The 143,848-nt window shown below is 48.7% G+C and overlaps 2 protein-coding genes across 6 annotated transcripts in view; both read right to left on the reverse strand.

Moving 5' to 3' along the window:
- Positions 1 to 316: 316 nt before the first annotated feature.
- LMX1B (LIM homeobox transcription factor 1 beta) lies at positions 317 to 82,350 on the reverse strand. 2 transcript variants are annotated; one of them, XM_014880013.2, is made up of 8 exons: positions 82,212 to 82,350; positions 81,727 to 81,913; positions 8,130 to 8,362; positions 5,016 to 5,194; positions 4,561 to 4,638; positions 4,132 to 4,198; positions 3,211 to 3,351; positions 317 to 1,607 (listed from the first exon to the last, which is right to left on the reverse strand). In XM_014880013.2, exons 1-8 carry the CDS (start codon positions 82,348 to 82,350, stop codon positions 1,450 to 1,452), a joined length of 1,182 nt encoding a protein of 393 aa, XP_014735499.1. In that variant the 3' UTR covers positions 317 to 1,449. The 2 variants fall into 2 exon arrangements, with proteins under 2 accessions (XP_014735499.1, XP_014735498.1); XM_014880012.2 differs by having other exon boundaries at positions 3,190 to 3,351.
- A 40,985-nt stretch (positions 82,351 to 123,335) lies between these two features.
- MVB12B (multivesicular body subunit 12B) overlaps positions 123,336 to 143,848 on the reverse strand; it is a 54,380-nt gene continuing 33,867 nt past the window's right edge. For all 4 annotated transcript variants that reach the window (XM_088177673.1, XM_014880061.2, XM_088177672.1 and 1 more), the window contains 3 exons: positions 132,872 to 132,927; positions 131,556 to 131,615; positions 123,336 to 128,037 (listed from right to left, as the gene is read on the reverse strand). In XM_088177673.1, the coding sequence (XP_088033799.1) occupies positions 127,945 to 128,037; positions 131,556 to 131,615; positions 132,872 to 132,927 (209 nt within the window). In that variant the 3' untranslated portion in view covers positions 123,336 to 127,944. The remainder of the gene's footprint in view (positions 128,038 to 131,555; positions 131,616 to 132,871; positions 132,928 to 143,848) is intronic.

The raw sequence follows: 143,848 nt of genomic DNA on the forward strand, positions 1-143,848 counted from the left end.
GCAATATTTATAGCTATACTAATATTATTTATGATACTCTATGCCCTACAAAAATCTGTATGACATATGCTCCAGCTTCAGCATGGAGTTCAGCTGGGCCATCCCTGCTGTTGGTGTACCTGTTCTTGCAGCACTTCACTGATCCCTCAGCTGGCAGGGCTGGCACAGAGCCACCAGAGCCAGCAGGGCTGGTACCAAAGCCACCAGAGCCAGCAGGGCTGGCACCAGAGCCACCAGAACCAGCAGGGCTGGTACCAAATTCAGCAGGGCTGGCACCACATTCAGCAGGGCTGGCACTGGGGGATTTGCAGGCCGTGGTAACATTTCAGCTCAACATACCTGAACTTCCCATCATAATTTCTTTCATAGTCTCCTGCTCCTGGCTGGTGCACATTTCAGGACTTCTGGTGTTTCAGGCTAGAACTGTGTATCCTTGATTCTTGCTGAGGCAAGGTAACTAAAGGAGTGCTTAATTATTCCAGATGGACAATAGAGAACAGCACATTTATGCCTCATGCAAAACAAATAAACAGAACAGAATGAAAAACACTTGTTTGCCAATCATGGTCTAGACTTGAAATTTGGCACTGCAATACTTACAAACAAATGTAAATGTTTTAATCTCACACTTCAGAAAAAAATTAAATAAACCTGTCTTGTAAGCACCTTTAGTTTTAATTATTTAAGATCAATACTAACCTAAATGCCTCTGCCCCTAACATGCATCTCCTCTCCGGGGTCATAGACCTTTCTTACTCTGAAATCACTGGCTTTCTCCACAAATACTGTTAACCAGTTTCCTCAGTATTATATGCATAAGGGCTATAAACTAATGAGCAGATCTAGGTTATGTAGAAAAAGTGTAGAAAGGAAACAAATGTTGAACGTCACATTTACATTAACTTCTCACAGTTCAAATGGCAATTTATCCACAACATAGTATGAATCATGCAGTAAGAAAAGGAGGAATCTCCAGTTTCTTTGATTTATTTGTCATATGGTTGACTGATGTCAATATCAGTGGCTAAAAAAAAAAGTTTAGACATCCAAAAGAAAGGAGGAGAGAGAGGAGGAAAAGGTCTAGCTTTCCACAAAATCCATTTCCTTTAAGATGATGAACTCAAACCAAACCAGATCAAAGGCTGAGGATGAGCAGGTTCTTCTGTTCCTTCCGTGCTTGTCTCGTGGTCTGGCGCCAGCTGGGAATCAAGGGTATGGGACGGGTGGATGTGTTTTGTCTCTCTATATATGTATGTATGTAGGTATTAAAATGTGTACACATACATACACATATATGCAAACAGAGACAGTCTTCCTAAAAAAAACGCTCTTTGCAGTCCAGAGGCAGCAGAGTCACTGTGAAGGAAGAGCTGGGCAACATATGGCTGTAGAGTCTGCACTGGAAAAGTCACTGGCTACACACACGCCGGCTGTTATTTTCCTTTATTTTCATGAGGCGAAATAGGAGCTCTGCATAGAGTACAGCCTGTCAATGGGATTTCCTACTCTAGCCTGCATGGAGTTAACTTCGGAAGAGGCAAGAAAACAGTCGCTCAAGCTAGTTAAAGAGGTATCACTGTCGATATCATGAAAAATGGAGTCGTTTCCTGCAAATGAAACGCACACGTTAGGCTGGGTGCTGGCAGCCAGGGGAGGACAGCACACACCACACTGCTGCTCCTGTGCTCACAGCTCATGGACTGCGGCTCTCGGGGTCTCACCTACAGGGACGAGAGCTTGAAACCAACCCGCAGGGGTCAGCAGGCAGCACTGCACCCAAACCTGCCAGGATTTCCTTTCCATTTCAGTCACAGCTGCTCCACGGGCTCTGGCACTCCTGGGAGCACCGGGACTGCCAGGCAGGGTGGGACCAGACATCGAGTGCCCAGGACAGGGAAGCATGGTCTAAGAGACAGCATCACACGGGTCTTCATATGCACACAAGGTCAGAGTTCTACCAGTGTGACAGGACCCAGGAAGAGACCCAGCCTCCCTGGCTTCAACTGAGCTACAGTTGTAAACATGCTCTCCTTTCAGAAAATTCCACTCTTTTAGGGCTGGTTTGGAACAGCACCTTTTATTTCCCTTAGTAACTAGGATTTCGGCTTACTTCAACACTGGTTGGTACCAGAGAAAGCTCTAGCTCACGTCCTGGGGGCTCTGTGAAAGTGTTAGTCTGGTTCTCTTTCCTCACACACTCATCCAGAAGGGCTTTGTGCCATCCCCTGCACCCTTTTGGAGCCCAGAACCTGCTTCCCAAGGAGTTTTACTCAGAAAGCCAAGCCAACCAACAAAATCACAAGCCACCTAATGGCACTTCATATGTCCTCAGCTCCTTACAGGACTCCCAAACTTCCTGGTGTGCACCAAGGACTTGTCCCAGTGGCAAAAGCAATGACACAGACCCAAAGCAATTTCCCGTTGGCCTGTGCACGCTGTGCTCAGGACAGTGATGAGCATTGAGCCTCTACAGTGAAGTGCTCCTGGTCAGCAGAAAGGAGTCTGAAACAGGCCAGAGAATCACAGTCTGAAAAATCCTCTGACATTCTTTTTAAATGCCACACTGCAATTGTCCAGAATCAATAACTGAGCATTTAGTGCTTGTAATGCATTTGATGTGTGGTCAAGCAATGGTGAAAGCAAACCGTCATCTTGATTTGGGACAGAGAATAAAACTATGCAGGTGAAATGTCCTGTGGTAACCCATCTCTTAGTAGCTCAAGAACTGTTCTTTAACAAATCCATGCATCCAATCTGAGTGGTCTTACAGGGCTGCTTATTCATTTTGTAATGAATAGATTACTTCTCTTTATTGAAGGCACTTTTTCCTCAAAGCTTCTAAGAAAAAAGGAAAAATTTGTGAGGGAGCTAGAATTTGGTACTGTTTATTTTTCAGTGTCTTGGACAGTGTTTAAAAAGTGGAGCTTGGAGAGGTGATGTTGCTTGCTTATCATTTATCAGAATTATACTGTGAAATAGTTTTGAAATGTGTCCAGAGCTTGAGACGAGCTCTGTTCTACCCCCTTGTGTGTACAAGAAACTACACACATAAAACTGACTGGTACAAATTCCCTGGTACAAATCCCAGAAAAAATATTCTAAAAGCCAGTAAAGCTGCTGCCCCTGTGGTGTGTGATCCAGCACACGGACCCAGCTACTTGGGATGGGGCAGAATGAGGCATGCCTTACCATAGGGGTTCATGTGGTCGCCTGGCATTTGTGGAGGTGTAAGACCCTGCTGAAATGGGTCTGTGCCATAACTGCTCTGCTCCATTGCTACAATCTGCTGCTGTGGTGGTGCAAGTGGTGTGTAAGATGTCATCATCCCTTCCATTCTGTTGGACATTACTTCTGCAAAGCAAAGAGGAGGCACAGTCACTGCTGGGGAGCAGGGCAGAACCAGTGGCAACAATGAGCCCTAGCAAACGGTCAGGGCTATCCTGTCAGTCAAACTTCCCTCATTTTGTCCAAGCGTAGAACCTCGAGCAATAAGCTGAAAGACTTGTAATTTCTGACTACATAATTGCTGGAGCTTCTAGGTCCTGGATCCTATCCTCCCAAAGTCTGTGCACTCTGTGTGACAGCCCAGTTATTCTCTAACTTCTTCTGGTCCCAACTTTTTTGCTCTGGGTAAAGTGGAGGATTTGAGGCTGCAAGGTCTTGGGAGCTGGAGTACCCAGAGAGCAGCAGAGCAGTCCCAGTGCCTGTGTGCAGTGCCTGCCCCAGGTCCAGACACTTGTGGGGCACAGGAGGGGCTCTCCGTGCCTTGGCTGGGGCAGTAATGCTGCTGGTGCCTGTGCAGATTCCCAGCTGGGCACCGAGCCCCTCACTGCAGAAGAAAACAAACTGGAGGATCTGTCTGGAGCAAGCCCCCGGGAGATTTCCTCCAGCGCAAACACCTCCATGTGGCACATTTCCACCAGAAACGAGGTGACAGCTTCTGTGTGAGCACCCCCGGGGTCTGATCCCAGCAGGAGGACTTGGGGTAACCTGCACTCAGGCACACCTTTGTGATGGCACAGCACAGGTCACCACAGACCTGCCTGCGCCCTGGGTCTCTGTCCTAAAGCATCAATGGCACTTCCAGACACATTCCTTCCCTCTCACTCGGCTTTTTCACAAATGCCCTACCTTGTCCTAGTCGCTGCGAGTTCTGCTGCTCCTGCTGCTGTTGGTGCCTTCGTGCTAGCTTTTTCATCTGAAAAAAGCAGAACAGAACAATCTCATAGCTCCAAATGCAACAATTTTGTTTCCTTACAGAACTCTCTGCAAACATCAGTTAGCACAGACCGTTTATATTTATGCACACACTGTTGTGGGTTCAGTTTCAATTCTAAGCTTAAACATTTCACTTTCCAGTTCAGATTTGCATGCAAAATTTTCTCCCAACCCTGAGCTGCTTTGAGCATATGAATTTAATGTCTGTGTTTGGGAGTTGCCTTTCTGGTGTGGATGCAGAGCTCAGCCATGGGACTGCTGCAGTGAGAGCTGCACCCAGGGCAAGAGCCCGTGCTGAGGCACAGCCTGCATTGCACTTTGAGAGTGTGACAAACAGCCTACCTTTGCTCTTTGGTTTTGAAACCAGACCTGGACGACTCGCACGCTGAGCCCTGTTTCAGCTGCCAATGTTTCTCTGACCTGCAGGAGGAAATGCTTAATGATGTAATTTTTCATAAGTTAAAAAAAAAACCCAAAAAACACGAATCAGTTTTGTTAGGAGGAACATTTGTACTTAGAATAAAAATTGCATGTATGTAATTACTTCTAGAAAGTAATCATATTTCTGTATGGCGTTATCAAGCTCTGCCTCTGATGATGCTACCAGTTCTGAAACTACTGAACAAAGAGTCTGAGCTGGGGAAAATGACACTAAATTTTACCCATAAAAGACTTCTGTGCAAAAAGAGTGCTCTGCTCTCACCCCAGGAGAACTGGTGTTGCCCCAGGAAGGGGCAGGGCTGTCTGGGGCTGTGGCCTGGTGTCAGGGCTGGCTCGGTCCCTGCTGAAGCACCCACCTTTCTGCAGGGCTTGGAAGAGACTTCAAAGGACGCTTTGAACGCTCGTCTCTGCTGTGTGGTCAGAATTGTCCTCGGTCGTTTAGGTCTCCTCGGGTCCTTCCCATCATCGCTTCCTTTTCCTTGGGTTACTTGGCCTTTGGTGGGCTTGACATCTCCATCTTCATCATCACTTTTGACTGGTGAAAAAAGGAGATATAATTGCACTTATTCCAGCAAGAAAACAGGATGTTTGAGAACTGCTCTTCAGTCAAAAGGTTCAGCTATTGTCTCATGGTTATTTGAATAGCTTAAGCATCTCTGGGCAGGAAGAGATGTCTTAGATCTGTGTGCTCTGCCTGAATCAAATGCCTCAAAAGCATAAAAATGTTTTCAATTTTTAATTGAGAGCACGGGATGGAAACTCAGAATAGGCTTCAGTATTTCCAGGAATCAGGCACAGAGAGACTTTGTGCCCTTCCAGCACCTCTTGGTCCCTGCTCACCTGTGCTCACCTGTGCTCACCTGTGCTCACCTGTGCTCACCTGTGCTCAGCTGCTCCAATCTCACCACCAGATAAACACCTTTACCTTCACAGCTGAACTCCAGCTTCTCCTGAAGCATTATCTGCAGACAGGTACTACTGCCTGCACTGCTACAGCAGCAAAACAGCATCCAGCAAGTATCACACAATATCTCAAAGCCCATCTAACCAAATACAGTGCAGATTCTAGTTATTGAATACTGTTTTGAATATTTTGAAGCTCCAGAAATAATATTAAATATGATCTTTGCCATCTCATTTCCACTTCCCACAGAAAATATTAGTAATCTCCTTCTGTGCATTAAAATGTGTCTGTATGTACAAGCACAAACTTCTCTTTCTCAGTAAATACATACAAGTTTCTATGTGCTTGTGTAGACCAAAGAGATTCTTTGTATTTTCTATAATTAAATTCTGAATACTCATACAATCTGGTGATATTACATGTGTTAGTATATTGTCCTGGGAAATCTCAGGCACAGTGGCAAAGGTTGAGGGATAAATACACATTTTATTGAGAAAATCAGCTTTCCAACTCAGCATATTTTATTTGACCAGACTACTGATTTTTCTTCCAGAAGACACTATCACATTATTATAGGGACTTCAACACGAAGAAACACACTGAAATTTTTTATATACTGAAAGACTACATTTGGGGAATCAACAAATTAGACTTTAATTCGTTTTAGGGTCTGATTATTATGCACCTAGCAGTCTAATCACCTTTTACTTTAATAAGCATCTTTGGCCTAATGATTAAAGAGAAGTTCAGTCATTTTAATAACCATGACATTATTAACTTTCCAGCATGCCATTTCTAAGGAAAGGTTTGTGAGGATTAATACTGCTCATTGGAGAGTTACTTTTGTGTCCAGTGGATAAATATTTGATTGAAGCAGCACACATTCTCAGCCAGGGCTTTGCAGATCGTGTGCTCTCACACAGACCCCTGGGAGATCAGTGTTTTCACTGTGTTAGACAATGGGAGACAAAGAACTTGTTTAATTTGTCAGCTTGTTTTTCAGGTTTGGGTTTGACTAGCAGACAATAATGAGGGGGAAAAAGCATCTCCAGGAGTAAGAAACTCCCCTTTGTGCCAAAGGGAAATGAAATTGAAACCAAGATTGGTTTGTGCTACCGTGGTAGCTGCTCAGTGCAGATCACAAGGCAGATGTGGTGCGAGGAGGAGCCCAACCCTGATCTGGGCTGGTGCCAAAGGCAGCTCCTCACTGAGTGAGGACACGGGGAGCAGTGAGTGAGCAGTGAGTGAGCAGTGAGTGAGCAGTGTGTGAGCAGTGAATGAGCAATGTGTGAGCAGTGAGTGAGCAGTGAATGAGCAGTGAGTGAGCAGTGAGTGAGCAGTGAATGAGCAGTGAGTGAGCAGTGTGTGAGCAGTGAATGAGCAGTGAGTGAGCAGTGTGTGAGCAGTGAGTGAGCAGTGAGTGAGCAGTGAGTGAGCAGTGTGTGAGCAGTGTGTGAGCAGTGAGCAGTGTGTGAGCAGTGAGTGAGCAATGAGTGAGCAGTGAGTGAGCAGTGAGCAGTGAGTGAGCAGTGTGTGAGCAGTGAGTGAGCAGTGTGTGAGCAGTGTGTGAGCAGTGTGTGAGCAGTGTGTGAGCAGTGTGTGAACAGTGAGCAGTGTGTGAGCAGTGTGTGAGCAGTGAGCAGTGAGTGAGCAGTGTGTGAGCAGTGAGCAGTGTGTGAGCAGTGTGTGAGCAGTGTGTGAGCAGTGAGCAGTGTGTGAGCAGTGAGCAGTGTGTGAGCAGTGTGTGAGCAGTGTGTGAGCAGTGTGTGAGCAGTGAGCAGTGTGTGAGCAGTGTGTGAGCAGTGTGTGAGCAGTGTGTGAGCAGTGAGCAGTGTGTGAGCAGTGTGTGAGCAGTGTGTGAGCAGTGAGCAGTGTGTGAGCAGTGTGTGAGCAGTGTGTGAGCAGTGAGCAGTGTGTGAGCAGTGTGTGAGCAGTGTGTGAGCAGTGAGCAGTGTGTGAACAGTGAGCAGTGTGTGAGCAGTGAGCAGTGAGTGAGCAGTTGATTTTCTTACATATTTTCTTGGGAAACAAGTGTGAGATTATGGTGGCACTAACCCACATCTCAGTTACTTTCAGGTTCCCTTCAGTACTTCTGAGTTGCACTTGCAATCCTTCTTAAAGGTACTATTTGTAATTGGCAGAGAGATTTCTCTCAAAAATCATATTACTGCTGTGCCCGTTTTCCTAGCTTAGTGCTGAAATTGTATGTGGAGAAGATCCCCTGAAAAATATGTTAAGTGGATGGAAGAATGCCTATGGAGAACAGCACACTGAGTGAGAACTTGGGTAGCTAAAGTCAGTCTGATTCATGCTTTATGATCTTACAGAAAAACACTTCGAGGAAAGAAAAAAGATTTAGTCTTTTACTAAGCAGGAAGTTAAGGAAGGGAGTCAGGTTAGGGAAAGCAGACTGCCAGTAGGAATATTTTCAGCTGTGCCTGCACATTTGCATAGGTGGCACATGCATATAGATGACGTGGATGTGAACATGGGTGCACTTTTCTATAGGAAAGCTCTACAGACTTATGCAGCCTTTCCAGTCAGAGCAGGTGTGGGAAAAGCTCACCTGAGTCTGAGTCGTCTGGGCTGACCGAGCTCAACAAGTCTTTCTCTTTCTCATAGTCACTTTTGCAGAGCAGCTGCCCTTCCTTGAGGACAAACTCGTCGCCTTTCCTGAGCTGGCGCTCGCACACGCAGCAGCAGAAGCAGCTCAGGTGGTACACGCACTCCAGGGCGCGCATCACGAACTCCGTCGGGGCGATCTTCTCCATGCAGCCGCTGCACTTGGCAGCGAAGAGCCTGCAAGGAAGAGGCAGCACAGTCAGGGCAGCCCCATCGTCCCTGCCCGGCCCTGCTCGCAGCAGTGTCCGCGCTCATCAGCCCGGCCCGAGCCTCGCCGCGACAGCATCGGCGTGAGATCTGCTCAGTCCCTTTGGTCTTGAGATTCCCTAAATCACCCTTCCTGGACAAGGGCTCCGATCTGGCCTTATTTCTGTAGTTTTTTTCCTTTTCAAAATGAGAAACAAAAGGGAGCTCCCAAAGTTGTTAATTGCTTAAGCCCAAATGTATTTTCATTCACCTTTTAGAGGAAGGACCAGCTTTGTTTTATACAGGGTCTCTGGTTTCAGCACTTGAGCCCTATTCTGAACAGATTTCATGACTTTCCATTTTTGGTATTGTCTGTCTCTGAGGAGGCTGATAAACACAGAAATGACCAGGAAAACTTTGTGCTTTTGCTGAGGCAGAGTCAGCACGTGCACATACACACATGATTGTACACATGCAATCAATAAAGGGAGGAGTGAAATAACACAGCTTTTCTTTGGATGTTGAGTTATTCCAGAACAACCTGTCTCTGAAGGAAGTACTGTGCATTTTAAATGGTGTGAAACATCCTTTGGCAGAGATAGGCAGTGATACAATCTGTCAAATTACCAGTATAATCACAGACCCTAGAACACACACTGTATCCAGACTAGTTCTTATTAATGCTCTATAAAGCCTGTCTTTCATCCATCATTAATTTTCTAGGCTTAAGTTAGAATTATTTAGATTAATTTTATTTTGCTTTTCTAATGGCAACTGGGAATCTCCCTAAGTGAGATTTCAGAAAAGGGCTGCCTCAAATAAAGACAAATTGCTGTTACATCCCTGTGTCACATGGTGTGCTGGTGATTTGAAATTCACTGTCTTTTATGGCAATACATCATAGAGCAAGGTGCATGAACATTTACATTTCAGCAAGGAAATGAACACCACTGCACCAGTGTGCTCACAGAAAATAAAATTAGATTCTGCCTTTTAGCATGGGGTACGCTGACTTTTTTCTATCATCAAAAATATAATTTTTCACAAAAAGGCAATTCTCTGTGATTTTAGAAGGCTAAGGCCGTGGTAGTTATTCATTCCTCCAGAGCCTCCATTTTGTCTGAGCTGAGAAGTGCAGGAAAATGGCAGCACGAGCCCTGGGAAAGGGCTGGAGTCAGAGTGGGCAGGAGGGAAAAGCAAATGTCAATACGGATGCACACGGCACCCAGAGAATGACAGAGGGACGGGAACGGGGCTGCTCCAGCTGTGCCTGGGGGTGGCCGCACCTGGCTCAGTGCACACCTTGGCACGGCCACAACCTCAGGGTAACAGCGCTGCAAGGTGGGCTGAGTGGCTCCTTTTCAGGTATGTAAGGAATTAAATCTATCAAAAGAAAACTGATGCCACCCGGGAGCCCGGGCACTGCCATGAACAGGACGGTTTATTCCATGCACTCCGTTTGCTTTGTCTGCAAGGTTTTCCCTTACAATGCTTTAGCCAGCAAATTCCTAAACAGAAAATATTTTTATCTCTAAACGATTTTATATCCGAAAGGATTAACACACAATGAGGATTGGAAAAAAAAAAAATGCACAGAAATAGTTATTTCTGTTTAACTGCTTAAACTTATTTGAGTCATTTACCCAAGCCTGGCCTGTCTGTTCGAGGGATGCCCTCAGGACAGGGCACACCTGGAGAGCTCAGGAGTGGCAGAGCCGGTGTGAAGGCTCTGTGCCCCATTATTCCCCTCTCTGTGCCCCATTATTCCCTCTCTGTGCCCCATTTCCCCTCTCTGTGCCCCATTATTCCCTCTCTGTGCCCCATTTCCCCTCTCTGTGCCCCATTTCCCCTCTCTGTGCCCCATTATTCCCTCTCTGTGCCCCATTTCCCCTCTCTGTGCCCCATTTCCCCTCTCTGTGCCCCATTATTCCCCTCTCTGTGCCCCATTATTCCCTCTCTGTGCCCCATTTCTCCTCTCTGTGCCCCATTATTCCCCTCTCTGTGCCCCATTTCCCCTCTCTGTGCCCCATTTCCCCGCTCTGTGTCGGTGCCCGGGGCCGCACCGGGAGCGGGCAGGAGCGCGGGGCTCCGGTTCCCCCGGGCTCAGCGATCCGGGCCGGTTCCGGTGGGTGCCAGGGACCCCCCTGGCGTGCCCAGGTTCCGGTGGGTGCCAGGGACCCCCCCGGCGTGCCCAGGTTCCGGTGGGTGTCAGGGACCCCCTGGCTGTCCCGGCTCCCCAGGACGGGGGCTCTCCCCTGGCTGCTCGGCCCGAGCCGCGGGCGCTGCGGGGCCGCTCCAGGATGGGCTGCGGCTCCCTCCGGCCTCTCGCAGGCAAAGCGCACACACGTCCCGCGCCACCAGTGAAAACACAAACCCAACTCCGCTTACGGACAATTTCAAGAAGAAAAGCCCAGGAAAGCATAAACCCGCTGCACCTTCCCTCAAACAGGGACGCGAAGATAACACATCCTTGTCCTGTGGAGCATGTTGTTTCCCTGACCTGCACCTTTGCTGTCCTACTGCCTTAGTGACTGCTTGGATTATATCTTTTTCTTCAAAATAAATATATCTCACGTGAACAGAAAATACTTTGTGTTATTTACTGGCAACCGACTATTCCTGTAAAGATGGTGCTTTTGCAACAGCGCTTCCCAAGGCAGCCTTTTAGCTATAACGAATTACACTGTCATCAGTGTACATTAACTCATTCAAATGAACATTAAATTGCCCTGACAATACTGCACGGACTTCATATCCTGAATTTAACTCTTGTCAAGAAAATTCCCTCCCCTGTACACAGGTACTCGGTATTATAACACACATTCACACAAACACACACACACAGAGCAGCGTGTTGGGTTGAATTCTGAGATTATAAAATTTTCATTAAACCTATCTTATAGGGTGTTTATAGGTATTTTTTCAGCTTCCCAAGAGGAACACAAGGTTATGCACTCTTTTTGCACAAGGCAATCTCACAACAGGAAACTAATCTTGACAAATGACCAGACTTTGATAGCTGTGATCTAAACCACTGCTCGTTAGACTGTTCATTTTATAAACGAATGGTAATAAACCTGTTGGGAAGTGTAGGATAGCAGGAATACTTTACAGATCACCCCTGTACAGGTTTCAATCAAAGCCATAAATTTGAAGGGGAGCATACAGATATTCTGTGCTGAGACAAAGACTCTGTCCCACACCAACCACATGTAAAGGATTTTTTTCTTTTTTTTTTTTTTTCTTTCTATACATTTTGCAAATAATTTGCATAACTCTGGCATTTTACTTCCTTGGCTGATTATCTCCAGCTCTCTTAAGCTAATGTCAAACCTCAAAATCCTTGGATGTGTTAAAGTGTGTGGAGAGTGGAAATCAAATGCCTTTATTAGAAGCCGCAGGAAATCTCCGACTCCTAAGCACAACGAAAACATTCCAGAGAAAACTGTTCAAAGAGGACAAAGAAGAAAAGCAGAACAAGAAAACCTTGTTTTGAATCAATGATTGTGGAGTTTTATAAATAAATTCTGTTGCCTGGACAATTTTGAAAGACAACTCAATAGGTTTAGGAGTTTTTAAGTGTGTTTGCCTCTATGCCTGGAACACTTGGGGGACTCAGCCAAGCTAAAGCTCAGAACAATGGCCTGTCTGTCCATCAGAGTATTTACAATAAGTGCTGTGGAGGAACTTTACAGTACTAGATAATCAAAAAGTCTTTACCAGCGAAAACTGTGTGAACCTAAATTAATTTTGCATATGTATCAGGGGCAATGCAAATGCTAAGACGTCCTGACTTTAACCAGTAGAAGAAAATGTTCACCAGCGGAAGAGGCCATAAAGATTTTATTTGTTAGGATATCCCTGTGAAGGCAGGCTGGATCAGTAATCCTTAGAAAGAACCAGAGTTCCATGATCCACTGTGCCTTCCTGCATGGCACAGCCATCTGGAGTGCAACGTGCAGCCCTGATTTACGATATCCCGAGCAGTTATCTCGCAGTAAGTTTGACCCTGCTCTGCTCCTGAGAATCACAGCTCTGCTGTTTACTCTCCTGGTGCCCTGACAACCCACCCTTTACCTTTCTAGGGCTCAGCCAGGTCCTTAATTTCCTCCTCTCTGTGGGCAAATAGATTTTAATTGTTTTATTATAACTAATTTAATCTGTGCTGAGAGATGTCCATGTGCAGTGTGAAATTTGCCATTCACATTAAGCGTGGTTCAAGAGGTTTGTGAGAGGACAAAGGTAGAAAAACAGACTAATTCAGTCAGGTTGTTTATTTACTGGGCCTCTGCCATGAAGCAGTAAATAGGAAGTTATTAAGCTGTGTTTGATGTATGCAAGAGGACAGATGCTGCTTCCTACCTATCAGAGACCTTCAGTCATTTCCCTTTCTGTGTTACTCTGACATGATGTGCTGCAGCAAGCACAGCAGATACCTGGCTTTTCTTTGTTTAACGAGTACCCAAAGGCAGTGGCCACAGTCTTTGTGAGCACTCTTGGTGCAGTCTCTGTGTGTGATGTGTCCCCTCTGCCCACAGCTGGGACATCCCTGCTGGCCTGCTCTGGTGCTGGGAGTTTGCTCCACTCTCCTGTGCTGTCAAACAGGGAACAGCTAGAGCAAAATGCAGCAGGTTTTTCACACAACTGAGTCTTATTAAGAGAAGAAATTAAATTACTAATGAAAGATATCTGTTCCTTGTTCTTTGGGATAAATTTTGATATTTCTTTCTTTAGATGACATAGGATTGGAAAAACAGTATTCGTGGGGTTTTTCCACCACAGGACTTGAATATTTTTTGTAGCGTCTTACAGTTCATGGGTGCTTATAAAGTGGAAAAACTATTGCTTGGTTGCACTCAATTCAGAATATACAAAACGTCCTGAATGCAGTAAAGCAGAACAGGAGTATTATAAATTTATGATTTGAAATCCCCCACCTCCTTTAAAAAGAAATAATCAATTTAAAATATTTTCCCTGCAGAAGAAATAATTACATAGTTTATTAAACCAAATTTCATAACTGAAACTTCAGTATAAGAAAGATAATTCCCTTTCATCAAGTAGTAATATAATGTGCAAAATTTAAAAGTTTCTAGAAAAAAAAACCCTGCAATATTTAGAGAGAAACTAAAACAAAGAAACCTTTTTCTTCTTCAGGAGAACTGAGGAAAATATTTATTAACCCTCTATCCACAGGTGCAGTAGTATGGACATCAGCTACTGGTGAAAGCTTGTGTTAAATCTGTGCTTCACAACGTGCATTTAGGCTCACAAATCACATATTGCCTATCTGGAAATGAGTGACTTTTTCTTCATGGAAATATTTCACCAGTGTTTCCGTGAGGAGTGCTCTACTGCCCTGCCAAGACAAGCTGATGGCTAAAATAGCCACAGGGAGCACATTTTATCCTGTGCCAAATCTTCTGTGGGGCTGGAGGGACTCTGGCCCTGGGCACTGTCAGAGCCACCAGCACCCACTGTCCCTGTGTGCCCCAACATTGTCACTGTGCCACTGCCACCTCAATCCCCTGGGCACTGGCAGCTCGGGTACAACTGGCATGCTCAGACAAAAGCACAAAGACACACGGAATTGAAAGCTTACAGCCTAATGCAACTTGCTCAAGTGGGACCAGAATGACCTAAATAGTTACATCTCCCTTAACTATAAAGTACAACATAAAATGCAAAGTGCAGAGCAGTTTCTCGCTTTGAGCAGAATGTGACAGAATGAATTCTTCTCTTTGCTTAATTTTCATCCCCTAATTGACCACTTTGTTCAACTGTCTTCCATCACTGCCATGCTGTTCTATTTTATAGCATTTTTCCATACAACACTTTGATGGAAAAATTTATGAAGAATAGAATTATTGCTGTTAGAAGGGAATTAAAACAATTTTTCATTTACAAAGTCACTGATATTGCTGTACTGTGCTCCACCTTTGGGAATCCAATTGCTCTTCTCAGCTACTCCCATTCCTCTTTATAGCACAGCAATTCCACTGTACAGATTATGGCTGCAATTTTCTCCTAATCTTTTCTGTAGAACAGAAACTGTTATAAAAGTTAAGGGCACCAATTTAATTGATAAAGCTGGGGCTGCAATTAAGAAGACTTAATGAATTAACAAAATACGATGATTTTGTTAGAATTATATTTCTAGGCAGTACAAACATTTATGAAATAATGTTATTTTTGTCCATGAGTTTCAAAGAGGCTAAAGGGGCTTCTGCTGCTGTGTTTTTGCATTCTCCAAATCACACCAATGGGATATAAAAGCATTGTATTTGTTGGGGCACCTGTGCTTCTGCCACAGCTCTGCCTAACTGGGGGGACAGTGGTCACCAAAACAAACTGGGCACTCCTTTTTTTTTCCCCCCTTTGGATTTTTATTGAGTTATTTACACAAATTAAATTAAATCCACCTTCATGTTCTCCCTTTGTGCCCTCGCCAGTATCCAGTGGATGAAGTGGAACAGCTCCAGTCTCTGCTCTGACAGACATCTTATCCTTCATGTTCACTCAATGGCACACTGAATTTACATCACCAACAACACAGGGAAAGTCTTCTAATGCAATTTTTATATGAGATTTCACCCTAAAGGCCCCATAAGCAGGGAAATTGTACTGTTGTGATTCACTGGCCCAGTCTTCACTTTTACAGAAAAAAATAATCGTGTCAAAGCAATTCAAATGTAATTTCTAAGTTATTTCTTGACTGGCAAGAATGACTTAGGGAAAAAATTTACACAAGGCTTTCCTCGCACTCAGAACGTCAAGAGGAAGAAACGTTATTTGCCAGTATAAAACAAAATCACTTCCTGTGCCTGCTGCAGTGATGCTGGTGGAGAGCTTGTGCCCAAACTCATCAGCACAGCCAATTTAGCAACTGATTTGCAAGGGAAAGATACCTTAGTCCTGTGGTGTTAATGTCTTTGCAGTGGGGGGTCTATTGCCAGCTTCTCCAAACTCATCAACACAATCTATTATTAATACCCAGAAAGGCTTTATAGTATCTTTATAGCACAAGGCAATGAAAGCTCTGTGGTGTAATCTGTTATCTATATTGCAAAAACATGTGAAATAAAACAAAACATAGACACTTCATAAACAAAATGTTTCATCTATTATATCTCTCTGCCTCCCCTGTATATAAAGCAGTGGGGTGCAGGAAAGGCATTCAGAGAGATTTGCTGTTAGATGTGGCACTGGCTCCTTTTTAAACTCTATTTGTATTGTGACAAATTTTACACTGAACGAAAATTTCTGCTTCTTTCACTGAGATGGAAATATTCGAATATTTGCAAAATTAGGCTGTGTTTTGTCAGTAGAGCAAAGGGGATTAGGAGCAAAATACAGCGTCTGACCTCGTACAGGAAAAGCCTTGCAGGCAGGGACGAGCTGGCTGAGCCAGGCGAGGAGTCAGTGCAGCAGGGCCAGGAGGGGGCACAGCCTGGGGCAGGGCCAGGTAGAGGTGGCAGGGCATTGCCATGGCACGAGCTAAAGAATTTGTCCCCAGAAAGCAGCAGCAAAACCAAGTGCCCACTGGAGGCAGTTATTTCTCTGGAAAGCGTTCAAGAGCAGAATTTGAGCACTTGGATCTTTTCTGCTATTGATATGCATAACAACATGTGATGTGAAAAGCCCAGAACTACCCTACCTTTAGTCCTTGGGAACAGACACAGCTAGAGACATGATTTAACGGCAAATAAATAAACACACAGCTTAAAACCCAAGAAGGTTTTGTTTCAAATAACCAGACTGGGGCAAAGGTGGAACTGAGAGGGAAGCATGAAACAGTTTTGTGTACTTGGTGCATGTGTGGTTGCAATACAGTAAGAACCAGAAAAAGTCCTCAACACAGGGCTGTGTCTTATTTCCCAGATGCCTTTTTATGTTCTTTGCCTGTTGAAAATAAATTGTTCTTTTGTAGTGTTTGTCTTTTCAGTCCAACTGTCAGCTATTATTTTTCTATTTCCTCTTTTTGTCACTTTGCATTATTTTTGGTGCTGTAATTCCCATTTGTTCCCACTCCTATCTTCCTGTCTCCCATTGTTCCATTTTTTAATCCCCAGTTTTACTCTTCTTTGGCTCTTTTTTGGCCCATTCTCAGTAGGGTTTGAGAGAATACCCAGGCGTGACTCCCTGCTATAGCAACCACACCTCCCCAGGAAAGCCACAACAATCTCTTCGGGAGGAGGAAAGTCTTTCACAAGCTGGCAGCAAAAGTAAATCCTTCTTCAAGGAACAAGAAGGATTAGCAGGGAGCAGTGGGCTGCAGACTTAACCCTACCCTTCATTTCTTTAAAGCACCAGTCACTCAGAACCCTGCTGTGATGTACAATTAAACAGAACCCAAAAAAATCCTGAATGACACAAGAGCGGGATTGTGTAAAGGTTTAATTCCACTTTAATACCTTTCCAAGTTCAGAACTCAAAGATAGCAATTTAACCCAAGAATCCCCATCTGAGCATGAAAAGTTGCTCCTTGTCTTACAAAAGTTCCAGCTATATTCTGCTCTAAATCGTGCTCTTTTAGGCTGACCCTTAATGGATGAAATTTTTCTCCCCCAATCATCTCACATGGTTTCTCTTTATAGTCCTTCATTCACAAACTTTGTTCTTCTGATAAAAACAGGAGACTCTTACCAGAGGCATGGAGCTTTGTAAAAAGGACCACTAAAAAAAGGAAAAGGAACACTAAAACGCTCAAGACTCAGGTAACTAGAGGTGTCTGCTGCAATGCCCAAGAATGGTAATTTATTCTTGTAATGTGGAGTGACTCTTACTAAGCTTATGTCAATTACTTACTATTAATATTAGGATGGAAAATAAATACTCCTTTTAATACAGTGTTTTTTAAGACTTGAAACATCTGATTCATCTTTTTTAAATTAAAGAACAGACGAGCCTGGTTGTTCTAGTATGGATGACTACTAAAGTTGCTCTATAAACTGAATTTTTAAGATTCGACACAGAACTATGAAAACCTCCTGGCTTCTGTAAGGCCAAATATGGTTGACAGAGTCCTAAGACTCAGCTATCAGCATCTGTGTTTGTGTTTGGGCTTTAGTAAACTAGATGCTCTAAAGCCATACAAAGAGATTTATCAGTGAGCAGGGCCCTACAGCACGCCCAGACCCTCCTCCTGCCTCGAACGTCTGCACAGGTTTTAAGTTATTCCAGCAGTCAAACATTTATAACGCAGGACACTTCCACATGTGTGAAAATGAAATCCCATTAGACACCAACAACATTATTAGGCATGCAAAGAGGATTATTCCTTTAAGCTCACAAGCCTGAAAGGTTTGTCTAAACATTTTATTAACTTTTTCAGATTTTTTTTTTAATTAAATGAAAAGTTGTAAGTAGGTCAAAGCTGAAATACTTAAATTAAATACTACTTAACTTTTGGTTAAGTGTATGTATATATACTATACACACAGAGAGAGAAAAAATAGAGATGACAGTTGGAGAAAAAGTGTACAAAATCCCCTCCTATCTTATCAGCACATTCCTTTCTCTCATCAAGAAAATTTGTATGGCTTGGACTTGTTCTATAAAAGCACCAAAATGTTACATGGCATTACAGGGTTCCATATGTGTTTCCAAAACTGAGATGCTTTGTCGAATATCTGGTTGAAAAGAAATCCTGCTCTGATTGCACTGTCCTTTTCACAGAGTTGACAAAGCCCTTTTCTCCAAAGCACAATATTTGCCGAAATGCATCAAAGTTTGCTCACCAAGAGCTCTGATGTTCTTAAGATCATCTGTTAAAGCAAAACAAGGGAGGAGAAGCTGTGTCAGCTTTTGCCTCAAGTAAGTGAGATGAAAACTCCTTAGGGAGCAGCAGGAGCAGGGCTGGGTCCTCACCCACAGGGAAGGCGACTTCAGAAACCACCAGCCCCAGCTGGGTCCTACATTTTGGCATTTCAGGGTTGTTCACGGCATCTCCATTTGTTATGGGAAGGAAAACAATTCTCTTTTAGGATGTCCCAGGGGACAGAGCAGCCTGTCCTGGAAGGGAGGTGCAGCACTCACCTGTCCGTGCTGCTCACAGTGCTCAGGGCTGACCCGCACGCTGCTCCTGGCACTGCACCACCACAGGCGCTAAAATATTTCACATTTGCTTCTAGACTGCATGGAACAGGCAGGAAATGTAGAAGCTTGGGTGTACAAGTTAATGAAATATGGTTGGGTGAACATAAGCTCTTAATTTAGACAATAACAGTTACTGCCACCGTGTCTTTGTGTCCGCTTTATGAAAGTCATAAACTCTCCAAAGAAAAGCAGAAGCTATTTCACCCTGATGGTCTTTGACTCCCTCTCACTACCTGCTGGCACAGTTAGAAAGTATCAACTGCCTTTGAACAGATTAGGACCAAGTTAAAGTGTGACAACATCTTAAGCTTTCTCCACATGTTGCCAATGATTTCCAACTAAAGATGTTACCCTCATCACTTCTGCCACAATGATAAGAATCTATAGCCGGCTCACTTGAGGAGATAAAGGCAGTTTAGCAGGAAGTATAAAGTACTCCAACTTGCTAAGCTAAGTGGCTGGCTGTCCCAAACTAGCTGAATTTTTTCCTCTACAAAGCACAAAATCCTTATCATTAGGGACTTAAGCTGCTTTTTATTTTGAGACAAAAAGAATACTGTTTATTGGCATCCAACTCAAACCAGCTGTAAACAGTGGCTTTGATGAAGAAGCAGCTACAACTTCAGTGTGCCCGAAGGCACAAACCCACCGAATGCCAATCATTAAAGGAAGAATGTAAGGTGTATATAGGGTCAAAAGAAGGCCAAGGGACATTTGCAACCTCGGGGATCTTGGATAGCTCACTTTGCCTTTAGAACCAGAAGAGGAATTGAAGCTGTTCTGCTGTATGACCTCTATCTCCTCTGTCTGGGCTCAGCTCAGTTTCCCCACGGGAGAAGCAGACCTGCAGTGTGAGGCTGTTCCCCCAGCACGGCTGTGGGAGCCACATGGTGAACTTTGATTTGACAGAGCCTGAGTGGCTGCAGGATGCTGGAGCTCACGGCACGCACGCAGGAGTCCCGCTAGTGTCCACAGACATTTGGATCACTGATGTGCAGGTCATTTTGATTATTCTTGTAATTTACTTCTTCCATCTAGAAACACTTTACTGGTTGCAACAACTATTTAAATTAAGATGCCCCACCAATAATTTTGGTGTCACAGCCAGACTGATGTGAACCCTCACAAAGATAAATGCCAGCTGCTCTGGGCAGCCCAGGAGGGTGGGCTGGCATCCACTGCTGGCTCTCCTGCTACCCTTCTTCCTCCTCCTCACCCCTCTGCCTAGTAGATACTGATGTCTCTCGGTTGTTCCAGGCTTCCTCCCACTCCCCATCCGTGGCACAGGATCGAAGCTTTCCCAGAACGAGCGGCAGCCCGAAGGGTTTCAGCACAGAGCAGCAGGGCTGGGGCACGGGGTTCGCGCTCCTTTATACGATCAGAGTGGCTTTTCAGGGGGAATTCAAGTGCTGAGTGAACTCGGCTGCCAGGCTGCAGAGCGGCTCTCAGCCGTGCCACACGAGCTGGAATGTTTTACAGGAGCAAATCATTTCTGGAGAAGGCTCTGGTGCCACCAGAGATGTGGCTCCTCCAGGTACAGGCTGAGCAGCTCCTCCTCCTCCCAGTGCTGAGGAGATGCACACCAGCATTACCAGTTCCTCTGGCAGGAACAGGCTGCGTGTCCCTGCCCGATCCTCACACACCACAGCCAGACACCTCGGTTTGGGGGATTCAGCCCAACGGCGCTGCCCGGCTTTGGAGCCCTCGGTCCGTGCCAAGCTGGCCCCTCTCCCCGGCCACGTCTGTGCCCTGCCCTCCTGCAGAGCCACCCTGCGAGCCAGCCCGTCCTGTTCTTCCCCCAGCCCATCCTGGGGAACATCTCTGCTGCTCCCTGCCTGCCTCCAGCTCCCGACACCCGTGCAGTGCAGAGGCTCCTCCCAGGTACTCCCACAGAACTGGAATTGTAGGTATTATTCTGGGCTCACATGACAGGAAAAAGGCAGTAGAAGGTTTGTAGTGCTGTTAGATTGTACAACGTTACATACATAATACAAAAAAGAGTAAGTCTTCATAATTTATTCTCTTAAGAAATTTTCCTATATAAAACCCCAGATTTTTTTTTTTTTGAGACAGTGGTTCATCTTTATTGTCACATTGATATCTTTATAAACTTAGTCTAGTGATCTACAGGAAAAGCAAACCAGACAGCTCTGTATTTATGGGCATATTTTAAAAGCCTCTTATATTTAACAACTGCATTTAGCTGTGTTAACTGTGAGTTGCAGTAATAAAGGCTCTGCACACTTCGATGCTAAATTAAAAAAAGTTCTGCTGTTCAATAATACATAGATGCTGTTTTTTTCATTACTCTTTAATATCATTTCCATTTAGTTTATAAATAATTGTAGCTAGCTAATGAAACGAAATAAAACCTGCCTCCAACCCATTCCCTAGAGCAAACTAAACTCCTCTTTTTAAAGCTTCTTAATCACCGCCCAGTTCTTACAAAATTAGCATAGTAATGGGCTTTAAATTGAGCCTCTTTGTTTTTTAATTAAGCTCCCAGCAGGTAAAAATAAAACAGATTATTGAAGAATATGCCAACCCTAATAGCCTGCAACTCTTTTGACAATTAAAAAGATCCCATGTTAACCCTTTTGAGGAACCCTGCATACTAATTAGTCACTCTGAGGCCCAAATCCATCAATATTCCATGCAGACACCTTGTGAAGTTGACATGGCTGGTCTGTGTCCGTACCTGCCCCGCTCTCCACAGAGGCTGAGCAGCAAACCCTGGCTGCTGGCCAGGTTGGTCCCGGAGCCCGGGCAGGGCTGCAGCCCCCCGGCCACTGAGCCCTCCTGCCCCCCGGCCGTGTCCCCCGGGAGCCTCTGCCCGACAAAGGCAGGGGAGGCAGCAGAGCAGCCCCGGGGCTGCCCCGGGCTGTGCCAGCAGCACCAGCGCCCCAAACAGCCACACACTCAATGACCCGTCCTTAGCAACGCCCAGCTGCCTCAAAGGTACATCCCGGGCAGGACAAGGGGGTTAAGGAACTGCAATGTGGGAGCTGTGCGTGGACAGCAGCGATTCTCTGGGAAAATTTACTGGACACTGCTGGCAGCCTGGAAATAGGAATAGCACTGCACTTCCCTGGCAGTTCTCTGTCAAATATTTGGAAAGCTCTGTCCAAGTCCCACGCTTTATCTTCAGTGTCTGCTCTGAGCATCAGTGCAAAGTGCTGGCTGCCCTCCACTTGCATCCAGCCAGGATGATGAATCGCCACGGCTGGAAGTGCTGTGTCCATCCAGAAATGAAATCATCGGCATGAAAAGCCCATTCATTCCCACAGTCACTGATCACTCTGCATCCTTCAGAGACTCCCAGCAAACGGGGCTGGATGCCCTCGTGTACCCAGCAAGGCCCTGCCACGTCCCTGTGAGCCCCTGTCACTGTATGACACCTCACAGAGCACGGGGCACACGGTGGAGTCAGGGGCCCACAGAGAATGGGACCAGATTCGAGGGCAGACTCCAGCCACGGATATATGCTGCCTTCCTTCACTGAAGCATTTGGGAGCCTCTACATGTACTAACATTGCATTTTCAAAGATAAAGGACATTTCTTGCGTCTCTCAACTGCTATCAGAAAATTTGGATGAAGAACGATGCACCTTGCTTACAATGAATAGAAATTCATTAGGCAAAGACCTTCATTTACCCTCTGGCCAGGGACAGGCCTTACTTAATTTACAGGGCACCTCTGGGCCATGCCTTGTTTCAAATAAAAATTGCCAGCAGAATCATCCAACACAAAGTAGATCCATCACAAAAGAATTCTCTTTCCCTGAGCTGTGCTGGGGATCACAGACAATGTTCATCACCACTGCAGGGGCTGGGCTGTGGGATGGTGGTGATGACTTGGAGTTTCTCAGGTGGGATCCTCAGTCCCACAGCCCCCACTGGGCCTGATGGATGGACAGACAGCTGAAATGTTCAAAGATGCTCAATCCTCCTGGGACATTTCCATTACAGAAACCTCTCCAGGAATACATGGAGTTTAAAGCAAAAAGCTACAATGTTCAGAATAAGCTTGCAATATTCCCATCACAACTTGTTGAGAGCAGCTGGAGAGGCAATACTGGGCACAAATTTCCCCATGCCTGGCTTGAGGTTTGTCAGCTGCTGGTGGAGCTGCAAAGTGGCTGCAGAAGAGCAGCAACTTGTAAGGGATGTGTTTCCCAAATTCCCAAGAGCCGACTTTAGAGAATGCAGTATCCCCTGCACCACCCCACTGCACTCCCACCATTTCACACTGAAAGCTTCCCAGCAAAGTGAGGACAGAAATTCCCTATGCACACAAGAGTCACATGGCAGATTTCAAGCTGAAAAGAAGGCTTTTACACTGTGCACCACGTACCTCATGCTGTGTCACATGAAACAATATTCTATGAAACTCTGCTGCCAAAATCACTTTGGAAACATGCATTCACCCCAATGCATCTTAAGAATACAGAATGGTGCATTTAAAAATGCTACTGCCTTTTTTTAGGATTTTTACCAAGCCCAAAGGCATTCCTTACTACACAAGGAACTCCTTTTCCTCAACAGCATCAATCAAAATGGAAGAAACTTTCTTGCATGTCTGATCCTGACTGGTTTTCAGCTGTGACTGTAGATGGAGCTAAAACGAGCCCACCACCTCCTGCTCTGTGTGCACAGGCTGTTATCTCCACCAGCTCTGACCTTTTGCAAATGTGATCCAAAGTGACCTTTTATATTATTGCAGCACTGAATGCAGTTTTTCAAGTAATCCTCACTGGAGCATGTTCTACATCACTAGTTGGTATGCATTGGAAAATCCAACCTTTCTGCTGTGTTGGGTTTATTATCATGGCCATGTCTATGGAGCTGTACAATTTTACATGAACCTTGCATGAACCTGGCATTCATGCTGCCAAGCCATTGGCAAGCAACACCTTTGAATGGGCAGTGCAGCTGTCCAAACAGTGCCTGCTGTACCTGGACAGCACTTGTTTACTCTCTTCCAGAATACACAGAGGTAATTCTTCTGGATTTCATCACTGTCCATTGTTTTATGCTTTATATTCAACCTCTAAGGAAATCAGAGAAAGATATTATTTCCTAACAAAAATATCTGTCATCTGATTGCAGCTGGCAGCCTCAGCCTCCCTCTGCACCCCAAATGTGGGCTTTGGTTTAATGTCTCCTTGTCAGGAGTGTGTTTTATACTGGCACCATGTGATATGATTTCCTTTGCATAAAGGAAGAACCAGAGACAAAACTGCTTTCACCCACCCTTGTGGGTGAGGACAATCACACATCCAGGGGCCTGGGGGATTTGAGAAGCAGCTCCCAGATATGTCCCTGCTGCAGCCATTGGTACCATTCACACAGCTAAGCAGACGAGAGCAATCCTGCACCATTAGCAGCTCCACTTCATGTTTTCCAACCAAAAAATAAATGTAACTTGACAGCAGCAAGGAAAGGGACAGGTGAGGTGTCCATTCTTTTGGTCAGGAAGGCACCATCTCACAGCCATATGCTATGAAAACCTGTGTTTGCTAATGCTAATGTGATTAAATTTTACCATTGACTAAATTTATAAACTTAACTGAAATCTGATGTTTTCACATAAGTAAATCAATACAAACAAAATCATTTGGCACAAAAATGCTAAGAACAAACACAGTCAGCTCCCTTCCACACTCTTTAAGGCACACATCTGAGTGAGCTGACCAGTGAGTTGAACCACTGGAGTTGCAATCTCATTTGGAAAATACGCACTAAGTTTTATTTCCAAATCCTATCAGAACCGGGAGAAAGACTGTGCAGGTTCGGTAGTGAATAGGGATGCAGAAATCAGCATTTTCCAAACACAAGACTCTAGACAGATGTTGAAATATCAAGACTGTGTGCAATAGCCACCAGTAAGAAGCTTCCAGACTGGTCAGGAGAAGTTCCCGTGTGTGAGTCAGCCCAGGAGGAGCCGCCCAGGGTGCTCAGAGGCACCTGCAGCCCCTGGCTTCGCCTCTCTGCTCTGAGCTGCTTTGACCATGGGCTGCCAAGGGGCAGGAGCAGCCAGGGCTGAGCCCAGAGCTGTCACTCACTCCTGCTTGGCTCTCTGGTTTCTCCTGCTCTCCACACGCTGCACCTCTGCCAGCTCAGGCTGCACTGGCCGCAGCTATCACAGAATTCCAGTAACGATCCCTGCCATAAGGGCGAGCTCTGGCTCTGGGCGGTTCACCTGGATCCAGCTCTGAGGACGCCAACCCCCTCTCATTTCTCGTAGTGTGACCACTCCTGCCAGCACATCAAGCACACACGCTGCCTCCTCCATCCTCCACCTGACCCACATCTTGGAATTCCAGCAGTTTTTGTGATTCCCTTTAAAAAGGTCAAACTCTGCACAGTTTTGTGCATAAGGCAGACTTCTATTTGGCAGTAACTCTGCAAACAATTCTGTCACTCTGAAAAACATCTTTAAATTAAAAGCAGGAAAATATTTGAAGATATTGTCTTCAAATTTTTTCTCTTTATTTTTAAGCAGTATTTTCCAATTTAATTTTTGTCTATCTTAAATTGTCTGAATATTGTCATGAATATTTTATTAGGCTTGGTATTATGCAAATTAGAGAAGTTTTAACTTAACTGTAAATTACTTCTCAGCCCCCAGAGGACAGTTTCCATGATTTCCCACCTATTAAACACTGACCCTCAGCATTCTTCTGCTCTGAAGAAGCTCTGCAATTCCTGATTTGACCCTGGATGGATCGAGTGAGGCAGACTGGGATGTCAGGAGCCAGCCTGGAGAGCAGAGCCCCTGTGGCTGCTAACAGAAGTGCAATTGTTTTTAAAACCCTTCCAATGTAAGTGACAAACAGCAAAGAGGCAGAAACACTCTTTGCACAAATCCCACACTCTGAAGCAGTGATTTAATTGGGCTCATAGCACTGTAGTGGTTACTTCAGCAATTCTCACCACTCTCTCACAAACAGTAGGGAAATCCATAATTAATGCCTATTGAAATGCTGAACTCCCAATCTTCTGACTCCCCTGCCATGCAGGAACAGGAATTAGAGCAGCACCTATGTGCAGGCACAGCCCTGCAGTAACCATCAGCCTCCTGACCCAAAAAGGGGAAGGAAACAGAGAGGTTTTCTTAGGGAAATGATCATTACATACAATGCAGTTTATTTGCAACTACCAAACACTCCAGGCTGGAGGAATCTCCAAGCTCTTCTTTTTGTAACCCCCCAGAATTAGAAGTATGATATGCTTAATTTAAACCATATTTCTCCAAACTCTAAGGGCTTTAACACAGCTGAAAAGTTCATCTTCCTGTAGAAAACTATTTTATGTCATTCTTTAATCAAAAATTCACAAGCACTAATAAGCAAACTGAAAAACTAGGTTATGAATGCATTTGCACCAATGCATATATTCTTCCTATCACCCACATTTTCCTGAGCTCAGAGCAGACTTTCTAACAGTACACTGCAGCACAGCAAGATGCATTTGCTACAGGTATGTAACTTAAAACTGTTTGTAAGAAACATCCTAAACATGTCCCTTGCTGTAAATGTGACATCTTTACAGCACATGCTTAGTAAATGAAAGCCCTGGGAAAAGGAGGAAAGTCAGGATACCTCCCATATAACTGATTGTAAATTCTTGGGCACCAGGTTTATATTCTTAATAACCTACTAGTTAGACTTAGTGTGTCTGTTCCATCTAAGTCAATTTAAATGAGGTGTACCAGATACAGTACATAAAGTGTTTCATACTTGTGGAGATATGTTTAAGTATTGTTTCTTTAGGAAAATCTAATAGCTAGCTCTAGTTAATCACTGTCAGATGTTCTACATGCTGCAAGTGGTAACTTCCTTGACACAAACTGCTTTTAATCAGGAATCTCCAGCATATCTTGCACACATCTCAGACTGACTTTTGTGATACATTAAAAAGTCTTTATAGCATTTAGTTTTTGTTCATGTTACCCTGGTCTTTGCTTTACTGTGTAGGAAAACCCCTACAAGACAACTTCTTCTTTCCCTGGAAAAGGAGGTGAATTCCACAGGGCTTCATAAAAATTAAAGCACAAACGCAGCCCCCCTGGCTCCCCCTCGCCGTGGGGCTCCCCACACGTCGTTGGAGTCAGGGTTCTAGAGGCAGCCTGAGAGCAGTGCCCAGCCCAGCCAGGCCCCGGGCAGCATTCCTGCTCCCCAGCCCCTGCCTTGTTTGTAAACAGCTCTGGGCTGAGAGCACGAGGATGGAAAGAGCCTTCAAAGTGTGTTCTTTAACTTCCCTGACTCTCAAAAGGCAATCAAAGCCACCCCATAATGTGTGATTAAATATACGCAGGGGATAATCTCTCCTTCGAAAAGCTGGAGAAAAGGTGGTGTTGAGACTGGTTTGAAGTGGTCTCCTTAATAGAAAAGGACGGTCCCTTTCTGTGTACATCGTGATTTGCTTTGGGATTTCTGTTGTGCCCCGTAAGCCTACAGGATATTACAGCAGCTTTTGTGTCGCTGGTGACCCAGCTGTTCATTATTGAAAAATTCCACTGCTTGATGCTAAGGGCAGGAAGGCTGACCCCTCATCTTATGGACGTTACTATCTTTCAAAAGATACAGGATTAAAGGGCCGAGCAAAATCTGGAGGAAAGCTATGTCTGGTTTTCTGTGTTTTCATTGTCTTTTGCTATATTGGCCCGGAGAGGGATGTTTGTACAGGATTTAATTAGTTGGAATCAGGCTGAGATTATTGTTGAGACTATTTACTCAGCAAATCTCCAGTCTGAGCTGGAGCTTGAAATGAGTCTGAATAAGAAAATCGAGGAGTGCTCAGCCTTACTGCTCATATTCTGTAAGGAGCAGCAAGACAGACATGAAGGGTCTGCTTATGTGAGGTGCTGAATGCCCTTCATTCCCACTGGGATCAATAAACTGTGGAGGGAACTATCATTATATCACATGATTGAGCCCTAATCGCCTATACATAGCAAGTGAGAAGATCACAGAGGCCACTAAGGTTTAAGAACTTTTCCTACATTCTCCTGAGGAGCTACAGCACCAGGAAGCAAAAACAGGCAGGTTGCTATCACTACTGCAGTTGTGGGGTTCCATAATTTCTTACATATCAACTTTTGTAATAAAAAGGTTAGAAATAGAATTGTTTTACATACTTATTTTTTAAAATAAAGCATCAAGATTTGGACATAAGACTTGACCCATCAGCTTCAATGGAAAAGAAGACATCACATTTGATAGATACAAGTAGGGTAGCTAGAAGAGCCATCCATAAGGGAGAAGGCAAGAAATACTGTTGTGTGGCAGGATGTAATATCCCAGGGAACACAACACATTCACTGCCTCCCCTACTTCAGGGGGAAAAAAATCTGGCAGGAGATAACCCCGGGATTTATATCCTAAACTCCTCAGTAATTCCAGCCCTTTGCTCTCTGCATTTCAAGGGACAGGTAGTAATTCCTGGAGATCTGTACAGGTCAATAAGCTGCTGTTTGTACTTTGTGCAATTAACACTGGTGCTTCAGGCCTGTGTGCAAACACAGCAGCACTGCCCAGGGTACTTCTGGAGCTCCAGAGGGGGCACGAGGGCTCCTCCATCTCCTCTTCCAGCAGTGCTCAGGTGGGAGCCATGGTGATACAAAGTCCCTTGTCTCCATTGCCAAGGAGGGCCTCCACCAAAATCACAAATGGCTGCTTGCAGACACAAGAGGAGGCATTAAGATCGCTGAGAGAAGAAAAATGTGTGGGGTCAGCTCCCCTGAGACGGGCACAATACTCATAAAAAAATTGCCCTCTGTGATTTATTACGCTTGAAAACTTCATGATGACCCAGAGCTAGTCACCAGCACCTCACCCTGAACACTGAGCCAGCCCAGCAGAATTCCTGCAGCAGCATCCCAAGGCTGGCTGAGGTTCCAGGCTGAGGATGTCCCAGGTGCTGCTCGGGGTGCACAGTCACTGTGGCACAGAGCAGGGCCCAGGGGCTCTGGGGGCTGTAGATGTTCCCATTCCCAGAGCTGGCCTCTGCAGAGGGGAGAAGCCCTTCCTGCAGGCTGGAGGCCCCTTGTTGCCTGGCTGCGCTATTCCAGTCCAAATAATATTGTTTTAAACTTTCTAAATTGAAGAATAAGTGATACAGAGAGAGCAAACATAGAACCACAGTGAATTCTCACCACATCAGACACCAGTGACCGCTGCTCCAAAGGACAAAAGCAGGTTCTTACCCAGCCTCAGAGCAGGAGGCACGAGGCATACTGAACATCTCCTCAGCCCCAGAAAATTAAGATCAAGCAAGGAAGGAGAATTCAATGCTGCTCTTAGGTCCCAGCTGTGACTTTTTACCAGGTTTGAGCAAATTCTTGGCACTGGCTCAAAAGGCTTTTTGTGAGCAAGCATGTTGTCAGCATTTTTCCTTTAAAGACATATAACCTAAGGTAAAAGAATAAAGCTAGACTGAGATTTATGCTGCAGCTTTCCTCCCCCTTGCCTCCCACTTTGGTAAATTACTGATGTTGCTGCATCAGTCAGCTCTGCAAGCTGTGGGCACGTGACTTCAAAGGCAGAGGTTTTCCCTTCCAGGAAAGAGGATGGGATGAACCTTTCCAGCGCCAGGGTGTGGATCCTGCAGCTGACCAAGGCAGAAAAGCATCTTATCTGTGGCTGCTGTGCAGCAGTGGAACTTCCCAGACCCTTGCCAACTGCTCTCAACATGCCTGACGGATCACAGGGCCTAAGGAAGTCATTGCCATGTTTATATTACATGGTTATATTATCTGCTTGCAGAAACCACAGCCCCTTTGTGCACTCAGACTCTCGCCTCTAAAGAAAGGAAGAAAATTTGAATAGAATAGACTGTGAATAGCAGGGAGATGCAGCAGACAATGAACACAAAACCCTCTTTCAAATATTTTGCTGGTGTTTTTGTATGAAACAGCAAGTCTGCATACCTCCCTGAAATGCACTCTGAGCTTTCATAAGCAAGGATTTTTCCAAAAGTTCAGATTTTATAAAATTCAGAGTAGGCAGGAGGAGCTGCCCAGCTCAGCTCCCAGTCAGTGCTTGGGGAAACTGATCCAGCTCTGCAGACAGGGGATCAGGCTGCAGGAAAGAGATGGCAGAGCTGAGCTTTGCAAGCGTTAAACAGGGATCCCATCTTGTAAAAGTGGGAAAATGTTCATCTCCTCCCAGAGGAAAGTCACATCTACTCACAGAATTATTGAGAAATGAACCAGGAAGGTCTCTTTGTTTTTTTAAGTAGCGGAAAAAAAGATCAATTTAAACAAGCAAAGGCCCTGCAAGGATGGATTCATTTAAAGCAGCCATGCCCCAAAGGCTTGCCTAGGTGTGAGCTGCACTGAAACTCAAACCCTTTTGTTTTAAACCCCCGAAGCACAGAGTAGGGCAGGAGCTGCATGGGCTGTGAGCATGTCTGCCATCAGCACTGGCTGGACACAGCAGCACTGGAGAATGACCTGAGAGAAGGTTTAGGGATGGAATACCTGGGGCACCTGGGAGTTTAATGTGTTTTGCAAGGCACAGGTAGATTATGGACTCGCAGCAAGGGCAAACCATTTGAATCCTTTACTGGTGATAAACACTGAGATACCCACTAAGCATCCTTGGAGCACCACAGCTCCGTGTCCAGCCACAGCCTAAGGGGCATCAGACCTCCACAGTCCCTTGAACAGTGAAACCACAGCACCAGCAGCATGGGGATACCTGGGACCCCCTTCCCTGGGCAGCCAGGCTCTTTGAGCACAGGCCAGGGCTGTGTGGCACGGAGGAAGGACAGTGGGGGCAGCTGAGGGACGAGGGGTCCCAGCACGGCACCAACGCCTGGTGCAGCAGAGCACCCACAGCACTGCAGCAGTGAGGATGCAGCAGCTCTGCTGCACAGGGAATCCCAGGCTGCGGATTCAGCATCGTGGGTCTGTCCCTCAGATGACGAGAAAAGCACTGCAGCCAACGTTGGTGTGCTGGGCTCTGCAGCCACACTCCTCTACTGAGTGACAGGGACAGCCCAGTGCCAGCCACAGGGACAGGGACAGCCCAGTGCCAGCCACAGGGACAGGGACAGCCCAGTGCCAGCCCAGTGCCAGCCACAGGGACAGGGACAGCCCAGTGCCAGCCACAGGGATAGGTACAGCCCAGTGCCAGCCACAGGGACAGGAACAGCCCAGTTCCAGTGCCAGCCACAGGCACAGTCCAGTTCCAGTGCCAGCCCAGTGCCAGTGCCCCTCTCTGTCCATCGCAGCCTGGGTGCCCAGCACAGGCAGGCAGATACACACAGAGCACCGTGAAGCAGGTCTGGGAAAGCCCTTCCCCCTCTGCCCCTCGCCCCCTTCTCCTCACAAAGGGTGGTGGATGGTGAACAAGCCGTGATCTGATAGCTCTGTCCTGAGAGAATGGACATCCAGGCTGCTGACAGCCCCATGGACTCGTCCTCCCATGGACAGCAATCAGGGCCAACACGTTTGGTGATTTATAAAGAAAACTGTTTTCACAGACACAACGTGAAAGACACAAACTCTAGATTACCACCAAGATTAGCATGCAAAAATGTATTTGAATTTCTGATCAGCAGGAGGCTTCAAAGGGCCCAGGCTCAGATTAGCAGGTGTTACGTGAAAAAGGAGAGAGAGCTTTTGTGCTACAAAGTTGCGCCAGCAAAACAAATATGTCTTTCACTTTGAAGAGCTGGGGAGGAATTTGTGGCCATTGCCATGGAAACTCAACAGGCCTTACACTGCAAAGCCAGATTTTGGAGACAGAACTGCTCTTATGTCTGTATGCTGCCGAATACAACATGTCTTTATCAGACGGCTGCTGAGGAAAATGAAATGACAATGTGACACCATTATAACACCTTTGTTTGGTTCAGATGAATTTCCATTATTTGGAAAAGGAAAGAGCACAGCAGGCACTTGCTTTCAACAGTGGATCCCTTGAAATGACATTATTTAGAGAAAAAAATACATATAATTCAGAGGACTTTGATTGTTACTAACATCTAACTAAATTTTCTGGGCCAGTATAGTCCCACCTGAAACCAGTGCAGGGTCAGCCTTTGGCTGTAGCTTTAACATTATTTTTCCACTTCTTTTTTCATTCATCCTGTCTCTGCATCATAACTGAGTGGCCTTCACGTGAAGCACAAGACCCTGACCGGATACCAGTGACCTTGAACCAAACCAAAGCAGGCTGGAGGGGAGGCTGCTGCTGTCCTCAGGCCCCACTCGGGCTCTGACAAGCCCTCCAAATGGTGCTGTGCTCCACAGCTGGCCACGGGGGCAAGCGACTCCACAGGGCTGTCCTCATCCACCCTCATGGGGGCCATGAGCAGCTGAAATGTCCCCAAGAGGACATCTGGGGACACAGGTCCTGCTCAGGGTAGCAGGGAACAGGAGCAAAGGGCAGCTCAGCCAAGGCAGGAGGCAGTGGGAGAGCCCTGTCCAGGAGCTGCTCCTGCCCAGGTGTGCCTGCTTTGGCTGCCCAGTGTACCTGGCCCTGGCTACAGGTGTTGTTTGATAAACAGAACACATCCACAATTACCAGTTAGTCTGCACTCACTCATCACCAGCAGCACGGTTAGAGCACACAGGTAAATACCTGGTGCCCAGGTGTTACACTGAAAGGTCACAGAGTCCCTCTCCAGCACAGCCCTGGCTCACCTGGCAGCGTGGGGGGGACAAAGGCGGGGTCCCTGCCCTCAAACCCCGGCTGTGGGGCACAGACCCACCCTGCCACACCCTGAGCTGTGCCTGGAACACTGATCTGTGCCCAGAGCCCTGAGCTGTGCCCAGAGCCCTGAGCTGTGCCCAGAGCCCTGAGCTGGGGACCCAGGGCTCCCATCCCCGCAGGCTCCCAGCTGATTTCCTGCAGCCCCAGCAGGATTGCAGGACAAGGAGGCACTGAAGGCTGAGGTTTCCTCCAGGGAAAGGCACGGCTGCTGGCACTGCCACCTGAGAGTGCCCCGGGGCTGAGGAATCCCTGCCTGGAGCAGCTCGCACGGGCTGCAGTGCACGAAGGCACAGAGAGCTGGGGGGGTCAGAGCCAGCCCCAGGGCAGGGGGTTCTGTTCGGTCTGCAGGCACCTCTGGGGGTGTTCAGGGTGCTGTGCAGCCCTCCCAGAGGACACGTTCCCCAGGGAATTCCCAGCTTTAGGGGGCTGAAGGGCAGGCACAGGGCAATAATAATCCTTAGCTTCACTCCACTTGTACCTGGCTGCCCCAGCACACCTCAGGCAAAGGATCCTGGCACCACGTCAGGCACGGAGCCGTCTCCAAAAGCCTGCTCACACCCTGGGCACTGCTGCTTGCTTTGCTCTCACACAGGACTGTCAGAAGATACTTCTTGGATGCACCAGGTTTTGGTTAGTCCCTTCTGTTGAAAATGAGAATTGTTATTTTATAATAATAATCCACTGATGTCTAAGTGAGCCTCATACAAACCCTAAAAGGCCCTGCTGCATTAAATAAGAGCACATCCTGTGAGAGGCAAAGCAGCAGCATTGTCCAGACATTAAGATATTGACTACCTGTGAAAAGGAATGAGTGTAACAATAGTGTAATGAGTGTAACAAAGAAACTGGGAGCACTTGAAACTCAGTATACTTGCTAGAACATGTATTCACTGTCTTAGATCTCATTTTTAGCTTCCACAACTCCTTGCATAAGAATACCAACTTCCTCTCCAGCCTGCCCCACCTTTGTGGGCTTCATTCACATTTGCAAGAATGCATTTTGCCCCGAGAAATCTGGCAGAAAATGGAACTCCTGTCCTTCTCTCCTTGCTGGCTACTTATGAAAAGAGTTACAGTATTAAAAGCTAAAGAACTGGTTCCACAGAATTCCACAGAGATAAACACGCAGCTTGGTGCAGATACTGCCTGAATTTCAGTGCCATTTGCATTCAGCTAAGAGGGAGAAACACTTCTGCTTCTCATCACTAACGAGTCACATCCCTGGATACGAAAAGTAAAAGGCAAATAACACTCGCATGTGAAAGAAGAAGCATACTTTAAAATTTCATCCTTGAAGCACACTTCTTATGGACCAAGCACTTCCTAACTAATTGGATGCATGCAGGTATCTTTTCTAAGGCAATATTTAGATCTTCGTCCACATCATATCATTTTTAGGAAAAATATTCCTTTAAGTGTAAGCATACAAGAAATATGCAAACACATATTTTATCTAAATGAAATTTTAAAATGCAGCCCTTACATGTATAGCCTGTTTACATTTCTAGTTAAAAATATTTAAATTCATATTTAAGTTGAAGTTGTATATATGACACAATAAATATAATCAAACCAAACCAAATTAAAATAAATTCAATATACGAGTTGGAAATGCTCAAAGATTATTCTGAATGAAGGAAGAAAGAAATTCTATGATAGAGATCTAGAAGTTGAGGGAATAACTTACAGTCAAACGCCAAGGTTTTACACTGTCAGTTATGTAAAACAGCATAAGACAAGGCAGCTGAATTTGTAACTCACAAAACCCTGACAAGTGTGGTCAACCTCCTGAAAGCAGTAATTTATTATCAGAAATGTCACGCCTACACAATAGCCTTATTGTTGATTCATTAGGTAATTTCCCTTGAAGACCAGCTGTTTCTAGTGTGGTGGGATGAATAATGAGAAAGATATTTAATGTTCAGGGTACAAATGACAGACATAAGGAGGTTCTAACACCACCAGCGTCCCACTGCCTAGGGCAGCAGCTCTGTTCCAGGGGGTAAAGGTCCTACACCTCCCACTTGCACAGAAAACCTCCCAGGTGTCAGATCTGCTCAGAGGGCAGGTTGCTGTGCAGCACCTTCAATAGAATCAGGAGACCCATGTGATATGGCCAAGCAGGCCCCGGGCTCATTGTCACCTTCTATTTCCATTGACATGCCCCAGGGGTAGATGCTTTCCCCTCCCAGCAGACTCAATTTATTCCCAGGTGCTTCTCTGAATGTCTGCCACCAGTGCAGCTTGCAAAAGACAGTCCCCATGGCTGTGCTCCAGGCAAGCTTTCATCCTGTTTTCCAGAAGTGCCTCTTTTTTAACCTTAAGCCAAGCACTATCTGGATAATAATTATTAAACTATAATTTACTACAGCTAGTAGTACTATCTTCTAGTTGTTTGGTTTATTTTTTTTAATTTTACACAAATACATTATTTGTCCCTCAAATGATCCCTCTGAGGGCTACTTCTCCATCATGTTAAGTAACACTGCAATTAAAGTGAGTTAAATTCACCAATAAGCAGACAAGCACCATGTGCTGTATGGCTGGTGTTCATTATGCTCAGTACATTAATGCCAACAGTTTGTCACTGCTTCTCCTGTTACAGCCACCTAAACTGCAAGAACCGGGAAAAAAAAAAAATGGAAAATTTGTCTAAAGGCTGCGATTAATCAGCTCTTTAATGCGATCCTGGGGTACAAAAATCAGGTGGAAGCATTTCTTTGGCTTTCAGAATGTATTTGTTTGGAAATCCAGCTGCATGCCAGGCTGGAGCACAGTGCTGCCCACTGTGGCTTTGGGTTTGCTCCCAGAGGCTGCAGCAGGACAGAGCCTGGATGCTGCCAGGAAACACAACAGTGTGCTGACACACGGCCCAAAACTTCCACTGAAACTGCAATAAAAAGGAAAATAACCACTCTCTACCCTGTCTAGTGATAGCTTAGGCTCTGAGATAATGGAAGGACAATTCCAGTTCTAAAGCCCTGTCACTTGTAAGTGTCCCTATTCCTCCTAGATTTTGCCTTAAGTTGCAATTATATCAACGCTTTCAATTAGATGTGGCTTTAGGAAAATGAACAGAAAGCCCAGACAGCAAACACACCTTCAGTATTTCTTTGAGGCCAGCTGCACTGACATGGCACTTCAAACATGATTGTTTTTCAGTGACAGCGCTAGATAAGGTAAATAATTTAGTAAATATCTTCCTCTCAGATCTTACTTGGCTGCAGCTGAGATCAAAATCAAGTTATTGTCTTTCTCTACCTATGGGAGGAGTGTAATAAAAGCCTGGATTTACAGTTAATCAGATCTGCTGACTTTGTGACTTCTGTCTGCATTTCAGCACTGCACCACTGCTGAGTAGCTCTGTATGCTCTGACACCACAGGAGGTGTTCTCTGTCATCTCAACCACACTGCAGTAATTCTGTTGTTTTTAAAACTGTTCCCCTAAATGCTTTAATTGAATATAAATAGTATTCAATATTTTTATTATCAGAAGAAAAGATCTCTGAAGACATTTTTCCCCTTGCCTATGGGAACACTCATCCTTAGTGCAAGCTCCCCACTCCCAAGCTGTGTCTTATCCCACAGAAAGGTGCCCGTTGATTTGGGTGTTTGGGCCTCCCTTGGCAAGCTTGGAACCTTCCCCCATGTTTGAAGTCTCCTAATTTTAAGAAGGGTTCCCATGATCCTTAAGACCCTGGCCTGATGCTATTCTCCATAGTAGGGTTTTAAATTTGACGTCACTAATTATCTAAATATAAATAGAGCTGAGAGAACTGTTTGGGATTTATATTGCAGAACCTTGCCCTTATATTCCTCTTTAAAACATGGATATAGATGCTGTTTTCCTTCAGTCACTGGGGGGAACCGCAGGTACGGGTGAGGGCGGCACTGCAGCTCCAGGGGCTCTGTTCTCCACAGCCTGCCCCAGGGAGGGTGGCAATGTGCTGCTCCAGAAACATCGGAGGTCAGGGCTGTACTCACTGGTCACTGTCCTCTCAGTACAATCTTACTGCAATTAGCATTTTATCATGTTCCTCTGTCCATCAGACATTGGTGGTCCCCTCAAGCCCAAGCCAAGGGAGCTGTGTGCCCTCCTGAGAAGCACCCCGTGGCAGAAGCATCCCTTCTGTGGTGGTGCAAGGCTCCTTCCAGGGCTGCTGGAGCACACTGCACGGGGATCCGTGCACGCTGGGAGGCAGCAGGAGCTGCAGAGCCTCCCTGGGCTCAGCAATCCCGCTGAGATGTCACCGTGCCTGAAGGAGGGAACGAGACCCCTTTGCCTATTTTTTGGCCTATTAGACTTTCAAGTCCAAACATGGACATGTGCTCAGTGCAATTTCTCCACGAGGAAATTTATAAACTGTGCCCCATGACAGAGTTCTGCCAGCAGAAGAGGTTTCACAATTAGCAAAACCTTGTTCACTGCTCTGCTTTAGAATCTGATTATTGTTCTACATTTATCTTAAGCAAAGTGGCTGACAAATAACTGCAAAATAATGTGATAAAAACCATTTATAATGCCAGGTTATTCCAGGTCTTTCTCCCTAACTATTTATGACAAGGTAATAATGCTGGTTATGCATTTGTCTGACTTTAAATTGGTTACTAACAGCCATGATGGATGAGGGGAAGGATCGCCTCATTCGGAAAAGCAGCTCCTGATTTCTGATCTCATTCTTGCAGGTAATGAATTATATCTAATTAGTAGGTTCCAAATCTAATCAAGAGGTTGTGATGTTGACCCAGAGCAGCAAAAGAGGGTGAGGAGGCCTCCTTTTATGTTTTTTGCTTACCTTGAATAAAGAATTCTTCATAAATACAGTCTTCTGGAGAGCACTGACTGCACTGGCTAAAGATGGAATCAATTCTAAGTCTCTGTTTCAGTTAACAGTTTAATGAAACTCATCTCTACAGATGTATTCTTTCCATTGGGAATGTAAACTCCTTATTCTCCATTATGGTCTATTTATTATATTATTTAGGAAAAGTATGAGAAATTGTTGTTGTAAGCAAATCAAGCTCCAAGTGACAGAAATTATTTTTCATACTATGAAAAAATTCTGTGAGTTAAGAAAAATTTCCATCAGAATTCTTGATAGATAAACAATAGTAAAAAAAAAAAAAAACAAAAAAATGGAGCTGGAGTGGAAAAAATAGCACAAGGAATGGACAGATTAAAAAATATTTTGCAGTTTTACATCATAATAGCTACAAAGAAAACAGAGCTCCACTTCTAATCGCATTTGGGTCTTATAAGCACAATTTTCCCCACCAGAGACAGCGAAGTGAATAGAGGAGAACAAAATCTACCCTGCAATTCAGTCAACAAGTCATGTTTGTTACTCTTTGGCTTTCACACTTGACCTAAGCCCACTATTTAACACCTTAACAGGTTCAAAGGTACCTGTGCAATGTTAATACCTATGCTGCAATTCATCACCTGCCCAGCCCTGCTCCTGCCACTGATGGGCCTGCAGGAGGATCCATGGCCACTACACTGAGCCCTGAAATGCAGAAAGACCTTTCACAGCTTCTCTTATTTTCCTTTCATTATTATTTTTATATTCTCTCAAGATCTTTTAAGATGTCTCAGTTAGGAAAATAAAATGAGCATTTAAAAGACAAATATCTTCTGAATTAGTAATCCAGACACACGCCGTATGGTTTATGTTCATAAAAAAAGGCAATATATTATACAAGTTCTAAAAGGATGAAATCCTAACCCCTGATTTCTAATTTGTGGATTTATCCCTATGCAGAGCTGAACACGACCACAGGAGCTCCCAGCCCTGGTGACAGGAGTCCCAGGCCAGCAGGCAGGGCCACCTCTGGCCACGGAGTGTGCGGGGGGAAAGCTACAGAGCAGGCTGGGAAGTCACGCCCAGAAAGGACAGCGGCAGCAGGAAATACCCTGAGTGTTTTATTCCTTGTTTTGATCATCATTGGAGAATCTCTTGAGCGCACATGGTGTTCAGATCGCTGCCCTTTCCAAGGACCTTGTGCCAAGCCACAAACCAGCTTTGTGCAGCCAAACAACATAATGAGACACTTAAAAAGCCCTAATGAGTGCGAAGGGAGAGCTGAGGGGAAGGAGCTGGAGCCACCCAGTGCCCTGCTTTGGCTGAGCGCTGCACGGACGATGCCCCAGCTCCATCAGAGCAGCAGCACCGCGTTGTTCCATGGCAGCACCCAGGCTCCAGGCACTGTCTGCCCAGCTCACCTGTCCCAGGGCACTGCACACGGCTACGGTTTGGGAAGAGCAGCATTTGCTTGCCAGGCAGACTAGGAAAATGATGGATTTATAGTGCTCTGCCTTTCATCTAATGAGGTTAAGTGACCAGTTCCAACTACGCCTGTTTCTCAGGCAATACCAGTTTTAACAGCTAATTTTTAAAGCCAGACAAGTCTACTTTGTGTATTTACTTATTTATTTATGCATTTCCGAAGATCACCACAATATTTACTCTGTTATTAAACTCTGTGTCAGGCACTAATGGCCTGTAATTATCTTTGAAATTGGATTTGATGTTGCAAAGTTACATAGTACAGACAAGTGTCCTACTGATGTCAGAGTTTCATCATGAGAAACTGTTCTGATGCTGCAATTTACTTAGAAAACACACCTGCCATGCAGAGCATATGAAAACAGATCAACAAGGAGCCCGACTTAAAAACTAAACCGGAGCCCAAATATCCCACATCTGTATGTCAATCCACCTCAAAACGGCCGGGGAAAACCAGCTAAAAACAGCTACCCATGCTCGTATTCTGCTATTTGTACTTCCCTGCACAACCTTACATGAACATATTAGTACTTTTTCTTATTTAACAGAACAGCTCACAACATAATTCCACAAAATTAGCATAAAAACAAATGTTTGTGAGTGGTATTTTCTTTGTTCCCTTGAGCCTGGCCGAACAAGCATATTCTGTGTCATTCTTTCTTGTGAGCAAATGGCTGAGAGCTATCGCCTCCAATTCCCCATTAAAGCCCTCGCCCTCACTCATTCTGTCTGCAGAGAGACCAGAACCCCCCCAGCAGCAGAACCCGCTGCCATTAATTCAGTTACCCAGGGAATTTCACACCTTTGCCAGGCCCTTTACGGTTCTCATTTCAGTACAACCTAATCTCCAATGGATGCTGAGAGCTGTGAAGAAGGGCAGCTCAAGCTGAAGGCAGCAATTAAATGATAATTAGGGCTTTACTTCATCTTGTGATTGATAGAGGTTCACTGGACCCAAACTGCATCTTGTCATGTGCTAATAGGCCTGGCAAGATACTCCACTGCATCTGAAGGATTTTGCCTTATCTCGAGAGAGATAATCTACTCAACAAGTAATCTCCTGCCTGTGGTAAAGTGCCACTGTGGATTTACCGGGCCAGTATTCTTCATGGCTCAGCTCTGAACCAGCCCTAGGACTTTGTCAGGAGCAGCCAAGGCTTGGCTTTGCTGTTCTCAGGGCTCTGGGTGCCCAGCTCTTAGGGCAGCTGCTGCTTCTCCCTCGAGCACATCCCTCACCAGCTCAGACCCTCCCGGGATCCCTCCATGGAAAACTTCGGAAGCATTTCCAGTCTGTGCTGCTCCTGGGGAAGGGAGCTGCCCTGCACTGAGCAGGAGGCAGGAGCTGCTGCCCACGGTCCAGGGCTGTACCTCCCATTCTCCTGTGTCTTTTGGGCCTTTGTCAGCCCAATTACTTATTATAAACAATACAGTTTATCTTTATCAGAATCATTATCTAAATTGGCTACATGACACATGCTGTTCTCCTAACTGCACTCTTGGGAAGATGTGCTATAAAATCTGTGATTTTGTACTTTGTAATTATCCCTCTATGGGCTATAAAGCATTACCCTGGTGTTTAAAATAGGTATAGCTAGCATTTTCCTCTCCTCAGAGTGGAATGTTTATTCTACCTCAGAAATAAAATGCAGCACAATATTTGGTGCAATCAAGCAGAGGATTCTGCAGCCATGTCCTGACTGCTGAGCTGACTCCACACACAAAGGAGTTGCTCATGATGTGCTCCATTTTTATTATGGAGTTTCTTTTTCTCTGAGCAAGACAAAGATGACTTAAGATAGTGTGAAGTGAAACGTGGCCTTAGCTGGCATTTTAGTCTGGAAATGATGAGGTGTCAACAATAACGGTTAACAGGATCATACTCCCAGTGCCATTAATTTTCTCTTTTCAGTATCCTCCACATTTCCTGTTGTAAAAATGCTGGCCAATTCTTCCCTGTTGCTGACTTTTGTTTTCCTTACTGTTTTGAGAATTTCCTCCTTCCTCAGGATTTCTAAATCTATTTCACACAGTGCCAAGCCAGCAGCTCTCCCCATGATTAAAACAAAACACTTTAGTTCTAAAGAGCAAAGACCTCACCTCCCATCTTGCACAACATGAGGTGTCCCTGGCCTCCCTTTTTAGCTGATTCTGCTTGCTTGATGCACTTTCAGAAGTTCAGTAACTGGCAGTGGAGGGGTCATGTTTGCCCTCAAGTTGCTGCTTTTCATGCTTGACATGTTTTTCTACTGTCCAGTCCCTTAGCTGCAGCAGGGTCAAGAGGATGGAGGGGAGGGTGGGGGTTACAGAAAGGGTATTGTATTACACAAACCCCAAAAGGTTTCGGTTACAGAACGTATATTGTCCATGTCTGTTGGGCTTGTGAAGAAGTATCAAGTTCACCACATTCTCATTTAGGGACTTTGATCCGTTCAGTTAAAAAGAAGCTGCTGAGAATTACTCTGCAGAGCAAAGAAATGAATCAGTTGTAATCTCTCACCCAGCACTGAGGAATGCCAATATTTCTGTTAGCCAGCCCAATCCTAGGGAGATTTACCCAGCTGCAGAGAGGCTGGAAGGGGCTTAAGTCTATCAACACAACCACAGGCTCCCCCTCCTTCCACAAGGGCTCAAGCACCTCTTTTGCTGCTTGACTTTCAGTGCTGTGGAGCCCTTTGCATGTCTGTGGGTCAGAGTATTTTTATGCTCCTTCTGCAGCTAAAGCAGCCACGACTCATCCCCATCCCTCCTCCTCTAGCTTATCCGTGATTACCCAGGTATTCCTGCCTGGGTAATTTATTGGTCACATAAAAATATATCTGGAATCACCACAGCAGCTGTTTCTGCTGCTCTGAGAAAGGCTGACACGTCTCAATGACCTTTCATTCTCCCAGAAAGTATGAAATTCTGTTGTTGTTTTTTCCCATAGGAGTCCCTATATTTTTTTGCCTGGAACACATTTATGCAAATACTGACAATGTTTGGGTTTTGTTTTTTTCCCCTTGCATTTACATCAGTAATCTTTGTTAATCTAATTCTTATGGCCTAGTGAGCTGGCATTGCTAAATCGGGGAGACTTTATTTATATATGGGGTTTTTGTCTGCATGCACTAAAATAAGAGACTTGGAGCCATCAGGTGTTTGAGGGTCCATGCCTGAGCATTATCCTAAAGGCAGAACCCCCCAGTGACCTAGACAGGGACTCAGAAACTGCCATAATAAAGAGAAACTGGCTTTCCTTTTGCTGTGAACCACTCCGGGCTGCCCCTGAGCAGGACACAGGGCTGAGCTCTGCTGGGGAGCTGCATGTCCCAGTGCAGTGCTTGGGCTGAGCTGCAGAGATAGCTGCCAGTGCTGCAGGCTCCCAGCGAGCAGCCCCGTGGAGCTCAGCTCTTGTGTGAAGGGATGCTCCTGTGAATGGGCTCAGGAAGGACCAGAAAGGCATCGTGAGGCCTTAGCTGATTTTTCAAGGGGCTCTGTTTTGTTGCATTAGCAATTTTCTACAGCATTAAGCAGTTTCATGGTACATTGTGCTGCACTGCCTGAGATGGGACACGGACGATTTTCAGCCCAGAGAGGTGACAGATTTTAGACATCAAACATCCTGCTGAACTGGGAGACCAGTAACAGAGCAGCCATCTGCCATAAACTTTCCAGTTGAGCAGAGCTGGTCTCCCTTCTCAGACCTGCAGTCCCATCAGAGCCCTCTCCAGCCTTTTGGCAAGCTGCTGCCTCAGTGCCTGGGAAAGTCCACATCTTCATTAATCACTACCTGGGCCTGTCTAACCTGTTCTCTCACCTTGCTCCTTTCCTTCATCCTTTCCCTTCTTTCTTTCTTCATACCTTTTCTCTTTAAACATTCTTCATCTTCTTTTTCTCAGGGAAATTATCCAAAGACACTAACAACAAATAGAACAGCTTAGACAATTGTACGGTCAAGAGCTTCCCTTGTATATGACAAATATATGTATTTCAATCACTATTGCCAGTTAAATTTAGATTTCCACCTGTTTCTTGAGTCCTGTCCCTGGTCACTAGAGCAGAGATTGGCACCTGCCCCTCTGCTTCCCCTCGTGAGGATTCTAAAGCCCACAGTGAGGTCTGACCTCATTCTCCTCTTCTCCAAACAAAGTGCCCTGCTCTGTTCCTCATAAGGGTGCCTTTTCCATTAATCTGCACAAATTTTCATAAATTGTCAAAGGATATAACAGACAGCCCTCTCTTCTCAGCCAGATAAAATCTGAATAAAAGAACACATTAAAAGTCATAGAAAAGCCATATGTGTGGAGGAAGAACTATTCACTGAAAAGGGACACAGATAAAAAAATCCCTGGAAATGTCATCATGCCCTGTTTGTAGATACAGCTGTACCCATATCTCTAAATTACAAGTGATAATGAGGTGTAAAGATTTTATCAGATACCTGGCCTGCTCGAAAGACCTTTATGTGTTGGCTGGTGTAGTCTCATATTAGGTGGTAGGAATTCTGTTTTCTTTTCTAAGTGGAACATCAGATTACATAGGTCTTATTTCACTGCTGATTGCAGCCATCCACTTAACATCTTGACAGATATTCAAGAATGGAGCAAAGCTGGTGGTGCTGCTGAGTGAGGTGCACATCCATCCATCATCTGCTAGCAGATCACTTGGAGGGCCAGGCCTCATGTCATTAGCCTGCAGCACACCACAGCTTGGTGGCTTTTTTTTTTTTTTTTTAACTCCTGCTAACTAGGTTTCTCAACAATTTCGGGAGGGCCTGTTAGCTGTCATTCCTACAAACAAAAACATCAGCTGAAGCATCCTAGGCCAGAGCTTGAGTAACACAGTGGGGATTTGATGCATTTTCTGGAGATTACACAGTCGTTTTTGATGCTTCAGCCTATTTCCAGTGAGTGCTGCCACCGCACAGCCTGTGTCTCTCCAAATGCTTTGTTTCCTTTTCAGAGCAGCAGGACCCCAGTGCCCATGGTGCCATCTCTGTGCCCGTCCTGTGGGTGCAGACAGGCTCCCAGGTGAGCCCATGGCTGTCACCTGAGGGCAGGACAGAGCTGCCAGCGCCCTGCTGAGCCCATGGCACTGCTCTCACCTGCCCTTCAGCAAAAAGGAGTCACTGCCTGGGCTCTGACCCCCTCCATCCTCGGCTCCTGCAGAGCTTTCCAGAAGGGTCTGGCCGAGGAGATCTCTGACTCCAGGTGAGCTCCAGGCCAGCTCTCCTGGCACCAGCACACCCGACAGGGCCACAGGGCAAAACAAGACCCCGAGAAGGATTTCTGCCCCCTCGAAAGAAATATGGCACCTGACAGTTTCTGCTCTAGACCATCACCTGTGCTCTCGTCACTCAATAAGTTCAGAGAAAAATCAGTTTTTTTTCGAGGAAAATGTTTGCCAGCCCTGCCCAGTACGGCACAAGGGGCAGGAGCAGCCCTTGCTGTGAGAGGCACTGGAAACCTCTGCTTCACTGAGAACCTCACCAGAAAGCAAACAGGTCAGTCAGCCCAACACTGAAACCGTTTGTGAAACACAAGGCTGAATGTTCTATATTCATTCATTACTGCTTTTGGCACCTCATTTGCTCTCCTTTGTGACTCCTTTTTTTTGTCATCTTTTCTACTTGGTTACATTAAAAGAAGAACTCTCTTCAGCTTCTTTAATGCTCTTAAACTCATAAACCACAAAGTATATTCTAGTTCTGTCAGCCTGGAAGATGTACTACACAAACTGGACTTGTGTTCACCTCTGCTGAAGAATTTGTTTCTGTCTTTCAGCACTCAAGAAAAAGAATAATTTCTTGTCAACATGCCACTGTGTAGTTTGACTTCATTGGACATTAGAGGAGAGTGATGTTTCTAACACTGTGAAATAGTCTCTAACGACAAGGAATGAATTCATGTGCTACCTGCCCAGGTGAAATGGTTATCACCCCATCTGCTTTCATCTAACAGTACAAAAATGTGTGTGCTTCTATTTGGGAAACACTCAGTGAAATCATTAAAACCATAGATAAACCCATACAAAACAGATCTCTATTTTCTTGTCCCACAATATTTGACATAACAAAGGGCATATACTCCTGAATGTAAATAGATCACACTTGCACAACACTATTCTAAATAAATCTGGGGCTAATGTAGTTTATGAGATACACTGAAGAGGTTAAATTGTTTCTGAGTAGGTGGTTAATTAAAGGATTTATTTTGCAGTTGCAGAGGACCCATAACTCATGAGTTACTGCACAATAAAAGTGTTGTAGATGTGTAAAATAACACCATGATTAACTCCCCCAAGCCACTCAGCCCCACACAGTTTTGTGTGCCCCTTCATTCTGCCAACGGCCCCAACCCAAAACTCAACCACACTGTGGCTTGGGGTTGGGATTGCTGGTGGTGGTAGGCTTGGGTTTTGTTTTGGTTTGGGGTTTTTTAGTGAAATAGATGCATCTGCTCAAGTGGTTGGCTCAGGACTTCTGTGAGCTACCAAAGAGGAAAAAATATACATGGAGGGTTAATTATCAATCACAAGTGGTCTGGAACAGAAGAGAGAAACAGCCAGGAAAGACTCTTTAATGCAATAACTCTCATTCTGTTTGTCTCTCAAAAGGCTCCTGAGGAGTGGCGAGCTGTACAGTGAAGCTTCCATCATACAACACACTACACTTTGTTTTGTTTGCTAAGGTCAGGCATCTGTTTTACCATTTCCTCAAAGTAATCTTAATATTTAATGGAAAGTGACAAAGAGGAAGTGTGAAAAAATACAACATGGTTTTCCTTTTAGTTAAAACTCTGTTCGTTTTGGTCCATATTAAAAAAATGACTTTCCTATATATTTAGCCCTCTAAAATCCATGCCATTCGGCTACCAGCATTAATGATGTTAGGATGAATTATACAGAGAAATCAAATTTTCCGTAGCATTTGAACGCCATTAAAATGCCAAACAATAAACTACCAGACTGCAAATTAGATCACTGGAAATATCAAACACATTGCGGTATAAAATCCATAATTGCATTTAGCGCTCCGGCTCCCAGGGGACAGGCTGCTAAAGATCATCACCGTGCCACATATGAGAAGCTATTGACAGAACGATAAAAATCGACAGGCTAACCAAATAAACACTGCAGGCTTCATTAAATATTCAGCAAGTGAAATTTGACTATCATGTGCCTTTTCCCCACTAGATGCGTGGTGCTGCAGCGCTCAGGGCTGTGCCCCGCAGGGCTCGCAGGGCACGGGCAGCACCAGCAGGGCCTGGCGCCATCAATAAACACACTGCAGCCCAGACAGGGTGATTATTCTCCTGAATACATTATTAGTCTTGGCCCCGGGAATACCTCCAAAGACTTTAATTAGAGCAAGCATAATATCTGCTGAAGTTTAGCACTCCTGCTAGGAGAGCAGGGATATTTTGTCCCTAATGAAGCTGGGCACTAAATGGCCTCTCTCGAGCCCCTTCTGCAGGTGGGTGCCTCAGCAGCTGCAGGACCCTGCCCAGCCTGGGACAGGAGCTTGCCCAGCTGGCCAGGCTGGCCAGGACCCCAGTGGGCACCTGTGCCCGAGAAGCACAGAGCGTGGTGCCCACCCCAGCCCAACCCTGGGGCCAGGAGCCACCCACGGGCACAGGGGCTCCTCTCTGACCTGGAGGAGGGTAACCTGCTTTGTGTAGCTCAGTCTCTCACATGGTAAGAGGGACACAAGAAATTAGTGTCCCTGGCAGGAGACAGGATGGTCGTAATTTCAAATTTTACTAACCACTTATTTTCTGTTGCTTTCTTGGGTCACTTGCTGGCAGGAAGAGTGCTTTTGTGGCTTAAACACCCATTCTTTCTGGTGACAGTGAAAGAAATAGAGCTACAGGAGAGCTGGTACAGGCAGAGCCATGCCGTGTGCTTGTGGAAGAAAAAGGAACCTAAGAAAACCCAACGTGCCCCAAAGAGTTCTAGAGCCCAACAGTACTTGCTGTTGTGAACCCAGCTTGACCAAAATGGTGAGAGACAGGGACCTGGGACAGAGCTTGCATATTACATTGTTTAAAATACATTGTTGTATTTCTTGAAATTACATTGAATGTTTCAAATCCTGGAATTAGTTCCCACAACCCTGTCAAGACACATTTTTGCCTGCTTGCATGCTCACGCATGCAGAGTGGCACGCTTACTGCTGCAAGAGAAAAGAAAACAACAAAAAGGCTGCACGTTTCCTCACTCTGTTCCTACAGGCCTTGAGTCTGAAATTAGAACAAATAAAATGTATAATGCATGCTCTGGAAGCACCCAATAGGGTTATAAGCAGCCATTCCCTCTTCATGGAGAAAAAGTTTATGTAAATGACTGATGACAGTGTTATTGTGTGAGGAATATCAATGGAGTAATTACAGTTACAGAGCTTGCTGCTGCACTGCTGCTCTAAGCCTGTGTTAATTTTTCACACCACTCCCCTGGGAAGGATCGCAGTGTGCTCCTAAGAGCAGAGCTAATAATCGGAGCTCTGAGCCACTGCCGCTGAAAGTAGCCCCAAGGTCTTTCTGAGCAGACTGCTAAACACTGCCTGTCTCCCCAGAGAGAAGAGAACAGAGATAAAATGATTAAAAACTGCCAAATTGGACTGGCAATCACTTGGCTATACTGTCAGCCCAAGACAAGACAAATCTCAGTTATTTTTCCTTTTGTGAGCTGGAGAACAAGGCCAGCACAAAGCAGCACGACTGCTAGCAGAGCAGCAGGCTGACCACGTTCCAGGTCCTCACCACTCTGTGTCAACATCTACACACTCAAATGATGTGTTAGTGATTTTATTTAACACCAGCACAAATCCAGAACCTGAGAAAACCAAGTTCTATTCAGGCTGACTGGGACACTTACTACAAGTCAATTCCACTTGTTTGATCCCAGGAATAATTTCAGAGCTGAGCAGATCACAGACCCAATAACTACATCTTCCTCCATATGAGCAGTTCTTTGAGGTTGGATACTGCTGATACCATTTGTTCTGAAATTTTAGACAAATTGCATATTCCTTCCAGCTCTACACAGTGAGAGGTAGCAGAAGGATTAAGTGACAGAATACATGTTAAATATGTAAATTAAAGCAAACGCACTTTTAAAGACTCAGGTGAGGTATCTGAGACAGTCTTAAGCCACAGCTGATGATAAGTAGCACAAAGGATCACTTCCTACAGGCTTGGAAGAAATACTCCACAGCAAAAAGGAAAAGTAGCCACAATTCACCTATCAGCTGGAAACCAGCAGCCCACACAAAGCAAGCCTGCTGTCCTGACAAAACCTCCTCAAAATGGTTCATACACTTTTCTTGCTGAGGGGACAGGCAAGAGCAGCAGCCAGAATGGCAGTGGAGAATCCACTGACCTTGTGCATGGCTGGTCCATGAGCCCTGTGCAAGACAGGTTTCCTGCAGGAAATGTGTCAAAAGTCAGTCAGCATCGCTTCATCCCTGCAAAGGGGCAGGAGTGTGATGGAAAGGGTCCTCTTCTACTGCCCATCACAGTACTTTTAACTTGAATTCCCTGCATGAAATCACAAGTGCAGGTGTCAGCATTTGTGTAACCGCCTAGCCAGATCCTTTTCCAGAGTCCAATTGTCAAGTGGCTCATGCATATTAATGACAAAAGTTACAGCAGTCCGAACCTGGGGCTCCCTAACCCCCTCCTACCCATCCACGGAGAGGGGAATAACACAGGGGCTTTTCTCCTATACCCCACAAATTTCTCAAACATTTGTTTGTGATTAAAGCATTTGTTTGTTATTAAAAATACTTTAGCTAATACCCTTTTGAAGCAGGAGGACGAAATCTGGCAAGAGTGAACACTAGCAGCTGGCTGGGATAAACGGGCTACAGGAGGAAACTTGCTCGAATAAATCCTCCAATTTTTCCAGTTTCCACTGAAATATCAATTGCCACGCCTGCTCCCCAAATATCAGATTTACAGGACAACGATTGGAGTTTCACAGGGATTAAAATGAACTTTCTTGTCTGTTTCTCTGTGGCAATGCCCCAGGGCAGGGCTGCCAGGGCACCCCAGCCTGCTGCACATCTGCAAACCCTGCACCTGAGGCTCTGCCAGCCTCAAACCCTGCCTGGAGCTGTGTCCAGGACAAGTTTCATGCACAAGCAAACCAAGGTTTGGTCCTCCACGACCCAACAGAGATTTGGAAACAGGACATTTAAAAACCTGCAGGAGGAGGGCAGCATGCTGGGGGCTGGACCCTGCACTGGTGCATTAAAACCACATCTGAGGCAGAGTATCCTCACTTATTAAATCGGTTTTAGTTTATTTCAGGGACGTCTCATTTTTAGCTGATTGTTTTTGACTTATCTCAGTGTCTCATCTGGCATACCACGGCTCACTGTGGCTGGGCTGAAAAAGCCCCTTCCCTCTGTACAGCTTTGGTTTTCATCACACTAAGGTAGGCTGAATCCTTCTCATCTATTCCAGAACTGATCCTGCACAGAGACCAGGTAGCATGACACCAAGCTCTGCAAAATCACATTAATTACTTTCCAGTTATCCATCAGTTAAAGTGAACATTTCCTCTGTAAAAGAGAAGTTGTTGGGAAAAGCCTCTAAAGTACAGCCAGGAATGATATGGCCACATCTCCAACCCCTTTACCCTCAGCTGGACACACTGTGACAATTAAAGAGAAACTATTCAACTAAGAGAATCTAAAAAGGCATGTACTTGCAGCCTGGAAAAGTTTAAGTTGCTGGAGCTATCTGCAGGGCATTTGTGGAGTGGAAATGCTTTAGGCTGCTGCAGCTCAAGGATAGTAAGGCCAGTCCCTGTGGATGTGACACAGCCTGGATGGACAGCCCTCACCTCCTTGTCTTCAAAGGAACACAGCCTCGCAGCCAGCTGACAGACATTTTCCAACGTTAACAACACAGGCTTGCTTACTGTGTTTGTTTCCTCATTTTGAATCCTAAGGAAAAAAAAATCACTATAATCTTAACTTTGATACACAAAAATGCTCCTTTTTCACCCACAAAATACATAGCCAATGCACACCAGAGGCATTTCACTTAGTTTTTGTGAGCAGAGAGTCATATTGTAAACAGAAAAACAACTTTCTACTTCAGCTGCTCTAGATCCAGATGCTTTCTCTGTTCTGCAACACTCCAGACACTTATGATTAAAAAGAACATACCAGGTATTACAACTATTAAACTGTTAGATACAATTTACAATGGCAATAACCCCCTTGTCGTTGGTCCTTCCTAAAGTTAACCAGAAGTTTGTCAGATATTTAACAGCTCATGGAGCAAACTGAGTTTGTGACTTGTTTCACAGAAGTTTGGTCAGTTATTTCTTACAATCATGAGCCTTTGGTTTAACTCAGTTTGTTCAGGAAGGCAGCACACTGGTCTGAGTGAGGAGATGCAGGGCACAGCTTTGGCACAGGCTAAGGTGGACAAGGGTAGTAGGACTGGCCAAAAGACAGGAGCAGAACAAGCATCCAGTGGTCTCCTCATTTTTATAAGAGATTTAATAACTTTGCTCGAGAAGTACAAACCAGGAAAGCTGACAGTGCTCATTCACTGAAAGTAATGAGGTTTGACAGATTTTTCTCAAGGATCACAGGTTATAGGCTCCCCTACTCATCAGAAGCAAGATCCTGTCAGGATGGGTGTCTATCTTCCCAGAAAATATGAACAATTTAAACATGTGAGAGCATGTTGAAGTCATCATAAAGTTACTGTCATTTGTGTCCCTGCTAGGATGAGCACTGCAAATGCAAACCAGCCTGGCCTCAGGACACCCACCAGCATGATGCAGCTCTGGGAAGGATCAGCAAGAGCCGAAGATGAGAAAATGATCAGATTAACATTTTCTCACTACACGTCCCCGAGATGAGCGTGTCGTCTGCTCAACAGGCATTTACCTCTGGCTAAATCCACCCAGAATTTAGCCCCAAGCTCCCCTGGATTTTTAGTTTAGCAGAGGATCCCTGGGCTTAGTAATTGCACCAGATAAGAGCAGTTTACAGAATGTCTAATCTTTACTATTTCTGGAGAGCTGATAATTCAGGGCTTGGCAGCACGTGCGGGTCCTGCCTGGTGTCATCGCTTCCTGCCGCGACCGGGCTGGCACCGGGACCTGTCCCCTGCCCTGCCACCATTCCTCCCCACAGCGCTTTCTCCTCTGGCGACACGAGCGGTGCCAGTGTATGAGCTGGCCATTCTCATTTGGGAATGATCTGGGAGGTGCAGATTTTATCATGCTAATGAAATAAGAACACAATAGACCTCTGAAGCGTGCAAGCCAGGGGCCAGGGGCAGCGCTAAAAACTTCTCCCACAGGAAAAACAGATACAAGGCTGGCTTTGAGAGTGGGCGTCTTCTACACTAACCACGGCATTGTCAGCAACCACAGCTGTCCACCACATGAGCGAGCTCAGGCGGGCTGCCCGGGCCGTGCTGACAGCTCGGTGCCTGCAGCTGCCCGGGCTCCGAGCTGGCACCAGCAGCGCTGGGGACACCCCGGACACCGAGCTGAGCCCTGCACGGCTGCCCTGTGTGCGCTCCTGGAGGCAAGGGGCACAGCAGCCTCCCTGGCACACACAGGGCTGACACACGCACGCTCCTGTCTGGCGCTCTTGCACAGGGTTTTTTTACACCGGGCAGATTTTAGTGGTGCCTGTCCTGCAGCACGGCATCAGAGCAAAAACCTCCAGCTGAGCACCTGCACAAGGCCCTGCTGGCCCAGCTTTTGGGGTGCTGTGCATGGTCCCTGTCTCACTGCCTGCCCTGCCACGCTCTCACAGCACATGCACAACAGCTTGGGTCTTCCAGGAGAAAAAACACGCAACGAGCCATTATTAAAATTAGTTTAGTAAACAATAATCAGAGGAATAGTTAATAAGCACAGCTTTGCTGTGTTAAGTAGGAAATTAGATCCACTGCCCCATTACTATTTTGAGTGAGAAAGCAATGATGCCTTTAATTATGCATAGTCTGCTTTATTTGAACTGTGTTGGCTGTTGTGAAGGAAATAATCAATGTAAACGCCTCCTGAGGTCGCTCCTGAGGCAGCCGTGAAATGAACTAAGTGAGCAGAGCAGTGTGTATAATCATATCAAGCAAATCCCCAGGTACCAGCCTGAGAAACACACACATATGATTTATACACTCTCCACAACTCAACACTGACACCCCGAGCCATTTTAACAGCAGAGCCTGCACAGTGCTCTGAATCCTTACCTACACATGACAAGTCAAATTTTTGAGGCTGGAATTAATCCTGTGCATTTTAAAATTAACACAGCCTACCCTGAACTCTGTGGGAATCCTGCTTGATTAGAGATTGTGCAACTCAACTCCTGTTTGAAACCAGCTGGTACTCTAGGGACCTTAAGTAGAACTCCCTGAAGAATTTCTGCACAGTAAAGTTAATCTTCAGGAGAAGTTCAACATGAAATAAAGTTTATAACCAAACTCTACTGTGGTGAGAGGGGCAAAATTCAGGCTGGAGGAATTATCTTTTAATTTCTGTGTTTATTTAATAGCAAATTTTATTTGAATTTGTTTACAAAGTTAATCAAATTTTTGTTTGTTGTTTTTCACATTTTTGAGTTTGAGTAAGCATTTTAATTACAAGCATCCATCTTTGGAGTTAATTGGCAGAATCTGTGTTATACCATGAAGGAGAGAACACAGCACCCAAAGGAGACTTTGTGTGTAGGCTCCTTCACCAACCACCTTGGCTGGCTGAGGTGCCCTGGTCGTGTGGAACGTGGGGAGGGCTGGGCTGAGCTGTGACTTCTGTGGAAGTTGAGCCAAGAAACTTACGTTAAAAAAAAAAAAAAAGGGAAAAAAGAGGAATTGAGTTGTGATTCAGAGGATCACAGCTTGTAGGGAAACCTCAGTGTACACATCACGCCCTGGAGCAGAGGCCAGAGCCCCCGGCTGGGCTGAACGAGACCCCCCCGAGCCCCCCGGCTGGGCTGAACGAGACCCCCCCGAGCCCCCGGCTGGGCTGAACGAGACCCCCCCCGAGCCCCCCGGCTGGGCTGAACGAGACCCCCCCCGAGCCCCCCGGCTGGGCTGAACGAGACCCCCCCCGAGCCCCCCGGCTGGGCTGCTGGAGCCTTTGCAGCCCCACTCGAGCTCACCCTGGTGCAGAGAGCAGCACTCAGAGGGGTGTGCCCTGCTCACCTGGACACACCTGCACAGAGGCAGGAGTCCTCTCCCCTCTGCATCCTCACACACCTCGGTCTCCTGAGCTCTCTCACAATGAAGTTTCTCAGCTGTGTCAAGGGTTGTCCCTCACAGCTGAGCTGGCAGAGTTTGCTCAGCACAGCTCCCTGCCATCCTGTCCCTGCCAGGGCAGGAGCTGTGTCCCACAGCACGGAGGATTCCCAGGACAGGTTGAGTGGCTGTGTGCAGACATCTGCTCTCCCCCACACGGGATTTCAGGGGCCTCACTCACACCAAAGGGAGTTTGATCTCCCACTGAGACATGCACAGGGTGATCTTCACCCTAAGGAGTTAAATCGGCTTTTGCTATGGAAACTCACGTGATAAAAATAGATCCTCCTGCTCTACAGGATCTGTACTGTCTGTGATTTAAGGGCCTTTACTGAACTACCCTGTGCAGTTTGTTTTGTTGCATAAAAATCATACTTGTCAAAAATTTGTTTCTTTCCCCGAGATTCATTTGAATAGGTGATGCTGTATTGGCCACAGAGGGAAAATACAGCCTCTTTTTTCCCAAATGTCAAAGGAAAGCTTATGCTGTTTAGCATTTTGTCGAGAAATAAAAGTTTTAAGGAGTAAGAGCATATGGTGGTTCATAATTTTTATACAACCCATCCCTAAGCATGTTACCATAAATCTTTTAACAGTAAGTAAGTCTGAATAGAGGTATCCAAGATCACAAAGTAGTATTTTGTGTGACTTCAGACTTTTCAAGCCTACAATCAAAACAGCTATGTCCAAAACACGCTAAAAATTTCCAACAGGAGACTAGGAGCTATTGTTTGCATTCTTTGATGGATTTGGCTATTTAATGCTCTTAAAATTGAAACGCTGTAATGGTGATTCAAAAAAAATATATTCACCCTCGTGTTTTCTGAGAGCTGGGTAGACACGGATTTGGGTATCAGGACCCTTTTTTTAAAGATTATTTGAAATATCGTTGATTCATTTTAGTTTAAAGATTTTTTTTTTTTTAAGAGGGCTGTTCCATCAGAAAAGGCACATCCAGTCACTACAGGCAGGGAAAAACCAGCTGGCATGGGCTCTGAGTGGGGCTCAAGGCAATGAGAGATGGACTGTCACCTCACTACCTGCCCAAGCAGCACTGTGCACTGAGGAGATGATCTTTTTGAATAAGAGGTGGAGTATTCCTCATCCCCTCTGTGACACGTACAAGGCACAGAAGCCCTCTCAGAGCAGAGTTTGAGTGCCATGGGGTGATGCTCTGCAGTTTGTGCACGGAGCCAGAGCTGCTGCAGGAGCCTTGGGTGGGCTCCTGTGCCACACACAGAGCTGGAGCAACCTGGAACTGCTGTCCCCTCTCCTGGAATCCCGTGGGCAGGCGACAACAAGATTCCCAGAGCGGGGTGTGCTGGAGAGGCCACTCTGCCTGCAGGACCTGTCCCAGGAGCTGCCACCCCCTCACCTGTGGGGCTGCACTGCCCAGGGGCTCAGGGCAGCCCTGCAGGCTTCCCCTCCAGGCAGAACTGCAGGAGCACACAGCCCTGTGCACATGTGCACACAAACACATCTGCACACACTCACATTTTCCAGCCCCTTAAAGAAAATAAATCGCTTGAGCGTCGTGCATATTTTAAACTGATACCCCGGGGGATTTTCAGACCAAAAATGCCTTAACCAGAAAACTTCGTGTTTTCCTTGCTCTCAAAAACTCAGAAGAATTCATATACAAACGATGACAAATACTTCATTCAAACAGACAGTTACTCCCAGAGCAGAGGGAGCAGGGCCAGCCCAAGTAGTTGGGATGGCTGCATGCAGCTAGGCCCTTTGCTTCGAGACCACAGGAATTGTTTATCACTGAGACTCTCCCAAGCTAATTGAAACCAGCCCTGACTTTTGAACCTGCCAGCACTAAAGAAACTTTAAGTGTTTTCTCCTACTGAGATTTGGCCTATGGGGACTGCTCATTGCTCACCCCTCAGTCATTTTCAGTTCTTTTTATTTCCACCTTGAATGAATCCTTGGACTAAAAGATGCTTAAGCAGTTCTCTGGTAAAACATTTCATTTATATGACAATTAAATTTTGTGACCATGTTACTCATTTTGCATCTTTAAGGACATTGAATCCAAGTTCGGATTCATCATTAAAGACTCCTATTGTAAGAGAGTTTCAATCGTTTGGGGATTTTTGTAGTTTACAACTTGCAAACGTAACTTACACAAATGACATTTGCAGCATACAGCATGCTCACACTTAACATTTCCACAAGCTCTCGGTAGCAAACATTTAAGTAAGGAGTTGGGAAAACAGACCAATTAACCTGAAGCTGGTTTAACATTTTCTAAAAACAAGCTGAAAAACATTTTCATCCAAGGGCAGAGCAGCCTGGTATGTGCTGTACTGGACAGGTATGCTGGCCTGCCCTACACAAATGGGGAATGAGTTTTATGCAGGATGTATGTTCATTAGGACGCTGCTATAACAGGAACACCAGTGTCTAACGCTGCCCCCCGAGAATCCACTTTGGAAAACGCTGCAACCATGATGCTCTACTGCTAACATGCAATCCACAGCCTCATCATCGACAGAGAAACAGATACAGGTCACGGCACCAGATTCTGGCAGCCTGACATCCCAAGCTTGCTTCCAGCCTTCCTAATTCCCCCAGGACACTGTTTGGTGCATCACAGATTAAGTCAGGACAAGCAGGCAGGCAGCAGCACATTTATCTTCTCTGCAAACATCAGTTCCAAGAGAGATTCCACAGATAAGACAAGTTCATTCAAATTCACTCATCTGAGAATAGAAACCTAAGCCAAAACTAACACGCATTTTATGCTTATTTACAGACCACCAGAGACTAAAGGATTCACCAAGAAATTCACAGGTACCTTGTCTGCAGCAGCAGCAAAATGCCACAACTCATTCTCCTGGGAGGTTTCACCACACAGCAGCCTGAAGTTCAGCCTTTCCCCACGGCTCCTCTCCTCCTGTGGTCCTGCCCCTGGTGCTGAGCTGGGTCCACGCAGCAGCGAGGAGGGCACTGCGTGCCTGGGGCTGTCTGGACTGGTGATGCACCCCGGTGCCACAGCAGCCAAACAGCTGCAGCCTCTAAGGAACACTTGCAACGGGTCACAGAAATAACTGAGACCTCTCAGGCTTCAGCACACTTATCTGCCAGAAGCTCAGGGTGCCCTGAAGAGCAGCATCACCTCTGTGCCAGCAGCCAGTCCAGCCCCGAAGCCCAGCCCAGCCCCCAGGAAATAGCCAGGGTGGAGTTGCCATTTTCTGGGGAACTTGGCAGCAGGTGAAGCCAGTAACAAGGAGCTACTGCCCTCAGCTGTGCCTCGTGGGAGGGGAGGCACGGAGGCTCAGGGAAGAGTAACAAAATGGTTGGGTGTTTGTCCCCAGGATGGGTCCAAGACACTCTGCTGGATCCCTTGATTAAAGTCCCTGCAAACATCAGCTCCGCCCCTGACACTTCCTGTACTTTCATTCATTGCCTTGATATATGAAATACAATTCATGGCTTGGAAAAAATGAGGTGAATGAAGTATAAACTTTTGTGTAGGTTGTGTCCAGGGGAAGTCTGTGCCCACGTGTTGCCAGTTTATAAACAGTCAGTAGCCAGGTCATGTCATAAGTGAATGAGGTAGTGATGGAGAGAGAATAAAGCATTTTCTCAGTGAACACGTCATGATCTTCTGTAGAGAAAAGGACAAACACAGTGCTCTTTTTCTGACTTTGCCTCCTGAATGTCCAGCTGGTAGTCCAAGGACTTCATCAAAAGAGGACACAGGGCAACCATACCTGTCCTCATGGGAAGGACAGAGTAGAATAAACAGCATATGACAGAGGGTGGTCATAGTGCTTACACACAGTGAGAGGATGTTTGGGTCTGGAGATTCTAAACACTCAGACATGTACCTGCTAACACCAGGAGGGTGAGAGGACTACGTGCCTTTGGACTGCATGTGCCCTGAGACTCGGGCACTGCAGCAGGGACTGGAGCAGGAGCTGGGGACACAAAACTGTCCAAGGGTGTCACAGGGCTCCGGTGAGAAGGGGTGCGTGGGCTGGGCTGTGTGGATGCACGGATATGGCTGAGCCAATACCAGCCCTGTGTTCACAGTCAGGCTCCTGTCCACCGTGCTCGTGGACACCAGCACACAGGTTGGGACAAGGAGGCTCCTGGCTGTCCCCCTGCTCACCTCCTGAGCACCTCTCCAACAGGCTGCCAGCAGTGCCAGTGCACATCAGCAGGAATTACAACTTCCAGAAGCTCTCCAGACCACAGAACCAGTATTTTCCATACATGCCAATACTTTCCAACTGTGGGTACTCCTTCTTGACAGGATTTGGGAATGCTTGGGGGCTTTGGATTCACTCCTGGAGCTGGAACAGCCATGTCAGCACGGCACTGTGCCCAGGCTGAGAAATGTGGGGGTGTAAGAGTCAAGTTTATCTGGAAGTGGGACAGGGGGTACAACAGTTTGGGAAATGCTGACAGAGGTTGTTTGACACTCAACCTGTCCTGAGGAAGCTTCAGGAATCCTGCTCAGTATCATGCAGGATCAGCCTGGCAGGCTCACACGTGCACACCAGTTATTTCCCCCAGGACTGAAGCAGCAGCAGCATCCCATCAGCTTGTGTGTGGGAGCAGCCCCGGTGCCAGTGGTGATCCAAGAGGAGAGCCACCCCCAGCTGGCACCAGGCCAGCCTGTTGAATCCTCTCCTCACCCCACGCACCCTCAGCCTTTAGGAAGGGAGGAGCTTTACACTGCACTCCTGCCCCAGTTCCACTGCAGCCATCTGTGCCCAGCACAGGGCTGTGTGTGACACCTCCCACCCTGCAGCACACAGCCCTCCCTCTGCCAGGGGGATGGCACCTCCATACCACGAGCAGACAGCTCCACAGACGTGAGAGCAGTGCAAAGGGGCTGCCCATTCCTCCTTCGTGGGACACACGTTCATGTACATTATCTCACAACACTGCAAAGGGTAAGCAGGGCTCAGCTGCACAGTCCTAGGGAGACGCCTTTGCCTGCAGCCTGCAAAAATGACTTTTGTGGACTGCAAGTTTGTGGGTTAACGATGTGGGAGACATTAGCTCTCCCCTCCCCTTGAGAGGTTCACACCTTTCACCAGCCTGGAGAACACCCTCACCTGTGAGCTGGGGGGTCACGGGGCAGGTCCCATCCTCACCCTCCACACAGAGATGAGTCACAGGGTGGGCATGGGGAGCTGCTGTGGTGGGGTGATGGGGTGATGCTGTGATGATGTAATGATGTGATGCTGTGATGTGTGGTGTGATGCTGTGATGATGTAATGATGTGATGATGTAATGATGTGATGATGTAATGATGTGATGCTGTGATGTGTGGTGTGATGCTGTGATGATGTAATGATGTGATGCTGTGATGCTGTGATGATGTAATGCTGTGATATCTGATGTGTGATGATGTAATGATGTGACGTGTGACGTGTGACATTGTGATGCTGTGATGATATGATGCTATAATGCTCCTCTGCCAAGGCTGCAGGTGCCCAGGGCTGCCCAGCGCCGTGCCCAGGCTGCTGCCAGGGGAGCAGGCACCAGCGAGAGCTCCGGGTGCTGCAGGAGGGACGAGAGGAGAGGGGGGTGCACCACCGGCTCCTCCTCCGGCACTGCTTTAAGAGAAGGTTTTGGCTGCCGCTGCATTTTGTGCGAAACCTGATCTTGTCAGCGTGCGCGGTGAGCTCCTGCATGCCTACCGCGGCGTCGAGCCCCGCGGGCCCGGGCGCAGCAGCAGCTCCGCTTGGCGAGCAGTCAGCTGGGAGCGGGCCAGCGCCTCTGCAGCGGCGAGAGCCCCGGCACCCCGGAGTGCTGTCCTGGCACCCATGGAGTGCTGTCCCGGCACCCACGGAGTGCTGTCCCGGCACCCATGGAGTGCTGTCCCGACACCCATGGAGTGCTGTCCCCGAGCTCTGCAGGCCTGGCACAAGGGGCATGTGCCCAGCACAGCACACAGTTCTGTGCCCAGCACAGCACACCCGTGCCCAGAACAGCACACAGTTCTGTGCCCAGCACAGCACACCTGTGCCCAGCACAGCACACCTGTGCCCAGCACAGCACACAGTTCTGTGCCCAGAACAGCACACCCGTGCCTGGCACACGCAGCCTCTGGAACCAACTGGACACCTTTGGGTTGGCACTGGTTTGGGCCAAGCTGCTCACCACCACCAAAACCTGTTTCTATTAATTTAAACCTATAACACGTCTTAATTATAGCTATTACAGCTATAGCTATTAAAAGCTACTCTGTATTTATACTTAATAACAGCACCTTTACTGGGGGCTCGAGAGTTCACACTCTCTATGACAGCCCTGCTCTGGAAGGCCTGAGCTAGATGAACTTGCATAAACTCTGCACTAATTTTGCTCTGCATCAGTCAAAGTATTGTAGATTTACACTACTGCCAGACAAAAATTTAGATGCAAAAATGGGAAATTACAATTCCAACCTCTAAAAATACCACCATAACACAATCTGAATTCAAACTCCTGGCACAAATTATTTTCTTTAAAAATCCTCACATTTTTAATCAAGAATCCATTCCAGCCCACGTGACCCTCGCTGGCAGCCAGCTTAGCACTGCTCCCTACTGTCAGTCCCAAAGCCAACAGGAATTTACAGCCTTTCTTCCACTCAACATTGTCACTGAGCAAATTGCCGAAAATGAACTGTGCTCCTCACCACAATTACTGTCTCTCTTTTGCACATTTTCCATGTTCTAACCCCAGTGTTTGTACTCTGGTCATTATCCACCATAAGCCACCGCACCCTGCCTCCATGTGGTGCTTTAGACAACCTCGATTGCCAACCATTCCAGCACTGCTAAATGCACATTGTGAGATTAATTTTGAAGAATAAACAAGAGTTTATTTGTTTTGCTTTTCACAAACACGTGTACAAGTAAAGCTTAACGGCCAGCCCACTTCAGAAACAGGATGCAAAAGCATTTTAAAAACAACTGCTTTAAAATAAAAAGCCAAGGGATATGTTTTCCCCAATGCACATTCACGGGGACTGCTGCCCTAACATCCCTCAGTAAGGGAGTCAGGATCGTGTCCCTGCCTCTGGCCACTTGATTCCTTACACTGCAAGTCTCTGATTTGTCTGGAGGAACAGACATGGTAGGAAAAAGAGAGAAAACTGCACTGTGTGTGACACAGCACAGCCAAATGCTCTCGTCTGCCTGCCGAGCCTCACTGACAGTGGATGCTCAGGGACTCACTCCAAGGGGAGATTCGATTAGTTCCCATCTCTTGGCACAGCACCTGGCTAAATGTGGCATCATCCTGCACCTACCTGAGTTCTGTGGATCACCTAACAGGACAGTGTACCCTTTGGGCAGGAAACATGGCATCAACATTTCCTTTTTTATTTTTTTCGCATCTGCAGCACCACAGTTTGGATGTTTCAGCAGCATTCCAGCCCCTGTTCCCTACCCAGTCATCTTGGCAGGAATGCTAGCAGAGCTAAAACACAAGACAGCACTGATCCTGAGCTGTAACTGACCCCAACTTGATAGTCCCATTTTTTTCACAGAGGATTAATTCATAAAAGATTCTACAGCTCCACCTAAAGCTCCTTCCTCTCTGAATTTCCTCATGATGCAATCCATTGAAGTTTCAGGATGGCCTTTATTACAGCATATGCTGAGGCTTCAAATGTAAAGCAACATTTTGAGAAGGCAGCATCTGTCTGCAGGCAGGAAACCCCTTTTGTTGCCATATTGAACTCTTACACGTAGAGAGGGATGCAGTGCAAGCAGTAAACTCTTGATCTTCTCCCGAAAGTCTCTACTTTCACTTATCAGCCTGACATCTCACAGTGGGGCCACCTGAGCCGGCGCTGGGGCTGGCTCCAGGGCTCGCAGACTGGAAGCAGACCTCGGAGGGATGGAGGTGGCCAGCTCCCTGGGACCCTCCAGCACAGTTCAAAGTGACATGTTTCAAACAGCCCTCTCCTCCCTACCCCATGGCCTTCAAAGCACAAAGAGCTTTATTGCCTGGAGCAGCCCAGCCTGCCCGGGGACGTGCGGCGCTGCTGAGCGCGACCGAGAGCTCGGCGGGGACCTTTGCATCCCAGGGCTGCTTGCAAACGAGTTTAAAGCGACTCCACTCTTTGATTTCTGACATCCTACTTCTGCCAGATCTTTGCAGTTCTCTGTCAGAGCTCACACACAAAGAATTTTAAGCAGAAATACAGTGAACCTCCAATTTTTTTTTTTTTTATGAATAAATAGATAAATAAATAAAAGCTTCCCAGCAATTGCACTCTGAAGTTCAAGACAAAACTTCTCTGAGGGAGAATATGAGTTAACACATAATTAGGGGTTTTCCCAAAGAGACTGAATAATTTATGGAAAGTTACTGACATGTTCCTGACATGTTTGGTCCGGTTACACCTTTGCACAATATTAGGCTGTGACATCACAGCACCAAAAGACAGCGTTTTCAAAAAAAAAAAAAAAATCAGTTATTGTCAAGCAAACAGAGCAGAAGCTAGAGAAACTGCTAAACTTAGACCATTTTCCTAAATCACTATTTTATAAGAGGAAAAGGAAAACATTCCTGGCTGTGTGCAATGTGTGCAGAAGTCACAGGATCCCACTTGTAACAACTTTCCTTCCCCTTGTCACAGCTCAAATTAATGGCACTTGGGAGGCAATGAGCAGAACTGGAGTGCTCTGCCCAGCTCCTCGAGCAATTTCTTACATGAGCTGTTGCTAAAGCACAGACCTACTCACCACAGGCCCAAGGGTCACTCCACAGCCAATCAGACAAATTTTCCAATACTGAGAAATGGATTAATGGACCATACATTTTGCAGAGACCTGCAGGAAAACAACTGTCCTCAAACAATGTGAGGGTACAGCTCTGTGTGAAGACACAGACACTGTTTATCTAATGGCTGGAAAGTTTACAAGAAAACAGCAAACTTCGTGCTGTGGTTGTTGAACTGAAGTAGTACTTTACTAGAACCAGGTTTTTTCGGTAATTTTGCGGTTGTAACAACTATTTTCTTTACATACTGCTATAGAAAAGGGACTCTTTTTAACTTAATTGAAGACACTATCAAGAATAAATATACTGGGGCTTTTAATAAAAACAGTATGAGGGGAACATTCAAAGCTAAATAATCAGAAGCAATTTGTGTTCATGAGCAGAATGATGTGTCATTTTTTTTCCTTGCAATGCTCTGTACTGGATCAGTTTTGAGACTGTGGCAAACTTTAAACCTATCTTAAAATAATGAACAGCAGTGAGGGTTGAAGATAGTTTGAAAAATACACTGGAAAGAGAAAACATATGCCACAGAGTGTGGTGCAAAAGTCATATTTCATGCATGACTTTAGAGAATGTTAATAAGGATTAGAACCATACTTCAGCAGAATAACAATCAGTCAGAGAAGTGTAATTAATTTTTCTTTAGATCTCTGTTAGACAAAAATACAGGAGAGATAGTAAAGTTGCCTATAGATTTTGATCCAGCAAAGAAATACAGCCCTTAAATATTTGTTGCAATTGTACACTGTAACTGTAGTTCAGTACATGACTCATTTGCTTTATAGTTGTTGATTTTATAATATTATGAATCCAAAAATATTTTTAAATTCAATTTTTTTTTTTTTTGCTTTGGCCAATAAGTATGATTAAGATAATACATCCAAAAACATATGTAAGCTGTGTATGTGAGACATATGGAAAGCAGATGTGTTCTTCATTTACATATGACCTAAAAAAATCAGCTGATTACCAGAGATGATACTTTGTGGAGCTGTTCTGGAGGCAGAAGCATTGTTGCTAGCTCAGCACCATTTTAAAGTAGGCAGCTTGCTTCTCTTGTGCCTGAAACCCCGAAGTCAATGCAGCAGATTGCATCCCTGGAACAGTGATCATTTGGCTTCACACAGAACAGCCCAGAAATGGAAAACCAGGGTCATTTGTTTCTAAACACGATTGTTATTGAAAACCTCTTTTTAATATCTTAAGTGCATGTTATAGCACATGCTTACAGAACTCCAGTTATGCCTGTAACAACGCTCCTTCAACCATAATGACAATAAAGGCTGTGCTCAGATTCCATCCTAAGCCCAGTGCTGAATGCCAAAGGCAAAGGCAAAACCGTGTCTGTCCCTCTGGTGGGGAACCACGCTGAGGTGGCAGCCACCTCTTCAAAATCACAAATAAATTTTATCACAATCACAGATCATGGATGTGGCTTTTTAATTAAACTCTCTGTGACAGAAGTTCTCTGGGGGCAAAGTTCTGGTTTCATTTTTTTAGCTATAGACAATTTACCATCAGATAGAAAATGCCCAGAAACCTTGGCTCTCCATAGCAAACACAACCAAGGAGGCATGCTCCCATTCCAGTTAGCATCTGAAGTCAAAGCTGGGTTGCAAAGGGGAGCACCAGAAATAAGCAGTTCCCAATTATTTTTTAAAGCAAAACATTGTCTAGGCTTTTCCTCAGCAGAGGTGCAAATGGCAGGGGAGTCTGTCAGAGCAGTGAGACAGCTTTTCCAAAGCTCAGGCTAATTGAACGCACCACTGATAAATAAACACCAATTTTTTTCAGGCAGGCATTTGTCACAGTTAGGAAATTCTCACTCTTCTGCCAGGCTCCAGCTTGGCAGCATCCTCGGGAATTGTTCCAGCCAGAGTCGCCTTGGCAGCAGTGCCAAGATGCAAAGCTGCTGCTGCTGCCTTGCCCTGGCACTCGTGGTGCTCCAGCCCTGCCTGGGAAGGGGCTGGGCAGGGTCAGGAGCTGGGGGTGGCAGCTCTGGCTGAGTCCCAGCCCCTTCACCATCCCCTCCTGCAGTGGGTGCAGGGCACACCCTCCTCCCAGCAAGGCAGATGTCTGAAAGACCTTGGAGAGCCTCTGCACTCCCCCGAGCCAGCAGGCAGTTGGCTTAAAAAAAAAAAAAAACCAAAAAAGAAAAAAAACCACCCAGTATTTTAAGTTCTGTATCCTATTTTCTCACTGCAGATGTAATTCGAGATTTGCTGCTGCAGCAGTGAGGTGAGCCCAGGCCCAGCCCCACTGCTCTCAGCTCTGGCAGCAGCATGGCAGGGGCTCTGCTCCATGCAATTGGGAGAGGTGCCCACTGCCACTGCCAGCCGTGCTGGGCCTGTGTGAGGTGCTGCAGCCATGCCTAGCCCGCTGCTCAGGGCTCTCTCAGGCAGCTCTCTGTGACCCCTGCCTGGGAACAAAGCCATGCCCAGGGGTACCTGAGCTCAGGTATGGACGTGGTCTGTGACAGCAGAGACACCAGCACACACCCAAGGACTGGTGCCTGCTGTTTCTCACCTATGGAGCCTCGGGCCAGAGAGAATCAGGGTTTGTTTGTGCCCTCAGCCCACGCTGTTCTCCTGGTGCTCAGTACATAATTCTGTCCTGCTTTTTCACACACCTGGGTGTCAGACCCACGCCCCTCCAGCCCAGCAGTGATGCTGAGGGATGTTTTGCCCTGGATGCAGTGCAGGTTTCAATTCCTGTGCTGAGGCTAGGTCCCAGAGCTCCTGCCCACAGGGTGGGTGGGTGCTGCCCCACCAGCTCTGCTCTACTCCTCCCAAGGGCAGGGGCACCAAGACCAACAGGCTGGGACTGGACAGAGCCAACATGGCCAGTGGTCAGTGCCTGGATGTTTAGCAAACCTACTGCTGAGTCAGGATCCTGAATGATTTCTCCTCCTCCTTCTCCTCCTCCTTCTCCTCCTCCATCAGTATTTTTCTTTCCTTGTTCCAGAACCTGTCCTCCTTCCAGGAACTCTCTGTCTATATCAGGGAAGACAATGGGACATGCCGTTATTGTTGGACTCTTGTCCAAAAACTCTTGTTCTTCTGACTCACCTCCTCTCAGAAAAGCCTCCATGTGTCACTGTCAGGGCTGGCAGCACACACAGCCCAGCCCCACCACCACTGCTCTGGGTGCCCTGGCCCTGCCACCCGCCCTGGGCAGAGCAGTAATTCACATCCCAGTGGGAAATTAAAATCCCACCCTGCTCATCAGAATTACCTAATGCAATAAGCACCAAGATTCTTCCATGATAAACCCTAAAAATGTAATCCTGTGAGATGTGACAACATTATACCAAGGAAAAAGGGCTGCAGAGAAGACCCCAGCCCAGAGGCTGTTAGGGGCATTTTCTCATCATCTTCAGAGACCTCATGATCTGAAACATCTGCATTGTCTTACACTGGTCATCAAGACCCACTGTCCCTCTGAACTCCAAATGTTTCCCTTCTCTGCTGCTTGATGTCTCCCTGGGTCACAGGACCTGGCTCACAAATCATTTCAGCCTTCAGAGGGGGCTGAGAGTAAGGCAGGGAGGCTCTGAAATTCAATCCCCAAAGGAGAGTTTTTTGTTGGTTTTTTGCTTTTTCTTTTTGGTCCAAACAAACGCTATTTTTCTTTCAATGCTGTAGCATCAAGTGCTGCTTATGCAGAAACACCAGCCCAAACTCACTGTGGGTGGATGTTTTTTCCTTGTTTACCAATCCCTTTGCTCAGAGAAGGGCAGGATATGTCAAGGAAAGCAAGAGGAGCTGTTCTGTGCAGCGTCAGGGCACACAGTGAGGCTTGGTTCCCTCTGGAAGATGCAGAACATGCTTTATTTCCTACAACTTTCTAAAACAGATGTGTTCAGTGTTAGGGCAGGACACCCCAAACTGCCACCACAGCTGGGGGAGCAACAAGGGGAGTGGTAAACAGCCCTCAGGTTCAAACCTGGGATATTAACAGCATCTCAGATGCTTTCTGAAGTCCCTTCCCTGACATGCACATACCACATCCCTTCTGCTTGCATTTAACTCTTCATATCTGTTAAACACTCTGGTATTTCACTAAGGCTTTTGCCAGTGTTTTGATTCCCTGTACAGTTTTACTGAACCTTCTCCCCAGGCTCGCCCTGACAGCACAGTGTCTGCTCAATTCACCTCTCAGTTAATTGACCTGAGAAGTTGCAGACATTTATGGACTATACCAGCCTCACGGATTTCCAGGGTACATATAGCTCAGCTCAGCAGAGCACCTCCAGCCCTGGCAGCCACAGCAAGCTGACACCACATTGCCCTGCCAGGATCCCACAGAGCTGCCTGCTCAAAGCAAACACGCTCTGCTGCAGGAAAGCCGCAGCCTTGCAGGTTCCTTTGCGTGCTGTTTTTTAAAAATAAGATCCTGTGTACGCTCCCTTTTGCACTTCATGCTGGCAGCTGCTGGTGCTTAGAGTGCAAAAACAAACACGGGCAAAGCAGCAGCGAATGCTCTGCACACCCCAGCCATGGGAACGCTCCCGTCCCGGCTCCTGGGGCAGCCCGGTCCCCAGGAGACACGGGAAGAAAATGTGTGTCCCAGGGATAAGCGTGCCTGGGACAGGCCCCAGCCTGCAGGAACCCCAGGCAGGTGGCTCTGCAGAGGACTTTGATATCTGCTGGAGCAAAGTGCCACAGGAGATGGAGCATCTGCCCAGGATGGGATGTGAGCGCCCACCGGGGACCACGAGGTCGCCAGGAGCCGGGGCGGGGGACAGGGAGGAGAAAGGGGAATTCCTGAAGGATGGTTTCTTAAAACATTTAATTAGCACTGACTTTTTACATCTAAAATTACTTTTAAAATGTGCATAGAGATGAAAAATACAGAGGAGCTGGACACGCCTTCTCAAATGGGGACTGGTGAGTAGTGCTGACAGAACCAGCTTGTAGCAGATGACTTGGAGGAAGTTTGATGCAGTTTCTCTGCCAGGGGTGCCAGGCTGGATGAAAAGAAAAATATCTTAAAACTTTCCCATTCCAGTGCTTTTGATTACAGCTTGAAAAAAATACTTCATGCAAGGAAAAATAAGTAATTAATTGGACTATGCCCCAGAATGCAGCATTCTTTCAAAATTTCCCGGACTTCTGTTTCAAAAATTACAGCAACCAGTATAAACTTCACAAATCCACTGAGGAGGCAACTCTTCAAATACCTGTGGTTTCCCACATTTTCCAAGGAAAACAAAAAGATTTATAGTTTCTCATGTTAAATCTGAGGGGCTAAACTTCGAAAGATGTACTTGCCCACCTGCTGCACATGTATTAGTTCTAGCTGAAAAGAAGTCAATAAAAATGGAGAAAGAAGAATTTGCAGAGCTGGTTAAGGTAATAAGATTTGTTTCAGAGCATCTGATCTTTAGACTAACAGACTTCCAAACAGTTGGACAAGTAAATAAAGCACCACAGGGAACCGCTATTTGCAATAGGTTACCGCAGGGATACGCACAAAGGAATTCCTACAACTAAGAAAGGGCTGCAGCTATGAAACTTATAATACCAGCACTGAGATCGATTGCTGACTTCTACAACATTGATCCTACACTGCTGAAAAGAGAGGGGGTTTAGTTCCACTTACTCTTTTGCCTGGGTGCAAAGTTTGAAGAAGCTCAGTGAGACATTTCTCTACATGATCTCAACAGGCACAACACAAAAGGAAGCATTTCCTTTCAAGCTCTTACGTTCTTCAGAGAAATGAAAGTAGAATATAAACAAAATCAGATAGCCTGTAAATCATCCTACCACGTCTCTGGGATTCTCGTGCCCTGCAGTTTCCCTGGGCAGCGTGCACGGTGCAGGGCAGGGCTGGGGCAGCAGCTCGGCACAGGCAGCCAACAAAGCGCCCCATGTCCCATGTCCAGCCAGCACCAAGGGGGTGGAGGTGACACTGTTGTAAGATGCCATCTGATCAGAACTTCTTTTCTGTGCCTGACATGAATAAGGGGATTAGGACGGAGAGTTTCCGTGAGCTCACTCTATCGGACAAAAGGCCCCGAGGTTTAGTGTCACACTGCCTGATAAAAGTACAGGAGGCTGTCAATCACAGGCTCCTAGGTACTTGTGTCGGTGACATAATCTTATTAGAAGATAAACCAGTGAAATCCTTTTCATGATGAAAAGTTACATTTAATTGCTCCTTGGCTTTTCTACTTTTTCTCTTATTCATTTGTCCATTTAACTTTCTTAATGTTTGCTATTACAAGAATATAACAGCATTCAGATGCCAGCCATCCCCACCACAGCCACGCTTCAAATACATGAACAATCGAGGGTGCTGAGGGATGGTGGTGTCCGGGCAGGAACAGCACCAGTTGTGATCTTTTAAACAGAAGGTCAAAAGAGTTACTGAATTAATTAGCACAAGTGCTCATGCACGGGGATAAAGTTAAATGTTTTGTCACTTGATTTAATACCAAAGAAAGCTGACAAAAAGACTAAAACATGGTAAAGCTCAGTCTCTGTACAACAAAGGGACTTTTAACATCCTCTTATGGGAGCAAATCCACAGCAGCCTCAGTAATGTGACTGTTTCACTTTCAGGTTGCTTCTTTCAGTTTCACAAACAGACAGCTGATGCTGAGAGCGTGAATCACCTGAGAATGAATCAGGAGAAACTTTAGGGAGCCAGGAGGGGCAGATTGGGGAGCGTTGGCATCTGCACCCCCTGTGTGCCCCTGAGCCCCCCCGGTGCACTGAGGGCTCGGGCAGGAGAGGGTCAGGGCCAGCCTGTGGCACACACCAGGGCCACCAGAGCAGCCCTGGCAGCACGGCACCCCCTGCCCAGAGAGCAAAGCTGCAGGGTCTGCACAGGACTCACTGCTAGGAGAGAGGAGGAGGACAGGACAGGACAGGACAGGACAGGACAGGACAGGACAGGGCAGGACAGGACAGGACAGGACAGGATAGGACAGGACAGGGCAGGACAGGACAGGACAGGACTGGACAGGACAGGACAGGACAGGACAGGACAGGACAGGACAGGACAGGGTAGGACTGGACAGGATAGGACAGGACAGGACTGGACAGGACAGGACAGGACAGGACAGGGCAGGGCAGGACTGGACAGGACAGGACAGGACACGACAGGACAGGACAGGACTGGACTGGACTGGACTGGACTGGACTGGACAGGACAGGGCAGGACAGACCTTGAAGCCTGGTGCAGAGGAGGAGGCTGCACTGCCACTGTCCCTGGGCACTGCCACTGTCCCTGGACACAGAGCTGGGTCACTTGCCTGGCTGTGCAGCCACTGCACGAGCCTACACACGTGTGTCTGCCACAGGCAGCAGCATGAACCCATGGCTATGGAGTTCCACCTGGATGTGAGAACTTCCTTCCTGCATGAGTGACCGTGCACTGGAACAGATTGTCCAGACAGAGTGCAGGGTGTCCCCCACCGAGGATGTCCCAGAACCATCTGGATGCCATCCTGTACATCCCACGTGCTCTGGGATGATCCTGCTTGAGCAGGGAGGTTGGACCAGTGACCCACCATGGTCCCTTCCTGCCTTACCCATCCTGGGACCCTGTGAGCAGCCAAATCCTTGCCAGTACAGGTTACTGTGCCCCAGACTGCCCCAGAAAATGCCCCCGGGAATAAGAGATCACTTACCACAGCCTGGGCACCTGAAGGCACCCGGCTCTCCAACCAGTTGTGTGTGTAACTTTGCCTTGTAAATAGCACTCGAGGAGATTGACTAAAATTAGCCAACTTTTAAATGTGGGAGCACAGCCCAAGCCAGAAGCTTTGATTCTCAAAATATAGATTTTTTTAAAATATCATATAATTGTTACAATTAATAAACAACAAACTACTCTCATCAAACAACTAGTGCCATTTAGTGCTATGGAGTCCCACTAAAATAAGCTTTATACAAAGCACCTGAGTGTCCATGTTATCCAAACGTTTTAGCTCCACAAATGTGAAATGTTCAAAGAAAAAATGAATTCCATTCATTTTATACATACTGTTCTTTATTTTATCCAAGTGCCCGTTGAACTGAAAACAAACTAGCACTGGGAGCTGAACTGCTTTGAGAAATTAAATGTGTAACTCTCTCCCACAACTCAGATGATCTTAAAGGAAATAAGTCCTCCAGAGTTCTAGAAAACCACATTTTCATTTAAGGACTAACAGAAAAAAAAATCTGACAAATGCCTTAATACTTTGCTTGTTTAGTGAAAGTTCACATGAAAAATCGTAAGAGAAGGATCAGAATGGCTGATGGCAGAACAAAAACAGCTGAAAAATGTGATTTAACATTGGTTAAATCAGTGGTAGTTGGTGATTTAGTGAAGAGACAATTGTTGCCTTACTGTGGTACTGATCACATGTCACTGGCATTCCACAAACACTTTGCCAGTAAAAATCCAACTCCAGTTTTTGGCAGGGCAATTTCAAAACAGTGCAACATATTACAAATTAATTCTCTTACTTACTATTTTCTCCCGAAACAACAGTTTCTGTATCATGGATATTTACAATACTCTTTGTTACATTTTTGAATACTTAATCTCATTTCATATCTGTCAGTTCTATGTTTGACTCTAGAGACTCCCATTAGTACACCTGAAAATCTGTCAAAAATATTTGCATACAGGTTATTTGCTGGGCACCCAGACAGCTGTGACATTTTTTTCTGAAATCAGCAGGAGATGCAGAACCCGTTCAGCCCTGTCCTGGTCACCCCCATTCCAAGGCTGCAGGCTGATCCATGGAATCAAACTCCTCCAAAGCTGCATTTCAAAGCCTTGGAAGCAGCGGTGAGGAAAGAACGATGGGTGAGCTCAGTGCAGAAATTTATTTTTACTGATTGAACTTAAGCAAATCCAAGGAACAATTAGGAAGTGCTGTCAACTAAAGCCTGAAATCTAAGCAAGTCGCCATTGAAAGCACAGTAGGCCCTTATAAACAGTTAATCCACGCAGCTGCAGTAGTTAAAGCAAACACACTGCCCTTCACTGCCATCAATTACACCTTCCCAGAAAAAATTACACAAACTTTGCAGGATTTTTTCAGAGAGAAGATGGATTCTTTTGGAGACTTGAGGTCAAGGGTGGACTGTTTAAAGTATATTATTAACAAATAAACATTTATTGCAAAAAAACCCTATAGGCCTTTGGGGAGGAAAATTGTGTTATTTTTGGCATCAAATGACACAAGTCATTTATGACATGAATGGCTATCACCAACAGACTGATGAAATGGCAAATGTCCCCCACTTAACTTCCCTTGGCTTCCTGAATAAACTTTTTCAAACACTTTTTTCCTTCTGCAATGGCAATAAACTCCATGTAATTTTGGTTTTCTCTCTGTTATAGCTGTTTCAAGATCTGTAGGTGGAAAGGGTTGAAGGTACTTCCAGATGGAAGCTGAAGACTCCCCAAAGACTGGTAAGGTGATGAAAATCACGTTGTTGGGGTCCAGGGCAGTGGATTGCCCTTGTTTGTGTGTATTCCTGCCTGAGTGACAACGCCCAATTAGCTCTAGGATGGCTGGGTGAAAAACCTGAGGTTTAATTGTGGCATCCAACAAACTGAACATTACAGCTCTCATCATTGAAGGTTTCACTACACACTCAGACAAACCCCTGCCAAAGCATGAGCTGATTTTTTAAGAAAAAAGCCACAAATGGGACAAGCTTCAATTACCCAAAAAAACAGTGTTCAAGGGACATGAATGAAGCCAAGACAGCACGCTTGCCTTGGGCCTGCTTTCCAGCCTTTCTGCAGGTCACTTCAGCTGCTGCCGGCACTCAGTGCAGGCACCCTGGGCCAGCAGTGCAGGGCAGTGGGACCACAGAGCACCTGCACTGGCCACCAGGGATGCTGCAGCTACCAGCACTGCAGCACCCAGCCCTGCTGTCCCCTCTGGCTGCTGCTTCCCTCCGTGGGGAGCAGCAGCAGGACGGGAAGGACGCTGCACTGGGCAAGACTGCACTCCCTGTAATTGCTCTGGAATCCCTGGGGATTCTCCCACATAAAATTAATGCAGGCGCCATTATGGCTAATTTATTCTACACTCACAAAACCGTGCTGGGAACGAGCCCCAGCACGGGCTGCGAGGCGAGGCGAGATGGAAGGAGCTGGTGGGAGCTGGACACCCCAGAGAGTGCTGGCTCCCTGCAGCTCAGGACACCCCACAGAATCCCAGCCACCCCACAGAGGTCATGCACGCCCCTGCAGCCCCAGGGCAAGAGGGGAAAGCTGCTGCTGAAATACAAACTCTGCCTCCTCCGTGGAACTTTGTTCCTCAGCAGCTCCAGCCAGGAGCAGCCAGGATGCAGCAGGAATGGCTGGTAGCAGGATCTGCCTGTTCCTCCATTACCAAAGGAGCTGCCAGTGCTGTTAACACTTTCTGCTCCCATCAGCTGAATCACTTGTTTGCTGCAGCTCCAAGCAGTGAGCCTGGCAGGTTCAAACAAATAATGCTGTGCAGAGATAGCATTGCTGCGAGATTACACTGGACTTCTTCCCTATAATCGTTTTACTCCATTTGTGTTTTTGCACTGTTTAACCAGCCTCACTGCTGGTGCTAATGTTCAGGTGGGTCCCACCACACTTCCCATATAAATTCTGGTGTGAGTGGGACCTGACTCCACAGGGTCAAACTCCATAGGGGAAACTTTTCTTACTGCCAGAGGAAGCCACATCCCCAAAACCTGCAGTGAGCAGCTCCACCGAGCCCTCCCTAGACACTTGCTGTCAGGTAAACTGACCTTGCATGACACGGCAAGCTGCTGCACGCCAGGGCAATCGGCTTCACTGGCGCTGCTGGGGGCAAGGATTTGCTGGCTCAAGCCCCTGCCCAGGGCCCGTGGAGTGGCAGCATCAGCCCCTCTGTGCAGGGAATGTCCCTGGCTGCTGACAGTTGCTGGAGAAGGCAGTGCCAGCCCCACAGACACTCTGCATCCAGGGGGGCTCCACAGGGATGGCAGGTACTGGCTCAAGCTTGCAAGTATACACAAACACTCATGGAACAGATATTTAGTCTGCAAACCATGATTATTAAGAGTGGCGTGGAGGAGGGGGGAGGATCAGCTCTTCCTTTTCTGAAAAGTCAGAAAGGCTGGAAGACCAGCAGACTCACCTGCACAGGTAACCTGCATGACCCCCCCCACACAGGCAGGGAGCTCCAGCTGCCATCCATCCACCACAGCCCGGGGCTTTGGACCCTTGTGAGCCACCAGCCTCACCCCAAAGCCCAGCACCCTGAGCACATCGATCTGCCAGGATCTCACGGGTTAGACACAATTGTTCTGGGGGTCAGTGTTGGAGGAGAACTTGGCCTTTCTCACTAATGAGCTTTGGCAGGTGCTGTGCCACAGCCCAAGGGTCCAGTCCCACAGAGCTGCTGGACCTGGGCTCCAGCTGAGCCCAGCACCCTGCTGAGCTCCTCTGCTGGGGACCAGAGAGCCCTCCCCACCAACCTGTCCCCACCAACCTGTCCCCACCAACCTGTCCCCATCAGCCTGTCCCCATCAAACTGTCCCCATCAAACTGTTCCCATCAACCTGTCCCCATCAAACTCTCTCCATCATCCTGTCCCTATCTCACTGTCCCCATCCACGGGCTGCACCACACTTCTCCCTCACTAACACAAAGGAATGCACCAGTGCCAGCTTCTAAAGAGCACTGGTGCTTCTCTCCGTCAGAGTAATCCCTGGTAGTAACCAAAAACGCTTTAAAAGGATATTCATAGCTGCTCCTGCAAATTCAAGCTTGCTTGTTCCCTATCATGATACTAAAAGTAACATGATGAAAGTAACAACTGCCCCAATAAAAAAAAAAAAATACTGATGCAGACAGTTATTCTTTGTTTGGTCTTGTTTTGTTTTTGTCTTCAGTGAATGGTGATTCAGGTTACACCAAGGAACAAGCATGTGAAAGTAAACTTCCTGACAGCTACCAGGAGGATTTGGTCCTCAGCATGTGCACATAAATCCCATCAGCTCTTACTGGGAGAGTGCACGTGCACTCTTGTACATTATAAATAAAACACTGATTGCAGTAAAATCAAGAGCCAAATTCCCTCCTTTGATGAGCGAGGATGGCTCTCACTGAAGCCAATAGGAATTGCATGTTCACAAGTTCATGTCAATGTTTGCAGAGGAAAATTGCGTGCATATTAAAGAAAATATTATGTTTTGGAAGCAAAGAAATGACCTTCACGGACAAGTACTCTATTTGCCTGCTACAGGAGAATCAGAGCACAAACACTAATCAAGTCCTGAAGAAATGTGCTATACCTTATTTATGCTCATATCAAGGGCATTTAATCAATTTGTGCTACAGCAGTTCTGCTGTATCTGTGAGGGAGATCACTATAAAATTCCAAGCCCAAGAAAATAACGAACCGAAATTAGTCATATTAACAATCCCTTTACTGTAATACAATCTCAGAAAAGTCTACTTGTGCGATGCCCAGAGGCAAATAGTTTTTGAAAGGTAAAACCCCCGTTCTGTGCGAGGTGGTGAGCCGGGCACAAGAGGGCTGGGGCAGCCAGAGCTGCCAGTGGCAGCGCTGACCTCAACACTGCACCCTCCCGAGACAGCACACACCTCCCGGTGACCACCAGCAAATACTTCATTCCAAGGGGTTTGCTTCAAAATCATCTGCATTAGAGCTGCACAACACACGGCACATGGCGCTCCTCCTCAGAGCTACACAAAACAGGGCCATGGCAGCACATCCATTCGGGGAACGCCTGGGCCATGGAAGAGCACGAAGCAGTCACCAGAAATGTGGATTTTAACAGCCAGCCTCTGTTTTGCAAAATGGCTGTTTCAGGGCAGCCTGCTGAGGCGCAGGGCAGGAGCCTCGTGCTCCCACCCGGCTGCTGGGCTCGGCTCTCATGCTGCAGCTCTGCCCAAGAGCAAGGCACGGGGAAGGCACTGCTGTGTTTAAGAAGTAGAAGTTTAGCTAAAGCGAGTCCAGGAATGTAAAGTAAACGTAAGGTTGATATGTAAAAATATTAAAAAAAAAAAAAAAAGTCGAATATCTGTCTCAATTTTCTAGTAAATTTAAAGAGGCTTCTAAAACCAGTGAATAATTTGCCTGAACCAGGCGGTGAAGATTCAGATCTATCTTAGCATGTTAGAAATACTAACACTGCATTTCAAACAAACACTCAGGCTCATTTTACCTTATGAGTATTTTCATCTTTTTTCTCTTTTATACTTTTTCCTCTCAGACTCAGAAGTCTAGCTTGACTTTTAACATTTATTTTAAGTTAGATGTGAAGCAGTTAATGTATTTTTTTTACTTGGTTACTAATGGAGAAAAGTGATGTCTGCTTCCCAAATGTAACCAGTGTTGTTAAAGCTCCACTGCTGCAAAATGAGGTTATCTCCCTGTTACATTTTATAAAATACCATAACTCAGAAAACATCTCTGCTTTCTAAATAAATTCTAAGACTTTTTTATCAAAAAGATCAGTTTTCATTCATAGCTTTGGCTATTCCAAACCACAACTACACAGTCTGCAAGGTGGATATTCAATAAAAGCTTCCTGCCCACTTCATTTAGTTATTTCAATTCACCTGGAGAAAAGAAAATTCTGTTCCTAATTGCACCCATTTATCTCCAGACTCCTATAGTTCCCTCGTTTGGCTGCTGCAGACTCAGCTGTTGGGGCTCACAACACATGGTTACTTATAACTAATCTTGTCCTTTGTTTCAAAACAAATGTGGAAATTTCATGTCTGCAATGAACAAGAAACTGTCATTTCATTATGAGTCAATCTTTGCCTTGTGAGTAATGTAATCACCCCAAATCATGCCAAAACCCCTTCCTACCACACCAAACCATACCAGAGCAATACCTGGTTTGTTTACCTTTACTGGAGATTGCTGATCAAGTCACTTCTCCGTTTTATTTATTTATTTGCTTGTTTCTTACTTCACTTGAGCATTAACACGACTTACAATGTGGGGGAAAAAACTGTAGGCAAAGGGAATTTTTCTGTCTTTTGCAAGTCTGTCCTGCGCCCTCGTACACCTTGTACAGAGGACGCAGCAGCGGCCTTTTTGCTGGGCTTTGAAATCCACAGCCTTGCTCTGACTCTGCATTTTATGCAACCTGTGGCACGGTCCAAGCTGGCCCGAGCCGTGTGAAATCCTCTGCTAATTTTGCCCTGAAATGTCGCTGCTGTATTTACTCTGCTCGCTGTGCCCGAGCTGCCCCGAGCCCCCGGAGCTCCGAGCACGGACCCAGCTCAGCCCAGCACGGACCCAGCTCAGCCCAGCACGGACCCAGCTCGGCCCGGCACGGACCCAGCTCAGCCCAGCACGGACCCAGCTCAGCCCAGCACGGACCCAGCTCGGCCCAGCACGGACCCAGCCCAGCCCAGCACGGACCCAGCTCAGCCCAGCACGGACCCAGCTCGGCCCGGCACGGACCCAGCTCAGCCCAGCACGGACCCAGCTCAGCCCAGCACGGACCCAGCTCGGCCCAGCACGGACCCAGCCCAGCCCGGCACGGACCCAGCTCAGCCCAGCACGGACCCAGCTCGGCCCAGCACGGACCCAGCTCGGCCCGGCACGGACAGCAAACCCCGAGCAGCCCCCGAGCCCTCCCGCTCGCCCCGAGATCGCCCCCCGAGCCACGCCAGGGCCGGCCGGCTGTGCTGGGGCTGCGGCCCCGGCCAGGGTTCCCTTCCAGCCGGGAGGGCCCCAGCGCTCCTGGAGCGCCGCGACCTCCCCGAGCTCCCGCACCGAGCGCGGGGGGCTCAGGTCTCCTCCCAACAATCCCTCGCCATTCCAAAAGAAAGAGGCACTAAATAAAATTGAATCAGTTCCTGTTACTGCGAGAAATAGCAGATTCAGTATAAATCCTAATTTTGTCTGGAATGAAAAAAAAATAAAAATAATTTTTAAAATCACAGCTGCGTAAGGAAAAGCATACTCTTTTTTCCTCCCGATACTTCTGTGATCAAATGAAGCAGCCTTGGCTAAATCTGCCCCCCCCCCCCCCCCCCCCATTTTCAGGTTCAGCAGAGCAGTGAGCACTTTAGGAGATACCAGGCTTTACAGGCTGCTCCAAAACGGAGGAAAGTGACAGGGGTGTGTATTTACCATTGAAATACACTAATAACATAATTAGTTTTCAAAAGAGACATTGTAATCCAGCTGTTTAATCATGATATATTATTGATAGTTGGAAAGGGGTTGCATGCCTTTGAACTACCTCAAAAATTTAGACCAAAAAATAAAAGACTCGGTTTCTAAACAGAATGTAGAATACTCCTGTTTGTTATAATAAGTGAAGAAAATTTTGCAATGTATTTCACATCTATGACTTCTTTTTTTTTCTCGGGGTAAAAGGAAAGCGCTATAAATTATACTTCTGTTAATTTAATTGCATATTGTCTATACTGCACAAAGATCTTCCCTATCGTTTTCTGCCACGGATCAGTGCAAATCGCGTCTTTCCATTGCAATTATTTTGTCCAACGTTACAGTGCTTGCAGCAGCAAACCAAAATGTCTCCCCAAATCCTGCAAACACATTCCATCCCAGATCCCCGCCAGCGCTCAGGCAGCCCAGCCCCGGCCCAGCGGGTGGCCCGTGGCCAGCGCGGCCGAGGTGCGACCGGGGCCACTGCCACCCGCGGGGACCGAGCCCGGCCCGGGGGACCCGCGGGGACCGAGCCCGGCCCCGGGGACCGGAGGGGACCGAACCCGGCCAGGGGAACCCGAGGGGACAGAGCTCGGTCCGGGGGACCGGAGGGGACCGAGCCCGGCTCGGGGGACCCGAGGGGACCGAACCCGGCCCGGGGGACCCGCGGGGGCCCGGCTCGGCCACTCGCTGACGTCAGCGGCTGGAATAACAGCCACATTTCCTCAGCGCTCCGCTCTGGGGCTGCCTCGGGATGCCACAAAAGTCTGATCGCACAGAGGAGTTTTTATGGGGCTGATGAGACCGATGGTGCAGGGCTGGTGGGATTTTCAGAAAAAATGCCAGAGTATCGCAGTGACTTGGAGAAGCGTTTTGAGTGGATGAGACAACTTTAATCATTACTCCACGTAGCTTAGGCTACTCCTGTCTCTAAGGTTCACCTGGTTTCTGTGCTGGCTCCCAGGGACCCGCGCACAAGGACAGTGCCCGGCCGGCACAGGGCGAAGGAATCCCCCGGTTCTGCTGAGCTCTCGGGGCTGCACCACTGCACCCAGGAGCCGAGCAGCTCCTCCGCTAAAAATAAAACAGGAACGCTGGAAACACATCAGATCCTGCCGTTAGCAGATTGCTTTTGTCCGCTGTGCCTGCAGCAGAACCCGGGAGCCTCGGTCCCTGCTGCTCCCGGCTCCCACCACATTCCACAGCCCCTGCTCTGCGAGAACTCACAAACCCGAGCGGCGCTCACCCACCGCAAGATTTTGCTAAATTTTGAATCTAAAACGCGACTGAACTGAGAAACATCAGCCTCCGTGTTACGCTGGCGTGAAAGCATTCCCAAAATCTGGAGAGGGCAAGGCTTCCCCGCAGCACCGAGGCTTCATGGGGTTTCCTTTCCTTCCTGCGAGGGACGTGTTGCTCCGCGCTGACTGCACAGCAAAACCAAGCCCAGCCAGCGACAAGGAAGGACCCAAAGATGAAGAATAGAAATACATGGCGTGTCTTTTTTTAATAGCACCCAGAAGTGATGCTAAAACAATACCTGACACATCTAAAAGAACAAAAGCCTGAATATTTCTCTTTGTCACCCCAAGCAAAACTTAGAATGCATTAATGAAAAATTATGAAATAGCAGCTGTGGGTGTTTGTTATCTGGTCCCTTGAATAAAAACCTCTTTTAGAGCCTTTATTTCCAAAACTAAAACAGGAATACAATTCTTTCTATAAGTTATATGCATTGCTTACATATGAAATATATATCCTGAACGGGTTTTTTTCATAACATATCTTTTTTTACTAGCAGCAAGAACTAGGGCAAATCGTTATATAACACTGGGCAGTAAGAGAAAAACAAACCAGAAAAGCACAATTAAAAAAAAAAAAAACAAAAACAAAAAAACAAACCCAAAAAAAAACAAACAAAAGAAACCAAAAAAGGAATTGCACAAATGGTAAAGAAATGTAGCTAAATACTAATATTTTGTAGTAGAAAGCACTGTTATGAATGATACAATAAGTAAATTCATTTCAGCAAAGAACTAAAATACCACAAGCCTTCTATTTCTGAAAAAAAAAAATAATTCTGAAGGTTTCAGTTTGTCAGAAAGAAAACTTCTTTTAAAAAAAAAAAACACAGTGTAAGTGTAAGGTTCCAAAAGTGCAGCAATTTGGCAAAGTTCTAATTAAAATAAAAGAGATTCTGCTTGACTGGGGCTTGTGAAAGCCAGCTTTCCTTGGTGCCACTGCTCTTTTTTTTTTTTTTTTTTTCTTAGAAGCCTTGCCATCAAATGCACCTGACCCTCAAAATCCTAAATTTTAGCAAAATAAGTACTTTGCCTTAACTCAAAACATTAGTATGTCCTCATGCAAGAACGTGTTGAATTTCATCTTTAAAAAGAGACCAAAATACATGCCCAGCTTATCCCACTGACATACTGATGATCTTTTTGTGATAAATTACATTTATCAGGCACCTCTGACTACTTCAAACTGGGCTTGGGCTACTAATCCACCTCCCCCAGGACTTGCTGTAACATTCCAAGCATAAGAGAAGCTTCACACAGCCAATATTTTTCTTTAAAAAAAAAAAAAAAAGAAAAAAAAAAGAAAGAAAGAAATGAAAAAATAAAAACTGTTTTCACCCTTCCCCCTAATGTGAAATGCCCTCATCCAAGGATGGGCAGCAATCATTCCTGACCCAGGGAAAGGTGTAAGGTCTGATATCTGACCCATCAGAAGCTTGCTTTCATTAGAAAGATGAGACACCATTTTCCCAAAGATATATACACAGCACTTGATTATAGTCCTGGGAGTTCTGGAGAAATCTGACCTTTAAAATTACACTACTACATACAGAAAAATCTATTTAAGGCAAATTTCAGGAACTGAGATATTTAAGCGAACTTTATTCTCCTTTTTTTTTTTTTTTTCTTTTTTTTTTCTTAATTTCACCAGATATCTGTAAATAGGACTCAGGATAACAAAAAGCATCTGATAATTGTGATCCCTGTCTTCCTCCGTACCGGTTCCATTCCATCTCAGTACCCCAAGGCATTTCCCATCCCGCTGTCCCACATCCTCCCTGTGAAGTTGCCTCTCACGGCTCGCTCCTGGCTTCGGTCCCCACCGTGTGCTGGATGAAACTGCCCCTCTGCACTGCACAGCCCAGGGCCACTCGCACGGACACACAGCTATTTTTATCCTCCAGCTACCATAAACGAATATTCCTCCAGCTCTGAAAGGGCACACAATCCGTGTCAGCACAGTTTCACATATTTGCTCTTTCGGGCTAATAAAATCTCAGAGAAAACAAATTCTGATTTAGCGTGTCTCCCCTCCCCTTCCCGTGAGCCGCTGCCGCTGTCAGTCCTCGGGGGCACACGCAGCAGGGCACCATGTCATGTCACACTAGGTGCTGGGATTCAACAAAGGCCAACATGTTGATATCTTTTTATTGCTCGGCAGCCTGGTTACCCCATTTTGCCCCCCTACAACTGGACGCTTTTGGTAATACGGGAAGTTCTGAAGCAGTAACGATTCTGTTTTCAGTCAGAAAAGTATTTTTGTTTTACAAAGCAATAGTCTCTGATCTTGCTTTTTAGGTCACTAAGTACAATTCTTTATTTTACAGAAACTAAAGCTGGGAACTTAGAGGGTACATTTATTTGCAATTAATGTAAATGTTTACATTGCCAAATAATGCTTTTTTAGGTAGCCTGAAGACTATTCAACATTCTTTACTAATTAACAAAAATACGTAAGGTGTTTCTACCTACAGAAAAAGAAGTTTCACCGATCTACAACTACAGCTACCACAGGGTGGTTTATTTTGTGTAGAAATGAAAGGCAAAGGCCGTGGACGGGCTCTCTAAAGCAGGCACGAGAAAACCCTAAAGGTCTCGCAGCCCCAGCCCCACAAGGGCGGGATGGCGGCAGCCCACGGGCCAGCCTTGAGTTATTCCCATGCACAGTGCCCGGGCCATGCAGGACTCTCTGGGAGCTAGCGAGGGCTGCAGCATGAAATAACATGTTTTGTTGTAATTCCTAAACAGGGGGACATTTATCTGGGCCATTTATACAAGAGTTATAACCCTCACAATATTTATACTCAGCATGTCATGTTAGCATTTACTACCCGTTTCCATGGAGATGGATTTTCATGCTGTAGCTATGAAATGCACATTGTTGCCACTAAGCCACTTCAGGCCTTTCTGGATGCCTGCTGAATGCCTGACAAAAGTTGATGCAAACCAATAGTTGTTGTTCTTTGTTTGTTGCCAGACTTCTAGCAGAGCCATATTATGTCCTAGTGATTGAAATGCCCATGTTCGCCCCCCTCCCGGCACAAAAAGGATCCTCAATTTAGGTGACAAGCATGAAGTGGGCTTCTGCAGGGGAGGGCGGCCCGGCGCGGGGCCGGGCTCGTCCCTGCGCGGGGCCGCGACGCGGCGGGGGCCGCTCCCGACAGCGCCTGACATTTGGGGATAAAGCCGGAATAAGAGAGAGCGCGGGCGGCGGCGGGGCCGGGGCCGTGGCCGAGCTCAGCGCTGGCTTCTCCCGCCGCTCCCCCGGCCGGGCCCCGCCGCTCCCGACGGCCGCGGCACCGGGCCGGTCCCGCCGAGCCCCGGCCCCGCCGCGGGCAGTGCCACCGGCCGTTCCGCACCGGGGCTGGCCTGGGGCCTGGCGGAGCGGCTCCGGGACGGGGCTTGCGGCGGGCAGGAGAGCGCAGCGGGACGGCTCCGAGCGCGGCGCTGCCTGCGCAGCCCGAACCGGGCCGGGCCGCCCCATCGCGGTCCCCTCCGACGGCGCCGCACGGTTACCGGACCGCGGCGGGCCCGGGGCGGGGGGCAGCGCCCTGCCTGGGTCGGACGCCACGGCTCGGTGTCTTCGGTCCCGTTCGTGCCCGCCTCGCAGCCTACGCCGGGGTCCCCGCTCGCCGTGGCCGCCACCCGTAGCCGTGAGCCCGGTGCCGCGCTGCCCCGCTCCGGCGGGCAGGGGATGCGGCCCGATCGGGAACACGCCCGGAGTCCGCCGCGCGCCCCGGGCCGGGCCGGGCCGCCCCGGCGGGACCCCCGCCGCCCCCCGCGCCCTTACTGTTGGTAGTCCTGCTTGCAGTAGAGCTTGCGGTCCCGGAAGTAGCAGCTGGTGGTGAGCGCCTGCTGGCACGCGGCGCACTGTAGGCACTCCTCATGCCAGGAGGACTCGTTCACCCGCATCAGGAACCGGTCCGAGATGGGCCGCTGGCAGCCCTCGCAGACGGCCTGGTGCTGGCACTCCGACCCTGCAACGGCAGACGGCGGCGTCAGGCGCCGGCCCCGGCCCCACCTGGCTCCGCTCCCAGCCCCGACACGACCCGGCCCCGCTCCCCGGTCCCCGTCCCGGGCAGCGCGGTCCGCCCGCTCCAGCCGTTCGGTAACACCGAGCTCGACGGCTGCCGCCGGTCCCGCGCCCCGCACCGGTCAGGGGCTGAGCGGCCACGGTCCGCATCAGACCGGCCGGGACCCCCGGAGTGCAGCCCCGGGCACCGAGCGGTGCGCGGGGCCGCTCTCGGCGTAGTCGAGAAGCGACCGGCAACTCACCCAGCAGCACTCCCAGCGTGGCCGGCCCCGAGCGCAGGGGGTGGTCTTCCATTTTAATGCCGTCCAGCATCTTGGCGCAGTCCGGTGGGCCCCGCGGGAAGCACCTCTCCAAGGACTCGGGGCCCGTGGCGATGTCCATGAGCGGCGGCGCGGCCCGGCGCTCCGGGCGGCGGGGAGAGGCTCTGCCGGGCGGCGGGGCCAGCTCAGCCCCGCGTCGGGCCGGGCGCGGGGACACTCTGCGGCCGGGAGGAAGGAGTCGCTTTTATTTTTATCTGGAAGACATGAGGAGCGTTTCCTGCCCGGGCTTCCAGAGACGGGGGGCAGAGGCAGGAGCCGGCGCCGCCGCCCATGGGGCCGCCCCGCTACACGGGCGCGCACATGCCGCGCACACGGCGCCGGGCAGCCGCGGTGTCACCTGCTCGCCGGCAGCGCCGGACCCACGCCCTGCTTGGCGCGGAGGGCCCTCCCGGGGCGGGCCGTGCCGGGCGGAGCGCGGGCCGGGCGGGGCACGGGGCTCCCGGCGCTCCCAGCCCCTGAGCCGTGCGGCGGCCCGAGGAGCCGCGCCGTTTAGAGCAGGGGCCGCGGCGGAGGAACACACCCCCCGGCGCCTCACCCCTCCTCAAACTTGCTGACATTTGAACTCCATTGGTGCGCGGCGTATCGCTGCGCCGCGGTGATCCGTCTCCTCGACGTCAAATAGTGCCCTGGCCCCGCCGGGCCCCCGCGGCCCCTGAAGCGCGGCGGCGCCCGGGGCAGCCGGCTCCGAGCACCCCGGGGCGGCCGGTGGCGCGGGCGGCGCGGGCCCGGGTCGCGCCCCCCGCGGGCCGCGGGCGGGGAGAACGATCTCGGCTACCGAGGGTGGCGGATGAGCGGGGCCCCGGCTGCTCCGCTCCCCGGTCCGCGCCCCGCGCCGCTCCTGGCCCGACGGCGGCTCTTGGCTCCTGCCCTGTCTGGGGTAGGTAGCAGCGCGCGTCCAGCGCGGGGCCGCGGGCAGGGAGCGGCAGGACCGTCCCTCGGGGCGCCCGGGACCGGCGGGGACGCGGCTCTGTCCCGCGGACGGCGGCAGCGCGACCGGCCCCGGCGGGCACGCGGGACGGGGCACCGGGGATCGCGCCGCTCACGCCCTTTTGGGAAGGGCGGCTCCGAACAGTCACGCCGAGGCTGCCAGCGGGAAAGCTCAGGCGGAGCAGCGGCCCGAGGGCTGCGGGTGCCGCTGCGGCGGCGGAGCCCGTGCCCGCTCCCGCAGCAGCGCTGCCCGCTCGGCTTGGCCGCGAACGCTTTGGAACGCGCAGGGCTCGGTGCGGGGCGCGGCGTGTGCGGGACAGCCCCGTCCAAGCTCACCGCGCCGGGATTCCCTCCGAGGAAAAACCCGACGGGAAAAGCGATCCCGCGTGGAGCATGGACCCCGCGCCGCCGGCTCCCCTTTCGAGTTTTTTTTTGGTTGTTCGTTTCTGTTTGTATCTTTGTTTGCTTTTTTCCCCCTGATACCGTTAAAAATCCAAACATGAAGAAATGAAAATCCAGAAAAGATTCTTTTAGGAAGTTCTTAATATGCCATGACCCTGCCAAAAGAAGGAGTATATTTGGTAATGCTCCCAAAATATTGATACTTAATAAGCAGGGCGAGTGTTAACTTGAATTAGTGTTTCTATTTTGTGGGTCCTAAGATAAAACTTTTTTAAATGTCGTTTTCGTACGGAAAAAAAAATTTGAAAGAAATTCGTCACTGTGTTTTAGTAAATTATTTTGGAAAACTATTTTCAGTAATAGAGCTTATTTGGTTTTGTTCTAGAGAGTAGAAATCGGAAAATCATTGTCCTTAATGCTGAAAAAATAATATATGATTATTTAATTCTGAGATCAAGATAAAGGCTGCTAAGATTTCACAGTTCAGTCAGCGGCGCAAATGCTGCTCGTTTACATTAATTTTTTATGTCCCCTTCCTATTTTCACGAAAGGATTCAGAGTTCTCCATCACACAGGGCTTCCGTCAAATCATCTTCTACAATTGCCTGGAAAATTAAAGCCCCTGTTTCCGTAGGAGTTTCCATAAATTCTGGCTACAAAAGAACGAAAAAAACCCTCCTCAAAACCCAACGAAAAGGCAGCGCTGAGCAGCGGGACCGGGAAGCAGAGCGAGAGCCCCTAGCCCTGCACCCGCAGCAGTAATTCCAGCTTTGTTCGTGGGCTTTTATTCGCAAATATCACACTAAAGGTTTGTTGCTTCTGTCCGTGTGTGTATACGAGCACTGCGCCGGGTTATTGTTATCCCCGCTCCTGCCCCGAGAACAATTCGATGAGGTGTTATATAGGTTTATATAATGCTTTTAACGAAAAACGAAATGCAATTAAAACACCCACGCTCAAAACCATCACAGAAATAAACCCAAACCAGACTAAGCAGCCCCACCTTCCCGCGGCTTCCTTCGAATTGTCCTTTTATTTGCAAGGCAAATCTCTTTGTTTTGAGTTAAATTTGAGAGTCGAACACGAAACGCAGCCGGTCCCAATCCTTCCCGAACGAGACAGGAGGAAGGAGCCATCGGGATAACTAACAACGGCCGAGCCCTCTGCACCGACTCCCCCAGCGGCCGCCGGGACGCGCCGCCCGCTCCCCGCTCCCGGCCCGTCGGTGCCGCCCGGTGCAGGCGGTACCGGGGAGCGCAGCGGGACCGCAGCCGTGAGCGGGACGGAACCGCGCGGAGCCCGGGAGGGCCACGGGCGTCTCCGCGCGAACGAAGCGGGGCGCCGGGCTTTCTCTGCATAAGCGTGCGGTGCCGGCGGACGCGTGGGCGTCCGTGCAGTCTGTCTGTGCACATTCCCGGCTGCCTGGACGCGTTTTTTCCCCGGTTACCGTCGGGCACCGCCCGCTCCCCTGCTGAGCTGGAGGAGGTGCCCAGAGGGGTGCCCGGCTCTCCGCAGGCCGCGGTTCGGTGCGGGCCGTGCGGTCCGGTGGTGCGGCGGGTGCTGTCGGCGCGGTGTGCGGCCGGAGCGGAGCGCGGGGCTGCCCCGGGGCGGCCGCTGACCCCGGGCCCGGTGCCCGGTGCGGCGGGGCTCGGGCGCAGCCTGCCCCCTGCTGGCGTGCGGCGGCACGGCAGCGGCTCCGGGGCGCGGGGTCAGCCGGGGCGAGCGGCGGGGCCGGGGCGAGCGGCGAGGCCGGGAGGAGCGGGGCTGGCCGGACCGGGCGCTGTGCAGCGCGGAGACGGCGGCGCTTCGCACCCCCGGACGGGCCGGACAGGCCTCCGGCCTAGCGGTGCGTGGCAGCGGGGCGTGGGGGGAGCCCCTGGGCAACAGCGTGCCCCCGGCTCACTGTGTCCTGTTTTTCTCCACCCACAGTCGGACTCAGCAATTCGCTCCCCTGCGGAGCCCCGGCCTTCCGCGCCCGTCCGCGGCAGACGCCGGTGAGCAGAAAAAGGCCCGTGGCCGGAGCGTTCGGGGAGCCGGGGCACCGGGGAGCCGGGGCATCGGGCTGCCGGCACGGCGGACAGCTGCCTAGCTTCTTCGGCACCGGCACGGAGACCGCCGGCAGCCCCTCGGGCGGCCTCGCTGCCGGTTGTCCACGGAGGTCTCTATGCTTCCCACAACAGGGCTCTCCCCAGACCGGCTCTGCAAGCCCGCAGCTCCGACCGAGCCCCGGCTGCGGCGGTGGCGCCTCCCGGTCCCCGGGCGTCTCCCCCGGCCGCCGCCGTGCGGGGCAGTCGCAGGACCCGGCCGCGTTGGCTCGGTAGCCCTAGAGGAACGGCACCGGCCCGGGAGGATCCGCCGCCGCTCGACGGTGACTGATCCAGCCCGCGCTCCCCCCGCGGAAGGATGGATGTGAACGAGCTACTAAGTGTAGTTACTAATAACAATAACAATAAATTATCGGACTGCTGCTCAGTAATGCAAACAAATGTTTGTGAACCACGCGGAGTCTCCCCGCGCCTCGCAGCAGCCCCACGGGGACCGGCTCGTCTGACGAGCGGCTGTTCCCCGGCCCAGGGAAACGACCCTGCTCGCCCGACGGCCTCCTGGAGCAGGTGACAGGGCCGGTGATCAGGGACGGGGCCAGCCAGGGAGGCCGACTGGGGAGGTGGTGCCGGCGGTATCCGGCAGAATGCTGTCGGAGGCCGCGCCGCGTGAAAAGCGGCGAGCACCGAGCCGGTATTTTAATTAAGCAGGACCTCTTTGATATAGGCCGCTTGATGCTATCTATCTCTGCGCTCTGTTCCCGTCACGACAGCATTCGGGTAGGAAAATTGCTGAGCGAGGCGGGTCAGGCAGGGCGTCGGGGCCGCGCAGAGAAGCCGGAAAGCCCCAGGGAGTGGCGGGTGCTGGGAGCCCTAACCCCGCCGCGGTGCGGTGCCGCCGTGCGCCTTTTCGGGGGGCCTGGAGGAACGGGAGCCAATTTACCATGATTAAAGGCACAGGCGAGGAGGCGCCACGCATTTGCATGCGCCTTCATCTTCCCTAAGTGGATTTTTGAGGGCAGCGCGGTAGACAAGCTCGGGCTCCGCATTCCCTCCTCCGGTGGAGCGCCCGTCCGGGTGGCCTCGTGGAATGGAGGGCTCGAGCCCCCCGCCGGCCCCAAGGAGCCGGAGGACCGGGCTCGGCACCAAGGTCCGCGCTGTTCCCTCCGCCACCCGGCCCCTCCTGCGGCGACCGGCGGCTCCGCGCTCTGCCCGCGACTAACCCGACGCCGGGCACGACCCGCAAGGGTTGCGCCCGAGGCAGAGGCTGTTCCTCAGCCTCATCAGGCCCCCGGCTCTCGCTGCCCGTTCGCAGAGCTCTAGAGCGGGCCGTGTCCCTCAGCCGCCCCGAGCCGCAGCGACCCAACGGGCCGGGCGGGCCCCGTGACAGCAGCGGCGGGCGCCGGGCTCGGGTCCGGCCCGCACCAAACGCGAGCGCTCTCTCCGGCCGCTCGCCGGGGGCAGGGACCCGATGGGGCGGGCGTGACGAGCCCGGCTGGCAGCAGCGTGTCGCGCACATGTGCCCCCGCGGCGACCGATGCCAGGTGCGAGGCTGGGGGCAGAGTTTACCGCCGGTCTCTGACGGCACCGCGGGTTTCTCAGCCCAGGGGGTGTGGGAGGGGTCCCTTCCCAGTTCAGGGCAAATACCTTCGTTTCACTGGGAAATTTAACCTCTCCTTGGAGCTGGATCCATTATACGGGTTTAATATCCGCTCTTTTACAGCTCGGTGTTGTAAAAGGCAGCAGCCAGGTCTGTGAACTCTGACATGTGCAGCCGGGAGGGGTTGGGGGGGCCGGCAGGACCTGACGGCGCGGGGAACGCCTGCGAGCGCAGCCTTTCATCTGCGTAGCCTCTGCACCGGCCCCGCCGGCCGGAGCGGGACGGGGGCGGCGGCGCCCCCCACCCGTGCTGCCCGCCGGGGCCCTCGGGGCCCCTCCGCGGCCGCGGGGTTCGGCAGCCCCCGAGGCGCTTCCGGGGGCCTGGCGGTGCCCCACGGCTCCCGGGGAGCGGGCTGGGCCGGCGAGGTAGAGGCCGTGCCCGCACCGGTGTCCTTCCCCGCACAGACACTCGGCAGGTGCCCCAGGAGAGCGGGCGGGGACCGGGAGCACCGGCGAGCCGGTGCGGGCGCTGCCTGTCCCGGGGCTGTCCCTGTCGGCGGGACGAGATCCCGCAGGGATCCCGCAGAGCCGCGTCTCCCGAGCTGGCGTGAGCGGGGCAGTGGGACGGGAAAGGACGAGGCCACCCCAATCTTCTGCTTTTTCTCCCGAGAACTGCCAGGTGCGTGGAGCAGCCCGGGAGGGGACACGGGGCCAGGGCCGTCTGCGAGGCACGGCGAGCGCTCGGCGCCTGCCGGGCGGCGTCGAGAACGGGGCGGGAGCCCGCTCCGCCGGTTCGGCAGCTGCGCCAGGCTGTTCGGCAGGATCCTGGCAGGATCCCGGCACCATCCCGGCACCCGCCGCCCCCCAGTAGCATCTGGGGTTCCCGAGGGCCGCCCGTGCCGAGTGGCGCTGGGAGCCGTCGGGCCGGGGCGGCGGCGACAGCGGAGGGACCGCTCGCCGGATGGAAATGGGCTCTCGTCAGAGGGAGCTGGCCGCTCCTCTGCTTTTCCGAGGCGCTGCGGGATCGTTTCTGTAGGTTTAGTTGAGAAACTTAAATACAGCTCTATTTCCAGGGGGGAAAAAAAAAAAACAACAACGAGAAATCGTTTCCTTTTGGTTCTGAGAGGCCTCTCCGTTATGACTAACGTTCCCCCCTCGCCCTGCCGAGGGGAGCGCGGGCCTCGGCCTCCCCGAGCCGCTCTCCTTGTCCCAGCGGGGCCGCCCAGAGCTCCGCTTAGCGCCAATGGAGAGCGTGGGCCAGGCGGGACCGCTCAGACACCGCTTCACCACCGCGCCCTTTGCGCGCCTACGCAGCAGCGCTGCCCCGGCTCTTCTTGAAAAGACACATGAAAAAAACGCGCTGGGAGGAAGAGGAGAAGAGAAGAGAGGAGAGGACTCTGCCTGCAGACGACGTCGCTTTTACGTAAAGATATGGACAGCGGGAGCTGCAGTCAGGGGTGACGGCGATGCAGCGGCTGCTGAGGCTCTCCGGAGCCGCCTTTGTCAATATAAAACCATCACGTACTACGGGAAGAATCAGAAGCCGCGCGAATAAGCAGCGCTGCTCTGAGAGGAGCGCTCCGCTCTGGTTTGTATTAGCGATTATTGTGCTGTCATTAAGGAATGCAGGGGTGGAAGGATTTGCTTCGGGACTCGAAACACACGCGGTTCAAGAGCGAAGCAAAACGCTGCAGCCTGTGTGCCGCACAGAAAGCCGAGATAACGCTGAACAAACCCCGAGAGAGGTTAAGGGGGAGCCGGGGGAGGCCGTCCCTCCTATCCCCCAAGTCGAGCCCAGTCCCGGGGGCTGCTCCTGCCCCGCTCCCCTCAGACCCTGCTGCTCTCCAGCACCTCGCGCCTGGCAGCTCGTCGCGCCGAGCGGTGCGTGATGCAATTCCCAGCCTGGGATTCCTCACCTGCTGCCAGCTGATCGCTCGGAAGACGCACGTGAGGCTGCCGGCTCTTCTGGCAGCGTTCCCTTGTCCTCTCCCCTTTTCTTGCATATCTGAGTTACCTGACATGCCAGGTGCTGGCATGGTGAAACCGGGAGCGGTTCTTGGAGTGCTCCGGGACCGGAGGGCTGCCATCAGCCCTGCCGCTGCCTGTGCTCCTGCCGGCGGGCATGGAGGAACACGGTTAATTTTTCCTCCCGTTATCAATAAACCCAGCTTATTGCTTACTATTTCTATTTATCTCTAGACGTATATTTATGTAAACTCAGCTGTGGCATCGAATTGTTGAGGAATCCCTTTCCCAGGGTTTTTTCCTGAAAGAGCTCCTCTGATCCTGCGGCTAAAAAGTTATCACGGACAATAAGCACCCTCAGCCTCAGTTAGTCAAGGACAGATGAGTCCATATGACACCCTTTCCCGCAACACAGACCTGCTCACCTCAAAACGAGGGACCTGTATATTTTTCGTTGGAGTCGCTGTGACCGATTCTGCCTCAATCGAGACAGAAGGCGGCTCTGGTGCCTCGGGGCTCCGCATGTGGAAACGGGGAGAAAGAGTCAGAGGGCGACGGAGCAGGGCCCCCGTTCCTAGACCAGTTTTGGCTTTGCTCTGTCCGTAGGGATTCCCCGGCTATTTCTGAAGTTCAGTATTCGCGTAACAGACGGGGAAAGATGTTCCCCAGGAACAGATAGTTTATGCGACACACGCGTGCCCAAATAGTCACGTTTACTACAGATTGGAGCGTCCTTCCAACCTGGGTGAAAGGGACTATTAAGAGAGAACTGAAAGGTTGGATTGAGAACTTCAAAGTGTGACTTTCGATGTGATCCCTGTGGATATGAACACATTCGCGTTTTCAGTCACGGTCACCTGAAAGCTCGGTCGGGGTCAGCATACCACCCTGGCGGGAATGATCTCATGCTTTAGACGAAGCGGATTCCGTTGCAAAAACTCTGATTTGTTCAATCACTTGCCCACATAGAACTAGTTCCGTGCTTGCTCAACTCCTCATCGTTGCTTAAGCCCGATTTAGAAAACAAAAAACCCCTCACTCCCAAACAGCCCATCATATAAACTGATGGATAAATGCATTTACTCTCCTGATTCTGGCTGCGGCAGTGCGATTGAGGCAGAGGGGCACAGAGAGAGCCCAGGCTGCGCTCCACGGCCGCGGGCGAGTCCCGTACCGGAGCCAGCCCCGCTCCGCAGCTCCGGGCAGCGCCCGGCTCGGGCCCGGGGGCTCGGAGGGAGAATCACAGCAGGACAGGCAGGAGAGAGCCGGCCCGGCCCGCTCCCCGTGCGGTTCCGCACCTTCCCCGGCGGAGGCTCCGGCGTGCGGGACCCCGGGCACGGAGCCCGTGTCTGCGGGGACAGACACCGAGCTCACGGTCTCAAGTACCAACAGCACCCGGGTGTTAATTTTTATAAGTGTCAAGGAATAAACCCATTGCTCACAAACGTAGGGGCAGCCAGGGTTTGTAGATGAAGGTTGGAAGATTTTCTAAGGTTGCTCTGGGGCCGATGCAGCCCCGTAAAGCGGCACCGAGCCCGCTCTCCTGAGCGGTGGGAGCTGCTGAAGGAGGCAGAGGCGCGGGGCTCACGCAGCCAGGCTCCCCCCGCGGCGCTCGGAGCTCGGGGTTCCTCCCTGTCCAGCTCCAGCCACCAGCACACCGAGCCTGCCGCGCCTTCGCCAGCCCCGCGCTCACACCTTCTACCCGAGAGAATCTTTTCCCTGCCTTTGTGAAGCGGGAGTTGCACTCCAAAGTGCTAAGAAAAATTCCGGGTAATCAGTAAAATAATAAATTTAAACAAGACATTAATGAGAGCTATTAAGTTATTGATAAGATATTAAAATGCTACTGTTAAATGGGAAAAAGCAGGTGTGAAGTTCGCAAGATTTTGAATTTTCAAGCTCAATTCCACAAAGAATATAAACATTGCACGTTATCATTTTGTTGGGGAGTCCTAAAGCATCTCTGCTGCCAGAGCAGGAGGTATAGAGGGCAAAACACGGTACGGACGAAGAGGAATTTTCAGGGTAACATTTTGTTTCCTTGTGGCAGGTGAAAGGCGCACAGAACAGTTGCTATTGGTGATTAAACAGAGTTTACAGCACTGTGAGATACGGAGCTGAAAACATCGTATCCTCGAACAAAAATGCGTGCTTCTAAAATATAATTACGTTGGAAAAAATAGCATTTTAATTTCAATTACAATTGTTCTACGAGAGACAGATGTGAACTGCTAAAATGTTTATAATGTAGCTCAACAATAAAAAAAGATATTAAAGAAATATGTGTCACTGATGGGATTTGATTGGCATACTGTATTAATTACAAGACTTTCACCTCTGAGACTGCTGTTCCAATCCCGACAGTGTCCAGGGAAAACAATTTAAAGTTTGTTTATATATTCTAGAATTATATAAAATCGAGTAGGCATCTTAAAAAAAAAAAGAAAAAAGAAAAAAAATTTATGAATTTCAGTACAGTGAAACACTTAAAAAGGAGCATCTGCTAACACATACATTTTGGTCACCATCCTACAACACTAATCTGGAATATTTTCAGTTGCTACTACCTGCATAGTTTGGAATGAAGTGAAAGATGTTACCCGAATTTGTCTCACATGACACACCGAAACCCGCATGTCTCCAGCAGGTGGAGGCAGGAATGCCGCTCATTGTTAGTGAATTAATAGAAATAAAATAATCAGCGAGGAGAAGCCAGTTCCAGTAGCACTAAACCGAGGTGCTCAAAATCCATCACTTAGAGAGCTTAGAGGAGCAGTTTAAAAGCACGGGATCTTAAACCCTCCTTTATTTTCATTCCTGGTGGCTAAAGCATAGGGTCCTTTCCGGACACATCTGTAACTTTTCTTTGCAGCCAGAAAAAGAATTTTCTTAACCTTAAAGCCTTGCTGAGGATGTGCCTGTGTGCAGGGAAAAGCCAAAGTTCTCTCCACTGAGCATCCCAAGTGATTCTGCACAGACTGAGCGGAGACATCCCCGAGCACAGAGCCAGAACCAACATCAATACCTGCACTTCCAGGGCAGGGAAAAGCCAAAGCAGGGCCCCCGTCCCCTCCTGGAGAGCCAGGCCCTTGTCCCCTGTGTGCCGGGAGAGCACACACTGCTGTGCCAGGCTGTGCCAGGCTGTGCCAGGAGAGCACACACTGCTGTGCCAGGCTGAGCCAGGAGAGCACACACTGCTGTGCCAGGCTGAGCCAGGCTGTGCCAGGAGAGCACACTGCTGTGCCAGGCTGAACCTGGCTGTGCCAGGCTGTGCCAGGCTGTGCCAGGCTGAGCCAGGCTGAGCCAGGAGAGCACACTGCTGTGCCAGGCTGTGCCAGGCTGTGCCAGGCTGTGCCAGGCTGAGCCAGGCTGAGCCAGGGCTATGCCAGGCTGTGCCAGCACCCACGGGCTGCGGGAGAGGAGAGCTGAACTCTGCTGAGGGGAGAGCGTTCCAACTCTTACCGCCAGTAGAGGATGGAAACAAAGAGAGAGTAAACCATTTATTTAGAGCCTGGAGACCTTCAGTCAAAGAACCTCTTTGGCCCTGAAGCTTCCACCAAGAGTTAGGGCACCCTCCTGCACAAGGGAGGAGCAGAAAGAGCCGGAGCTGCCAACCAGAAGTGCCAAAGCACAGGGGGCACAGTGGGGTACAGAGGGGCACAGGGGGGTACAGGGGGCACAGGGGGCACGGGCAGCCCGAGCCCTGCATCTCCTCCCCGAGGCTCTGCCCTCTCCCTGCCACCGAACCGGGACAGGTCACATCAGCTGAGGAATCCTGAGTGACATCTCAGGGATCTGCACCACCCGTGCGCTGGTTTAGGTAAATGAAGACACTCAGTTCTCGAAGAACAAAGAACAAAGGTGTGTCTGCAGTAGAAACGCCAACATTTGAAGAACCATCGCGATGTAAGAAACATCCCCCACGTCAAAGTAGGAGTGGTAATAAATAAATCTGCGCTAGGACAATATTTTGAAGCGTAACCCCCATTTCAGTCTGTTCTACATGTTCTATGGTTAGACATTTTATGTGATTTGGATACAACTCCAGTGGTACATTAAAATTTATTGGCCTTGAAAACAATGGCTGCATCACTACTGATAGAAGACTTGGTGTTACACTGTCAGTGCATATTTTATTTGATCTCAGTCTTAAATAAAACTCAGACCTTTGGACTCCATACTGAGTTGGACTTTAGCCTTTTCCTGTAATTATCTCGTGTCTTGTTAACATTTTATGAGCACATCTGCTTAAATAAACTTACTTGATGTGCATTTGTTTTGGCTGTAGCCTTCTTCATAGGATGGACGTGCTTTTCTCTTTGTCTTTTAAAAGAAATCAAAATAAAGCTGAACAATGAGACTGCAAGGGGAATAAATTTAAATGTAGTGTTTGTTTCATTTAACGACAATACAATACAGCTGAAATCAAATAGATCTGACAACATTATTTATGGAGATTTAATATTTATGTGCTAATTGTAGAATATTTAGGTAATTACAATTCTAAAGCATTGTTTTGTTTGCCAGTTTCACTGACTAATTGACATTGGAGCACCACGGGCAAAATGTGTTTGTAGAAATGGACTGTACAAAAGGCTGGAGTTTAAAATCTTTTTGAAACTATGCTTCTATACTTTTTATTCACCTTCTGAATACTTCTAGAGGAATAGAATATTTTCACATTTTTCCCTGTTTGCATGAGAAGATCTCACTCATTTGTTTCTGTCTCCACATGGTCACAGCACATGGAGAAGTGGCAGGGGAAGGAGGAGACCTGGGCAGCCCCTCCCAGACACCTGCCCAGGGGTCTGTGAGGGGAGAACACACCTCAGTCCTCCCCCAGATCTCCTGCAACCAAGGGACTCCACACACGCCCCAAAATACTGCTCCAAGTATTTATCAAGCTGTGCAGATCGAGTGCTCTCTGCACCTCTTTAAAACATCTGACCCATCTCCTTTGGCTCTGTTGGCACCTTTGGACACGCACTGGAAATGTTGTGTGCGAATCCAGCCCTGCCTGCCAGCCCTGCCTGTGACACCACGCTGGGCTCGTCACACCCAGCCAGCCCCGGCGAGGGAGAAAGGAAAGAGCAGAGGAAAAGGAATAACGATAAACAATTTGTCTTTCTCAATTCCTCCAGGAAAAAATATTCCTCTTAAGGATTTGAACCTCACATGCTGAAACTAAAACAAATGCAGAAAGAACTGGACAAATTACATCTCGTCTTTCTCCATCACCTTGCTCCATGTGATTTTTAATAGAACTTGGAGCACACAGAGCTGTATTCATTGACCACTAGAATGCAGCAACTTCTGAATAAACAGCATCTTCATACAGCAACATTCAGCATGAGTTAAACCCAACTGAAAACATTAAACTAGGGATGGGTTTATGAGAGTTGCAGGGAGGGTCTCATTCATCTTTTCCTGTTTCAGCTCCAGTAACTGCCCCTTACAAAAGCTGCTTGAAGTGCTCGAGGCACGCAGTGCTGGTTGTCCCTGCCCTGCTGTGCCAGCCATGCCCTGCTCTCCTGGCACAGGTCACCGGGACATGGGGGAAATGCTCCCCTCGGTTTTGCTGAGCTCTCACCTGGACATTCACCTGCCCCAATAGCAGACAGCCCTGGGTGGGGGGCAGTTCTGCCCCCTCAGCAAGGAGCAGCCAATTCTGAGGAGCCATCAGGTCAGTCAGTAACTGCATCAAAACCAGAGGCTCTTGTGAGCACTTGACTTTTTTCCATTTCTCCTGGTCAGCAAAGTATTTTCCCCCAAAACACAGATATAAACCATCTTACACCAAGCCAGCACGTATTCTAGAATGTGCCTTGGGCAAAATTTTATTGTTCCAACATCCACTACAGCAGAGTTTGCTGAGCATACCCCACCTCCAGAGCTCGGGGACCTGTGTGGCCCCTGCTTAGAGAAGGCAGCCTGACATTCACAGTTTGTTCAGAACGTGCCAGCGCACTGCAGAGCACGAATGCCACCTTCCATGGACCTGCTGCCGCTGCAGAAGGCAGTGAGTGGCTCTGGGTGGTGGCACCAGTGCTGCCCAGCAGAAACATTCTGAGTGCACCCCTGGGCTCGCTGGGGATGACTCCTGCCTGGCTGAGTAACTTCTCAGGACTCACAGAAGAGGAAGAAACATTTCAGTGCTCAAAACCCTATTGCCACCCTCCCGGAATACTCTCCTCATCTCTCAATTTCCCAAAATTATGATACAACTATCCCGTCTCCCTTCCACTATATACTTCATCCCTCAGGATAAACTGCCTCCAGCTTGTTACTTTTCCAAAAGTCAGTTTTCCACTGGGTATTGCGCTGACAGAGCTACACATAATTATTCCCTGTATTACCTTCAAAGCATCAGGAACTAAACGAATTTTTTTTTTCTTAATCGAGTTAAGTCAAGCGCTAAACCGGCACCATGGGAGAAATGCTGCAATCCTGAAACCTTTCCTTTCTCGCTTGGCTCCATCTACTGCTGCCGCCGCAGATTGCACACGGCTGAGGCACCGGCACTGCTCTGCTTGCCACCAGAAATCCTTTAAAGGCTAATTCTTCAAGAGATTAGGAAAAAATCTGCTACGAAGGAAAAGACAAGTGCTTGTGTATGTTTACCCCGCGGGGTTTTTACATCAGAAGTGTGAAGCAGGATAATCCAGTGGAAAGTGAGCTGCTTCTCGCTGAAAAGCATTTTGGAGCCAGTTTAATAACCCACTATGAGACCACACATCAAAATTGTATTTATTTAGGGAGCTAATTGAAACGGAGCCTGTAAGGAGGAGCCGACACCAGAGGCGAGATGCAGCGAGGATCAGAGAGCAGCAGAGCTGCCCTGGCAGGGCAGGGCTCGTGTGCCCGAGCCTCGGGGTGAATTCCCGGAGCGGGGACACACGGCTGCTTCCAGCAGCGCTGCCACTCTGCTGCTGCTCCTTCCCAGAGCATTCTCTGCTGTGCCAAGAACGGGACTGCAGGGCCAGGCTGTGCCCCCTGCCAGCACCACATTGCACATTTCACGTTTCACATTCAGCTGGACTGAACAAATGATTGGCGTTTTTTGGTCTGTGCTGGAGGACATAGTAAGATTGTTATTACCAAAGGAAATAAAAAGGAATGTCGCATTGGAAAAGCCTGTCATCATATAAACTTCAACAAGCATTTTTGGGCAAAATGCTGAAATTCTTATTCAGCAAAAAGCTTCAAACCAGGTTCTTAAAATCCACTCAGGTGGCTCAAAACCATTAATGCCAATAAATAAAGTTTGAGTTTCTCCTGCCTTCAGAGCAGAGCGAGGGGCACTGTCAGTTCTGGCTGTGAGTGCAAGGGCTGGAATCTCAGTGCAGGGAATCTCACTGAGGGCTCCTGGGGTGGAGTTCTAAAGGCTGCATTGAATGCCGTGATGCCTGTGATAAAACCCCAGAGCTGTGTATAGGGGGCCATAGTCACATTCAAAAAAAGACTGAGTAAAAGTGCCATGAGACAAACAGCTGCATTTTGCCTTTTGTTTTCACTTTGGAACAGCATTTTGAGGCTCATATTTTGGGGAATTTAGTTAAAAACCTTTGAAGTGAAGCAGCCAGTGTCAACCAGTTCCCTCCACTGTGGTTCCCTCCTCCCAGCATGGGGCAGACACTTCAAGGTAAAACTTGCTCTACTTATGTTAAACTGATAGTGCAAGTAGAGAAGTCTTTTCCCTTTTGGTTTAAATGAATCCTTGCCACTTAAGTTCATGTTTATTTTTATAACATGGACTCTCTGTCATTTATTGCTCCCAGAGCGACTCCAAATACCATGCTGGTTATGAGTGAACCTGGGAATATACTTCTGAATTGCTTGTGATTTATCCTGGTTCTGATCACGTAATAGCACAGCTCTTCTGAAGCCTTTTCAAGGCTATTAATTATTAATTTCTGTACTTTGTGTTGCACCACGTGACACTTGCTGTGGCTGTAGGTAGGAATTACTGTCTCTGTGTTCCCCAGTAACAGCACTGTCATTGGGAATTTCGTATTTCCCATTGCTGAACGGCTTTGGAAGAACTGCAGCCTGTCCCCAGCAGGCAGATACAGGCCATTTAAAACAAGATCCTGGGCAGGATCAGGGTGCTGGGGAACGCAGAGCCCAAGGGGGAAGGTGAGACCAACAGCAACTGTGAAGACACAGGGCAGAAGCAGATGGCAACTGCTGTGCAGAGCTCCCACCTTCTGAGGGGCCTCACAGCCCTGTACCTGTGACTGGAGGTGCCAGGGCAGCATGAGCCTGCACACGAGAAGGTTTCCATTCCTTCCATTCCTTCCATTCCTCAGTGCCAGCTGCCAACAGCTCTGCCCTCACGTAACTCCCTGGAGAAGCCAACAGACCCAAACAGGTGACAGAGCCCGGGCGTGCCCTGTGCCAGCCGTGCTGGTGGCATCTCCCAAAGCCCAGCAGTGGCACCAGGGAGAGCCCTGCTCCTCCCCAGCAGCTCAGAGCCCTGGGCTCACCTGGCTCTGTGCCTCTGTCCTGCTCTGCCTCGTGCATCCCTTGGGACAGGCAGAGATTTCCCCACCGTGGCCGGGCACGCTGCCAGCGCTGTGTGGGACCAGACCCCTGCACGAGTGGGTCCATGCACAGAACCTTCAGCAGCCACCAGAGAGGAGCCTTCCCTCCCCCCTTCCTCCTCAGTTACTAAATCTGTTTAAACTAGGGGAGAGGGGTGAGGAAGTGAGACCTTTTGGAGAAGTCACATAGAGTTTGTTTTCCTTGGGGGTTTATATCAACACTGGTCTTGACATTTTGCCTCTTATTATGTGTGGCTCTTTAAAAGGTGAAATAATATTTTCTTTTGCTTGAGAAAAGGACAAAGTTCAGACAAGGCGCTCAACCCCAAATAATTTTCTTTTTTCCCAGCAGTTTACACATTGTCTATGCCATGGTTCTGCATAAAGCAGAGTGGCAGGGAGAGCCGGCTGCCCCAGGTGCACCCAGCTCACCTGTCCCTGGCACCCTGCCCTGCTCCGTGGGCAGGAGGCACCCACGAGCCTGCCCCAGAACGCAGGGCACGGACTGCAACAGGTCTGAGAGTGCCAGCCCACAGAGCCTGGTCCCAGCTGGCACAAAGCCAGCACAGCCCCCCTGTGCCCCAGCAGCACCAGCTGTGCCCTGCAAGAGCCTCCTGCCCACTCTGGCAGGGGAGTCAGGCATGAAATTACTGCTCCTCAGCAGGAGTGCCAGGATCAGGGAGAATCCTCCTCACCCACAGTGATGCTTCATTAGGGTCAATCGAACCCATGTGGGTCTTCTAAACCCACTGGAAACTCAGCAGTGCTGACTGGGGAAATAAATAATGTGTTTTCTACTTGGAAAACTGGGGTTGATTCTTAGTAATGTGAAATTGTAGTTTGTTTCTGGATTAGCCGAAGTTTGCCACTTCTGCTGCCCTTTGCAGTATTTTTATGTATATTTAATGAAAGATGATAGAATTTGGGATTGATTACATTCAGTAGAAAGCAAATATAATACTTAAGTTGTAATATACTAATTGCTATAGGCACAGATAATGGGGTTATAAGCACAGAAAATCACTTATTTGCAGTATTATTTTACCCCAATATTTAATTGCAACCTAATAAATGTGCATCATGTAAAATTAAGTTAAAACAGACCTAAACAATAATCTGCAAACTTCTGGTAGTAAAACGGGATTTTTCTATAACACACGCATTTCTATTTTAGACAGGTTTTTTTTCAGTGCTCTCTTTAGAAATACATTTCACACACAGACAATCTTCAAGCAATATTAGCCTGTAAAACATGTATCAACAAAGAGTCTGCAAATGTCTTCTAGAGCCACAAAACTGTTGGTGATAAGGAATCAGCACGGAGCCAGGCCCTGCTGCCGAGGTGGGATGGAGAGGTCACCCACAGTGATGGAACCTGCCCGGCTCCCAGGCACTGACGCTGCACCATAACCTCAAACCAGCTGTTCAAATGCTGTAGGACATGCCAGGGACCTCTGACCCACAGGTGAAGAGGGAATGAATGCAAATCACAATTCCCCAATTATTTGGAGGTGAAATGTGACACTGGAGTTAGTGCTCACCAATCAGGTTAACAAGTTAGCTGAAACTTTATCTTTCTGTACTTAAATTACTGGGAAATCATCTCGCTGCCCTGATGGAAGAGATACCAACCATCCCCTGCTTACCCAAGGGCTGCAGGGTCGGCCACTGTCCGGGACCAGCCCTGCAGCTGTGGCTGCCTTGGGGTGGTCCTGGCTGCCCCCAGCCCAGCCTCACCCTGCTCAGCTCCTGCCTGGCACGCCTGGGGCTGGAGCCACGGCAGCCCCCTCTGCTCCTGAAGCCACCTAAGCCATCGTGCCTGTCACACATTTGCCAGCTTGCTGCCAAGTGAGAGGCTCAGGAGAAGTCAGGAGCTCTCCCTTCCCCAGCACATCCACACTGTGGGTGCAGGACAGCCAGCTGTGCTGCCCCAGTGTCCAGCTGCAGCTCTGGGTGGGTGCAGGATGCCCAGCTGTGCTGCCCCAGTGTCCAGCTGCAGCTCTGGGTGGGTGCAGGACAGCCAGCTGTGCTGCCCCAGTGTCCAGCTGCAGCTCTGGGTGGGTGCAGGATGCCCAGCTGTGCTGCCCCAGTGTCCAGCTGCAGCTCTGGGGGGTTCCAGAGCTGGCCCAGGCCCTGGTGAGCACAGCCATGCCCCACAGTCCTGGCAGAGCTGCACTGGCACACCACGGCTCTGCAGGGACATCTCTGCCCCCAGTAGCTGCTCAGGAGCCCTGTTAGAGCAGTGCTGGCATTCTGGTGGAAGGCTGATGCTTCTCTGAGTTTAACAGCTTATGATAAATATGCTGCATGCTGTCAGGGTAAGATTTATCCTTTCCTTTCATTCTACAGCTGTCAAACATGTTTGATTTTTCTCAAGCTTTGAGTGTTGCAGAAATTTAGCCAATAAATACAACTGATGATGATTTTCACTTTAGCTTCAAGCATCTGCCATTCATAATGAAGCCTGATTAAAAATGTAAGAAGAGTATTTTTAGTTTTAAAATGTGTCAGCCCTGTTGCAAAAGATAGCGTAAGGCATGAGTAATTAACTTTTTTTTAAAATGAAGGCACATCAAACTCCATGAAGCAAATGTAGGAATGAATGCAGAGCTCTGCCTGGGCTGTGATAATTCTGGTGTGCAGAGCGTGGTGTCACAGCTCTGCTGCCTGTGGGACAGCCAAGCCTTTGGCTCTCACTGAACTTCTTTTATTGTGTCTTACTGGCAGTGAGTTACAAGTCAGTGACTCCCTGCCCTGTGAATGACTTCAGCTCAGGGTCAGAGCCTACACATCCTTCAGAAAGCGATGGGGAAAATGCAGGAGCAGCTCTCCAGGTGGTGGCAGGAGTAGACAGCACTGGTGAAATTCAGTTTTCTCTCTCTCCATGAGGTTCAGTGGCTGCTGTCCCTGCTCAGCTGGGCTGTGGGGATGCAGCTTTTGCACGGCACAGCACCTGTCAGACCACAAGCACAGCCAGGCTGTGCTCCCAGGGGAAGCTGCCCTGAGCCCTGCTGGCATCTCCCCACAGCAGCACCGGGTGTGGCCCTGCAGCCCCTACAGGGCGGGTGCTCAGAAGGGTCTTTCCCACACACTGCAGCAGGTAGGGAGTTATTCTCCTCAGTAAACTCCTGAATATTGAGTATATGGAGATGCAGACAAGGAGGATCAGCGGTTTTAGGAATTCACTTGCTTTTACCCACATTAACCACCTCTAATCTCTTGGAGACAATTGACATTGACAGAACTGAATTGTCTGATAATAAATTTATCAAGATATTAATGATCAGCAGCTTCTCTGTGTACTACTTGGCAAAATCACTACAGGTCTTCCTATTAGTTGGAACTGCTATCCATTTAGGGCTTGCTTTGAAATTTTATCTTTCCATCTTGTTTTCTGTTTCCTCCTTTCCCCCCCCTTTTTTTTCAGAGACCTCATCTGTTTGCCAGCATTCTCTGATCAACATCTCTCATGTGTTTCCCATTAGGGCTATGATGTGTCTAGCCATTTTACTTCTCCTGCCCTTTTAAGTGGTGTCAGTCTTTATGCTTTGCTACTAGTTGCCTTTTATCTCTGCAGTCTCCAATTCTCGGCGCACATCATTACCTAACTCTTGAACTATCTTTTTCTTACTTGCTATGACAAATCTCGGGGGCCTGTGGCCAGCCCTTGCAGGATGTGGATAACGATGCCTGCCTGGCTGTCAGGAGAGGTGGCTTCCCATGAAAATACCAAGTCCCTGTTTTTGTGGCCTCCTGGACAGGGCTGCAGGTATCCTCCCACACACCTGTGCTGTCACTGCCAGTCCCAGCTTCAAGAGACCCGAGAAACCTCCTGTGCAAACATCTGGAACACCACGACCACTGGGTGCCCACACCCCCTTGGGGCTTTAGGATTCACAAACACTGAAGTGGTAACAGAGCAAAGGCACTGAGCTGCTCCTTTTCTGGCTGGGAGAAAATCTGCTCACCACTCCTTGACAAAAGGCAAAGCTTTCTATTTTTGTAAGAACAAGAGAAAGTGAAGCAGAAGGCAGCAGACAATCTCTTTGCACGGCTGTCTTTAGTGGGCAAGTGCTCCTGAGTGTGCCATGCCTCTGGCATTCCTCACAAAATACCATGGGAAGGGCTGCACGGTGACACCAACAACACAAGAAATCACAAGACAGTCCTCATTTTTCAAGTGCAAAGTGAGTGATAACTGTTTAAGAATTCAGCCCTGTATTCTGAAGCAGAAAGGTGTTCCAGCTCAGTTTTCCAGGGGGTATGAAAAGGATTTCCTGCAGTGTGGTTCATTCAACTCACTTTTCATAAGCTAGTTTTCAACAACATCATCCAAAAGCCATTAGTTTCATTGTATGTATCATGCAGGGTTATTTAGTAGGTCAGGAGGAAAATTTAAATGGACAGGTGCTTTAAATTACAAGATGGTGGAGGTGGTTAATAAAAAAATACTAGAAAACATTGGTAACCTTATTTCGGGCTTGAAGTGGGTTCTTTAACTGATGGGAAAATGGCTTGTAGAAACACTGAGACCTGTCAGAAGTGGTAGTTTCAAAATGCATTCAGGAAATCAAGCTGCTCCCCAGAGATCAGCACACGCTTCCCAGACATTATGCACCTTTAAAACTATTTATTTCCTCTTGGATATTTGCACTGTGGGTGCAATTAATTATACCGTGCAAATGTCCTGTATGTGTGACAGAGAGAAACCTCAGAACACTTGTATTTCTTGTCACAACCTGAAAGGTGTGAGAACCACGCCGGGCTGCCTCCAGGTACACCACAGCAGAGCTGGGGAGAGGCTGAGCACCTCTGTGCCTTGGGCTGCACAGACAAAAACGGGGAAGAGGGGAGTGGCTGGGGCTCAGGGAGTTTTTGGCCATTGCTGCAGCCCAGCTGGGCACTGCTGGGAGCCCCACCTTGTACTGAGGCTGTGCAATGGGCCCTGCCCCGTGCAGAACAGAACCAAGCCAAAAGCTTCTTGCAGCTGAGCACCAGAGCTGTGTGCTGGCCACCAGCCTTACCTGACCCTGGCAAACACCTCACCTGGCCACCAGCCTTACCTGACCCTGGCAAACACCTCACCTGGCCACCAGCCTTACCTGACCCTGGCAAACACCTCAGCAGCAGCTGAACAGCCTGCTGCCATCCCCACAGCTTCACAGCAGCACCCAGAGTGCAGGCACAGCACCCAGAGTGCAGGCACAGCACCCAGAGTGCAGGCACAGCACTCAGGGCACAGGCCAGGGCTGTTCCAGCACCCCGGGGCTCCTGGAGTCACAGCAGGCACTGCTGCCAGCCAGGCCCTGCCCAGAGATAGCCACAGCCCGTGCCAAGGCTGGGCAGGGCATGGCACAGAGGGGATGGTCACACCCAGCCCCAGCACACCACCAAACATTGTGACCACTCACAAACCCTGCTGGTGTCAGCAAGACAGCTCAGAAGGAAAGGAACAGCACAATAGAGGAGAAAAAAAGAGAACACAATAAGGATTTAAGAGGGAGATGAGGAGGATTTAATTATTTTATACATTAGAGGCTATTTATTGAGATGTCTGCTGAAAGATGAGTGCTGTAATGGATTCATGTATGCAGCATGTGAGAAGGGTGAGTCTGGTTTGTATAAACATTCCCCAACATCACCACATCTTATCTGATTTCTTTGACTTGGAGACCATGCAGGAAATCTAATGGGAGTCAACTGCTTTCCAAGATGCTTGATACTTCTTAATTATTCCAGGTTGGAAACATGTCAGCAGCCAGAGCAGAGAAGCTTTGCTATCTATTAATTCCCGGCCAAGATGAGACTCTTCCTCTGCTCCTGGAGCTCAGGGCACAGGAGAAAGTAGGAAGGCAATTAAACTGCAGGGAAAAGCTACTCAGGGCAGTGGGCAGTGACAGGGACAGGCAAAACTCTGAGGGCACGGCTGGCAGCAGAACACCAAAGGCTTTGGTTGCCTCTCCTCTCCCCACCCTGCCTGGGCCAGCTCAGGGCCCCAGGGGTGCCTGTGGTGGGGCAGGAGCCCAGGAGCAGCAGCACCTCCTGCCACACACACCTGGGGGATGTTCTCAGAGGTGACTCCCTCCTGAGGCTCGGAAAGAACTTTGTTTGCCTGAGGTTTGCTTTGCCATGCCACAGAGAGGGGAGCATTTGTAACTGGTTTGGCGACTGCTGCTCCAGCACAACCCAATCGAGCCCTTTGGCCACCTGAGCCCTGCTGGGCTCCAAACACGAGACAGGCAAAGACAAAATGCACAAGGTCACAGAGAAGGGAACAACAGGAAACAGAAGGAGCAAATCCCCCGAGTTTTTCTGCCTTGGATGCCCTGCTGATGCAGCCTCAGATGATGCTGGGCAGCCAATATTTGGGCAGGAGGATGGGGTGACTGTGGGAGCCCCAGAAAAGGTTGCCTGCTCTGTGCTTCATTAGACCACTCATCCTCTGAGACTGCTTTGGGCAACATGACTCACAGTCAGTGGAAATTCCAAGTTTTTTTCTTTTTCCTCAGCATCTTTCCCCATGTGCATAGTTTGCATGCCAGGGGATGAGCTGCTCTGCCCAGATGCTTTCCTGATGGTTTGGCTCGCAGACACAAAAAGGTTGAACACCATGTCCCAATGCACAGTGAAATCCCGAGAACGGGCTGCTGCAGGAGCAGGGGTGCTTCGGACTTTGCTCTGCAAAATATGCACGTGTGTGTATTTTACTCTGGCACAGCACATCTAGTCTGCTTTCCTTTCCAGCAAGGAATGATGGAAGAACCCACAGGACACCTTTTTTCCCTGCTGTGATGCAGAAGCAGGTAAGTTGGAAACTGATTTTACACAGTATCAAAAGAGTGCATAAAATACACCTTTGGTATCCAGAAAAGAAACATTTTAGTCAATTATGGTGAGCCAGATCTCTCCATTGCCTGGTCCTGGGGACATTGGGGAATCTGTTTGAAAGCTGAGCACACAGCCAGAAGTGCTGTGACAGGATGAGTGGAGATCACTGCCATTGAGGCTTCTGTGATTTGTGCAGTAAAACACTTTAGAAACCAAACTTTGCTTATTTTATCCATAACAGAAACCTGCTGAAAAAGCTGTGAGATGAAATGGTTGAGACTGGCAGAGTTTGGCCTGGGATCTGGATTTCCCATCAGAGGTTTTTAGGACTGCAGGCACAGGTGCAATAGCACTGCACCAGGCTGTTAACCCCCTGAGTGCCGCGGGCAGGGCAGTGACGGCCAGGCTGGCAGCAGCAGCCCCGGGTGTGGGAGCAGTGGGGGCTCTGGAACCCCCCCAGCCCATTCCCTGGCCAAGCACCGTGGGTACCAGGACCACAGAGTGTCCTTGAAACCGAGTGCACAGCAGTGAAACCAGGGGACACTGCAGGGGGGCACAGGCAGTGCCCTGAGCAGCAGCTTCAGCTGGGACCAGACTGACTTGGCATCACACACGGGTTCTGAATGCTTTGGGCATTTCTTCAGCATGACCACAGTGTTTGTACCAACAAACCACAGCTTCCTTCCCAGAGGAAAATAAAAATAACAGATATTTCTCTGACTGAACACAAGCACAAACAAAAACAAGTTTTCCCTTTCCACTCTAGCAAAGGAACCTTAAATAGGAGGGAAAACATGAAATAGGAGCTGCCATTTCCCTGATTGTTAAAAGCAAACAATCAACAGAAAATTATTTTTTCACCATACAGTTTTCCTCATGAAAAAAGGAAAGACATGAGAAAGAGTCCTCGTTCCATTTTCTAAGTTTGTCTTCTCTTTCTCCCCAGAGCCCCTTGACCCGGAAAGGGTCTTTGTGCACAGGGTGCAGGGACAGGTGCCTCTGAAAAATGAGAAGGAAGGTCAGCAGCCAGAGCAGGGCAACAGGCACCTGTGGAGCTGAGAGTCCTCGTTACCCAAGAAAGCAGTTTTGGTACAAGACACCACCTTGTCTCTCTTATTCCAGGAGTTAAAAATCATGCCTATGAAATGTTGTATTAAATGGATTAAGAGGAATTCACTTCAGTAAAACTCGATGAGAACAAATCTTGCAGTGTTATGGTGTTTAGGTGTGAATTTCCTGTTCTCTTGATGACTTTTTCTTGTTTGCAAGCAGAGTTCAGGCCTGTGCTGAGCTGACACGGGACAGTGAAGAAATGTCACCTGCCTGGGGCAGCTCGAGCCAGCAGAGAACATCACAGATCCTCAGGGAGAAACAGCCTAATCCTCAAACCTGGCTCTCAATCCACCTTGTTCAAGAAAGCCCCCGACAGAGAAACTGAGGACCCTCAGATTTGGTTTTGTGTTTCAAGTAAAGAAAACTCCAAAATTACAAAAAAGGGTCGGGTGAAATCAGTGAATTTTGCCTGGTTCTCATCCAAAACCTCCCAGGCACTTGGGTCACACCAAACCTCACACAGGTTCACCAAGAGCTCACCTGGTTTCCAGTTTCACTGGCAATGTTCTGCATAGCTTTACAGAAATCCCAATTAATTCCAGAGGGAATCCCTTGTGAAGCCCAAGGTATCATGCTTCTACAATCTGCCTTTTTTTAGGACTACACCCAAACAATTGCCAAATTGAGGCACCTATGAGCATTGAAAACACTTCAATTATTTAAGGGTACACACACAGTAGAGAGTCAATTAAAATCACTGACATGCTGGTTTTTTGGAGCTGTGTTTCCATTTGGAAACAATTCAGCCCAAATTCTACCAAAGCCCTTCAGAGCATATTGAACTGATTTAAGGAGTTTGCATCCAAAAAATTTGAAATTTAAACAATGAAAAAAAGAGGTTAAAAGGTGCAGTAAGGGTTGTTTATAAATCATGCCCTCAAATGTTAAGCAAACATGCTGCCTTCCCTGGTGGCAGGAGGGGAGCCAAGGGCCAGCAGGGATGCTTGGCCGTGGGCAGGGACCAGGTGAGCAGTCCCTGGTGCTGGGGCAAGGGGAGCCAGAGCTGCTGCTCTGGGGGGACAGTGAGGGGCTGGGACCTGAGCACCAGGCAGCAGCTCCAGGGGAGCAGTGCCAGCACTCACTGCCCCTCAGAGGGGCCAGACCTCGCCTTGCTCTGTCCCCCCAGGACAGCTGAGAGCCCCACTGGGACCTCAGCCTGCTGGGACCCCTGCAGGGGACACTTCTTCACAAACAAAATGCTTCTGCTATTCCTTAACATTTCATTTCCAGACTAGCTCCAAGCCAGCTCCACAGAGACCAAGCCTGGACCCCAGGGATAACATCAGCACACCTAAGGAGCACTTTGTTCCTTGCGTGCACTAACGAAAAATTAAAGGGATCTGCTTTCATCTGACTGAAAGCAACAATTTCCTATGAAACATCTTTAGCCCTGAGGGTGCTGAGTGTGCCTATGCCCCTCCCCATCAATATTCTTTTGCCTGTACAAATGGAAAAAATTGGGGCAGCCCCTAGGCAAGTAATACTTCTCCAAAGGTTGCTCTCAAAATAAAACAAAAAACAAAACGATAAAAAAAATCCCTAGTGACTGCTGTAGACTGTATGCAAAACCCACAGACTTCCCAGAATTCAAATTCAAAATTCCCTGGGGAAATGGGCCTTGTTTCATAACAAGTACAGGAGCTGGTGACTCCAAAGGGGTGGAGGCACGGAGGGGAGATTTGGGGGAACTCAGGCAGTGATGGGGGAGAAAAGCTGTGCCAGACCTGCCCTAGAAGCTGTGCCATGCTCACAGTGCTTCTCCTCCACATGGGCACCATCCCTGCAGCTCCCAGGGCTGTGCCAGCATCAGCACAGAGGGCCTGGGCAGGCTGGGGGGCAGAGCCCACTCTGAGGGATGGTGCTCATTTTGTGATGAATTTCCAGGGAAAAGCCACCCTTGGAACAGGAGGAGCCTGAGCCAAGCCCCAAAGCCCTGACAGCAGCTCTGGCCACAGAGCCTGCCTTGTCCTGGTGCTGGGGACACTTCTGCCCAGGGACAGGGACCATCCCTGCCGTCTGTCTGTCCCCCCCAACCCATCACACACCACAGCACTCGGCTCTTTAATCTCCCCCGTCACTCCTCACCGTTATTTACAGCTGCTTAAAGCACCTATTGAGCCTTGCCTGTAAAAGGCCTGGGTGCTTTTTGATCATGCCATGAATCTTTTCCTCACAGACTTCTCCTGGACCCACACAGTTTTCCTGAAGAGCCGCACACACTCCTGCTCCTTTCAGAGCAGGAACGAGGATTACGGGGCTATAAAAGCGGAAGGAGGCTGCTTGGCAGAGCATTCCTTGAGATTTGCCAGCCTAAGCACACAGATGTTTCTCAGATGGGTGAATTTGGAGATGAAGATCTACGTGGCATCTGTCAAAGGGCTGTTGTTTCTGATCTGTGACAAACACTGTGCAGGATCCTGCCTGGTCTGCCAGGCGAAGGCTGCACACAGCAGATCTACCCATCACTGATGCTAATCCCCAGTAATTTATGAACTTTCTTGTGCACACTCGTTTGTACCTCATAATTCTCTTGTCCATAATGAAAAATTGTCTCTGGTTGCAGTTGTCCTTCCAGAGCCAAGGAGCTGCAACTGCACCCAAATGGTTTTTGGATGAGGGACCACTCCTTAACTGTGCTTGCCCAGCAGCCCTCAGACACAGCAATAAGCCCTGTGGACAGAGGCATCCCTGGAGCTGCAGGAGCTCTCTTTGCAATTCTTTTCTTTCGGAGCTGGTGGGAGCAGCAGTGAGCAGCTGCTGTGTCTGACACCAGCTCGGGGCAGGATGCTGGCAGCACGCCCTGGTGCAGCTGCTGCAGGGGAGGGAGCTTTTCAGTCTCCAGCCAATCCCAACATGAATTCCTCATGAGTCTTTTACCTCAGCTCACACTTGAGGCTCACACCCAGCCCTGCTCACTGCCTGGGCACTCAGGGTCTCCATTCCATCACTGCCAAGAGATCACAGAACTGTTTAGGTTGGAAAAGCCCTCAAAGACCATCGAGGCCAATTGTTCCCCCAGCACTGCCAAGGCCACCGCTGCCCCACGTCCCCAAGTGCCACGTGTGTTTGACTTTTCAATCCCTCCAGGGATGGGGATCCCACCACTGCCCTTTGTGGGAAGACCTTTTTCCTGTCCCCTAACCCCGGTGTCCCCTGCAGCCTGCCCGGTGCTGGGCAGGGGCTCTCCCTCGTGCCCAGGGCCTGCCTGGGGACAGGGGTACCCCAAGGGCTCAGCCCCTGCAGACACAGGAGCTTCCTCTCTGAGCAGGGCCAGGCTCAGGACATGAAAAGGGTCTACAAACACCAGAATGCTTTGCTCATTGTGAATCCCAAACCATAACTCTTCACTTCAGAGTTTCTAATAAAAACCCAACTGCAAAGTGCTCACAATTGGTGTAAAAATCTGTAAATCACAAAAGAAAGAGAACATAACTAGGCCAGGTTTCTGAGAAGTCATGAGTAATGGATTGTCAGCCTCGGTTCAGACCAGTGCTAAAAATCTTTTTAACTAATGCATTAACTCTTTCACTGCCCCTGTAGATAAAAGCATTGGGGTCACAAGATGTTACAATTTCAACATCCTGCTCCAATTCATCCAGAAATATTGTAATTGAAATATTACTTGTGGAACCCCTTCTGCAGAATGAGATTTTACTCAAAGTTGCTGAGAATATTAACTAATTGTTAGAGTATTTCTGAAGACACAGGGAACTCACATACCCATGTAAAAATTCTGCCAAAAGACACCAAATAAAGACACGATAAAGGGAAAGGAATTACTGGTAATTTCTCATAACAAGACTCAGGTCTGTCTCCCATTGCCAGACACAGGTGTCCCAGCACAGGTGTGTCCCAATGTCACACTCAGGTGTGTCCCAGTGTCACACTCAGGTGTGTCCCAGCCCAGGTGACCCCAGTGTCACACTCAGGTGTGTCCCAGCCCAGGTGACCCCAGTGTCACACACACAGGTGTGTCCCAGCCCAGGTGTGTCCCAGTGTCACACTCAGGTGTGTCCCAGTGTCACACTCAGGTGTGTCCCAGCCCAGGTGACCCCAGTGTCACACTCAGGTGTGTCCCAGTGTCACACTCAGGTGTGTCCCAGCCCAGGTGACCCCAGTGTCACACTCAGGTGTGTCCCAGTGTCACACACACAGGTGTGTCCCAGCCCAGGTGTGTCCCAGTGTCACACTCAGGTGTGTCCCAGCCCAGGTGATCCCACCCGGGTGCAGCAGCTCCGCACGGAGCCCCCGCTCGCCCCCTGGCGGCCGCGCCGGGACACGCGCGGGTGGTGACGGCGGGACGGGGACACGGCGGGGACACGGCGGGGACACGGCGGGGACACCCCGGTCCCCGCGGGGCAGGGCCGGCGCACTGCAGCCCCGAGCAGGCAGGACGAGCCCCACAGCATCACCTGTGCCCAGGTAACGACGGGAGCGAGCAACGGGCAACGGGGACGATGGCGACGACGAAGATTAAACGCACGCGGGCCGCTGCAAAGAGCAGGGAAAGGAAACGCCTTGACGCGAGTGTAGCGTCCGCAGGGAGACTCCTACAGCTCCTGCTCAGGTGACAATGCTACACCTGCAGCATCACTGCCATCCTACTGAAGCTGCGCTATTTACGGCTGGGTGCAGGTACAGAAATGTTCTAAGCCGTCATTTCCCGCAAATCCATCTGTTAGGAAGCGCCAAGGAACACTCAGCCCTGTGGTCGCTGCAGTTCGGTGGCACTGTGACCCCGAGGTCTGGCCGGGATGGCCAAGGCCACCCCCACTGTTTGTACAAGCGTATCAGGGGTGAAATTTCAGATTGGAAGCCAACAGCTAACGCGGGACTCCCAGAAACATCAGACCTGCATACCGAAACTGATTAAATATTGCAAAATAAACTGCAAGTGTCAGGAGCTGCCAGAGCAGAGTGTGACCCACCCCGGTTTTTCCCCTCCCAGTGATGCATTGGTCATTCTGATTTGTTGTGATGTTCATTAGTACCTGGGGAATTCATGACTAAACACACGCAGGTCACCTCCACTGCAGCTACTGGAGGAAACAGGCACTTCTGTACACAGCCACGCGTTTTACAGCTGTAATGACATCAGTAAGAGGCACGCTCGGATCAGACTTAAAACTGAAAAGTCCAGGCAAGCTCAGATGCTGCAGTTGTGAGGAACTTCCACAAATACCTTTGGCAGAGCTGGATATTAAAACCTGTGAGCTTGTTTGGTCAGAGTCGAGCCATAAACCACGAGATTCAATCACATTGGAATGCGAGGGCTGCAGCGAGGGGCAGCGCCTCGGCACGGCCATGCCCCTTCCAGCAGCTGCTGCACACAAACCTCCAGCTAAAAGCCCGAGGAACAAGTAAATTCTGATGCAGGGAAAACACAAAACAATATCGCAAAGGGCAGCAATGACCAAAAACTAATCATCATGACACTTGAGCCTGCATGACCGAAGAACAAGGGACCTGTTGCTGAGAGGCAAAGGGCAGCTGGGCTAAATTAGCCAAGCAAGTTTGAGTCTGGATAGTGTCATTAGGAGAAAAGCAGAACTATGCCATAAACTCTAATGAATGCATTAATGGATGGCTTGTGCCTCTCAAAAGGGGAAAAAACGGTTTAAATAAAGTTATTAACACAGCCCACCTGTGTTTGGCTCTTGGACTATGTTGCTTAAATAGGCCATTAACTCTTGGAGTAACTAATCTTGAAAGTGAATATGGCCTTTCTGAAGTAGACATTTAACTACATTCATATAATTCAATTAGATGGAGCATTCTCAGTCCAAAGCAGTGCTCCTGCTTTCATCTCTAATAATGGTAAAGAGCAAACTTCATTAATACGGTGCTAAAAAAAAGAATGGCATCCAAAAATAAATTCCTGGGACTGAACCCTAAAATATAACATGTAATTTCAGTAATATGAGTTAGCATGATTATAACACACAATTTTAATGTTGCATTTAATTCTAAAATCAGTGTTACAAGAATGATCCGAGTTTTAGGGCTCTGCCTAAAACCCACAGAGGAAAACAACTGATATTAAAAAAAAAAAATGCTATTGATCCAAAGTTTCTTTTTTGAGCACTAGAGCTCACAGCAGTTCATAGAAAATGCCTTCTGCTTGGGTTTTGAGAGGGGATGAGGAAGAAAAAACCCAAATTTCAGCCTGTGTAAGTTCATCCAGTTAATAAATAGTTAAAGCAAATTCATTAGGAAACAGGAATTTTATAGATTTAGTTAAAGGTTTCTTCCTATTTATGTCACTGAGAAATGATAAAATTCCTTTTATCACTCTACAACTTGTTAATGTTTTACCCCAGGACCACTTCATCTGTAATAAACATCTTAACAAAATATGCATCCCTAGGGAGGAACCGTTAATTTCCTTAAGGCCTCACACATGTAACAGGGTTTTATTGCATGCAGGTGCTTTGTGAAATTGCATCGACTTGTAATAAACGTCCAGTAAAGAGCAGGTAGCACCTCGAAGGGGGAAGTGTTTGTGCACCTGCCTGAGCCGGGGCTGAGCACACCCCAAACCCGCCCAGAGCTCCCTCCCCAGCACAGCGAGGCAACCCTCGCGATTCTGGGGGTGCCTAACCCAGAGCGGGAGCTGCAGCCAACATCTCTGTCCAAACAGATTTATTGCTGCTCTGGCTAAAGCTGCAGCAGAAATTGCAATGAATGAAAAGCACAAGACAGGACAGGGAACGGAGCGTGGCATCTCCTTGTCCTCAGTAGGGGTGACCTGGGTAAGACCTTTCATGGACTAATATATGTTATTAATATATGCTATTATTCTGTTTAGAATTAAGTAAAAACAACGTTTAACTTAATTCTTACCAGTAATAACGTACTTTATATTTTTCAATGAGGGTAGATTTGGAAATTATTTTTAAACCATCTGAACAGAGCTGGATCTCTGGTTTCCCAAGGATGCTGATTGCACAGGACTGTTCTGCTCATCACAGTAATTAACACGAGTGAAACCTCCTCCTCCAGCATCGTGTGTGCTGCAGCTGTTTGGTGTCCAAGCTGCTGCTTTGCCAGTTCCCTGAGCTCACTCCAGAGCTGGGGGTTTATGTTCTGGGTCGCTGGTCGTGGCAATACAACAGAATTTGTGTCTTGGAGGAATTTCTGAGTTGAATTTCAAAATCCAGAACTTACAAAGAGATTTTACTGGACAACTTGTGTATTTCCTTCCTCTCCCACACCCTCTTTTTTGTTTTCCCCCTTTCTAAATGTGGTTTTCAAGTAAAGGGGTATCAGGGCAAAATTGCAGCCAGAAGTCAAATAAACAGTTCTGGATACCTCAAGCAGCTCAGATTAGGAATCTCCAAGATTCCGAATTGGAATTGGACCAAATTGGTCTGAAACCCCTCAGTGCCTCTTCTGCAGGCACCACATCCCCTCAGTCAGCCCCAGGCTGAGACACTGGCTAAGCTGCTTCAAAAGCTCCTGTGACACTTTTGACTAAACCCAAACTTTAAATTTTTACCCAAGTGCAAAGGAGACCTCTTGATCTTTAACAAACTTATCACTAAAATACCCAAGATGCTTTTTCATTTCAAATTTGGTCATTTAAAAAAAAAATTGGAATTCATGCAAAACTAAGAACTTAAATGTTTTACCCAGCCCAGACTAAAGGATATGCACTCAGTCCAGAGCATCACCTGAAATATTTATTAATGGCTGTTGGAATTGGAGATGTATTTTAGTGCATGTTTAATTAAAAACCCCCACCTTTTCCCTAACACTTCTCTGAGCTGGGTACATAATGTAAAAAACTCAGCTGTGATGTTATTGAAGTCAAGAATTATAACAAACAAAATATTGAAATGAATACTGATTTCTTGAGGGGTGCTAAATGAGTAATGTACTAATTACCGAGGAAGAAAACTATTCCTAACGAAGTGTGTGAAAGAGAGAAATTTAGAATCCGATGTGGATAAATAATTAATACTAGGAGAAAAAAAAATTAGCAAAACACCAATTCAAGAGCAAAGACTGAAATGGTGAATTCTAAAGAAAATCTCCCCGAATTTTAAAAGCAGAGGAGAAGAAAAAAAAAAAAACTACAATAAGTAACCTCACACCTGAGCTAAGATGGCAAAGAAATAAATATCCCCGCAAAAGTCAGGAAAGCATTTAAGGACATCATTCACCCCGTGAGGCTCAGCCCGGCTCTGACCCTGCCGGAACAGCCCGGGCTGATGGATGGCATCGGCCCCGGGGGTTCCCTGGCCTGGGGGCTCCTGCAGCACAGCCCTGGCCAGGGGCACGGGGGCTCTTCCCTCCCACCCCGACAAAGCCTGTCCCCTCCCTGTCCCCCCCATCCCATCCCTGTCCCCCCCATCCCTGCCCTGTCCCCGTCCCCCCGTCCCTGTCCCCCCATCCCATCCCCGTCCCCCGATCCCTGCCCTGTCCCCCCATCCCTGCCCTGTCCCCGTCCCCCCATCCCTGCCCTGTCCCCGTCCCCCCATCCCTGCCCTGTCCCCCCATCCCTGCTCTGTCCCCCCATCCCAGTCCCCCCATCCCTGCCCTGTCCCCGTCCCCCCATCCCATCCCTGTCCCCCCATCCCCGTCCCTGTCCCCCCATGGCAGCATCGCCTCCCCCAAGGGAGAATTCTCCTCTTTTCCAGCCTCCCGCCTGCGAGCGGCTTTTCCCCCACAGCAGCCGGGGGCGATTTATTCGTGGGTGCTGCTGGGTGCCCACAGAGCTCGGGGCAGGCGCACCCCTCGCTGACTCATTTCCCCCAAGCCCAGGCCAGTGCACCCCCAGAAAAGTTCCTTTCCACTGCAAAGGAGAGGAACAAACACAAACCGAGACAAACGCTCAGCCCCTCCGTGCTGAGGGAAACACAGACAGGAGTCAGAGAGGCAAATGTAATTAGGAAACATATGAGAAGATTCAAAAAAGTTCAAAAGAATATGAGAAATGAAATGTATAAAAAGTAAATAAAACACATTGTTTAAAAATGTTTCATATTAGACTTCCCCTATAAACATTTTACTTTTTATTTTATAGATTTCATGCTATTCTAATCAACTTTATTTTTGTAACTTCACAACTGAAACTGCAAAACTTACAGCCTGTTTTCACATTTCTGGGGTGTCCTGTCAGTCTTTTATACCTCTCAAGATGGGGGAAAAATAAAGTCAATGAAGTGAGCCAAGAAATTCTAATTTCAAAACTTTTATAGAAAATTTTGCTGAAGAAACTCAGGCACCACATCATGGAAAGACCATAAAGGTTTGGTGAAAACAGTTCCAACTCCCAGACAAATCAAAGCCTAAATAGTTTACTGTTGCTTACCAAGAGTTTGTAAACTTGTAAAGGATATTAATGAAGGTGTAAACTCTTACTGCAGAAAACCAAATCTTTGCTGTAGAGGACTGGGGCATTAAAATCAAGCAAACACAACACCTCATCTATCCTAAACCACACCAGAACCTCAGAGCTGGAACAGCGATGGAATCTGAAAAACAATTTTGAGATGCAAGGCTTTGCTGGCCGCAGTCATCTGGAGGAAGGTCCCATCTCATCTTTACAATCAAAGAGTTAACTCTGATGTCCCAGCACACAAATAAGTAAATGTGGGATAATTAGGAAACAAATTCTGCAAACATCTTGAAAGGGGCTGGAGACCTTTGATCTTTATAGAAAAGAAAACATTACAATACAGTCCAGCTTTTGGGGTCTGCACACATTTTATACCAAGGCAGAGGATGGTATCTTTCTTAAAAATCAAGTAACACCTAATTCCATCATACCCTAATTATCTTAACTGATTTCATATGTCTAAAGGTATTTCACCAAAAGATTAGAGTAGAAAGAGGGACTGACAAAATAATTAAATATGCAATTTGCCAAGCTTGGACAATATGGCTTTGAAATCACCTTTTCAGGAAGTTTTACAGCTTGTTCATTGACATATATATTGCAGCCTTCAGATTCTTATTTAAGCTCTTTTGATTACTTTAATGGATTAATACCCGAGTACCATCCATGTAGAGTCTAATACTCAAGCCTGTTTCTAATTTGTCCAAAGCTGCACTACTTTCCTTTTGGTGTTATGCTATGAAAAAATACTCCATCTTGATTCCTTTTTTAAAAAATAATAACTTTTTTTTTTCTTCCAAAATAGTCCAGTAAACACAGAAATAAGCCTGCCTCTAGTATCCTTTCCAGTTACATGAAGTGCTTTCATGTTTTCTAAAGTTTTGGTGACTCAACAAAGAAACCTGCACCCCACCAGCACCACGCTAGGCTGGGTTTTACCAGAACAGTGCACAGTGGCTGCTTTAACCCTTCAGATGTTTTTGTGGGGAAAATGTTGTAATGAATTGATGCCTGGAGTGTTTTGGGGGGCACCAAGCAGGGCTGGCATGGCACCAGGTGCTCCCAGCAGAGGTCTGGCCCCAGCCCAGCCCAGTTCCCTCCCTTGTGCCTCTGGAGCAGCTCAGGGACAGCTCAGGGACAGGTCCTGGGCCAGGCACGGCCTCTCCACACTCCAGGGGATTTCTCTGCTTGCAGCAACAACAACAACAACAACAACATTCCCACTGCTCTCTCCTGCTCCTGCCTCCTCAGTGATGCAGGAAAGCTTTCCACCTAAAACCCATGTCCTGCTAACAGAAACCATGGCAAGAACCACCAGAAGTGAGAGCAAGGGCTGCTTGCTGTCCCACCCCTGCCACAGACCAGACCCCTGCTGTGGATGAGCCTCTGCCCCTCCAGGGCCAAGGAGCTCCCTGGCACTCAGAGTTTCTGTGAACTTGTCCCCTCCCAGCTCTCAGCACAGCCCACGGTGGCACATGTCCTGTGATGGTGACAGCAGCAAGCTCAGCTCACCCCACACAGCTCAGGGACTCCCCCAGACCCGACCTCCTGTGTGCAGGGGAACACAGCTGAAGTTGAAAACATTTGTCGAAATAGAAGTAAAATACACATCCAAAGGGGTGACTCTTGGCCACAGACACCAGAGTGCCACTGCTCAAACACAACCAAAGAGAAGGCACAGCAGAGAAAGGACAGCCAGCTCCTCACACACGAGGCAGCAGAGCCCAGCTCACCCAATTCACCCACTGAGATTCTTGCTCTGCCCTGTGCAGAGACAAACAACCATTCAAAACTCCTCGAAAAATGAGCTTCCTCTTCCTAATATTGCTGACAGCCCCTCCTGGGCTGCCCAGGCCCTGCTGTGCACACAGTCAGTTCAAACTAGGCTGACCCAGCTTCTGCTTCCACAGCCTGGGGCACTCCTCCAGCTCAGTTCGAGTTTTGTGAAAACAAAAGCAAATGCAAGCTTTCAATATTTCAACAGAAAAGAAACTCAAGTTTAGAACTGCACAAGACTCTGAACACTAGAGAGGGGAAGGTCTCAGCCATTCCTCTGGAAAACAGCACATATCCTTTAACGAAGAACACTTTTTCTCAAAATTTAACAAAACAATCTAACCCAAACCAGCGTGGCCTTTGCCTCTGCCTGAAGAATTCCAGCCTAATTATAAACTTCCTCTGAAAGATGAAAAAATATAGCTGATACTCACAGTTTGGGAGAAGAGGCAGGCAGCAGCAGCTCAAATGCAGATCTGCCAATGGAGCCCAGATCTGAGGGAAATGATGAGAAAGGGCTCAGGTGTCTCCTTTCACCATCAGCTGGGACCTGATCATGCAGCCTTGCACCTGACCAGCTTCACCTGGGCACCCTGGCTCCAGTGTGACCCCAGGTGTGCTGGCTGTCAGTGCCCCTCAGCTCCAGGCTCTTGTCTGAACCAGTGGCAGTTGTTTCCCACTGACTTTTTTCAGGTTCGTTATTTCTCTGTTCCACCTTATCTTTTGAAGTCAGCAGAAACGACCCAGGATTGTGAATGCTGCTTGCAGCCCACAAACCTGTGCGTGGTCGTGCTCAGGAAGGCTGTGAGGTGCCTGGAGGTCTCGGGCAGGGAGTGTAGAAGGGCTGGGGGACCAAGGCTTGGCTGCCCTGGGATGCTGCTCTCCCTGCAGGGGATTCCAGGGTGCCAGTGGATGTCTCCCCTCCCAGGGCACAGCCCTCCCCTCGCTGGCCACAGCAGGGGAAGAACAGCCCTGCTCTGATGCTGGGATGGAGTTGAGGGCCTTTTTGTTTATTAGTGTTCATAAAGTTTTGCCAAGTACACACGTTAGGGTTGAAAATGTCAGTAATGTTGGACATGTTCCCTGGAAGCCACAGTTCAGCAGATGCCTTTAAAAATAACAAATTGAACCACAACAGAGAGACACCAAACTGACCAATCCTTCCAGTCTTTGAAACTGTGTACATGCACCATATTTCAGGGTCAATTTATCACAACATGCCCCTTCCTCACTGGTGCATAGCAAAAGGGAGAGCATGGACATATTTATAGCAGGCACTGCTTCTCAGATGGTATAAATATGTCCATGCTGGAATAAATCATGGCATGGGTGTGAGCTCAGTGATCCATGTGAGGAATAAGTGTTGCTGAGCACCTGGGAGCCCCCCTTGGGCATGGGGCTGCCCACAGCCACACAAGGCCAGCTCCTGCACGACGTGGGACAAGGGGGCCTCACCTTTGTGTTCTCCTTCCCACTTGCACCAAGAGCAGATGGAGAGAATTAAAGGAGCCTTCTCTGTATTCTCCTTCTCTGATCGTCCTTGGCAGCTGTTGACCTGTTGGCATTTGGATATAATGAAGCTCCCCAAGACAAGGGCTCCCAGTTTGCTCTTGGCCTATCTCAGGTGAGTGCTGGTGGCAAGGCACCATTAAGGCACGTCATGTTCCTCTGCTCCTGTGGAAATAATAGATGTTTTCTTTCGAACTTTTAGCTGTTACCAACAGTGTTATATCACTATCACTGGTGTCCAATTTCTAAACATCCCTGCAGGTGGAAAACCACAAGTAGACTTCCAGATAGTATGGGGTTAAGAGAAAAGCCAACAAAGTGGGTTCCCCATTAACCACTGCTAGTAGGAGAACAGCACCCAGAGGGTCTGCAGCTCCAGGGACAGGCTCAGAGTCAGGGGGGACACAGAGAGGTGAAGGGAGATGCCTAATTCAGGATATTTCTGGCTTACTCGTACAACTGGTGTCTCCTGCAGCCTTGGGAAACTGCTGGGATTTAAGATCTGCAAAACGGCAAAAACAAATTTATTGACAGAGGAATCAGTTTAACTTTCAAACAGCAAAACCTAATAATTCCCAAATTATCAGGAGTCTTGGGGCAGAGCTGTGGGTAATGATGCACAGAATGTTCACAAAAGAATTGCAGAAGGTGCACGGAAAAGTCTAGTTAAGGAGACTAAGGGAGCAAAATGCCATCAAACCCCACCAAGACAGAGCTGCTGTGTTCTTGTGGGATCATTTAAGATAATGCCCACTCCTGTTCACGGGCAGTTAGGGCCTTCTAAGAATAAACTGATTAAAGAACATTTTGCAACCTATAAACTTGGTGCAGTTTAAATGAAGTCTTTTAACCTTGGAGGTCTTATTTTCCTTATTAAGAAGTAGGGAAAGCCCTTGCCTTCCCCAGTTTGATCAGCTCATTAACAGACTGACAATATGATGCTCAACGCTTTAATAATAACATCTGCTGACTTCCTCAGGGCCCGTTTCAGAAGAAATTAGGTACAGGTTTGCATGCCAAAGCGAGCAGGGATGTCATGAATCTGCACCCAGCTGGGAGCAGCAGACAGGCTGCAGAATCAGTGCCCAGGCAGGCCTGGCTGAAGGAGCAGGGTCTGCTTCAGCCCCCTCCCCTTGCCCAGGAGCACAAACCCAGCAGCCCCGGCCACTGCCCCGCACAGCACCCAGGCAGCCGTGCCACCAAGGGGGCTGGTAACTGCTGTGGGATTTTTTTAATCTAGTTTCCTATGAAAACAAGGTTCCTGTGATCCCTGTGTGCTTGTCTGTCTGCCTGTCCTGCCCAATAACTTTGAACTCTTTTCTTTACTGATTTAAACCAGATTTCACAGAGAGGTAGAAGTCTCAAGGATAATTAAGTTCCAAAAATGTTCATATGAGTAGGAATTTGGACAGAAAAAGGAATTTAGAGTTAGAACAGGGAAAACGCCTGCATTAAGGGCTTTGAGTCTATTGCCTGGCTTCTGCCACCCATGGCAGGTCATTGCTGGGGACTGTGGGAACGGGGCTATGTGCCGGTGGGAAAAGCACAAAGTCTTTGTGTGATTCAGAGAACAATCAGTCACAGGAAGCCACCTCTGCGGCCTCCAGGGCTCGTGAAACTGATCCTCACATATCCCCAAGTTTGTACTCCTTGGGTTTTGCCAGCCCTCGGACACGACAGCTTTTCCCTGAACTCGTTTGTCACCACAGAACGGCCACCACCACCAGCAGCACCCACCCTCGCTGGGCCAGGGCTGTCCTGGCCACTCCTGCTCTCCCTCTGCTCCCTCTGCTCATCCCAGCCAAGCCCTGCCATGCTCCTGTGGGACACCCACAGGGAATGGCCACCACGGGCTTCTTGCCTGGCTTTAGAGTGAGGACCACGTTCAAACACTCCTGGTGGGAGCATTGCCCTGCCAGGGAATTCAACTGAAATGATTTTACAGCATGATGACTTCCTGGGCTCCCTGTTTTCCTGACACTTCAATAGCTTTGGAGTCACCCCCCCAGCAAACCCAAACACCCCAAATGCCAGCCATGCCTGTGGGGACATCAGCCATGCTCCCTGAGGAGCCAGGGAAGGACCCACTGCTGGCACTGCTGAGGCTCAGCCTCACCTCCCCTCCCAACTCGGATCTGGCACGGACTGATGGAGACTCACCAACCTCCCAGGCCTCACCTGCTTCCCCTCTAGCAAGTTTTCTTAATATCCAGCGTGAATTTTCCTTATTACCATTTACAGCCCCGTTTTGATGCTCCTGTCTTAGTGGGGGTGCTTGGGCTCCTTCACCCCTACAGGTACAGCTCAGGGAGCTGAGGCACATTCCAGTCTCCAGGGCATGAGCTGCTGGGAAGATTGTGAAATAAATCCTGGCAGAGCAGCTGGATGAATACTCCGTTTAATTTCAGATAGAACACTCACAAGTCCATGGACAAAGTGGTCTCACTTGGGACATTCTTGTAGCTTTTGCTTTAATCGAGTAAAATTCTAGAGGTCAAATTTCAGCCTCAGCAGAAGGATGTCACCAGATTTCCAGCATTTCTGGTGGAAAATCCCCAGACTAGAGCCCATTTGCTCTGAGAATTGCATGATGTTCATTCAGGCTTCTTCTCCTCGATGTGTTGCCCATTTTATTAACTTCTGCTTTGCTTTAAAAAGAGGCATCTACCATTTTGCTTCCCTAAAGAAGCTCATGTTATAATTCAAGTGTCAGGACAGATTAAGTTAAATGTGCTGTGTGATTCCCAAAGGAAAACAAACTTCCAAACATCCTCTGTTTGCCTTGTTCCATGTCATGGATTGCATTAGAGCCGAACATGTAATTCTGTCGCCTAATGTGTTAAAGTTGGCAGGAATTTTACTCTCTGTGCAAGGTGAGAAATTACTGAGCTAACAAAACATTTAGTTTCCCCCTCCTTGCGTTCCTTCTTTATGAGATTCTGAATGTGACATTTTCACAAAAAATCCCTACACTTATTTGTGAAAAATGTATATTAAAACCAAAACACATCAAATGGAAAGAAATCACAGATGGTTTTATTCACAAGCAGCAGAATTAATGGCCTTCCCTACTCTTTATAAATATTGGAAGCAGATGAGTTCATTACTATTTCACTCTAATAAAGAAAACCTGCTTGATTTTGACAAGACATCTACTTATCTAGTGTTTCTACTGAATAATAAATCTATTTTCTTTGAAAAATAAAAGTTATCAATAAACAAAAACCTGCCTGGAAAATCTGCCAATCAAAAAAACCCCCAAACATCTTCATTTCTGATAGTGCTGAAATGGAATTTGAGGGATTTTGAAAATGTCACTAATTTTCAGAATAGAAAGTTTTGAAATGTTTACTTTGTGGTTGTCTTAAATTTTTACATCTTTCAACAAAGCAAGCAGAAAAGTGAAAACATCTGAAAAGGCTTTTGAAAAGAAAAGAGTCAGCACAAGCTGGATGAAGCTGTGGGCTCCTTTATCTTCCAGAAATCCGCACACATGGAGTGGAGTTTATGAGGGTTTTTTTAACCCGGCATTCAAACACTTCCCAGTTCACAATCCTGGCTCCATCGCATTTGCCAGAGCTTCAAAGTGCTCTTGGCAGCTTTTCCTGCACTGGGATAAAACATCTTACCCAGGGGAAGCAAAAGCTGAGTCATTTTTAACCCCAAACAACATTCACTGATGTGGTCATCTTGTTAGTCATGGAAATCCCATGTTAGCTCTGTTTGTGCTTCTTTCAACACTTATTAACCAAGGAGCGAGGAGGTTTTATTTTAAACTGCAGAAGATGTTTATCCTCCCTAGGGCCATGACAATCAGTTACATGGCTTATCCATCATTCCAGAGAAAGGAAAGGATTTTGAGAAACTCCCCAGGCAAGTTAATTTTTAAAGCTGTAGGAGGGAGAGGAAAAAAGAAAACAAAACACCACCAAAGCCACCGGCACACAAAGCCCAAAAGAACCCTGTGATGACACAGGGGCTGTGCCAGCCCCTGCTGCTCCCCTCAGGCACTGGGAGATTTCCTTGGGGCAGGAATGGCCACAGGGCACCTCTCCAGAGAGAAACGGCTGCTCCCACGTCTCAAAGCACTAAGCAGGGCAGAATTAGAGATTTTCCCTGGAAACCAAACTCCGTGAATGATGGATGGAAGGCAGCTCAGCCCCAGCGCAGTGCCGGCAGCTCAGGCGCTGGCTGTGCTGTGGCCACAGGCAGCAGGTGACAGAGGTGACAGCAGCACAGCCCTGAGCCTGCACAGCTCCACGCCGGCCTGGGGAGCCCGGGCTGGCACGGCACGGGCCCACTCTGCTTTATGTCCTCCCCACAGCACCTCCTCCCTGCCACGACATTCCATCAGGTGCCGGTGACAGCTCCCACGGCAGCCACAAGATGCTGCTTCTGAGTTTTTTTGTGGAGCAAGTGGTACTGCTTTCAAAAGGTTATAAAAACATATGCCTGAAGAGAATGTCGGGAACTTGGGTATTAATCTCTCTTAATTCAAAGAGCACTCAAAATAAGCGAGACAGAAATACTGTCTGGGGTGAGAAGATGCCAGAGGTCAGATTGTGCACCACTAGCTTGGGTCAAGTTCAGAAGAATAATAATTTAGCACAAAGAAAAACAATTTTCAGTGCAGTGCAGTATTAGCCTCCCCCTGGCTGAGCAGCCCGTTCCCCTCAGGTCCCTGCACTGCCAGGGTGGCCACGGGCTGGGCCCAGGTGGCCACTGCTGCCCCCACAGCTGCCAGCACCATGGCTGTGCTGGGGATTGCTCCTGCCAGGCTTTGCCCAATCCTGCCCCATAGGTCTGACTTTGCAGCATACCTGTAGAGAAAGACGTTTTAGACACATTTTCCAAGGCTTTTTATATCCAATTTCCAAGAAAAAATGCCCACAAACAAGACCGTGTTTCCTATAGGGGATCGTGTTGCCACCTCTGTACTTCCCCCTTCTGGTCCAGGTAATTGTTTTAGTCAGAAAATTAAAACACAAAGCACACAGAATTATCTGATTAAAACAAGTTTCATTTAACAAATTATATTAAGAATACAGACTGAGTTATCACGCAATGAAACTTCCCTTTGTAAAATACAGGAGGGTCATCTAAAATAAATATAAAACATAGTAACATTCATAAGATTAATGCACAGTAAAATCACTTTCAGTAACCCAACCATCTTAGAAAACCACTTTGCAACTGCATAAAAGGTTTCTCTCTGCCATTTGTATGATGACATTTAAATCTGTTGCTGTTAGGAAACAATTTCACAACAAACGACCAGAATATCCCAAGTGTTTGGTTTCCCTGTGGTGGATGAGCTGGCTGGTGACAGAGGAGCAGCCTGTCCCCTCCTGTCCCCTCCTGTCCCACAGCCTGGCTGACAAGGCTGGGGTGGCTGACACCAGCACACCGGGCAGTCCCAGGGGATCCCAGGCTGTTGAAGGCTCCAAGGCTGAGGTAATTAATTAATTGTTCGGATGCAGAGAGGAGTGCCTGCCCTGTGGGAGGAGCAGGAGCAGCTCCCCAGGCTGCTGGGGCTGCCATGGGACAGCAGCTGTGGGCACACCTGGGGGACAGAGCCAGCGTCACCTGGGGAGCAGGGGGAGGTGAAGGCCAACGTGGGACCTGCTCCATCCCAATCCCCCTCCTCCCAGGAGATTTCAGGCCCCACAGAAGAGGAGGTGCCAAGGCCCGTGGAGGTTTGGCAGTGCCACTAGCACCTACCTGGCACATGCAGTGCCCACGACAGGAATTCTCCAGGCTGGGCAGCAGGTGGGTTCAGTCTGGAGAGCTCGGGACACTGAGGGGGCAGAGGTGGGTGTGAAACCAAACAAGCCCAAATGCTACAGACTACCAACAACCTCCCAGTGCACAGGAGGCTCCCAGGAAACCTCCACAAACACCGTGGGGACACGCAGGGACAGTCACAGGAACAGTCTGACACAGTTTACTCCTATGGAACTACAGATGAGGTGCTCCTGTAAGGGAAGACACCTGCTACAACTATTCACACTTGAATTTTATCACGAAGTTCACACTCTACATCACTTTCTGGACTAACTTCTTGCCTTTCCACGATCAACACAGCAGGCAGCACAGCCTGGCCTGGGTGGCCACGAGTCACCTCGGCACAGGACCAGCTTCTTGCCATGAGGAATCCAGGAGGCAGCGTGTCACTATGAACTCACATCAGAAGGCGTATTTTACAGTAAGCAAACCCCTCACTGCTGCTTTTCTGTCTCTGTTGCAGATGTATAATAATTTGGCAAACTAACTTCTCCATCAGCCACAAGATTAAACTACCTAGAGACCAGTTTTGTTCTACAAATTCAGGCAAGGTAGCCAAGAACATCTGGTAAAGCTCTGCAAATTCACTTCTGTTGCTTTCCACTGACTCCTCCCCTCCCCTTATGCTTCAGAAGGCTTCTCCACAGCCAGACAACATCCACATCAGACTCCCTGAACATTTATTGCCTGGGCTCATTCTTCCATGCCTTGTCACATCCTGGGCAGGGAGGAAGATGCAGAGATGCTGGTGCTGGCCATGGCACTTGCCAGCATGGAGGACTCACTGTAAGGATGCAAGGACCAGCCTTGCAATGAGCTGCCGTGACTACAAAAGTTATGGAACAGCCAATAAAACCTTCCCGTGGAAATGCTGACCTGACACCCCTGGTCTCAGGAATTCAGCAGTGCAATAAAAAAAGCTTCCTCTGATCAGTGGACTGCGAAGTTGACACAGTCAACCACCCTGCGCTGTGTCTCGCTGTGCTTTCCAGCACTGGCTCCAAGCCCTCTCCCTTTTGGAATTGCCTGGTTTTCCAGCCTGTGGTTAGCAGGGCTGAGAGCTCAGCTGGCTCTCAGCAGGTGCAGCTTTTTGTTCAAAACACCTTCATTGTGTTTGCCCCACAGGAAGTGCATCTGTCCTGTCTGTGCATTTGGAACAGGCTGTCCCTGCAGGTCCACAGCATGGAGAGCAAACTCATCTCTCAAGGTTTGCAGGTGAGTCCTGAAGCAGCCTTGCTGGCCCAGTGTTAGAGAGGGAGAAGTAAGTATACAAATATATCCTGAAGATGTAGATGCCTGTCCCAGCCGTGTATCCTGCCAGTGTTTCAAGTATCCAGTGTTTCCTCTAGGTCACTGCAGAGCAAGCTGAGCTCCTTATCTCCAAGAAGGCTGAGCAAACCTAGCAGTGGGTATAAATATTAAAGCACTGATTTTCTCTTACATAAGGGACTCAAAGCTCTGCACCCATTTCCCCAGACACACCCAGGGAGTGTGGCACCGAGCCTGGGGCTTGGTGGCTCTCAGGACCTGCTCCTTGCTGAGCCCCCGTCGGCTGTGCAGGCAACCCTGTCCTTATGGAAGAGGTGGCTGGAGCAGGGGGCTCGAGGAGGGGCTCCTGGCAGCTCCCTGTCCATGTCCCTGTGGCAGGCACTGCCCCTGGAGCTCTGCAGACTGTGCTGTGCCCTGTGCTAGCCCGCAGCCCTCCTTGCTCCACCACGAACAGGAAAGCTCAGCTCTCATCCCAAAGCCACGAGGAGCTCACTGCTGCAGAGGGCTCCTGCCTACCTGCCCTGACCACTGAGCCACAGGAGAAGCTATAAATGGACGCCACAGAAAACTACAGAACAAATTGCAAGCAGAAAAATAGAAAGACAAAAGATGGATGACATGGGCACAGCACTACGGCATAGAGTGGATTTGAACTTGAAGTGAACCTGAGCCGAATGACCAAGCTGCCATGGTATGTTCATTTGTCGATGTCGGCATCATCAATCTGCCCTTTGTGAAGCCTGGCAGTGAGGTCTGGCTTTTCTTTACTGCAGGATAAATAACAACTAAAAATGGTGGTGCAAGCTCCAAGTAAACGAGCAGTTCCAGGGGGTCACCCAAGGGCTCCAGAGCTGGTGCACAGCTTTAACTCTTTTGTCCAAAAACAACATACATGCAACCAAACTGGCCTCTGCTCTCCAACCACATGGCAATTCTACAGAGGCAGCTCCAGAAAATTATTTACCTGATGGAAGAAGCTGAAGCAAAGATGTGGACTCAGTTTGTCCCGAATGTCACGGTATTTGTGCTCTTTATCCTAGAAGTACAGCGTGGTGCCTTAAAACCAGAAATGAATCTTTGGACAAGAATTATTTTACTTATGTACAAATAAAACACATTAGCCGACAGTACAAAAACTGCTGTTAGTTACCACTCTGTGCAAATAGAAAATGCCGGATCAATCCAAGGGAGTGCAAAGTGAGTCGGGGCACATGTACAACTCAGGCTGTGAGCAACAACACTGTTACTGTTACCAATGCAAATGCATTTCAATGGGGTCAGGAATCAGTATTTTACAATATAAAAAACTGTACGTTTTAACTTTCACTCCAAAATTGCCATTTTGCTGCCATGATGTATCTTTGTTCTACAGCAGAGACTTGAAAGAGCAGCACAGAGTCAGATGGGCACTTGTAAATAACTTATTACAGCAATGGACTTCTCCAAGACATGCGTTGGGCTAGGGAGCAAGCCCAGTCAGGAATCTCAGGGAGGCAGAGGTTAGGGTCCCACGCTCATCCTATGTGCCATGTCAGTGTTCAGTGCTTCCCCATGAATGCCAGGAAACAGGCACATCTCTCTTGTTTTAGCAGCTAGAGGGGAACACGTTAGAGAGGTGTCTCAATGACAGGCAGCTGATGGCATCCCAGTTGTCAGCAGGTCCATAGGCAGCTTGGCCGGGGTCAGTGGGGCACTGCCAGGGTGCCACTGCCAGCACCCATCCCGAAAGAAACACAGGACACTCGTTGCCCTAGATCCATATGGACAGATGGACACCCTGTGCAAAGCGAAGGTGCTTCATCTCAGGACCTGCAGTGCACCTTGGGCACCCTGCCTGCCCTGCCAGTGCCCAGGGAGAGCGAGGGGCCCTGGCTGCCCCAGCCTACAGCAAATCCAGTGACCACAGTGGATCTGAGACTGATGCCAGCCACAGCAGAACTTCTGTGCCCAGCCCTTGGCAGAGGGATTGGCATTCACTGAAGCTGAGTTCTGCACTGGACTGAGTGCCACAGGAGCCTCCTGCTGCAAGGTGTGGAGAGCCAGGCAGCTCCAGGGCAGCCGGTGTGGCAGTGCCCAGCCGTGCCCTGTATTGTCCCTTTTAGGCTCAGACGTCTCTGCAAGCTCCCGGCTGTGCTGGCAGAGGTTTGCTGCAGCTCTGCATGCTGGGACTGTCCTGGGTTACCCCGTGGGGATGAGAAGGGGCTGGTCAGGCTCCCAGGGCTGTACTCACGTGGAGAGGGGAGTGCAGGGGCAGGGAGGGGGCAGCTGCCCGAGGGTCGTGGTGTGTGCAGGGGTGGTGCAGTGCAGGGCGGGGGCGGTGGGGACACAGCCGGGCCCGTGGATGGTTCCATGGTGGATGGCTCCATGGTGGATTGATGGTTCCATGGTGGATTGATGGTTCCATGGTGGATGGCTCCATGGTAGATAGACGGCTCCATGGTGGATGGTTCCCTGGTGGGTGGATGGTTCCATGATGGATGGTCCTGTGGCCGTGTCCCCGTGTCCCAGCCCTGCTCAGCAGTGCACACCCCACGCTGTCTGGCCGTGGTGGCCCCTCAGGACGGCGGCACCGTGACGGGCGGGCAGCGGGTGGGGCTGGGCGGCAGGCGGGCGGCGGCGCTCTGCTCCGTCCGGAAGCTGTAGTCGTACTGTGGGCAAAGCAGAGAGAGGAAACCTGCAGCACTGCCCCAAAACCAGCACTGCCCGTGCTGGGCTGGGACAGGAGCAGCAGCAGAACAATGAGACAAAGCCCGGGCCTAACAACAGCTGGCCCAGGCAGGGCCATGCCAGGTGAGCCTGCTGCTAACACCGGACCCACATCAGTGACCTCCCAGGTAGGGCTCACCCCCTCCCACAAAACCCAGCTGTAACACAAACATGACCACACCCATCCTGCCCATAAATCAGCTGGTCAGAAACACTCCCCCTGGCCGGCTTACACAAGCCACTACCATCAGAATTAACATTTTTGGTTGGCAATCCCTATATACACATCCCTGTGTCCCACGATGTCCCTGCAGACAAGGGACAGCCGTGCAGGCGAGGCCATTGCTCTCAGGGCACGGTAACAATGCCCGGTAACAATGCCCGCTAACAATGGTAACAATGGTAACAATGCACGGTACCAGTGCACGGTAACAATTCACGATAACAATTCACGGTAGGAGTGTACGGTAGCCGTGTACGGTAACAATTCACGGTAGCAGTGCACGGTAACAATGCACGGTGACAATTCACGGTAGCCGTGTACGGTAGCCGTGTACGGTAGCCGTGTACGGTAGCCGTGTACGGTAGCAGTGCCATCTCGTGGCCTGTGGCCACCCCGCCCGCTGCCAGGGCACCCAGCCAGGCCGGGGTACGGGCGGCTTTCCTGGGGCAGGTGGGAGGTGAAAGCCACACCGTATTTTGGGGTTACCGGAGTGGGAGCTGCCCAGGACCCTGGCACAGCCGCTGCCACGGCCCCGAGCACGGACTGTCCCCCCCATGCACCTCCCGGTGCCGCGTTTGTGGCTCCTGGAATGTCACACACACAAACACATCCCTGTGCGCTCCTCAGAGCCGGGCAGGGGCACGGGCCGGGCTGCCAGCGAGGCAGTCAGGGCTACCATCAGCCCTGCTGGTGCCTGGCGGCTGGCCCAGGGCTGTGCCAGCCGGGCAGGGGCCGTGCCAGCTGTACCAGGGCCGAGCTCCTTTCGGTGCCGGCTCGGGAGCCCCGCTCCTGCCGAGCCCGGCCCCGGCGAGCCCGCGAGCGGCCGGCAGGGGGCGCCGCGGCTTCGTGCCGGGCCGGGCGGGAATGGGGCAGCCGGGACTGGGGGCGGAACCGGGGCGGAACCGGGACTGGACCGGGGCGGAACCGGGACTGGACCGGGACTGAACCGGGACTGAACCGGGACTGGACCGGGACTGAACCGGGAATGAACCGGGAATGAACCGGGGCGGAACCGGGACTGAACCGGGGCTGAACCGGGACTGAACCGGGACTGGACCGGGACTGAACCGGAGCGGAACCGGGACTGAACCGGGGCTGAACCGGGGCTGAACCGGGACTGAACCGGGACTGGACCGGGGCTGAATAGGGCTGAACCGGGACTGAATGGGGCTCAGGGGGCTGAACCGGGGCTGAACCGGGACTATACTGGGGCTGTACCGGGTCTACACCCGAGATGTACCCAGGGCTGCACCAGGGCTGTACCGAGTCTATACCGGGTCTGTACCGGCTCTGTACCGAGTCTATACCGGATCTATACTAGGTTTATACCAAGTCTATACCGGGTCTATACCGGGTCTATACCGGGTCTATACCGGGTCTATACCGGGTCTATACCAGGTCTATACCCGGGCTGTACCACGCCTTTACTCCCACGGCCACACCTCCTGTCGCGATGCTGCAGCCGCTGGCACACGCAATAAGGCCTCATTTTTCAACACCCAAACGCATAAAGATGTCAGCTCAAACTGTTTACTAATTAACACTTAAAAAGACACAAATTAGATATGCGTGGCTAAGAGCAATTATAATCAAGACGAATCTCTCCAGTCATTGGGGAACTGAGGAAACTCCTAATTGCTGGAACCAATGTTTTAAAATCTGAAATCATGCCAGTTAGCAAATATGTTCATTTAAAGAACATTTCATGTGACTGCACTCAGGAGAATTGACTACAAACATGCAAACAAGGAAAAATATTTCTGTGTAAAATTAAAATTTTAAGCTGTTCTAGATTTACAACTTCTTCATTAAATATGTTTGCAAAGAGCAGCCCATGAAAACTTGTAGCAATTCAGTGGTTAAACGAACTGCCTTCCTTATCAGTTTAAAAGGAATGATGAATATTGGATGCTCCCTTTACTAATTAGACTCTCTCTAGACTTTTCACACCACACCAAGCACAAATGAAGACAGGGTGCACCCTGCCAGTGGCCAGAACCCTGCCCTCACTGCCACAGCATCCACACAGAGCTGTGAACAGTGACAGTGCCACCATCTCTGCTACCACCTGCACCTGCCCCTGTGCCTGTTCAGTGACTCCAGCCTACCCAGGACAGGCAGGGGTGGCAAGGACAAACCCCCAGAGCCCTGCTGGGAGAGCTGGCAGCAGCACTGTCTGTCCTGCACTCTCCTCTCTGTCCTACATGCACCAAACTCACCATCAAGTGATGGCATGTGCCACTTAGACCTGCACTTCACCACCTCTGCACAGCCCAGCCCTCTGTGCACCCCTCTGGGCACAGCTGTGCCATCCTGGGGCAACGACAGCAGCCCACGTGCAGTCCAGGATTTGTATCTATTTCCATCATTTTCCTGACAGAGTAGAGTCCTGAAATTCAGCTGCCTTCAGCTTGGAGGATGGGTGCATACATCTGCAAATGTGGTGACAGAGAACAGTAATTCTTGGAATTCTTTGGGAATATTTTTTGCAAGGCATCTTGCTCCAGGGAGAATGTTCTGGCTGCTTTGGATATCCAGAAGATTTGCTATAATGGCGCTATTGCTTGCAAGGGAAATAAAGCCATGCCGAAATTCACAATATTTATATGTGTAGCTCTCTATGTGCAGACAAGATGCTTCATCAAGGAATATGGGCTGCATAATCATACTTTTCATTACACTGGAACGCACACAGCCTGCCACAGAGCAGGAGCTGTGGGACAGCAGGCAGGTATTGGCCTCTCCTCCCTGGCCCACACAAATATTCCAGTGCTGGTGTCCCCCCACTCCAAGGCCTGTGAGGGCACAAGCAGGGCTGTGCAGCCCACACCCCTGCAGGCAGCACACAGAGATGGTGCAGCAGCAAATTCAGCACCACATGGATTCCCCCAAAGAGACCACTGCTCCCTGGCCAGCTCAGGGCAAGAGTAGGAGAGCAGACAGGCATGTGGAGGGGCCACCAGCCCTGAGCACCCCCTGCTCCCAGGGGCTCCTGACAGACACAGGCAGTCCCACCTGAGCAGAAGGCCCCACACCTTGCCATTAAATTCACCACCTGAAGTGTCTTCACTCATCACAGATCATAGAGGGCATCCCTGACCCTGGGCTTACTGCTTGACTTTATCCATCCTCTGTGACTTGGGAGAGACAAGAAAAGTATTTTCCATAAGGGAAGGGTTCTTAAGAGGAGGTGAACACAGCCCTCGTCATTTGCTCAGTGCCTGGCAGGCCACTTACCTCCTTTTCAATTTCTGCAAGGGTTTTGATTGTGATACCCAAGAGATCAACTGGCTGCATCTGGCAAGAAAGAAACAAAAATGTCAAATTCTGGGTCAGGGAGTGTGTTTGTTTGTTGTTTTGTTCTGTTTAAAGTCAGCAAACACTCTATCACCAGAGATTTAGAGGCACCATCTGTAAACACAGGCACGATCCTGTTCCTCATTCCAGCAGGAGTGAAACAGCAGAACCCCCATGGATGGCCAGAGCCCAGGGAGTTCTGCACCTCCCCACTGCACAGTCTGTGCCCCCATGGATGGCCAGAGCCCAGGGAGTTCTGCACCTCCCCACTGCACAGTCTGTGCCCCCATGGATGGCCACAGCTCGAGGTGTGAGCAGCACCAGCTGCAGGAAGCCCTGACCAAACTGACCATATGGTGGCAATGGTGTCTAAAGGATCCACAGGGAGGATTAGCACGACCTAATCTCTCTGCATTTGTCCTCACAGCAGGGACTTCAGCTTTCTGGGAATAACGGCCCATAAACAACCCTCTCAGAAAGCAAGGGAAGTGAAAAACCCCTGTCAGCAGGAAGAAGAAAGCACAAAGCTGGAGCACTACTGGAAAATCAGACACAGCTGATGGCCCAGTGTTTGCCTTAACAGCTTCCTGTAAATTGATTTTTAAAAAGATGCTGCTTTAGGATCAAATGGATTCAGGAACTGGTAGTGGGATGCTGCATCTTTGTGCTCTGGATCATCAACTTTAGCAAGCACTGGCCCAGTGACACGCAGAGGTCATTCTGAAGCAGCAGCAGTGTTTCTGTTTGGGTGAAGTAGGCACCAGCTGGTGCCCTCTGCAGCTTGCCTGCAGCCAGGCAGGGCCCTGGCAGCTGATGGCACTGGAGTGCACTGTGCCATTACCACTGCCCTCAACTTCTGGAGTGACAACAGAAAGTAGTGAAGCCGTTGGCACTGTGCCATCCTCACAGCAGGTAAATCCAGGAGAACTCCACATCTGCAGCTTTCTTTACAATCTATGCTAAGAAATTAGCAATGCTTTCAACACCAGGGAGTCCCATTGCCATTCCTATTTTTGATGGTAATAAACCTTGAAATCCCAGGACAATTCGGTTTTAGAAGCAATCTGGCAAAAGCCTTTCCCACCGAATGGGCAGCTCTTGTGACATGCAGCCTCGGCCCATCTCAAGCACTGGGAATGTATTTGGCCCCACAACAGAACAGCTCCCAGAAGCAGGAAATTTGTCTTGATGTTTTGTGATCGCCCTCCACGAAACGATGGATTTCAGACACTGGGAGAACAAAAAAGGCAACTCACCCCTTCAGGAGCACAGGCAAACTTCTCCGAAATCATAAAAGGCACTCCATCCATTGCTGAAAGGGACAAGACATCACACATGACATTTCCAGCTGGCTTCTGACATGCAACTTCACACATTCCCAGAGACAGATCAAGTGTTCACAGCATTGACACGTGACTGATTGCTCCCAAACATTACTGCCAGCCTTTTCCTCCCTCTAAACTGCCAGTGGACATAGCTGAGTCAGTCCCTACCAAAACAGGAATTCCAATGAATTCTCCTTTCTCTATCCATACACAATTTCATAGCCTCGATTTTCCATTTTCCAGTTTTGTGCAGCTGGCAAAGCAGGACAGCATTTGAAACTGGCAGGAGGACACACTTCTCTTCACCACCTCCTCACCAAAGCAGCTCAGCACACTCGTGGTGTCTGAGCAAGAGGATAAGGAACAGCTGGTTCAGGGGACAGCCCCCAGAGCAGTGACCACCAGCCCTGTGTCCCGGGCACTCAGCTGCCACCACCTGGGCAGGACGGTGACAAACACCTGGGGCCAAGCACCTCCCTGGCCTGGCTGCTGCCAGTGTAAACTCAGCAGTGAGCAGTGGAGCTCAAACACTTGCAAGCCACATCTGAAGGATGTAAACCAGAGGAATATGGAGACAGGCATGAGGACATGGCACCACACGGCACAGCCTCGTGTCACACAGCCCAGCTGTCTCTGTAGCACAACCGTAATGGCACTCAGAGCACTGTTTGCCTTTACACCATCCTGTGTATTCATCCTAGTGCAATGAGCACTGTTTGTGTCTTGCTATCACCATGTCACAGGAAGCCTCCCACAAGATGTGGTAATACAAGGGAGACACATTTTTAAAACGTGTAACTCAGCAACTTGCACACAAGACTGAAAAGGGCGTGTTTCTAAGGCAGTGCACACCTCAGATACACCCCCTTTATTGCACTTGCACCTTTAACATCTGAAGTCTTTAAATTTCAACTCTGAAATAAAAAACTTCGAATTAGAGCAGATTTAAGTCCTGAGAGACCACCCAGTGATCCTCAAATAGGGTTTTCTTTCAGAAAGCAACTGCACCCACAAACCCAGTGCTCCTCTGTCTGCTGTTTCTAAATTCTACAGCACCACTGAGTTACCATGTTAGTGATTAGACAAGGGTCATTTAAGAATAGTCAGCCTTTTAAATTTGCTTTGTCTATTCTCGATTTAAAAACCCCCTCCATGGAGTAGTTTTGTTACCAAAGGTGCTGTGAGGCAGCCACAGCGCAAAGGGAAAGCAAAGGAAACAGATGAAAAGCAGCATCACCAAATCCAGGAAGTTTTAAACCTGCAAGACCATCTGCACTTGTTATCCGACAGAAAGCCCCTTTGATCAGCCACACGCCAGCTTTGTAAAGCAATCTAAAGGCTGAGCCAGGCTGAGTGTGCATCCCCAGAGCCCCGAGCCCCCGCCCCAGCCCACCCGGAGCTCAGAACCACAGAGCAGAGCAGCAGATAAAAGCAGGGTGAGCCAAAGGCTCCGCAGCGCAATTAGCACTCTCCTAAACAAACGAGCTTCAACAGAGCTGTAATTAAGCAGGCCTGTAATTAAGTATATGCCCTTTATCATAACGATCATGCTTAAGAATGGCATGATGCATGGAAGTGTGTTATTAACGCTGCGCTCCCCGGGCGCGGAGCTGCCGTGTCAGGCCCGTCACCAGCCTGCTGCTGAAACGCATTAGAGGCAGAAAGCACAAAACAAGGTGCTCATTCAGCATCCCTTCCACAGCCAGGCACCGCTGGCACCAGGGTTGAAATACCACCACCAGTTCTGGAAACTTTACACAAACCAATCCCTGGGCAGTCACTGCAGTGCCTGCCCCAGCAGCAGGAGGGCAGCGCCCCTCGCCCCTTCACCCCCTGGCTCAGCCGGACTCCAGGAGTCCTTGGGCCACCCAGGGGCTGCAGGCAGGCACTGGGCACCCCCAAGACAAGATGCACAGGGAGCAGAGCTCCCCCCTTGTGTCTGCTCCAGGGCTGAACAAATGCCCTGAACAAAGGAGATGCTCTGGGGGAAGGACCCTTCTGTGCCCCCACCTCACCTGGGCAGTGCCCTGCTCACAGGATGAGAACCCACAGCTGCTGCTGGGGACACTTGCAATGATCTCCAGCAGCAGCAGAAAAGAGCCCCCATGGCTATGTGGGAGCCTGACCAGCACTGGGGTGTCCAGCACTGGAGTGTCCAGCACTGGAGTGTCCAGCACTGGGGTGTCCAGCACTGGGTGTCCAGCACAAGGGCCTGGCCATGGGGACCACTGTTCCCAATGCACACTGTGAGGCAGCACACAACTGCTGTTTACAGTAGCAGCTAATTTAATAATAAAGTTAAACGAAACCAGAAGTCTAGGAGGGCATTTTAATTCCTTGTCCCTTGTTCTGTAAATAAACAGCAGCAGCAGCCTCTGATTTCTCTCTTTTTCCTTTTTGTTTTTCTCCTCTTGCCTTTAAAGCATTCCTGGCAGGCTCTGAGGAGTGACTGCTGTGCTGAGACCCCCCCTGTGCCACCACCTCCCTGGGCAGTGTCACAGTCACACACCAGGCCCTGGCCCTGAGCTGCAGCTCCCGTTTCAGTGGCCAAAGGCTATACCAGGCTCCTCCATGTCAATCTGTGCCACGTTTGGACCAGCAGACAGTAACACCAGGGGATGAAAGAACTGGTTCTGGTGAATGACAAAGCACAGTTCTTTGCAAAGGAACACATGCTGATTCAAACAGAAGTGGTGGGCAAGGTCCCAGTTTTATAGCATTACTCATCATAGGAGCAGCTCATGCACTGACCCACACAGGCTCCAACTTCTTTAAAGGTTGGGACTTCAAAATATTTCTGAAGACCTATAAAGTGTTTGCACCTTGCAGATTAAAGCCTCCTTGCACAGGTAGGCAGAGCTCTCTTGCCCCTCAAAGCCCCACTGCCAGAAGGAATCTGTAAAAGTATTGTCACCCTTCTCTAAGCACTCGAGAGATGCTGCCTTCTGTGCTGCAGACTCCAACTAAATCTCAGTTGTCAAATTAGTAATTCATCTTTCTTGAATAACTATATTTTTAGCCAAGCTACCAGATTTAAATAATCAGACCTGCCAATGCTACCCTAATTTAAACATGCTGACGAACTTTCACAGGCAGCATCAGCTAACATAATGAGTTTCTGGATGACAAAGAACTTCAGACGGTAGTTCTCTACACTACCCAGCGTAATAAGCACTTGTTCTTTTCTACAATGTGCACATAAAAGAGAAATCTAAATAATAGTTGCTGTAATTATCTTGAAAAATATGTGGTGATTAATGGTGATTATGAAAATCTGTATAATTGTTCGCTAAGGCTCCAAAGATCAGATGCTCTCTTGAAGCGACCGTCAGTGAAGAACTTGGAAACACAAAAGCTCCCAAGTGTGTGAGAGTGGGACCAGCCTTGTGCCAGCTCAGCCTCACCCTCCCGTGACCTCTGCCAGGGCTTCCAGCACGTCCACGTGCATGTGTCACTGTGGCTGAAAGCACAAAGTTCAACCTGTTATTTATGCAAATAATTAATTACTCTTGTATCCAACTCACAGTTTGTCATGACACATTAATGACTTGATAGACTTCTATGAACTAGTGAGCACAGGACAGCAGAGCGCTTTTATCGTCATTTAATTTAAAAACGATCCTCTGTGAAATTATCTAGTTGTGAGTGATGGAAGCATAAAGAACAGACTCAGCAAAGCTTCTTTTGGATCATTGCTTTATTAATGGTAACGTCAGGGAAATGAAAAATGCTAACATTGTCATATTTAACTCCTGGGCACAGATGAATCGCTGCCTCAGAGGCTGGCGGGCTCTGCCTGCACACTGCAGTGAGTGCTAATTCCTCACACCACGACTGTGGGGATGCACAGCCATGGAGGAGTTTATACACCTTAACTCCTGAGGAAATAACAGCTGGTTCTGCATTAAATTCTCACCATAAGCTTTTATAGCTTTGGATTTCTTTACTGCTGTTTTTTCATAGCTTTTTACACTTGAATTTTCAATTTCTGATATTAAAAATACTTAAATAAACAAATGAATCCCTTGCAAAACATTTTCCTGCATGACTGAAGATGAAGACCTGTTAATCCAAACCAACAAAAAACCCAACACTGAGTGCACTACTGCCACTTTTAAAATGTAAATGACCTTAGATTGTAGAAAGCACTTTCTCTAATGCTGCAGAACTGTTCCCATTTTCCCCAGACCTGAACGCTCACAGCGTTCATCTTTTACCTAGAAGAGTATTTCATAAACCAGAGAGCTCCCCTGCTTAGAGAACACTTGATTTTCAGCTAAATGGCACCAGAGGAATCTGCGAGCAGATTGAGAACCAGGGGCTGGCACAGAGCTCAGGCACAGCAGCACCTGGAGGGACCCGAGCCACACGAGTCTGGTGTGGGCAACAAACGTGGCCACCAGGAGAGCCACCGAGCTCCCAGGAGCTCTGTGTTAACAGCAGGAAAGCAGAGCCAGGAGCAGCCTGTGGCCAGCACAAGGGACTGCCCTGGCCAGCAGCAGCACACCCTGCCTGGGGCTCGGCTGCAGTGACCACAGCACACAGCTCTGGCTCCCCCATGCCCCTGGGCTTCCCAGCACACGCCCTGGCACGAGCTCTGCCCTCCTGAGCCTCTTCTGCACCCGTGCATGGAGGGCACAGGACACCTGCACAAACCAGGCACGCTGTGCCCGTAGTGCCATCTCACAAGTATGAAAAAACCTTTTAAAATAGTTTGCAACGCATCCAGAGAAGGATGTGAACTTTTCAAACCAGCTCTCCATGATGCTCAGCCTCCTCCTCCCGAGGAGATTTAAACAGCAACCTGAACAGTAAATGTGTGTGTGCTTTGTGCTACAGTGCACCATGGCCCCACATGGAGCCACACCGAGCCACTGATGGCAAAACCTCAGGGCCAAAACCACCAGCAGCCTTTCCTGAGAGCTCCAGCCCAGCCTGCTGCAACAGGGAACCTGCAGCTGCCCAGCTGTGCTCCCCAGCTGCAGACACCACCCCCACCGTGCACACAGCTTCTCTGTGGCATCAAAGGTCCAGACACAGACAGGGGTGCCCAGCTCTGCCTGCCCAAGGGAGGGCCCCAGAGCACTTCATGTGGCTCCTGCTGCCCAGGAGCTCTCCCAGGGCTGTGGTGGGGCAGGGCCAGCTGGGAACAGCCAGCCCTGTGCCCGGTGCCCAGGCAGCAGGAGGGCAGCAGCACCCACCCACCCAATGCCTGCTGCAGTGAGGGGGAGAGCAGGGGCCTCCTGCCTGGGGAAGGAACCTCTGCTTGGGGAAAAGTTTACAGCTTTCCTGTTCATCTTGAAATGACTTTGATTAAAAAAGCAGACCCGAACTAAATTTTCATTTTTGCTAATTTGATTGTCAGCCTTGATTTTCTCAGTTTCCTGCATAGCTCATGACATGGCACAATTAGTTCTTTACTGCTAAGATCAAGCCACGAAAACACTTGAAAAAGTAGCCCTGGATTTGATTATTTTCTTTTTTAAATAAAGTGAAGGTTAAGTACTGCATGGTGACGCCTAAGGAGCACCTCAGCACTGTGACTCCATCAGCACCAGAGAACATGGAGAGACTTCAAACAAGCTCTTCAAATTGCAAGTGTTTAGGAGCTCTTGATTTTATTATTTTTTAATAAAATGCCCCCTTTGAAGTCTCTGCACCACACTAAACTTCAAAGATCACACCTTAGCATGTGCTGTTTCCAAGCCACAACCCTTAATTAATTAGAGCAGAGCAGATACAAACCAGGGCACTGGCGTGGGGCTGAGCAGAGCTGGGACAGGGCTCAGGGATGGGGAGGTGAAGGAAAGGCAAAGGCAGAGGCAGAGGCAGGTTCTCCTCCAGTGTCTGCTCATGGCTGTGTGCTGAAGAGAAACCCAGATGCTTTTCCATTGCCTTCAGCTCTGGCTGTAATGACAGGCTCCTTGGAAGTCATTAAACATGTCATGTCTGTCTGCCCTGGCCCGGCAGCCCAGGCTGCTGCAGCAGTTGCAAAAAGCATCTCAGGCAGCCCCACAATGGCTGCAGTGTTCCCTGGCCAGCAGCTGTAAATTCCTGCTGCTTGATGAGAGAAACATCCACAAGCTTCCAGTGCTGCAGGGTAGGAGCAGGGGGTATTAAATCCACATTGTTACAGTGCCTGGCCCCGGAAGCTTTTTCCTTAGCTGAGCCAGCTCTGGTGTGAGGTGGGATTTGTTCCACCGTGCCAGTCCTAGGCTGCCCAGGCTGGCTGGACAGCAGCCAGGTCAGTGGCCAGGGGCAGATGCTCACACTGGCAGTGACACTGTGATCCTGCCAGCAGCACCCACACCTTCCAGCAGGGCACTGAGTGACCGACATCTGTCCCACACTCCAAGGGGAGACAGTGGTGCAGGGTCCTCTCTACATGGTTTGGTTTAAGGGACTCAAGTTGTTTTTAACACACAGCAGCTTTGTGTTTCCAATAAAAGCAGGAGAAAGAAGCAAGAGCAGCTGCCCTGACAACACCGTGCTCTCCATTCTGTAAGCATGCCTGCCTGTCATGGAAAGAAACCCATCATGAGCATGGCCAGGAGGGATGTGGGGATGCCCTGGAGCTCCCTGACCCACAGAACTGCTCCCACCATCCCACGGAGCATTCACCCAGCCAGAGGAGCCTCCACACAGACCCAAAGCCAAGGCCTTCAGTGCTGGAGAGGATGGCACAGGGCAGGTGCCCTCCTCCTGCCACCAGCCAGGCACAGAGCCACAGCCCTGCCCAGCCCAAAGCTCCTCTGTGCCACATGGGATCCAGATCTTCTAATGGGATTGAATCCTTTAAGTGCTCAAAATCATTACTGGAGCCACATATTTCTATCAGGTAAATTTCATCTGCATATGCAAATGATATCTAAATACACTGCACCATTAATATGATCAGTAATTACATAATAATAGTCACCAATCTCCACACACATCAAACTTACAGTTTTGTAGCTATTAAGGAAACTGTGCTTTGTAATTAAGATAATCCTCATTTCCAGATGCTAATTAACTATATAATAATTAGCTTCTTTTGCTAATGCAAATTAAGTATTTTCATCCTTATTGGTAAAAGAGTTGCTTATCACTTAAAAAAGAGACGACCTATAAATAATCCCTCCTCCTCACTAAAGGTGAAAAGGTAACTCCATTTTTATCAGTCTCATTTGTGAATGTAAATTAGCCCTGATTAATCAGACCACAGATTACTGTGCCCATCTTGTGGCACGGCCTGGCGTGGCCCTCCAGCCCTCAGAGGGTGAGGTTTGCTCATGGCACCCAGGAGCCCCCAGCTCCTTCCTGCTGGTGCTGGCACTGCAGAGCTCTGTGCCTCAGCACGGTGGGGACAGGCCAGGAGCCCCATCAGGGACACCCTGTGCCACCACCCTGTGCCACCACCCTGGTCCAGGAGCACCCAGAGCCAGCCCAGCACACCGAGCTGGTGCCACGAGCCCGGGGGTGGCAGGCAGTGGTGGCAGCTGCAGTGGCAGCAGTGCCAGCCCGCTGTGCCACCCAGCACGGCCCAGCCTTGGTGCAGAGCATTCATCATCTGCTAAACCAATCCACCCACTCTGCAGCACCATTTGTCATTAATTATGCTAATCAGCACACCATTACTCTCCGATGACACCACGGCACTTATTAGCCAGTTATGGTTTTTCAAAAGCACAGCTCATTGTGTATGTGAGTGCTGCGCCTGCATTAGCCTACAGGGAAGAAATGTCCAATTATGAAAAGAAGAAATTTGCTATTATCTCCCTCTAACAAACCAATTTAGTAATTATAAAAGTCTCTGAACTCAGAAGGATTTGTTAAGAAAAGCTGAGTGATGAAACCAGAGAATTTTCTTTGCAATAACTTTCTGAGCTGGAATTGAAGTGACAACAGAGAATGAGCAGTTTTTATTATCCTAATTACAACTCTTGCATCTTCACTTTAGACGATCAAAAAGCAGAATTTATCTAAACACAGGCCCGTATTTGGCTCTCCCCTTAACCTGATGTGTTTATTTTAACAGATATGCAGCCAAATGTGCATTACATGTCACAGACCCCGAGATGGGCTGGCCAGCTCCCAAGGGGCAGCTCTGCAGCGTGGATGGGATAATGCAGCAGCCACCCAGGCAAAGCCACCCAGGCACACACCAGGCGTGGGGACACTGCCCAGGAGCAGGGACACCTCCCGTGCTGACACAGCTACAGGGATGGAGCCGGGTCCTGCAGAGCCCCTGGCTTTGTTGGAGCATCCAATTCCTCCCCAATTCCTCCCCAATTCCTCCCCTGATTTGCTCACTGCAAGGAGACACCACTACTTTTAGACCCTTAATATGTGTTAAGAGCTCATTAATATCATCAGAGTAAATGGGCCTATTAAAACATCTTTAAGCAATATCTGAACATACATCTCCCTAAACTATATTTAATGACTGTACTTAAGATACATTATATGAAAGTCTTAATGAGACATTAGATAGCATTTTGAAGATTAAAATTAGAGAATCCATATAAAGTCTGTCCACTCAATTTAGCCTTAAGCTGCACTGATGAAATACGTTACCACCAAATTATTACTTCATTAGAACAAATATTTTCTAATAATTCTGATTTATGCCATTAGCTGTCTCCATATATACTGTATACTTGTATCTATATGTACATATAAAAGAATATATAAAACCATTTTCTAGTTCAGGAGAAGATAGGAGAAATTCTGAGTTTTCTAACAGCTGTTAACTACTTGTCTTTTTTTCTATTGAGTTAAAAATATGCATTCTTCATAACAATCCATTTATGGTGCCCCCACTCATCCATTAAAAGGCCATTGCTTTTCAAGGACCAGTAAGGTGCCTTGGGAAGAGGTTGAGGAGGGTGGCAGTGCAGCCCCCAGCCCCAGGCCAAGCAGGACCCTTGCTCTGCACTGCCCATGGCCCAGCCAGGGATGGGACCTGCCAGAATTACCCAGGGCCCGACAAGACCTCTGCCCAAACCTGCAGCAGTGCCCATGGACGGGCACCCACCCACCTGGGCACTGCTGCAGCACAGCCAGGCCACGGGACACCCCCAAAGAACCCAGCCACTGCCAAAACAAACTGCAAGGAACTTATTAGCAAGAGGGGTTTATGTGTGGTTTATTTTGTATAAACAGCTTTTCATTAGATAAATGAAGCCCAACAACCTTTACAAATGTTTCCAATTATGCAATGATGCCATTGAGATATCTGGATGGTGATAATCAGGGAAAACACCAGTGACATCTCCTGCTCGGAGCTGGAACGTGCTGTGCTGCCTGCACGGCTGCTCCTCCCAGGCCCATCCCACCCAGCCCCAGCAGGCACTTACTGACTCCTGCTCCCTTTGATGGAATCTGCACTATTTACATTCATCCTGCCCGAGCCTTCTATCCAAAACACTGAACATCTCATTGTACCAATTCTGCATTTTGAACTGTGCGAATTAAGCATTCTTCATAAATAACAGCCTGGTTTGCTGCACTGCAACTCCTTTTTATTAGCAGCACAGAAATGCACAATGAGCAGCGTGTTCTATTATTCTTTGTCAAATCACAGAATGCTGCATTAGAATAACTCTGCTGGTCAATGTAATATAGTATATTAAATTCAACTTCTGTGCAAAACCCACTGTAAAACAGCATGATAAGAAGGCTATAAAAATTTAATTTTACTCCAAACTCCATCAAAAAAAAAAAATGGTGTGAAAAGTAATTTTGCATAATCAGTACACGCCATCTGGAACAATTAACTGATTTCTATAGAACTATGAGGATCAGTCATATCTGCTTATTAAAGATCAGAAATTATACAAGTAATAAATCCTTGAAAAAACTAAGCGTACTCCCGCCTGTCAATGCTATTTTAACTTCAAATACTGAGGAACGCCTGATAAGGCTGAAAAGAAGAGATTAATATATGCAAATTACATCCAGCATTTAAAATCCCCAACAACTGTCTCTGGTTTTCTGTCCCTTATTTGCTGCCTTTATGTTTTATTCATAGACCAACTCACCTGTCACTTCATAAGCTATAATATTATGGGGGGTATTATTAAACAGCATAAAGCCAAGCTTTAATTGGAAAGCTTCATTGCATTTTCCAATTATTTGGAGTAAATTAAAAGCAGATGCACATAGTTTAATAAGGATTCTAATATCAGTTCCGGGAAATCAAAATTCATTGTCATTACTATGCTGTGATAGTTTTGCAAACTGTACTCAATTTTGGAGGTTTTGAAAAGAAAATCTGTCTCTGCAATCTGTTAATTGTCATTTGGTTAATAACTGTTTAAATATCCAAACCTCTGAGCGGCTCCCTATTTTAAAAAAATTAAACTCTGGCACTGGCAAAGCAAAACAAACAGTGCAGGCCACCCCAAGGTTGTGCTCCATGGGAATGGCACAAGCTCATCCTCATCCTCTTCCTCCATCAGCCACTGCTGACACCCCAGCCCTGGGATCCAGGTCACCTCCAAGGCATCATCACCCTTCCCTGCATCACAAACTGCTGCTCTGGGGTGGGGACACCCCAGTCCTGGGATCCAGGTCACCTCCAAGGCATCATCACCCTTCCCTGCATCACAGACTGCTGCTCTGGGGTGGGGACACCCCAGTCCTGGGATCCAGGTCACCTCCAAGGCATCATCACCCTTCCCTGCACCAGCCCTGGCTGTGCAACCAGGCTGTGCCCTGTACACCTGCTCATACATAATTCATGGCTCCGGGGTTACAGGCGGATAATCCTCTCAGCACAGACTGAGCAGCCTCATTGGAAAGGGATGTGGGAGCTGAGGAACACGGGAGAAGCCCGGGAGCAGGAGGGGACACGGCAAGGGCAGGGCAGTACCAGCCAGGGCCTGGAAAAAACAAGTATTGTCTGTCTGAAAATGTCACCTGTGA

This window comes from Sturnus vulgaris, chromosome 22, assembly GCF_052056855.1.
Source record: "Sturnus vulgaris isolate bStuVul1 chromosome 22, bStuVul1.hap1, whole genome shotgun sequence".
Taxonomy (NCBI): domain Eukaryota; kingdom Metazoa; phylum Chordata; class Aves; order Passeriformes; family Sturnidae; genus Sturnus; species Sturnus vulgaris.

Coding starts and splice junctions, on each gene's coding strand:
- LMX1B (XM_014880012.2), bottom strand. CDS start 82,350: ATGGACATCGCCACGGGCCCCGAGTCCTTGGAGAGGTGCTTCCCGCGG. Junction 8,363..81,726: donor TGCAAGCAGGACTACCAACA/GTAAGGGCGCGG, acceptor TCTTCCTTGCAG/GCTCTTCGCTGCCAAGTGCA. Junction 3,352..4,131: donor CTCGCAGCGACTAGGACAAG/GTAGGGCATTTG, acceptor TTTGCTTTGCAG/AAGTAATGTCCAACAGAATG.